The following is a 115,980-nucleotide window of genomic DNA, read 5'->3' on the forward strand; positions in this document are numbered from 1 at the left end:
GACCAAAGGGGGTCTGCCGAGGCCCCTTCCCCAAGGGTAGCACCAGCCTCGGCCCCAGGCTGGGTCTCCACCCCCGCCCACTTTCTCCTCTCTGAGCCGTGACCCGACTGGGCTCTTTCCGTGAGCCTCCTCCCTCCCTCTGTCACCCACACCACCATCCTCAGAAGTCTCAGAACCCCAGCAGCCTCAGGCTCAGCTGCCAGTGTCCTGGCTCTCCCAGGGAGAGACGGGCGGATGGGTGCCCAGGCTGGCACGGTAGGTGTCCACAGACACGTGCCCACCAGCCTGGGGGTGTTCCTCCCTGCCAGCTCCCTGTCCCCCAGCGGCACTGGTAGGGAGAGGCCAGCAGCTCATCCCCTCACACAGGCTGTGGGACAGGGCTGTGGAGCCCCCAGAAGAGCCCACTAGTGGTAGCCTGGAGATCCTCCCCGTCCTGGGCTCAGCCCTGAGCGTGGAGATGATTCCTCCCTCTTTTCCTTCCCAAAGTAAGCAGGAGGCGAGGCTGCTGTGGGAAATGGTACTGTACAGCCGGCTCTGTCCCCTCTGCTTCCCTGCAGCCCTGAGCAAGCAGGTCTGCCGCCCAGAATCCCTGAGGCCCCTGTGGGGAGGGGCTCCTCATGGGCTGGCCCCAGTGCAGGTCCAGCAGCTTCCTCCCCGCTCCATCCTCAGAACCACCGGTGAGCCAGCCAAGGGGGGTGGGGAGGGAGAGGGTCAGTGTCCACCCCCATACGTTTCTTTCTGTAAATAATCTGCACTGATTAAATCCTACGGCCGGCGAGTGTGCCTCCTTTGTAAGAGGCCTTGGGCTGGAGCTTACAGCTGGAGGGGCTGCAGGTGACTAGGGTGGGGAGGGCGTGGTCCAGGCTGGGATTAGGGGACTTGCCCCCCACCACGCCAAAGAGACCTCGTTCACAGTTCTGCGGGGGCTCCTTCCCGATGGCCCTGGAAGGGGCAGATCTCGGGTAGAGTGGGAGGCGGCTGCCCTCAATAGACCAGAGGAGGGTGAGGCAGGGGACCAGGGGTGGCCCTGCTGGGGTCAGGCAGAGAAGGGGTGGGGAACTTACTGGCCATTCCTTCATGGTGAGAAAGGGCACCCAGCTTCCTGCACACCCTGCACATCTAGGAAGGGTGGGATAACCAGTCCAGGCCACCCAGCCTTCCCACCCATCCGGACTGGTTCTAGGCAGCCTGAAGACCCAGCTTGGACAGGAAGAGATGAGAAACGATGCCACTGTGGATTCCAGAAGTTCCCCTCATCCACATGCTCTGCACAGAAGGTGAGGGGCCACCCGGGATCTGCCCTCTTCGAAGAAGCAGAAAACCTCGCCCCGGGCAGGGGGCAGACGATGCCCAGGAGTGCAGGAGACGGACGTCGCTGCTCTCGGGTCTGAGCTTGGCTGGTGAGCCTTGCACTCCACGCCCGACCTCTGGGCCCGTCCTGTTGGGCGCCAGCGTGGGCACCCAGGACTGCGATGCTCAGCCACGCAGCAGGCCAGGCCCCCAGAGCTCCTTAGGTAGGGTCCTCCAGCCTGCTCCAGGCCCACCCTCCCCCGCAGCTGTGTGCCCCCTTCATCCCGCCCTTTCCTCTCTTTGTGTTGAAAACTGGCTGAGGAGATTAGGAAACGCTGGCCCTCGGAAGCCCCAGAGGCCACTCAGGCTCAGCTAGGAAACCGCCTGTGTGCTTCCCCCAGCCCAGGGGCCTTGGTGGGCGGCACGGGGGTGGGGTGGGGGGAGACACTGCCTCGTCAGCCTTCCTGTGGCAGCAGCCGCGGGGCCCCACCAGGTCTGCCTCCTGCCTGAAGCCTTAGGGTCACCTAGAAGCCCAGAGGTCACCAGGCAGGAGAAGGGCGGTGTGGGGCACGGGGACGAGAGAGGACAGGATGAAAGGCCTTCTCGCCGGGCTCTTCCGTAGCCGGAGGGGAGACTTAGCAGAGGCCTTACCTCCTCAGGAAACTGCCTGAGGAGACTTCCAGCCCCAGCTCCCGGCTGGAAGCTCAAAGAAACCCATTGGCTCAAGGAACAGCCCATCTCACGAGCCCAGTTTATCCTTGCTCAGGGGCCCAGTGTGTGGAAGTTTCTGAGGCACGAGGGGTGGGGGAGCGCCTGGGCCCTCTCTCCCCCTCCCCAGCTCCAGACAGCCCGGCAGCCCCAGTGACCCCCTCCTCCCCAGGATTAAACAGAAGCCCACATCTTTAACATGGCTTGTTTTTTTAAATCAAGCTGTAACCTAAGCTCACCTTGGGCCCCTCCCAGCCCCCCATTCCCTCAGCATCTTTTGTTTATATTTTGCTAACTCCCAAGTAAAACAGGCAAGACATTACGGATAAACAAAAAGAAGAAAAAGGTAAGTTGCCATCACTCCCCAGCCAGTGCGAACAGCTGGTGTGTTTCCTTCCAGCCTCTTTTCCTCTGCTTTTGCACAGCTTGGGGTTTTTAGAGTCCAGAACGTCCTGGGCTTCAGCCCTGGTGCTACCGGTACTTAAACCTCAGTAGAGGGGATCACATGACCTACCCCACTGGCTGCTGGGAGGATGATCGGAGGACACTGGCTGTCAAGTGCTGGCGAGTGCTCAGTGTGTGATCACGACTCCAGTCGTCTTGCATGCTCCCTTGCTTACATTTCACTCCCGAGACGAGCGGGGCTCAGAGAGGTGAAGTGACTTGGCCAAGGTCACACAGCCAGAAAGTGGACGATTAGAACCCAGACAGAATGACTTGCACAGCAGCCCAGCGCCCCCACCCCCACCCCCATGCTGCTGGAGAATCCAGAAGGGATGAGGAGGCCCCTGACCACCCTGGCCTTCCCTCCTCACACGTTCTAGACATCGAAGACCCCAGGGCCACCAACAGAGCCTCCTTTCAGGCTGGGGCAGGGCTGAGCTGGCTGCTTCCTCCCCCTCCAACTTGGCAGAAAAGCCTTTTTGTTGTGGCCCACATAGAGGCCATTCTCCTCCGGCTCACGGGAAGAAACGGCCAGCTTCCTGCCCATCCACAGCCGCCCAGGCGGCAGTGGACACCTCCGTGTACATCCAAGAGGAGCAGGGCTTCCTGCCCCTCCAGGTCCTCCAGTTCTGCCTCAGGGGCCCGAAGCTGCCGGACTTTGCCCCTCGATCCGTGAAATCACACAAGGGGGTTGGACACAGCCTCCTCTCAGCTTTCCTGGCGAATGCTGGGGATTCCAGGCCTCAAGGCACTCTCAGGACACAGCAGTATTGCCCTCGGCCTACTGCTCAAGTGGCCTCATGACCCACAAAGTGCTGGCAGAGCCCCTGCCAGGCTGCTTGCTCTGTCCCAAATGTCCTGGCACTTGCTTGCCTCTATGCCTTTGTTGTGTTGTTCCCTCCTGCTGGAAAACCCTTCCCTGCACATTTTATCCTATTCAAATTGCACAGATCCTTTAAGGCACAGGTTAAGGCTTGCCTTTTCCAGATTTTCACCCTCCCTTCTCAAGATGATTGTTTCCTTCCACCCTTGGCTCACCCAGCACTTGCATCCTAACCATTCCTTGCCTCTGACTCCAGTCTGCCCATCCTAACAGGCACCCAGATGCTGAGTGTGACTCCATCACTCACAGGCTGTGTGTCCTTGGGCAAGTCACTTCACCTTTCTGAGCCCATCTGTAGAATGCGGCTAATAGCCATGTCTATTTCATTCAGCTGTCAGGCTTGATTGAGCTGATCCATGTAAACACTTAGAACAGCCCACAGCAGGCTCTCAATAGTTTGTTACTCAGATCTCTGTTTTAGGTGCAGGTACCTGATGGGCACTAAGGAGGCATACCTCCTTGCCTTCCTCTCCAGGAGTATTTGTGGGACGGGGTCAGAGGTCGACAAGCCCAAGGACAGGTGCCAGGAAGAGGGACATTCCTCTCCCACCAGCTCCCCGCCTCAGCTGCCATGGCCTCACCCTGCCGACCCTGGCGGCCCAGCCCCTCCTCACCCGCAGCGCCAGCCCTTCTTTCCAGATCTTGAGCACGAGGCCCCAGCTCAGGTTTTCTCCCCAAGTGCTCCTGTCACCTCCCACCCCTACATTTTTCACCCACCTCACTCTGCCAGAAATAGCCTCCAAACTCCCCTTCTCTTGCAGCCAATCTAACAGGCCCCTCCTGGAAAAACTACATCATTCCCCTGCCAGCATGGATCACAGCAATAAACTGGATTCCATTAAGAAATTATTGAGTCAGTGGAAAGGGAGGGGCAGCTATACCCCAATAATTTCATCAGAAAATTACACAGCACCATCCTAAAACCTGTCGACTTCAGCTAGATTAAGGTTCCTTTATAGATGGGGACACCGAGGCCTGGACAGGGGGCTGATCTGACCACAGTCACTCACTCAGTCTTTAAACTGATGCCCAGGCAGGACTCCTCGACCCCCACCCTCTCTCACCATGCACACCACGCCACCTCCCCACCCCTCATGGGGCCTCCCTCTTCTGCACTTTGGAAGAACTGAGGGCAGGGTGTTGTGGTTAATCCAGCTTTCCTGATAAAGGGCATTTCTGTGCTTCATGTACACATGAAGCACAGCCTTCAACACAGCTAGTGGAGAGGAGATCTGCCCTCTGCAAATAGCCCCCCATTGTCCCATGAGAACAAGACCCCGCTTCCTCCCAGTCCGTGGATTCTGGTAGAGCTGGCCCTATTGCTTTGGTGGCCAGATGATCTCGTGACCCAGAATCCAGCCAATCACAACCCCAGCACATGATCCAAGGGTGGGTAGAAAACCCAAGCCTGGCCAATCAGGGACTCCCTGTGACTTTTTCTGGAGCCCCAAAGAGAGACAAGCCCTCTGTCTGCTGGGATTGCTGAGCTCCTGGAGTGTGACTCTGGAGCTGCTGATGGGTCATCTCGCCACCACACAAAGAGAGCCTGCCTCAGAGCAGAGCCAGCAGAGGAATATAGAGCCTTGAAGATTCTGGAAGGCACCAGTTGAGCACCTGGATCCAGCTGTGCCTGAAGCTCTTTCAGTTACATGTACCAATAAACTCCTTTTATTTCTTAAGCCATTGTGTGATTATTTTGTTTGTTTGTTTGTCCTCACTGATGCCCAGGGTGCCCTGAGTTCCAAATTTGTGCTTGGCTTAACACATTCTTCTTGCAAATCTAGGACTCTTCTCAGGAAAGTGCCAAACCCCAGGACCACAAGCCACCCATCTCTTCAACACTTGAATGTTTACTGAGAATGTTTACTGGGGTCCCTGGCACAACTCCGAGCCTCAGTAATGCTGCCTAAGACAACATAGGACACCTGAGTCTTCACAAGAGGCCCTGGGAATCACGTAGCCAAATGGTAGCAGGTGAGCGGAGTGGGGAGGCTCACTTAACTGTTACATGGGCTTTTTCAGATTGCATAAGGTAACAGACAATGAGAAAGCCACAGGAAAGCCAAAGCTGTCTATGAAAAATGCCATCAATATCTACTCTATCGCCAAACAACTTAAACAAAAATTTTTTGGTTTTTTGGCTGAGCCATGCGGCTTGCGGGATCTTAGTTCCCCGACCAGGGATCAAACCCGTGCTGGGTCTTAACCACCGACCACCAGGGAAGTCCCCAACCTTAACAATTTAAATGTAAATCCTCCAGGCTTTCCCTTATGAGTACATATTAATATATTTTATTTTCTAAAAGTAAGCTCATACCAGGCATGTTTTTTTTTAACCTGCCTTTTTCATTAATACAGCATGAAATTTGGATGAGAAGCTTCACCTGCAGGAGACTTTCACTTTATTTGTTGCTTGAATTTTTCTGAGGATGCATTGTATGCCCATCATGATGAAATAAGTGAGTAAACAGTATATCTTTAACCTCTTTCATGTCCACAGGTTGATTTCTACAACATGCTTTTGGTGGATACATTCTGCAGATGCCCCAAAGGAGATTCTTCAACCCACGTCTGGACAGTTACAGATAATATTTTGGAAACATCCATAATTATCGCAAATAGTTTTTGAGGGCTCATAACTGCACCAGACTTTATATGCTTTACTGACATTAATCCTAATAAGAACCCCACAGGGCAGTTCTTCTATTTGTACTTCACACTAGAGGAGCCCAAGGCTCAGAGAGGTGAAGGAACTTGCTCAAGGTCACACAGCTAATCAGTGGTAGGGCCTGAACTGAAGCCGCACCTGCTCTCAATTGTTCATTTATTCAATGAACATCTACTGCTGTCAGGGGGCAGGCCAAGGATCCAGCAGGGAACTAACACAGAAACCCTCCCACATGGGGCTCACATTCGAGGGAGATGAGCATCCCAGGCAGAGGAAGTAGCCAGTGCAAAGATCCTGAGGCTGGACAAAGCCTGACGAATGTGAGGAACAGAAAGGAGATAAGGAAGGTGAAAAGGAGAGAGAAAGAGAGCAAGGCCAGCCCACGGGGTCAGGAGTTGGATTTATTCTAAGCTTGACAAGAAGACTTTGGAGTATTTTAAGGAATGGGGGGAGGAGGTGGGATCTATGATTTTAGAATATTTCTCTGCCTACTGTATGCTTTGCTAAACTACCTTTGCAAACATCCATGATTCTTGCCTTTAGAGAAAGTTCTAGATATGAAAACAAAGTGGAATCACCAGCCCACAGTGTTCTAAGCTTTTATTACATACTGACAAATTACCTTCCAGAAGGAGAGTAGTAACTGTTTCTACCCCTCCCGCAAGTGGCTGAGTGCCCATCCCCCCACCCCTCACACACCTGGAATGAGATCACTTTTATCAACATGATTGGGGGAAGCAATATTGTTGTGTTGGTTTTACCTGCAGTTCTTTGATTGCTGCTGAGTTTGAACATTTTTCTCATGTTAGTTGTTAACTGTTTAACCAGAGGATTTCTTTTAGGGGAGGGGAGGAAGGCCTGCTTATGCCCATTGCCCAGTTTTCTTTGGGAGCGTTTCTTCTCATTGATTTGTGGGAACCTTTTATAGTGTGACAAAATTGACCCTTTGTCAATCAATGAGTTTTAGAGCCAGGAAGTTCCACAAGTGGGTAAACTGAGGGCAGGACAAGAATGGGTACTGGCTCTAGTCCATGCTCTCAGCTCTCAGCTCTCTGGGGCCATGCTCATTCTGGGAAGATGCCTCTACCAGCTGTGTTCATTGCCTAGGGAGATCCCCTCCCCTCCCACTGGCCCCTCCTGGTGTCTTGCCCTGCTCCACCCCCGACTCCCCACCAGAGCTTCTTAAGGGTTCCTGGTGGAGAGCAAAACATTCTGCAGACAATGGCTGTGTGTGCAGACAATGTCACCGATGGGGGAGTGGGTCCCAGAGAACAGAGCTTAGTTTCCTGGGCGGGGTGCGAGTGAGGGTGAGGGAATGGTGCCCCTGCCCTCCCCTTGTCCCCAGTTACCAGGAGGGGCCACAGAATTTGATTGGGAGACGGACTGCATACACACCCTGCCCCAGCAATCTTCCCTGGGCAATGCAGGACTGCAGGGGCATGAAACACGAAAGGGGCATCAGAGAAGGGCAGTGGGGTGAACCAGAAAAAGTCCTAGATCAGAGCTCAGAAATCCTGGGTCGGAGACCAGCTCTGTCTGAGCTACTCTTTGAGCTCTCAGCCTTTGCCATGAGATGGGGGTTGTTTCCACAGCTGGTGCTAAGAATCGGTGAAATGATGCACTTAAAAATGTACAAACATGAAGCTGTGCTTACTGTGGTGGCATCAGTGCTTTTGCCTGCCCAGCACCCATCCTCCCATCTCTTGGCTCCTTTAGGGAGCCATCCCTCTCCCACTCTGAGTTCATGAATTGCAGAAAGGCTGCCCCCCCCAACTTCAGGGACAGGTGAGACCCAGGTGGAGGCAGTCCCCTATCCCCTCCTCCATCCCTACCAGGGATGGGCTATGTCCAAGTCATCTCTGGCCTTTGTTCACACATAGAACTACCTGTGTGAAAATGAGCAGCACACAAGGAAACAGAGACGCAAGACAGAAAGATGGCATTGTTTGAACCCCTGGATACAGCCAGACCCGACAGCCATCCCCCTTACTCTTGTGAGAGCCAATAAATACTCTCTTTGGTCAATTCAGTTTGAGTTGGAATTTCTGTGATTTGTAACTCAAAAAAAAATACAACCGAACACAATTGTCACTTAATTCAGTCCTTCGTCACCCAAGTCTGGGGCTCAATGAGAATAGATTTGTCTCAGGTCACATACCACTTAGCTGTAGCGTGTTAGAAGCCCAGATGCACTCCTCCTCAGCCACATTCCCCTGCTGGCCTGGTCAGGATGTACAGCCCCGTCACTCTCCCTCACTTCCTTGAGAATTCACAAGTTAACAAAAGGCTTTATAAACAAGTGATCTTGCTTGTTTTCATAAACAAATCAAGCAGAGTTTGGGTCTGCCTCTAGGGTGGCAATAGCACCCCACTGGGCCAGTCTTGTGCCTCAACTTGCACTGTAGGGTCCAGTGGTCCTGACCACACCTCTGTAAGTCACTAAAACTACATTTTGTTGGTCCTGTGTGAAGTGAATTCTGTATCCTGCCTGGGCTCGAACTAATACAGCAGGAGAGAAGCTGAAATTCCCAGATCCTTGGACATGTGTGTTGTCTATTTTAATACTTGCTTCCACGTTGCCCTTCCAGGTCGCATGACAGTTTGCCTGACTGGGCCACTGGGTAACCTTGGGGAGAGATGCGGATGTAGGGCTCCCCCCATGGGTCCGGGCACCTGCCCCTGAGGTGCAGCCTCGGGTTCTGAAGCGAGTGTCCTGGCTGATGAACAGTTGTACACTGGGGCACCCGCAGCCACCTCTGGCTGGACACATGCCCAAGAGCACATGAGGGGCCCAGGCCCTGCCAGCCACTAGCGGCCACTGCCAACTGAGACCAGCCTGGAGCGCCTTCCCCTCTCCTGTTCAGAGGCAGGACAGAAACCTGACAGGCGTGTTTTCACCAGCGTGAGAGTTTCGGCCCCTCTTTGAGGACTGTGTTTCGGGTCACGCTGTTGGTTGCCCCACCCCCTTCTTTCCTCTGCCAAAGTGACACTCCCTGGGCTGCCAGGCCTCCAGGAAGCTGGCAGTCCCTGCCCTGAGCTGCCCAGTGGGAATCTCCTTTTCCTATTCCAGGCACTTCCATATCCTCTGTTACATTTCGTTCTCTCATCACAGTCCAGCAAATGGGAGGTATAGCTTCCACCTTACAGACAAGGAGCTGAGGCCCAGCAAGGGAAGGCAGCTTGCCCAAGGTCACACAGCAAGTTAGGGGCTGAGAACGTGAAAACTGACCCCCAGCCCAGTATCCACTCCCCACCACCCAAACCCAAACTCAACCACCAGACAAGGATCAGGCCTGGTAGCAATCCCCCCTCTCCAGTCCGTCCATTCATTCAACAAATACTGAAACTTCAACTGCAGAGGGTTGGCCCTGGACCAAACCCCGCCCACCTCCTGTTTTTGTAAATAAAATTTTGTTGGAACACAGCCACTCCCATCCATCTGTGTATGTCTATGGCTCCTTTCTGCTACAGGCAGAGTTCAGTCAAAACAGAGACCATCTGGCCCGCAAGCTTAATATATTTACTATGGGGCACTTTACAGAAAAAATGTGCCCAGGGCCACATTATGACTTTCTAGGTACTTCTGCACCTTCATGAACTCTTCCTTATAAAAAACTATATATATGCTTATATATATGTATGAATCCGAGTCCCCCTAAAACCAAATCCCCTTACTGAATTTATGATTACTCTCTCTATCCAAAACTTGATTCCCCTGCTGTCCCGCCTGATCTCAGTCCTATGCTAACTGAACCCTAATCAACCAGCCTCAGATGTCTAAGATTGCTGTTGTCCATAACATCGTTAATGTCCTAAAACTGCTGTTAGAGATTCATCATTAATGTACAAACTCGGGTTCTTTCTCCAGGGCAAGATGAGCTCACAGACCAGCTCCCGCCACCTGCCATGGACCACCTGGCTAGAGAAGCGTAAGCCAGAGACACCCTGACTCCCAAAAACACGATTAAGAAATGTCACAGAAACGTCACAAGATGATGACTAATCCCAGTTCCTTTGTCCTTAACCTTTAAAACATCCTTAACTCGAAGACCAAGATGGGGTGGATCTGAGACTTGTCTCCTGCTCCCTTGCTTGGTGCCCTGCAAATAAACCCTTACTTTGCTGCAGACACCGGTTGTCAGAGTTTGGCTTTCTGCACCGTGGGTACACGAGTCCTTGCTCAGCTACGTACACATAAAATTATAGATATAGCTATAGATATATAATTATATTTTATGACTGCGTTGGTATAAAGACAAATATAATCCAGGCATGACTGTATCCTTTTTCTACTGTTTTAAATCAATTCCAACATTTCTATGCGCCGCTAGAACTCTTGTGGACCTCAGGCACTGCACCGGTTATGCCTCACAGACACGTTAGCCCTGAGAGTTGGCCATAGGTGGGTCCCACACTGCTGAGAGTACAGCCCCAAAAGGAGACACCCCAATGTTTAGCCCTCACCTTGGTCCTTACCCCAACAGTAGAGGTTGTAGGGAGAAGTTTTGACAGCTTTGAAGGGAACCATTCAGGACTCAAAGTGATTGCATACATTTCTTAGGATGAAAAATTTTATTCCCTTTCAAATTCTTATATTTTGTATTTTTCAATTTTTAAATTACTTTTGGGGGATAAATAATAAATGCACACAGGTTGAAAAATATTTTGAACACCCCAAATGATTTGCAAAAGAATATAACGCTCCCTTCCACTCCTGCACCCCCATCCCCTTCCTACCACTAGTGTGATTCCTTCCATGCAGACTGCATATTCAAGAAGAGATGTGTGCACAGTTTAATGCACATGCTGTTCCACTCTCAGCTTTTTTTTCCATCTTAAGTCTACATTCTTATGCATAAATTCACCGTCTTTGTTGAATAGCTATTTAGTATTCCACTGAATGAATATGCCACAATTAGGATGTGCAGGTATTTCCAATATTTTTCTATTACAGCATTGGAACAGAGACTACTTCTACATAGACTGGCTATGGTATGCCTGGATATTAGGTAACTTTTTTTCCTCCAAAAAAATCTCTCAGAAAAGAGGGAGTTCCCTTTACTGTATATACAAATTCCCATTACCTGATGCTTTCTGATTCCTTCATTTTAAACAAGGAAGTACTACTTGCGGAAGATACAATAGCCTGAAACGACCTCAGTGAATTCTAATTTGGGATGTTTATGGCGGACACCCAACAAAATTGGTTAGAGGGGGAAAAGGAGGCAAAGGCATTTAACACAAATGCTATAATTCTTCCTGGGGATATGACTTCACAACTGCAAATGTTAAAATAACACTGTAAACAAATCTTTTAAAGATCACTTTAGAAAGCAATGCTTTAAAATTAAGAATGTCCCTTCATCAGACACCATTAAGAAAATGAAGAGGAAGCCACAGATCAGGAAAAGATACTTGCAATCTGTATGGCCAGCAGAAGACTTGTATGCAAACTATATAAAGAACTTCTACAAAACAATAAGGAAAAAAAAGCAGATGATACAAAAGAAAAATGGATAAAAGACTCGGTCAGCACTTTATTATAAAAGGATATCCCAATGACCAATAAACATATGAAAACACGCTTAACTTCATTAGCCATCAGGGAAATGCAAATTAAAACAACAATGCAATACTACTGTCTACCCACCAGAATGGCCAGAATGAAAACAGAAGACAATACCAAGTGTTGACAAGGATGTGGAGCAATCAACTCTCATACCCTGCTGGTAGGAATACAAATTGTACAACTTTGGAAGACTGTTTGGCATCATCTGTGAAAGCTGGACTTATGTATATTCTCTGATCCAGCAGCTTCGCTCCTAGAAATATACTTAACAAAAATGCTCGCACATATTCATGAAAAGGCATGTATAAGAAAATTCAAAGCAGTAGTACGATATTGTGATCGATAATAAAAAACATACCTTTGGGGCTTCCCTGGTGGCGCAGTGGTTAAGAATCTGCCTGCCAATGCAGGGGACACGGGCTCGAGCCCTGGTCCGGGAAGATCCCACATGCCATGGAGCAACCAAGCCTGTGCGCCACAACTACTGAGTGCGCTCTAGAGCCCATGAGCCACAACTACTGAGCCTGTATGCCACAACTACTGAAGCCCGCGCGCCTGGAGCCCGTGCTCCGCAACAAGAGAAGCCACCGCAATGAGAGGCCCTCGCACAGCAACAAACAGCTCCCACTCACCGCAACTAGAGAACGCCTGCGTGCAGCAACGAAGACCCAACGCGGCCAAAAATAAATAAATAAATAAAATTTAAAAAAACAAAACAAAACCAAAAAAACATACCTTTGGTCTTCCTCTGAGTTCCTGGCACATAGCTCCTAAATTCCTTGTAATTTCCTAAGTGATGAGAGTGATAAAGGTATGTTGTTATGCTATTGAAGTGACTTTTGGAAAGCCCCTAGGTAAGGTAAGATTGGGGACAGGTTGCTAAGGGAACCAACCACATGATTGGAGGCTTGGAGTTTCAGTCCCACCCCAACTTCTGGGGAGGAAAGAGGAGCTAGTGATTAAGGTCAATCACCAATAGCCAATGATTTGATCTATCAAGCCTATGTAACGAAGCCTCCATAAAAACCCCAAAGGGTGGGGTTTGCAGAACTTCCAGGCTGGTGAACACATAGAGATGCGGAGAGAGTGGTGTACTCAGAGAGGGCATAGACACTCCGAGTCCCTTCCCACATACCTTGCCCTATGCATCACTTCCATCTGGCTGTTCCTGAGTTATATCCTTTTATAATAAGCTGGTAATCTGGAAAGTAAACTGTTTCTCTGAGTTCTGTGAGCCACTCTAGCAAATTAATTGAAGCCAAGTGGGGGGGTTCGTTAGAACCTCTCATCTATAGTTTGTCAGTCAAAAGCACAGGAGACAACCTGGACTTTTGATTGGCATCTGGAAGTTGGCCAGGGGAATGGGGTGGGTTAGGGGAGGCGTCTTGTAGGACTGGGTCCTTAACCTGTGGGATCTAATGATATCTCCAGGTAGTGTCAGAATTGAGTTGACTGCTTGGTAATGTTGAAAAACGCACATCAGAATTGGTGTCAGAATTTGTAATAGCCAAAGACTGTCAACAACAGTAGAATGGATCGATTGTTGTATATACATACAAATACTATAGAGCATTGAAAATGAACAAATTATAACAGCATGCAACGGCTTGGAAGAATCTCAGAAACATGAGCGAAGGAAGGTATACATAAAGGAGTATAGGCTGTATGATTCCATTTATATAAAATTCAAAAATAGGCAAGCTAGCCACGAGGTAGAAAAAACCTAAGTGTCCATCGACAGATGAACAGATAAACAAAATTGGTATATATCCATACAATGCAATATGATTCGGCAACAACATGGATGAACCTTGAAAACACTACACTAAGTGTAATAAGCCAGACACAAAAGTGCAAAGATTGAATGATTCCATTTGTAAGAAATATCTAGAAGAGGCAAATTCATAGAAATAGGAAGTAGATTAGAGGTTACCAGGGGCTGGGGTAATGGTGAAATAAGGAGTTATTGCTTTGTGCTTAGAGTCTGGGGTGATGAAAAAGCTTTGGAAACAGATAGCAGTGATGGTCGCACAACAATGTGGGGGTAATTAATGCCACTGAATTCACACCTAAAAATGGTTTAAATGGAAGCTTTCTTCCCTCCCAGTTATACTGAGATACAGTTGACCTGCAGCACTGTGTAAGTTTAAGGTGTACAACATAATGATCTGACGTACATACATCATGAAGCAAGTACCACAGTAAGTTTAGTGAACATCCATCATATCATGTAGATACAAAATTAAAGAAATAGAAAAATGTTTTTTTCTTGCGATGAGAACTCAGGATCTACTCTCTTAATAATTTTCATCTATAACGTACAGCCGTGTTAATTATATTTGTCATGTTGTACATTACATCCCGAGAACTTATTTATCTTATAATTGGAAGTTTGTACCTATTGACCACCTTCATCCAATTCCCCTTCTCCCCACTCCCTGCTTCTGTTAACCACAAATCTGATCTCTTTTTCTATTGTTTGTTTTTGAAGTATAATTGACCTACAACACATTAGTTCCTATTATACAGCATAGTGATTCCATATTTCTATACATTTAAAAATGATCACCATGATAAATCTAGAAACCATCTGCTACCATACAAAGATATTACATAATTACTGACTATATTACCCACACCGTACATTTCATACCCATGACTAATTTATTTTGCAACAGGAAGTTCGTACCTTTTAATCTCCCTCACCTATTTTTCTCATTGCCCCCTTCTGGCAACCACTTATTTGTTATCTGAATCTATGACTCTGTTTCTGTTTTGTTATGTTTGTTCATTTGTTTTGTTTTTTAGATTCCACATATAAGTGAAATCATACCATATTTGTCTTTGTCTGACTTATTTCACTTAGCATAATACCCTCTGGGTCCAGCCATGTTGTTGCAAAGGGCAAGGTTTCATTCTTTTTTATGGCTGAGTAATATTCCATTGTATATATACACCACGTCTTCTTTATCCATGCATCTATTGATGGGCACTGAAGTGGCTTCCATATCTTGGCTATTGTAAATAATGTTGCAGTGAACATAGAGGTGCATATATCTTCTCTAATTAGTGTTTTTGTTTTCTTTGGGTAAATACCCAGGAGTGGAATTGCTGGATCCTTCAGTAGTTCTACTTTTAACTTTTTTTTTTTTTTTTTTTTTTTTTTTTTTTTTTTCTTTTTTCTTTAAACCCCACATTTGTTTATTTATTTATTTTTTTTGGCTGTGTTGGGTCTTCGTTTCTGTGCGAGGGCTTTCTCTAGTTGTGGCAAGTGGGGACCACTCTTCATCGCGGTGCACGGGCCTCTCACTATCGTGGCCTCTCTTGTTGCAGAGCACAGGCTCCAGACGTGCAGGCTCAGTAGTTGTGGCTCACGGGCCTAGTTGCTCTGCGGCATGTGGGATCTTCCCAGACCAGGGCTCGAACCCGTGTCCCCTGCATTAGCAGGCAGATTCTCAACCGCTGCGCCACCAGGGAAGCCCTACTTTTAACTTTTTGAAGAACCTTCATAATGTTTTCCTTAGTGGCTGCACCAATTTACATTCCTACTAACAGTGCATAAGTGTTCGCTTTTCTCCACATCCCTGTCAACACTTATTACTTGTTTTTCTTGGTTTTTTTTTGTTTTTTTTGCGGTATGTGGGCTTCTCACTGTTGTGGCCTCTCCCATTGCGGAGCACAGGCTCCGGACGTGCAAGCTCAACGGCCATGGTTCATGGGCCCAGCCGCTCCGCGGCATGTGGGATCTTCCCGGACCGGGGCATGAACCCATGTCCCCTGCATCAGCAGGCAGACTCTCAACCACTGCGCCACCAGGGAAGCTCTACTTGTCGTCTTTTTGATAATAGTCATTCTGACAGGTGTGAGGTGATATCTCATTGTGGTTTTGATTTGCATTTCCCTGACAATTAGTGTTGTTGAGCACCTTTTCATGTGACAATGACAAAAAGGTAACAGAGATGCATCAGCAGAAGTGTAATGCAAAAAGTAGAACATAATTGTTTAATGTGATAGAGGGGACAAAGCTGTATTTCTAAAGTGATGTTTTATCTAATATGTGATTTTTAAAATATATGTATAAAAATTAATACACTAAATATTTTAAGTATTTGACTATTTAACCTACATACCTAAAAGTTATAAATACAAGCTGGTCCATGAATGTGTTGTTGGTTTTTTAAAAATTATTATTATTTTTAGTTGTGGTAAAATACACATAACATAAAATTTACTGTCTTAACCATTTTCAAGTTTACAGTTAGTTCAGTGGTATTAAATACATTCACACTATTGTGCAAACATCACCCCCATCCACCTCCATAACTTTTGATCTTGCAAAACTAAAATTCTGTCCCCCCAAAACAATAACTCCTCATTCTCTAGTTTCTCCCAATCACCATTTTACTCTCTGTCTCTATGATTTTGACTATTTCACGTAAAAGTGGATCATACAGTATTTGTCTTTTTGTGACTGGCTTATTTCACATAGTATAATGTCCTCAAGTTTCATCTACATTACAGCATATGTCAAATTTTCCTTCCTTTTTTCAGGCTGAATAATATTCCGTTGTATGTATAGACCACATTTCGTTCATATATCCATCCATCCATCAGTGGACACTTGGGTTTCTTCAACATTTTGCTTATTGTGAATAATGCTGCTATGATCATGGGTATACAAATACCTCTTTGAGACCCTGCTTTCAATTCTTTTGTGTATATAGCTAGAAGTGCAATTGCTGGATTATATGGTAATTCTATTTTTAATATTTTGAGGAACCACCATACAGTTTTCCACAGTGGTGGCACCATTTTCTATTCCCACCAACAGTGCACAAGTGTTCCAATTTCTCCACATCCTTGTCAAAACTCATTGTTTTCTGGTTTTTGACAGTAGTCCTCCTAATAGGTGTGATGCTGTTTTTGGTTTTGATCTCTTTGGGAAATAGAAAATTGTCATATATTTGAGCAATATGCTACTTTCTAACATACATGAGCAAGTATGCATATGTGTGGAATAAATCCCTAGAAGTGAAATTCCTGGCTCAAAGGATGTGTGTACTTTATTTATTTTTTTAAAATAAATATATTTTTTGTATTTACATTTTTTATTTTTGGCTGCGTTGGGTCTTCATTGCAGTGTGCAGCCCTCTCATTGCAGTGGCTTCTCTTGTTGTGGAGCACGGGTTCTAGGCGCAAAGGCTTCAGTAGTTGTGGCACACAGGCTCAGTAGTTGTGGCGCACAGGCTTAGTTGCTCCGCAGCATGTGGGATCTTCCCAGACCAGGGCTCGAACCCGTTTTCCCTTGCATTAGCAGGCGGATTCTTAACCACTGCGCCACCAGGTAAGTCCATGTGCATTTTAAAGTCATCAAATTGCCCCCACTGAGGTTGCCCCAATTCACACTGCCACCAACAGTGTGTCAGAGCACCTGTTTCCCCACACCCGAGCCATCGCAGCACATGATCAATACTTCCATTCACTAATGCGTCTCCTAGTGCCTCTGGTTCAACTGTGGAATGAGGTCCCTCCACCCTTCCTTCTGGGCCACAGCAGTCACCCACACACAGAGCCCTGTTTCACGTCCCAGATGAGACCCCCCTCCTCAGTCTCATTTCCTCCATACCACCCTCTACACAGGCAGCCAAAAAGATTTTTCTCAGGTCCTGTCCTGTCTGCCTCTGGGGAATCCCACACCTCCCCATTCCCACCTGGTCCAGCTCAAATATACCCTTTTTGTGAATCCTGCTTAGATAAGACTCCAAACAGAATGATTTATTCCCTCCTCCTGTGCTCCTTCTGTTTATAACTTTCTATTTAAAGCAGAGCTTGGTGCTCAATACGATCATTCACTCATTCATTTAACAGTTATTTACTGAGCATCTTCTGTATTGCCAGCACTGTTTTGTGCATTAGGAATAGAGCAGAGAAAACTCTGTCTTCATGGAGCTTACATTCTAATAGGGGAACAGACAATAAAGATCTACATGTAAAGTAAACTACACATGGTATACCTGCAAGTAAGGACTAGGGAGAAAAATCAAGCAGAGAAGGAGGATTAGGAGAGCCGGAATGGTGTGTGTGTGACTTTAAATAATGTGTCCAGGAATGGGAATTTCCTGGCGGTTAGGACTCGGTGTTTTCACTGCCGGAGCCCGGGTTCGATCCCTGGTTGGGGAACTAACATCCTGCAAGCTGCACGGTGTGGCAATTAATTAATTAATTAATTAATTAAACGTCCAGGGAAAGTCTTTCGGAGAAAGTAAAATTTGAGCAAGGACCTGAAGAAGATTAGGAAGTGTGGTAGGTTGAATGGTGGCCCCAAAAAGATATGTCTACGTCCTAGTCTCCAGAACCTCTGAATGGAAGCTTAATGGGGAAAAAGGTTTTTGCAGAGCTGTTAGAGAATGAATTTATGTTAAGTAACCAAATTTGTGGTAATTTGTTATTGAAGCCCTAGGAAACTAATACAAGAAGCAAATCTTGTAGAAATCTGGGGTGGGGAAGAATGTTCCAGGGAGAGACTCTCCAGGACAAAAGCCCTGGGGTGGGGATTTGGTGGTTTATGGACCGCCAAGGAACTGGAGCTGCTGAAGCAGACTGCACAAGGAAAGTGGTAGGAGTGAGGTTAGAGCCTAGGGAACCAGATCATAAGAGACCATGTAGGGTCTTGCTGGCTTTGACCCTGAGTGAAGTGGAGCCCTGGTCGGGTTTTGAGCAGAGAAGTGGCATGATCAGACTTACAAAGACGTAAATAAATGCATAGCAGCCACCATATCACATCCTAACTGTGTCCATGACTGCTAAACTCTGAGCAATTTGAGGGCAAGGGACTATAGTAAATTTTTTTGCATCCCTAGGGATCATCACTAATAATGAAAGAGTTCCTACAAATCAATGAGAAAAAGACCAAAAAATAGGCAAAAGAAAAATTCAAGTGTTTAACAAACGTGAAAAGCAACCGGATCAATTGCATTCCTAGGAATTTATCCAAGAGCAATGAAAGCATGTGTTCACAAAATATTTGCATATGAATGTTCATAGCAGCTTTATTTATAATAAGGAAAAGTTTAAGCAGCCCAGGTATCCATCAACAAGAGAACTATCCATACAGTGTATCCTTATCCATGTATGAAATGTATCCATACAACTGGCTATCCATTTGTATATCCATACAATATACATCCCATCAATATTGTATGGGTATTTGCATGTCCATACAATGCAACACTATTCAACAATAAAAAGTAACTAACTATTGCAATGACACAGATGAATCTCACAAGACATAATGTTGAATGAAAGAAGCCACAGGGGCTTCCCTGGTGGCGCAGTGGTTGAGAGTCCGCCTGCTGATGCAGGGGACATGGGTTCATGCCCCGGTCCGGGAAGATCCCACATGCCACGGAGCAGCTGGGCCCATGAGCCGTGGCCACTGAGCCTGCGCGTCCAGAGCCTGTGCTGTGCAACAGGAGAGGCCACAACAGTGAGAGGCCCGCGTACCACACACACAAAAAAAGCCAAACACAAACTAGTATGGGCACTATGATCCCATTTATAGGAAGTTCCAGAACAGCCAAAGTTAATCTCTGATGAAAACATAAGAATGGTGATTGCCTCTGAGGAGTCAGAGCAGAGATTGACTAGGCAGGGACAAGAGAGAGTTTTCTGGGGGTCACGTTCTACAATATATCATAATAAAGGTCTGGGTTACACAAGTGTATGCATTTGTCATAACCAATCAAATGATACACTTAAGATTTTTGCATCACCATGTGTAAATTTTACATAGGGGTGAGGAGGGAGAGCGATAGACAAAGATTGAGCTCTAGTTAATGATATACATGCTCGAGTGTTTAAGATGAAGTGTAGTGACGCCTGTAACCTATTCTGAATTGTATCAAAAAATAAAGACTGATGGATGGATGGATGGATAAATTGATATGTGCTAAAGCAAGTCTAGTAAAATGTAAACTGCAGAACCTACATGATGGGTAAATGGGTGTTCACTGTACAATTCTTTCTACTTTTCTGTATGTTGAAAATTTTCATAATAAAATGTTTTTCTGGGAAAAGAGGATCAATAATCAGGGATGTGTAAATTATGAGACTATCTTCCACCCCTGGGATCAAATTACAAGACTATCTTCTACACTCTGGATTGCCAAAAATGTTAAAGACTAGGGATACAGTGGGCACAAAAGTGTGGGGTTTCTCACACTGCAGGTGGGTGGAACCACGGTGGCGCCCCTGCAAAGCCATTGGCCCTGACACCCCACGTGCTTCCTTCCTGTCCCCTTCCTGCCCTGAGCTTCTTGTCCTTTACATACGTTGTATACAATGTTGTATCCTGTTTTCCCCTCAGCTTGGATTATCAACATTCCTCCACTTCTCTAAAAACTCTTAGTAAACATTTTACTTAAAAGAAAACAGGTATTGCAAGATTTCAGTGCTTTGTTTTGATTTTTTTTTTATGATTACAAAGTTCATCGTAGAAAAATTAGAATGTTCAGAAAAGAACAAGGAAGAAATAAAAATCCCCTGACACCCGTTGACATTCTGTTGGTCCTCTTTCCTGTCTCCTCTGTGCACACGCACAGGTGTGCAAACATACACATGCACACACACAGATTTTTACATTTGTGTGCATTTTAACAAAATAGGGATCCTATAGGACATCATGTTTTGTTATTTGCTTTTCTTAATAAAATTCTTCTGGGATGTGGTTTTATAGGCTGCCTGGTTCTCTAATGAGGGACTCATTTTTCTCCATTGTTGGGGTCCAGGTAGGGTCAGCCTGGTGCTTGCTATGCCCTTTCAGAGCCCAGGGCAGAGACAGGCCCACTGACACCAGCTTAGAGATGTGCAGGCTCCTTGGGTCAGAGCGCCTGGCAGAAGTACCTTCTGATCCTGAGGGAGTCCCCCTGGCCTGGCCTCTGGCCCCTGGTCTGGCTGCCCCAGCTACTCCCATCACCACCTGGTTCCAAGTTCAGCTGGGAGTGAGCCGGTCACCCCTCCTCCCTCGGGGTTCTGCTGCCAGTCCTGGCATGTGCTGACCTGTCCTGAGTTGCCCTTGGCTGGGCCGGGTCGGGTGAGGGTGGGCCCAGAGTCCCCCTGAGGACTGTGGGAAAAGTCAGGCATTTGAGGCCAGCAGTCAGGGTGTCTTGCTTCAGCAAGGCCTTTGGCCGAAGAAGCATCCTCGGTCCAGCCCTCAGCCTGGAGGAAACCCCTGTGCCCCAGGCTTCATTGTATTTTCAGGATTTCCTGTTTCCTGGCCACCTAACCTATTTATGGGCCACAATGGCCCCTTCCCTGGGGAGGCCCCTACTGTACTCGGGCCATTCTCCACAGGCCTCTGGGCCTGGCCCAGACCTCCCATGACGGCCCAGCCTGGCCTTTCTCTGCAGTAGGGACAATAAATGGGTGTCACCTCACGTGCTAATTCAGTAGATTGATAGAGCCTGCCAGGCACAGCGTGAGGCTTCTGAGGCTCTATCTGGGCTCAGCAAGTCTGACAGTCCATCAGCCGTGAGTGCTGTGTGGGGCTGGGTGACGTGAGCTTACAGCATGGTGACGGCAGCCCTCTGCCCAGGCCCTAACTCCCTTTCTTGTCTCATCTCCTACCTCACTGCCATGCCCCACCCCTCCAGCCACAGGTCCGCTCTCCCCTTTGAACACGACCTGCCTTTTCCTGCCCCAGGGCCTTTGCTTTTGTTGTGCCTCTGGCCTCTCATGTCCTGAGCAATTTAATCAGGAAAGATTTATCAAATGAAGCAGACACTGTTCAGCTCAACAATTCTTACTCAACCTTCAAGGCCCTGATTCTAATGTCACCTCTTCAGGGAGGCTTTCCTGTGCCCCTAAGACTGGCCCCCCATATTCCCCTTCCCCAGCCCCTCTCCACGCTATAGGAGAGGGCCACCAGGTCAATTTTCTGGGTATCTGAGATCAAGTTCTCTAGAAGCAGAGCCTGAGATGCAATTTTTATGCAAGTTGTTTACTGAGATCCTCAATCCATGTGAAAGTGAGGGAAGCAGAGAACAGGGCAGAGAAAGAAGCCAAACAGGGTGTGGTTTCAGGAGAAATCTTGCCTCAGCCTGATCCCCGAGGACTCCAGATTGTGAACGGTACCAAAGACATTGTGGACTCCAGAGGCCAAGGGACCTGGCTGCTAACCGCCCATGTTGGTCAGTCACTGCTCATAACCTCCTGAACATCTCCAGGTGATGCGGCTCCCGGCAGCCAAGGGCAGCCTCTGGAGGGGGTGAGCTGAGAGCAGCCAATAGCACAGCAGCTCAGGGATGGGAGCACCAGCCCGGGGATCTGGGCGGACATGATCAGCGCCTGCAGCAGGGAGTACCCCACCAAGTGGGAGCTGCCCACAGCAGGTGTGGCATCTGAGGCACCCAAAGACAGACGTGACATGTGACATACTGCTGAACCCAGGGAGGGCAGCAGCTTCAGGGCTGGTACTGACTCTGTGGCCTGAGCCCGGGTATGTGGGGGTCACCCCCTGCCCCAGTGCCTTCCCAGAAGGCCTGGTGTCTGTGCCCCTGGGCCTCATCTCCTCTGGCTGTGTCCCACCTCCCTCCCCTGGGTCGTGTTGGTCGGCCCGGCTGTGTGTCCAGCAGGCTCTAGGAGGGCCGCAGGCCTCTGTGCCAAGGATGTTCTGGACCTCTCCCCAGCCCTGTCCACCTTCCACTCCTCTCTTTGCCTTGGGCACCATCCCTACACAAGTCACGTCTAGATGGGTAAGCAGCTCCCTAAATCCCTCCTCCTTTTGGAAGCCTCCCCAGACCTGGACTCGGGAAAAAGGTGATACTGGGGAAGGGGCATGGTTCTGGCTGCTTCCTGTCCCCTGGTGGTGGTAGTGGCAGTGGTGAGGGTGGTCTCCAGGCTGACCAACCAAGCAGCTGGTCTCAGGGGCCTCAGTCATCCAGCCAAAGGCCATGGTGTTTAGGCCATGATGAGGGGGTCAGGGTACAGAGCTGGGGTCTGGAGAAGAGCTGGCTCCCTTTGAGCAGCCTGCGGGAGGAGGAGTTCACCTGCTGGAAAGGGGCGGAGCCAGGAAGGGTGTCCAGAAGCTTCACTCAGCACCCCTACCCTGGCGGGCCCTGTGTTTGGGGAGGGTGGTGAAATGTGGTGGGGTTTGGGCCAGGCAGAAGAGAGTGAGGAAGGGGAGTGTGCCTGTGTTGATAACCCCTCCAGGAACAGGTTCATGCTTACAGGAAGGAAGAGAGAAAAACAGCCCACAGCTGGGATCACCAGGCAGGAAGCTGGAATCCCAGCTCTGCTCCCTGTGCTTTCCAAGCTGAAGCTCTGGGCCCCTGGGCCTCAGGCTCTTCAAATTAATGACAAGGAGTTGGACCAGGTGGCCTGCGGGGACTCTTTGGGCTGGAACAACCTGCCGAAAGTCCCTAAGTCAGGAAGGGTCCCCGGTCCCTGGGAAGAGGCAGCTCTTCAAGGGGCGGGACAAGGAGCCTCAAAGCCCAGGATGGAGGAAGAGGCACCCAGGGACCTTGTCAATAACTGCATCAGTCAGACCTGGGCTCCAGTCTCAGGGCAGCCACTTGCCCCCTGTGGGCCATTTACATCTCTAAGCCTCAGGCTCCTCACTGGGAAAGGGGGACAGTAATAACAGCACCTGCCTCAAGGGTCGGTATGAGGGCAACGGGTACCCAGGGCCCTCAGGGACATGTTCCTGCTCCCTGACTGTGGCTCTGTAATCCTTACATCAGCCCTATTAGGGAAGCAGGACAAGGCTAGTGCCTATATTTCAGATGACAAAACTGAGGCTCCAGGTGCTCAGTTCAGGCTGCCTCCTTCCCTTTGATGCACCCTGCCTCTCCCACCTCCATGGCTGCAGGCGATGTTGGCCAGACCATGTGTGTGTGCACACGTGCACATTCACACGCACACACACTCACATGCACCCCCGCCCCCTCAGCGAGGCCACCCTGGGCTCAGCACTGCTGAGGTGGGAGATGGGAGCAGAGCATGGTGTTTCCCGCTGCTGGGCTCCTCCTGCCAAGAGGGGAGGAAGGAAGGAATGGCGCTGGTGGCAGGAGGGGGATAGGATGGGGGTGGAGGGGTGAAGTGGCTGCCTGTTCCACGGAAGGATCCATTTTTCCCTCGAAACACTCCTGCCTTCCACCCCCTCCCCCAGCTGCCTTTTCCTGGAACAAAGGCTGGGGGTGGAAAGGAGACGGTCCCAAGACCCACCTGGACAGATGCACTGTGACTTCACCAGCCCAGCTTGGCCCCAGAGCCTGGCCCCAACCCCATCCGGCAGCCCAGATCCCTGACCACCTCTCTGCCTCATAGAGGGAAACCGAGGCAGAAGGTCAGAAAACCACCTTCCTCCACATTGGGTCCTGTCAAGCCAGAATAAAACGGTGCAGCCCACACCCTTTGAGAGGTCATGACGGTCAGTCCCCTGCCTCAGAAAGGCCAGGGCTCCAACAAGGGGGACACTTCCCTTGGGGGCCTGTTTTGCTCTTCATCAAAAAGTTCCTGCTTATGTCCAGCCGATCATCCCCAGTGGAGGACAGACTAGCACCTGCCATGCCCCTGCCTCCCTCCCTGGCCAGCAACGCCTGGGGTGAGGGTGCAGGGCGTGGGCCGAGCAGTGAGAAGGCGAGGCTGGTGAGCACTGGGGAGAAGTTCTCTGGCTTTTCACCTGCTCTGCTCTCTGCTCTGCGTGGCTCTGGCCTAGCTCTCCCTCATCCTTTCTTCCCTCCCTATTCTCCCCCTCCCCCCACCCCCGCTTTCCCCCCCTCCTGTGTGTCCTCCCTCTCTCTTCCTCTGAATCACTTCTTGTCCTCTCTTTTCTCTCTTGTGTGTGCGTGTCTCTCTCTGTCCTGGGCGCTCTCTCACTTTCACTTTCCTTGGCTTTCTCCTTTGCCGCTTCTGACCCTCTCTCTCCTCCTCTCTCCCTCCTTTGCTCCCCCCTCCCCGTCCCTCTCTCCCCTTGACTTTCCAGCACTCCCCTGCCACAGATGCAGCTGTCCTGCAGGCATCTCCCCAAGCTGTTCCACCAGCTCCTCAGCCTGCCCCTCCTCCCCCAGTGCTCCCCCAGGCTCTCACCATACCTGTGCAGCCCCTGCATGCTCCCCACTTCCTGCCTGTCTCCCTCCAAAGGCAGACCTCTGTCCAGCACAGAATGTCGGAGCTGGAGCTGCAGTGCGAGGGACCTGACATGGGTTAGGGCTGAGAAATCGAGGTAAAGACTAGCCAGGAGCTAAGAGACCCAAGACGAGGCCAGTTGAGGCAGCACCCCAGAACAGCAGAGCTCGGGGGCTCTGAAATTACCAGCACAGCCCCTGCACTTTACAGCTTGTAAGTCGGGGCTCCCACTGTGGGGTCCTAAGCGGGCAGCCCCAGACTCAGCAGGGCAGGGCTCCCTATGCCAGGCACTCCTGGCTGGTCAGTGCCACCCCAGCAGGCAGCCCTGCAGCCCAGCAGCCCAGCAGACTGTAAATCACCACCATTGTCTGGCCTGGCCCCAGTCTCGCCTGTACTTTAAAAGGAAGACAAGAATCTCCCTGCACGCGGCCCCGCTGCCTGCCGGCCAAGAGAGGGCTGACGCAGCAGAAGAGAAAGGGGGTCTTTATGCCCACGGGCAGGAGGGCACCCCATCCCTTCCCAGTCCCCCTACAATGCCCTCTGGTGAAAGGAGCCTTTGTGATGCTCCCTGAGACTGGCCAGAGCAGACACAGTGCCCTCCCCAAACAGGAGACAGTAACAGGCAGCTGGGGGGCTCTCTGTCCTGCGGGGAGGAGGGTCACAGGCCATACTGGGGGAGGCCTCTGGGCCCAAGGACCTGAGGAAGAAGCCACGTGATGGCAGGAAAGGAGAGGGGAGACACTCAAATTGCAGCATGCGGAAGCAAGGTTAGAGTTGTCGTGTCCTGTGTCCACATAGGCCCTGACCTTTCACAGCTGCGGAGGAGTGAATTCCTGTGGAATTGGTCACAGAGGAGGGGCAGCTCCCCTGCCACCCAGTCTCACTGACCACATTCTCACCTACTCTACCTCTCACCCACTCTGCTTTCATTGCTTCTTGAGTCACTTTGCACAGCCCAGGCAGGTACTTTGCAATGCTGTTCCTTCCACCTAGAACACTTTTCCCTCCGTCTGCACTGCTCATCACCTCAGAGGTGCCCACTTTGACCTCTCCTCTGCCCCTCTGGGCTAGCTCTACTTCCCCTTTTCCCACCTCCTCACCTTCCAGCCTACCATGTCATTTGTTATGTCTGCTTTTTTTTTTTTTTTTTTGTCAGTCTCCCCAGCTGGAATGTGAGTTTGGTGAGGAAACTTACATTCATTTTTCATTTATCTCTTGTCCCAGTGCCTGACACACCGTAGGTGCTCAATGAATATTTCTTCGAATGAAGGTATAGATCATTTCACTTCCCCTTTCTCCTACCCTGAGAGGGAGGCACAATGGTTCTCCATCTGGAACTGAGGGATACTTCTCAAGTTACGTAGTGAGAAAGAAGTGGAACTGAGGGACTTCCCTGGTGGTGCAGTGGGTCACTCCACGCTCCCAATGCAGGGGGCCCAGGTTCGATCCCTGGTCAGGGAACTCGATCCCGCATGCCGCAACTAAGAGCCCACATACGGCAACTCAGAAGTCCACATGCTGCAACTAAGACACGGTGCAGCCAATACAAATAAATAAATAATAAATATATTTTTAAAAAGTGGAACTGGGATTCAGATTCAAGGCTATTTGACCCCAAAAGCCATGCCGTTAACCCATAGTTCCCTATCTCCCTGTGACAGCCACCCTCATGTGCTGGGACCCTGCCTGGAGGGACCCCAAGGAAAGAAGGGCAGAGAGAAGGGCTCAGCCCTCAGAGAATGTTCGGATGGCCCAATCCCTCCCTTACAGGTCCAATGGGGGCCCAATGCCAGGTCCTCAAGCAGAGCTCTGTCCCTGTGAGAAGAGGGGAGCAGCTCCACCACTCCCCTGCACCTCACCCCTGCAAGTCTGACCCTGCCCAGCTGTGCATCATTAGGCAGGGTTCCTACTGCTTCTGGAAATTTAGTGCCCCCCCCACCTCTCCCACCCTGTGTAAAGTGGGGCAGTAACACCTGCTCAGCAGGTGCGTCTGTGAGGAGCACAGGTGAGAATGTACAGAAAGGGCTCCTGGGACCCGACTGTAAAGCCACAGACCCCTCTGCAAAGGCCTGAAGCTGGCAGGAAGCTAGGGGTGGGAAGGACTCCAGAGAAAAGGCTTGGTTCCCTCAGCCCCCGGCTGGAGGAAAAGGCTGAGCTTGGGGCTGCCAAAGCCATGAGTCAGCCGTCCCTGAAAAGCCAGGCAGCCCAGGGCCCAGCAGGGAGTGGAGGGCCAGGGGCCCTGGGGCCTGCTCTGTGGATGGGGACAGTCTCCCCAGGGAAGGGCAAAGCCATTCAGGCCAGGAGCCATTGGAATCCATCTCTTTCAATCCTGATCCAAGGACCTGAGTGATGCTAACAGTGGTCCCTGAAAAAGGGACTTCCTTATAAAGGCCAAACGTGGGGCTGCCTGACCCCTCCAGACTGCCTTCATGCCCCCCTTCATCTTACCACTCCATCCCCATGAGCCCACAGTGTCCCCCAAGGCCCCTCCGAGCCAGAGACAGGGCCTTAGGGGACAGCAAGCTGGGTCCTTCACTGTGCAGATGGGGAAATCGTCCCAGGGAGCAGCAGTGAAGGCCTGGGGCAGAAAGAGACAGGGCCCAGCTCTTTCCGCCCCAGGCCTCGCACTTGGCTCTGCTTTGAGGACAAGCCGCTCAAGTGCAGCTGTCCGTCACAGTGCCCGGTTGGATGCTCTGGCACAGGCAGGCTCGGAGCCCAGAGTGGAGACCCCATCCAGTGCGCCCTCTTGCCCCATCTCTCACCCCACCCCAGCCACATGGAACTTCTTGCAGTTCCTCAAACTGGCCAGGCTCTATCCAGTCTCCGCCCATGCTGTCCCTTCTGCCTGGAAGGTCATCTCCCCTTTCTCTTTCCTGGCCAACCTGTGCCCATCCCTCAGCTCTCCTACAAACAGTAGACACAGCTTCCTCTGTGGAAGCTGTGGGAGGGAGACAGAAGTGCTCCCTCTCCTTCTGCTTCCGTGAAGCCGGGGCTATGAGGCCCTCTCTGGGTTTCTACCCATCGTAGAAGCCACTCTGTAGGGCTGTGGTTCAGCCCCAGACCCCAGCACTATGGCCAGTACACAGCAGGAGCTCAGTGTTTGCTCAGTGAAGGGGACTGTGAATGAGGGGAATGAGCTCCTCATGATGGAGGGTCTCTAGGATGGGGGGCGGTCCCCAGGGAGCACTGCCTTCTTCTCTTTGGAACTTCCCTGCTCTGGCCACTTAAGGTGGCTGGGGAGATGGAGGAATCCCTGGGAGAGGGAGGAGGCACCACTCTCTCCCCAAGGGTCGCCTCCCTCTTGGAAGGGCCAACTCCACCCTGCTCTGTTGGGCCCACTTCTCACTTCCGTTTCCCGGGCCCCTGCTACTAACTGTCCCCTCCTCTATTTCCTGTTCAGATTCGAGACAGAGGGACCTGATGGCCATGTCCTGGGTCACTGACCAGCCCAAGAATTCATCAGCCAGGGGCCCAGGCTCCATATCCCAGGCAGCCAATAATTCACTAAAAAATCTGTTCATTCATTTATTCAAAAAATTTGCTCTGAACACTAAATCTGTGCTGGGCACTATCCTAGGTGCTGAGGATACGGCAGGGAAGAAGACGGAAGTGGACCCTGGCCTCTCGGGCACAGTCGAATGGGCTCCTCTCTCCTCCCCACATTTCTGGAAGCCTCCGCCTTCTCCCTGATGAAGATGTCTTCGTTTCTCCTCTCCATGGAACCTCTCTAAGCAGGCAGACACACCTGGGCCAGAAGGAGGCCAACCACAATGATACCCATGAGGCTGATGAACCGAGACAAAGACCGTCACCCTGACAACTCCCGCCCAGGAGTGCTGGGTCTTGCCCTAAGCACGGTCCCCTCATTCTCTCAGCAAACCCCAGCCACAGCACTATGAGGTGCACATCGCTACTGTAATTCCTGTTGCTATAAAATGGGAAGGTCCAGTGAGGTGAACTGTAGCTGAGTTTACAGGGCCGGTAAGCGATAGAGCCAGGATTCAAGCCCACGCTGGCCCACGCTACAGGGAAGGGCTTAATCACTGGCCACTTGGCTTTTCCAGGCCCAGAGTGGGCACATCCATTCATCTCACTGCCCTACAATGACCCCGCAGGCGGGAAGGGCAGATGCCCCAGAGCATCTGGTCTCCATCAGACTTGCTTTCTGCTGGGAGGGCAGTGCTGGAGAGGGCTTGCCTGGAAGAGAGGGGACGGTGACCAGCCAGCCCAGTCCCTTACAGAAAGCTCATTCAGTGGGAGACCCCTCCCACCACAGCCCCAGTCTCGGTCACAGGGACTCCTGTGGCACAGGGGTCTATTTTGGGGGAGGCTGTGTCCAACTTCCCCATCCTCTCCAGCCAAATCCAGAGTACACTCAAGACATGGGCTCCGTTTTTGCATCCCCCATCTGAGGCCTGCTTCCTCCCTGGTCCATCACTCTCCTCTACAGCCCCCATCTTGGTGGGGACCATGTCCTCCTGCCCAACACCCCCGATAATTAATCGTGGCTCTGGTCCCATTGCCAGGCCCGGACAGGGCCATCTACCTCTCCTGGTCAGAAGCCAGTGACCAACTCAAAATAACTATTTCCCTTCCCTCCAGCACAACTGTCTTTCCTGGGGAGGACAACAGCTGCAAGGGATTAGGTGTGGGGAATGGAACCCCACCCACCGAGCTGGAGGCCGGGGCCGGGGGCGTGGTGTGAGGGGCCTGCCCCACCCCGGCATCCAGCACCCAGGGTCGCCTCGCCCCCGGAGTGAAGTCCTCTTCGCCAGGAGCAGGAAGTCAAAGAAGGGAGCTGAAGGACGGCTGCCTCCCTCAGCCCAGCCCACCTGTGGCCAGGACTGGGCCCCCAGCCTGAGGTTGCTGCTTGAAAGTCAGGCATAAAGGAACTGCATGCTCTCATTGCAGCAGGAAGCTGGAGTTCCCACTTCCAGGCCTTTGCTCCCACTGTTCCCTCCGCCTGGACCACCTTTCCTCCTTTGGCCTCCTGGCCACACAAAGTCCTCCTCCACAGAGCCTTCCTCGATCCCCCCCGCGCCTCCAACAAAACGCAGAGACTGGAAGTTACACCTTTTACCTGCTCACACAACCACCTCTAATGGTACTTCTGCCAGGAACAGACCCCCTGGTGAGGACGACTCGGTGAGAGGGCAGAGCCACCCTCAGCTGGAGGAGATGGGGGGCTCCCTTGGACCCCGGAGTTGAACTGAGCTGCATAGGCCTCACTCGGAGCAGTGACACCTCATCCAAGGCCAGCTCAGCCAAAGGACAAGGGGAGGTGTGACTGGGCTGGGGAGGGCCCCGAGAGAGCTCTTTGTCCCCAAGGCAGGGCTGTGTCACACGAGCGCCAGCCTCGGTGCACATCTCCCCACTACCTTTGGGGCTGCTGCTTCTCTCTCTGGATGGCCCCTCTGTACCTGTGCCACTCTGCCCTGGGGCCACTCGAAGTTCACCTCGCCCCCCCCCACTCCTCCTCCCTCTGCAGACACCCCATTGTCCCTGCGTCTCTTTCCTGAGGCAGCCTGATGGATCGTTGCTTTCTCCCTGCAGGTCTTGGTTACAAGGGCTCTCAAAGCCACACTTTCAGGCTAGCCCCTCCCTAAGCAAACTCGAAAGAGGGAGAGGGAGAGGGAGAGGGAGAGGGAGAGGGAGAGACAGAGGGAGACAGAGAGAGACAGAGAGAGAGAGCGCGAGCTGGCGTGTCAGTACACCTTCGTCTGGCCAGTGGCACTTCGCCCTCCCACCCTCAGCCTTTCATGTCTGAATGAGGTTACACAGTGGCTGCGGTCAGTGACCAAGGTCAGGAGTGAAAGATGATGCTCAGCATTCATACAGTTTTGAACTTGCGTCCCACTCCCGAGGCTCATCACCTAAAATGCACCCTAAGTGTTTGTAACTAATCCTACAATCCCTTGCAGGTCAAAGGGTGGTCCATGGCTCGGAAGCATTAGCACAGCCTGTGACCTTATTAGAAATGCTGAACGTAGGGCCTCCTACCAGATCTGCTGAATCAGAACTTGCGTTTTAACAAAACCCCTAGATGATTCCTATGCACATTAATGTCTGAAAAGCCTGCTCAGATCCATTTTTAAGGAAGTGATTATATTACATTAAACGTTTTTTGGTAGTGGTGATAAAATCTTATTTTGTTTAATGCAAGCATTTGAAACAGCATTGTCCAATCAAAACTTCCTGTATCTGCACTGACCAACACGGTGGCCATTAGACACATGTAGCTACAGAGCACTTGAAATGTGGCTAGTATGACAGAAGAACGGAATTCTAAATTTACTTAAAATTAATTAACATTTAATTTAAATAGACACAGGTGGCTACTGGTTACCACATTAGCATGAATTTTCAATCCACTTCACTTTCTATAGGTCTGCCAACCTAGGAAACTGTAGCCTGGCTCCCTTCTCCGTCTCCACGAGGATTCGCACAGCCCTGAACTTCTTCCTTGTTACAGTGTGATATTGCGATATAGGAAGAAACACCTATCTTGGTTTTTATCCCCGGCTCCTGGCCAGAGCTCCTAAAACCTTTGTAATTTCCTAAGCAATAAGGGTGCCAGGAACATCTTTTGTTCTGATATTTGGTCTTTGACCTCAGTTCCTGACACAGAGGTCTAAATTTCTTGGAATTTTCTGGGTGATAGGAACGTCTTTTGCTCTAATGAAGTGACTCTTGGTGGGTTCCTGGATGGGAGCTGTTACCTGAAAGACCAAGCCATGATCAGAAGCTCGGAACTTTCAGCCCCCCTCTCCATCCTCTGGGGAGGAGAGAGGGGGTAGAGACTGAGTTAATCATGAATCACGCCTACATGATGAAGCCTCCATAAAAATCCCTAAAATACAGGCTTTGGGGAGCTTTTAGACTGGTGAACACATCCAGTGTACTGGGAAGTTGGTGCACCCCAATTCCACAGGGGTGAGCCATCACAGCAAATTATCAAACCTGAGGAGTGGGTCAGGAGAATTACCAATTTGTAGCTCAGTCAGACAGAAGTGTGGCTAACCTGGGGACCCACTACTTGCAATTGGCCTCTGAGTTGCAGGGTAGGAAGTCTTGTGGAACTGAGCCCTTAACCTGTGGAATCTGATGCTAACGCCAGGTAGATAGTATCAGAACTGAATGGTAGGACACCCAACTGGTGTTGGAAAATTGGTTGGTGTCAGAAGTATTGTGTGAGTAGAGAAAGAAACAAATTTTTTCTTTTATATGGTTTCACAAATAAGGCAGGAAACTGGTGCCTCTGAGGCCCATGGAGCCACCAATGGGAGGGGAGGGTGGCAGCCACCATGGGTCCCCACACCAGGTGAGCTCAGCCTCCTGGGGAATGGGTGATGCCCTGAAACACCCTTCAGGCCTCAACAGCTTCCTCGGGCAAGGGGAGTAGAATGGGACAAAGCTAATGTCCAAATCCCACAGGGAAGGCCAGTGGCCCCTCTGAGGCTCAGCTGCCTAAGGAAGCTCCAGCTTCTCCATTTCTCTTACTTGAGGTTGCTGGGATTTCCTGGGCATGAGGACTGGTGTAGAGCTTTGGGTGTAGAGCATCTCCCGTCCCCCACTCATCTGCCAGCACACGGACCAAAGTGAGCACAACCCTTGGGAATGAATATTTACTCCCTACAAGTAGTGCAGGGATATCAGAAATACCATTCCATAAGAAATACATAAGATCCACACATGGCCAAAAAAAAAAAAAGAAATATCTTTCCACTGGAGAAATGAGTCAATTCCAAACTACGTGACTGAACGTTTTACAGGTATCTCTGTCCCCATTAAAATGGGGCATGAGAACTTGGCAAGCGCAGCCATCTAAGACCTTCAGAACAGTATAGTCTGGAACTCAGGACCAGCAGCTCGTCCCTCCTCCTGCCCACACACTTAGCAGAGAATCCCCATGTGATCCTACTGTCCACATATCCCCACATTCCCCACAGAAGTGCACTAAGAGAGAGCGAGCAGACACTTCACCGAGCTTTGCCAACGGGTGGCATGAATCTTTTTTGCATGCTCACTTGTCAGTTTTGTACTTGTGTCCTGAGACGTGCTTTCATAGCACACCACAGGGTAGCCAGCTTGGAGGGGAGAGAACTCAGCTTCCCACTACCTCTGATACAGGCTCCCGAGAGAGACCAGGACCGACGTGTTGGCCTAGGTCAGTTTCCAACACCAAGAAGAGAGGCCCTAGGCTTGCAAGGATGCTTTAGGCTTCAAGTGATCATGAGGACAGCCCTGGAGGAGGGGAGGCGGCTTTGAGGGTGACTTGGAACCCAAAGGCTAGTGTGTGTGTGTGTGTGTGTGTGTGTGTGTGTGTGTGTGTGTGTACTGATTCTACTGTATTTCCTGATTTTACTGTATTTCCTCCCAAATACCAGGAGGATTCACAACTTAAGACTTTATGGAAAAAAGGGTTGGGGGAAACCCATGTGATGAGAAAACTTATGAAAGCCCTTATTAATATTTATTACCCTCATGCAATAAAACAGCAGAGGCTCTCAGTGACATTTTACACCCTTTACTAAGGGGTTCTGTCCAATGTGTTTCCATATCCCACCCTTACACACTGTTTTGCTTTGCTTCAGACACCATGGATACCAAGCACAATTTTTCCAAGGCTCATGCTCCGTCCAGATGCTCAGTGCCTTATGGATTTACAATTTGGAGGGCCTCTATTGCAGCCCAGGGGTGCTCATGATTTGTATTACAGGACTCCATATTTTCACGTTATGGAAAAGGTACCGAGATGTAAGTTACACACTAGAATTTTGTATAAAGGGAACTTAAGGATTTCAGAGGTAGTGGAGTTGCTATCTGCAAACGTGCCAGGGTGGGCTGCTTTACACTCTCCTTCCTTCCCGGCATCTGGCTTCTCAGCACTCAAGAGGTATCACATCAACTCTTGCTCGCTCCAACTTGGAGCAGCTTCAAGTGACAGAAACACCAAAAATCACCAGGGGACGACGTTAACATGCAGATTTCTGGGCCAGATTTAGATCTCCTGAAAGAGAATCTGCATTTTAATGAGCTGGGCCCCAAGAGCCTGCATTTTAATAGACCAGGGCTAAGTAATCTAAATTTGACTCTTTTTTTAAATTGAGAAACATAATCGGAAGAATATATTCAACTGTGTGTGCAATTCAAATAGTAATGAAGCAAGCGTCCATGTGTAAACACTGCCCAGGTTAAGAAATAAAGCACCGATGGTCTTTGGACGCCCCCTAAGTGCCTCTCCCAACATTTGTATCCCCATCCCCAACCCCACACCTCCAGGCAAAAGCGCACTCCTGAGTTTTCAGATACTCCGCCCTCCGCCTGTCACTAGAGTAGCCCCCAAAGGAATACATTCCAAGACCCCCGGTGGATGCCTGAAACTGCAGATAGTACCAAACCCTATATATGCTACTTTTTTCCAATATATACATGCCTATGATAAAGTATAATTTATAAATTAGGCACAGTGAGAAATTAACAGTAACTAATAATAAAACAGAAAAATTATAATGATACACTGTAATAAAAGTTATGTGAATGTGGTCTCTCTCAAAATATCTTATTGTACTATACTCACCCTTCTTTTTGCAATGTGAGATGATAAAATGCCTACATGATGAGATGAAGTGAGGTGGGTGACATAGCATTATGTCATTATTATACTACTGAACTTCTGACAATGTCAGGTGGAGATCATCTGCATCAGGTGATCTTGCATCATCGAGCCATGACAATGTCAATGGTGGGGTGTTAAGAGCAAACCATGTTGATGGTTTGGGAATCCCAGGTAGGGCAGCACGAGATTTCATCATGCTACTCAGAATGCAGCACAAGTTTAAATTTATGAATTATTTCTGGAATTTTCCATTAAAAATTTTTGGACTGCAGCTGACTACAGGGAACTGAAACCAGGAAAAGCAAAACTGCAGATAAAGGGGGACTACTGTATAGACTGTCGTTTATAAATGCATCCTAAACAGTATATTGTTTTGTCTATTTAAAAATTGTACAGAGGGTTTCCCTGGTGGCGCAGTGGTTGGGAGTCCGCCTGCCGATGCAGGGGACACGGGTTCGTGCCCCGGTCCGGGAGGATCCCACAGGCCGCGGAGCGGCTGGGCCCGTGAGCCATGGCCGCTGAGCCTGCGCGTCCAGAGCCTGTGCTCCGCAACGAGAGAGGCCACAATGGTGAGAGGCTCGCATATGGCAAAAAAAAAAAAAAAAAAAATTGTACAGAAGTGGGCTTCCCTGGTGGCGCAGTGGTTGAGAGTCCGCCTGCCAATGCAGGGGACACGGGTTCGTGCCCCGGTCCGGGAAGATCCCACATGCCACAGAGCGGCTGGACCCGTGAGCCATGGCCACTGAGCCTGTGCGTGCGGAGCCTGTGCTCCGCAACGGGAGAGGCCACAACAGTGAGAGGCCTGCATACTGCAAAAAAAAAAAAAAAAAATTGTACAGAAGTGGAATCATCTTTACTATATTGTGCCTTGCTGTTTTCACTGCATTATGGTTGTGTGGTTCCTCTTTTCTTGCACCTAGCTGTAATTTGCCCCCTTTTCATCACCGTATAGTATTCCACTGGGTGAAGATAATACAGATGATCTAATGTATCATTCACAGACAGACATTTCTTCCAGCCCAGCTCTGAGGTAAGTTTCTTGTGTTTTATCATGAGGCTAATTTTGTTGAGGAGGAAACAGCGGGTCAAAGAAGTCACGTGATTTAAGAGCCTAGCACAGGAGTTAAACAGCCGGAGTTTGAAACCTGCTTCTACCACCACTGTGTGAGCCTGGGCACATTAATCCCTGTGCCTTGGTTTTCTCATCAGTAAAATGACGATAATAGTTCTTGTTTCAGTGTTGTGATAATTCCGTAAAACAAATACATGTAAAGTAGTTAAAACCTGGCCTGGGGAAACTAAAAATAGAATTACCATATGACCCAGCAATCCCACTACTGGGCATACATACAGAGAAAAACATAATTCAAAAAGACACATGCACCCCCACGTTCACTGCAGCACTATTTGTAACAGCCAGGTCATGGAAGCAACCTAAATGCCCATCGACAGACGAACGGATAAAGATGTGGTATATATATACAATGGAATATTACTCAGCCATAAAAAAGAATGAAATTGGGTTATTTGTAGAGACGTGGATGGACCGAGAAACTGTCATACAGAGTGAAGCAAGTCAGAAAGAGAAAAACAAATATCGTATATTAACGCATATATGCGGAGCCTAGAAAAATGGTACAGATGAACCGGTTTGCAAGGCAGAAATAGAGACACAGATGAGAACAAACGTATGGACACCAAGGGGGGAAAGCGGGGGTGGTGGGGGGTGGTGTGATGAATTGGGAGATTGGGATTGACATGTATACACTAATGTGTATAAAATGGATGACTAATAAGAACCTGCTATATAAAAATAAATTTAAAAACAAAACAAACTTGGCCTGGCCCATTCAAATACTTTCAGTTCAGGAATGGGAACAGTTTGAATTTCCCATGAGCCTATGTTACTTTTATGATCCATTAGTTAAACACAAATCTTTGCCCCACAGCTTTCTATCCTCAGCCTCAGGCCCTGAAGTTCAGCTAATGTGCAACCATGACGGGACAAACCAGGCAAGCCCTCGCTGCAGAAGCAGAGCTGAGTCTAGTCCTCCTGAGCAGCCAAGTCTGGCCTGGCCCAGCCTCCAGGCAGACATTATCTGACCCGTCAATGCCTCTACAAAAAGGATACAGCCACCACATAGGAAGCAGGGGGACGTCAGCACAAGGGAGGACAGGGATGGCATATGACTCCCATCAGGTGATCCTCACCCGTGTTCTACTCCTGCCACTCTGACAGGAGCCGGCCCGAGCCTCTCTGGGCTATAGTGTCCTCATCAGTAAAATGGAAGAAGGGAGGGCTCAGACAAGAAGGGCTCCTGACACTTGAGGCTTTTGGCTAAAACTGCCAAGGATCTAGGGAAATCAGCTTGGGGGTTGTTCTCTGGCATACTTGCCTCCTTAAGAAATGCCCCGGGAAGGGGCTGGACTGGCACGGTCAGTATTATTGGCTTGGTTGCAGGCGAAGCAATCAACGTGCTGGTAGCAAATAAGGGCCACAGTGGATCTGCTCTCCCCCAAGATGGGCCCTACTGAGAATGACTGCATGCCTGTCCCCTCAAGTTCATGCCAATTAACGAACACTCTCATTTGGAAGACAATGCCTCCTGCAACACACCGTGGCTTCAGAGGAGCCGGGTAACGCAACTCTGCCTGCTGCAATTTCCTCAGTCTAAGGTCACTCTGGCTCCAGCCCCATGAAGGAGGAGGGCTCCAGCCCCTGCAGCCTGACCTTTCCTTCCTCCTTCCCTTGGCCTCATAATTAGTCGTCGTCATCTTCCTGGTGAGCTGGAAAGCTGAGGGCAGGGGCCATGCAGTCGTTGGTGCCACAATTCACATTGGCCTGGGTCCAGCTTAGATAATACATCCCATCACCCTCAACGCCCCCTCACTTCCTCTCGGATGGATATGTGAAGCATCTGGGAAGTCAACAGCTGCCGCCTTATACCCCAAAGAGGGTGGTGAGGTAATCCCCATACATAGTCTGACAAGTGCCGTGGGGTGAAAGGGGCTCTGTGTGGAGGAGAGTGCATTACTGTATTTCTCTGGACTTCCAGGAGCACTCCACTGATGTCCTGGCACCGGAGAGAGATGAAAAGTTAACCGGGCTTTCTCGCCTCCACAAAAGCATCTTTCATCCCACAACAGACTCCAGATTGGAGGGAAGATTTCACCACACAGTGGCCAGAGACAAGAAGCTCTGTTGAAGTCCCTGACCACCCAGCCCCACCCATTTCTGAGGACCCCTCTGTAACCCAGAAAGCTTGGGAGACAGACATACGGAGTCTAACAACGGGAATGCTCATGTGTTTCAGGATGGAGAAGCGGGCCAATATTCAGATGTGACTGGAGTTGGCCCTGAGAGAGCAGGCTGTCACCTGGGCTGATGGGTGCTCTGCGATGCTGAACGATGGTGACTCTCCAAGGAGAGGGGCAGCATCCACGGCGAAGGCGGCTCCAGTGCAGCTGTTAGCAGGAAGAGGAAGGCAAAGTCGTCTTGACTGAACCCACCTAAGTGCCAGGTCCTGACGACTGCGAGGGGAAATGAGAACTCAGTGAGTGCCTAAGGCAGCAGTGGAGCACCTTTCCCTCCAGCCCTCCCACCACTGCAGCCCTGCCCTCCTCAGAGATTCGGTCATGCTTACCCAGAGCACACTCTGGAGGATAAGGATGCGGGAGAACAGTGCTCCTTGTCACTTAACTTCTCAGGAGGCAGCAACAGTAATGACGAATTCAGCACTGTGTTTTTATCTCTAGTCAAAGTCAAAACAGCCAGTGCCCACAATTCCAGCCTCATCCTGTGGGATGAAACCAAATCCAGAGGGAGTGTTGGGGAGAGCACAGTATCCAGGATGGCCTTTTGTTCTTTTTTGACTTTGAAATTCTTATCACATAAATATTACCTTTCAAAGAAATCGTCTATAGTACAAAAAAAGTACATAAATGATACAACCATTCTCTCCAGAAGTAATCACTGTACAGTTCTTATGTGTCCTATGAGATCATCTAGGTGTATCTACATATGCTCTTATCCACCCCCAAATGGTTTTCCCTCCAGAAATATTACATACAGTAGAGTTGTATCATATAAGTGTTTAACTTTTGTAAATTTAACTATTTGTGCCAGGGTCATTTCACTAACCAAGCACATGCCCCAGAATAAGCGTGAGCAGGGAGAGTGGTGCAAGATTTCAGTTCTCTCAAGTGAGTCCAGTGTTTAAAGAAACATTTTTCCTTCAAGCCCCTAAATTCAAGGCAAGTACTTCATCTGGAGCTCGAACTGGGAGATGGTGATCTGTTCCAATGCTGAGGAACACTAGATGTGCTGATTGTTACAAAAGGGCAAGTGAGGCTCCAACAAGACTCCTTCCTAAGGTGTTTAAGAGCAATCTGGAATATATGCCGTTTTGTCTAAAGCTCCACTTGGGATCCACCCCTCAGTAAGATGATTCTACTGGTGATACACTATTCAGTTTCTTTCCATTTAGTTTCTCTTGGAAGTTGTTCCAAATCAATATCTATAGATGTCTTGTTCTTCAAGTGCTTATTGTAAGCTATTTCACAGCATGAATGTATGGGATGTTCTTTGGAAAGAGTTCTATTTTCATACCATAAAGAAAGAGAAATGTCACCATTAAAAAAGACACAAACTAAGAACAAATTTACAAACCAAGAATATAACATTTTATTCATTTCTGGATTATGAGTATTACACAGCATATACATATATTTAGATAATATATAAAACAAAGAACAAACCATAGGAAGAAATATTGGTCTGAAATTGCCTTTACGGGACATCTTTAATTCTGTAAGTTCATGGTAAATGTGTCTCCCCACACACCGAGGCAGGCAGCAAGATAAACTCTGGCATTCATGTATCAAAGGACAGCTTATCCCCCACTGTACTTACAATGCACGGCACAGTCACTGGTAGCCACAACCAGGGACGCCAAGGAGTAGGTAAAAGAACCGCAGCACAGTGAACTAATATAAATATTTGTTTTTTGCATTGTCCTCCAGACAGTTTCCTTTTTAAACTAAGAGTCACATCCAGGGTCTATCCCTTGAGTGGCATTCCAGTTATTGCTGAAGGGGAAAGAAAAAAAAATAGAACAAAGGCATCAGTTTAAGTTATTAGAAAACAGACGGTCAGTGCCACTGACCCCCTACCTCTAGTGACACTCAAAGGCATGCTGGACTGTGGGGAGATGCATATGTGTCACCAGTGGGCACGCATGTAAGCACCCATTGTCATGTCAGAGGGGACAGATCGGCTGATAGTAATTTGGGGCTGATGAAGAGGTTCAGATGGAGATATTCTGCAAGGAAGGCCTGGGAGCAGGAAGCAGCAGGATGCCCCCCAGGAGAGACGGTATCACTTCATGGAGGTGAGACAGCAGTAACAGAACATTTCATGGGATCATTCCTGATTCAGTGCTGGTGGTGGAAGACCTAAGATCTTATGATGTAAAAGTCCTCCATACTCCATGTCAACACAGAGAGGCTCTGTAGCTGAACTTGTAAAACAGAGCACTTTCCAGGGACACAGCTTCTACAACTCACTGTCTGGCCTTCCTCTGAGGAAAGCTGGCTTACCTTTGCCTTATTCTGAACTGGGAGATACAGTTTGAACTCTGCTGGCAGTTCGTCTTCTGAGTAGAGTCTGTCTGAGAAGTAAACCCGTCGGATGCGACAGTTTGCATGGATCTGTGGATGCAAGACTTAAAATAAGTCTCAAAATATGATTGTCTTTCCTCTTTTCCTGATGTTCCTTGACCCCCCGCATGGTGCCGTCAAAGCTTCACCTCTGTGGCATCTCCTCAGCGTGGCTTAGGGGTAGATTTTGACAAGAGGGAGATTTTACTTGCTGTATTCTCCCACTGTATCTGAGCAGATTCCTGAGTAGGTCCTGGGCCTCTCTGAGGTGAAAGCCCCCTGGACAGTGACTTGGGAACTTTAGCCAGAAACCCACACTGTTCTGTCACCTGGGTCACAAGCCAGTGACAAACAGAGCCTAGACCCCTCTCCCATTTGGGGCTCCATCTGGAAAAGGAGCCAGTACCTGCACCCTGAGGGTTTCAATGTAATTTGTGCCATATGCCCGCCGAGTGAAGTCTGACAGGTTGAACTGAATCTGGTTCCAGCCGTCATCCAGCCGCATGGGCATGGTACAGATGAAGGGTTTGACCCTGGTGGTGCTCTGGTAGTTACTTGCCCGAAACCGCCGACGCACATTCTTGTCATCTAGTACCTATGAAATATAGAGAAGAAACACATTAACTCTATCTTGGAAGAAGCAAACAACCTTGATAAGACGAGGACTTGAAACTCCCACAGCCTGGTTTCCCAAGGCTGAGACCCAAGGGAGAATAAACAAACCAGATATAGGTCACACTAGATGCAGACGGCCCGGAAGTAGCTAGTTTATCTTGTCTGTTGCCAAGACAACACCAGCTGCTTATGACATATGACACATGCATCAGGCCCCCAGACCATAGCATGATTCCATAAACATTCTTCCCTTTGAAAAATTAAAAAAGCTAGACTTGAGACCAACAATAGCCCAGTATTAAATAGTAACTTCCCAAATGGACACTACTCTAACCCTCAAGCTTTGAACTCTTGTAGCTATTGATTAGATTTTCTAGATGCTTATTGCTTCTTTTAAAACTTGGCATTAAACTTTGATTGATAATACCAAAATAATAATGCCATAATAATAATGCCATAATAATAATGGTTGCGGGCTTCCCTGGTGGTGCAGCGGTAGAGAGTCCGCCTGCCGATGCAGGGGACACGGGTTTGTGTCCCGGTCTGGGAAGATCCCACACGCCACGGAGTGGCTGGGCCCATGAGCCATGGCCGCTGAGCCTGCGCGTCCGGAGCCTGTGCTCCGCAACGGGAGAGGCCACGACAGTGAGGCCCGCGTACCGCAAAAAAAAAAAAAAAAAAGAATACATACAAAAGGATAAAGATACTTTCCTGCAGCCACTTTTCTCCTATAAATTGACAGGACATCTCTTTGGTATAGCCAAGAGTGTAGAGATTCATGTGCACATACTTACCTGTACTTCAAAGGTAAAATATTTCTTCAGGTTTTTGATAATCATGACAAGGAAGGGAAGTTTAATTCCCAATGTTTTCTTTGGGTCTGCAGGACATGTGATATATGTGGTGCTGTAGAAAGAGGAAACACCAATAAACACACTACTTGCCTTTTCCTTTGTGGTATGCACAGCAATAACACTCAGTCCAAGAGGATAAATTGGAAGGCAGATCTAAAAGATCCAGATATGTCATCCAATGATCCCTCAACCCTTAAGTTAAGCTAATGTGTTAAAAAAAAGTGCTGGACTCTGAAACAAAAGTTTAACGTAGCACTAGACATCAACAATAAAATATCTGAGAAACAAAGCCAGACCAGTGGATCTGCAAGTTCTTCCAGTGAAAAAAGATTTAATTCTGGTCTAAGAAACTATCAAATGATAGAAAACCAAAACTAAGACCATTGTAACACTCAAAACTACCCTGGCCATCCACTGGATGACTACTGTAAACCCATACCTCCACATAAACACATCTGGGTTAAATATTAATAACTAAGACTTATACAGCACTAAGTGCTAAGCAGGTTTTAAGTGTTTTATACACATTCACTTACTTAATCTTCACAATAATTCTACAAGGAAGATGTACTGTTATCCGTATTTCACAGGTGAGGAAACTAAAGCCTGGGGGATTAAATAACTTGCCCAAGGTGAGCTCTAAGTAGCAGAGATGGATTCACACCAGGCAGTCTGACTCTGCAGTCCATGCTATTAACCTCTATGAATGTACTACCTCCTGGCATTCCATGTCTCTGGGAGAACAGAGTGTCAACCTACCTGACATTTGTTCCTTCAATCTCTAGCACCAGGGACTGGATGTCATTATCGGTGATTCTTTTGATGTGGCCATTCCGTACCTACAAGGGATGAAATTAAACTGGTTAGTACTGAAATATCGACAAATAACTCTGTTAAGATTTTGAAGGCTGAATGGGACTATTTAAAGCAGCGGTCTCCAACCTCTTTGGCACCAGGGACCGGTTGTGTGGAAGACAATTTTTCCACGGACCGGGGTTGGGGGTGGGGTGGGATACGGTGGTTCAGGCGATAATACCAGCGATGCAGAGCAGCAGATGCAGCTACCCCGGCTCGCCCGCCGCTTACCTCCTGCTGTGCGGCCCGGTTCCAAACAGGCAGCGGACCAGCACCGGTCCGCGGCTCAGGGGTTGGACACCCCTGATTTAAAGAAAACCACAGTAGCCCAAAGGGCATAACACAGAAGTTTGTGACACGATATGTGAAAGTAAGCCATGCTATTACCTCTATACAGGGCCCAATCAACCACCACAGGAGTTGCAGGCAATTTGGCAATCTATAAATCAGGACAAATTTCTTCCCAAAGAAATCAACTCAATTTAGATCCAGCTAACATTTACCAAGCATCTACTATACACTAGGAACATTCCTAACAACAACGAGCTCAGTCCTAACAACAACAACAAAAATCACAAGGTCGTTGGTGTTGCTTCCACTTTACAGACGTGGACACTGACACTCAGGGAGTGCAGACGACAGACCCTAAGTAAGAGGGGCAGGATTAACGCCAGGCTTTCCACTGCCCTACAATGCCTCACATAGTTCTCTGGCCAGAAAGGTCAAGTGCTGAGTGTCACTGAGAGGGAGGGTAGCAACCAAAAACCGAACGTATTACTACCCCAGGTTTACTCCTACTTCATGCTTCCTTATCTTCTTTTCCCTAAGTTTCTACTTTTTCAAGTATGAATTCGAGTCCCATCTGTGCCGCACACAGAAGCCTTCTTTAGCATTTTCAGCCTATACTGACCTCTCTTCTCTCTGATTCATTTTTCTTGCTCATGTAGCCTAGACTACATAATTTAGCACTTCATCCTACATTGTTTTGCATTGTTTGCTGCATATGTAGGGGGAATATGATGGAGAGGAATCAATATTCGATACGGATTCCTCCTCTCAAAACATATTTAGGAAAGCACAACTATCTTCAAGCATTACATCCAAGCACCTTATATGGACAGAGCAGAGACATGCAAAGGCACTTCTGAGACAGGGCTGGACTGTTAGGGCTGAATGTATTAACACATGAAAAAGATCAACCAGGTTTAGAACCTGATGCATCAGAATGACAAGCATGTGGTCTTTTACTAGGTATAGTGAAAACGGCTGCCTGTGCTGTCATATTCAACAACTCATCACGTGGCTTTCCATGAGACTTGCATATGGGGAGAGAATACAGCGTTGAGTCTGATAGTTGTATTGTTCAACACAATTATTAATAACATGGCATTCTGTCTTTAGACATCAGTCTCTGCATGCTCTGTTCCTGTTAATTTGATGCACTTGTGGTGTTCATGGTATTCCCCAGGCAACATCTGATATCACTGCCCATCTTTTTCTGCCAGATGCAACTGAGTCTTGTCTCCTCAAAAAAGTATAAGCTGAAGGGTAAGGACCAAGTATTAAACATCATTTATATGTTCTATAGTGCTTAGTACTCTGCTAGGCATAAACTAAGCATTGAAATATTTGCTGACTTCTGGAATTTGTCATCCTAAGAGTTGGCACATATGAAGAGATTCAAGGAGGATTTTTCAAAAATTCCTGGATAACATATCCCCCATGGGCTATTATGGGAAGCCAGAGATCCTAAGGTATATCACAACACTAGTGAGGTTACCAGCATAAAGAATGCCTTCCCACAAATCATCCTTTGGTACCCATTGTCAGAGACAGAATGCTGAGTGGATGGGCCCCAGATCTCTGCCAGTGTAGCATTTCTGGATTCTCAAGTCACAAACATCACATTGAAGTGCTTCTCAAACAAAGCTGGCGAAATCCAATGCCCTCCTGCTTTGAATTCTGGGCCTCTTTCCAAGGGAGATTAAAAGCACAAAGACTTGGATCACAAAGACTTGTAGCACATGCCAACACTGCCCACCTCATTCCCCATATAAATGCTCCCAAAGTGGCAATATTCCTCCTCTATTTGCTAGCCCACAGCTGCTGTGGAAAATCAGGCAGACTTCTCGGTAAAGGAGGAATTCATCAAGAAATTTTTCCATATAATATGTTGCAGGCACACTGATAAGAGCTGACAGTATCCCAGCAAGATGCAAATACTAATTTTATAACATACCACTAATTATTCTCTATAACTTCTTAAAAAGGTACCGAATGCAACAAACCAAACAGATGGTTAAATTGAAAGGATTAAGTAATTAGGGTCCAAAGACTACTATTGCTAAAAGGCAACACATTGCAATTTAGCCAACATTGTAAGTGGGACCTCAGATCTTACATCCTGGAAGGTCTCTCTGACTACAGTCACGGGAAGCCTCCCTCAGCTCCAGAAAACCCAGCCAGATTTCACAGGGAGGAAATGTTAGGACGTTTGCCTTCTGCCCATCTCAAAGTTTATATCACTCCAGTAAATGTGACTACTCAGGTCTTTACAGAAGAAAACAATGCCTTACACTGCACACAGAAGCCAACAGACTAAAAGCCAAAACAGACTTTGTGTGTTCTTACACTTCTGTCCCAGGGGCAAACTAACTTTCAGTTGGACTGTCAGTAACTTCTTAAGAGAAATTCCTTTCACAACACATAAACTACCACACGCACAAACTTAATTCTTACAAAATTAATTAACATAGCCCGTAAAACATGAGAACCCAGAGGGGGTAAAGGCAGCTTTTTCGAAGGAATGCCCAACAGTCTCTCTAGGGTTTTAACCTGCTTAGTGGCGAGAACAGTCTAAATAGAGCTTTGCCCAAGGAGAAAGTTCAGTCCTCAAAGAAGAAAAGTATTCTCATATCACAAGCTGCCAGAGCTTTAAAATCAAATTAAGGTGATTTCTTAGTGAATTATGATTTTTCTTCTTTATTAAGTTCAAAGGGCTGTAAATACAAATTCACTGGAAGAAGAGTGGAGTGGGGCCAGGGGTGCAATTAACCAGAGATATGGGTGGGAAACGTCCCCAAACTTCTCTCTAGGCTCTAAAACTACAATCAAAGGAGAAAGAGAGGTGGACAATTTGGGGCAAGGCCTCCCAACCACTCTGGCAATCTGGCTGTCACTGCCTTAAGTTGTAAAGGTCTTCCAGGAAGCAAGCCCCTCCCCAGTCCAGCTTCTGACAAACATGTATAACAAGACACATGGACTCAGAAAGTATCAACTTCCTTTCCTTAGCTTCTTCCAGTTCAGAGGCCACTAGGCAGGCCTGGCTTTGAAATGAAGATAAAATGAACTGGTCAGCATTTATTGCACATGGTGGAAGTAGGTTTTATTTTACTTCCCTCTCTAAATTAGAAAGTGCCTATTGTTTTTGACTTGCTAATTTTTTTATTTCATGACACATTCCTGTAGTGTGGCCTATGAGTGTTTTATTCCTCCAAAATAATGATAATGAATAAAGCCAATCTTACATTTTTTAATTTCATGATCTCCTCCCCTCCCCCACCCCCCCGGCCCCAACTATGAGGTGGAGGTACTTTAGAAGCTTCAGAACCCAGGCTACTGGCAATTAACAATCAGAATGGTTCTCAGCCTCTGCAGGCACCAAGAAGGGAATCTTCAAGCCCTTTTTTGCAATCACTCTCCCAGGCTTTCCATGGTTGCTGGGACAACTAATAAAGAACACTGATTTTTTTTTCCCCCCAACATAAGCCCCAGGGAGGAGAGTCAAAGCTGAGGGGGGAAAATACTACTGGGATAGGGAGGAAGCTGGCCAATGCTCTATATTTCGTCAAGTGCTTTAAAAATAACGAGTTGTATCCGTTCCCTACTCCCACCTTTCTTTTTTGTGGCTCCACCCACTTGTCCTGGCAGACAGCTGAGCCCTCAGCCATCTGGCATCCTAGTCTTAATGACACATGTTCCAATTTACATTAAGCCTTTAGAGCTGTCCATTTCAGCAGGAAAGTTTCTGCCCTGAGCTAGGGGCTGGGCTCTAAGTCAGAAAACAGGCAGAGGGAGACCTCTGTGGGGAGAGCTGGGCATAGCTCTGTCTCAAGCCCTGGGCCTTGTAGGCTCCAGTGGGTTAAAGGCTTCTCTTCCTTTGCGGCACGTAACAGGGACTATCCAAACAGCAGACAGACAACTTTGGACATTTACAAACAACCCTTTAGTTAAAGTAAGGACAATTATATGTATTGCTAACCAGTCTCTTCCTAAGAATGCCTTGAAAGGGCAAGTGTAACTAAAACCCAGGCCTTTGCCCAATTATAGTAAAAGCTATTTTTTTGGAAAAATGAATAACATCCTCAGATTGACCCAGGGATAATCTGAAAAAAATAGTTTTAGTACTTTCATGTCCAAATGCTCTCAATTCTACTACTAGAAATTTAACATGTACCAACAAGGTTTGCTAATTAAAAGTTAGGGTGTGGGAACTTTTTTTCTGGAGAGAGACTGTTCATTTTTAAAATTAGGAACTGGGAATGGGAATCTAATATTTTCCAGCAACAGCCACAAAAACTCTGGTTCTAATATTTCGTTTGGGAATGGGGAGGATCAGCAGCAGAGAAAGACAAGGTGAGCAGAAAGAAAGAGAAGCTTGTATGAGTTAACAATCTCATGTAGTAGATTTTTAGGGTATTACCAGTAAAGTCTGAAAGTTACATGTTTTACACAGGCATAAGTGGGAAAAGAACCTCCTGGTATTTTCTTTACAAACCGGAAGTAATGTTTACATTAAACATAAAAAGTCCTTTAATAATGTAGTATTTGCTGATTCCAGAAGTTAAGGGAGCATTAAGAAATCCCTAATTTCTGCTAAACTCTTGGTTTGAAAAATTACAAAGGTCTCTATCAGGAAGCTTACCGTCCAGCCAGGAATACAGATCTTGAGAAGCTAATTTCAAGTATGATGAGAAGGAAGTAGAGGTTCTATAAGTGGATATAAATTAACTTAACCTGAGGAGGTACCTTTGAGCTGAGACCTAGAGACTAATGAAGAGGGGTAGGAGTGGGTCCCAGGAGAGGGGCCGACAAGTACAAAAGCCTAAAGCAGGAGAGAAGAGACTTCTTTCAGTTCAGTAGGAGGTCAATACTAGAAGGGGGATCCTGTGGGACGTCAGCCTGGAGAACTAGTTAAGCAGGTACCAGACCACAGTCTGTGTGGCCTTAGAGCCATGTTAAAGTTTTGGATTGGGAAAGCCATGGTACACTGACTAAATTATTCTCATTTCAGAAGTCTGGAGTTACTGTACTTCCTATTCCTAGGCATCTGAATATTGGGCTCAGTTATAAATTTTTCACTTACTTTTGAGCAAATGCCTCAGTTCCCTGCCCTATTTAATAATGTGTGCCATAACTGTTGCTAAGCATTTATATACATCTTCATTTAATCTCCATAACCATGAGAAGGAGGTGGATTACAAGATGAGAGAACTGAGTAGTTGAGTACTTGCCCAAGGTTACACAGCACAGGACATATGACAGAGCCAGGATGCAAATCCAAGGTGTCTGACCACACTCTGGCACTGGAGTTTCAAGGTAAGATACTATTCTTCCCCCTAAGGAACCTGTAGTCTAGTGGGAGATATACAATAAATAGGCAACTGCCATTCAGCGTGATATAGAGCGCCACAGGAGCACACAGGAGACATAAACATTATTTCATTGGGAACTTAAGTTAAGCTGAGATTTGAAGGATGAGATGGGGGGAGGGGCTGAGAACTTCAGAGTGTCAGATAAATGCAGGTATTGCAAATGTAGCCACACCCCCAAAATGAATTTGCAAATTAACTGTTACTATGAATATGGCATTCACTCCTCATATTCATAAGGAGACACAGAGCCTAAATGAAGCCAAACCTAAGTTTTCAAAGACTGCTCTTCACCGTAAACAAATAACAGAAATTCTCTCTCCATAAACTCAGGAAGGAGAATAGTAAAGTTTTGTGAAATCAAAATATGTAACAACTAAAAACAGGCACTTATAGCCAAGATGTACCTACTAGCAGAGGGCAGGGTCATTTCTAGATAAATGTGGACAGTCCTTCCCTCCCTCCATCAAACTTTGCCCTTATTACAACTTTGCCTTATTCGGAATCATGGGAGTGGGGAAAATGTCTTCTCTTCCCTAACTTTGTATCTCCCCAAATCTATACAATGCCTGTCACTTTGCTGTTGCTCAATAAATCTTTGATAAGAATATCAGTTCCCAGTGTTTCCCCTTCTGGACTGGATTCCCAACACTTTCTGAGGACTTTATAATACAGCTGAGTAAAGGAACACATACACCAAAGCCTATGGATCTGGCCCCAAACTTTCCTTTTTTCCTCCCTTTCCTTCTCTTGCCTCAAGGGGGAAAAGTTCACAGATAAACACTTTTCAATCTAGTCTAAATAAGAAGAGTAGAAACATATAATTTATTTTTACTATTATGAGAATTTTGCTTAAAATGAGTGTTCCTCTAAAGGTTTTCTTTGCCAAAATGTCTGCTTAATTTACTCCATGTAACCCTGCCAGTCGATCTTCTAACAATGTTTTCACACAGGTTTATGTTATTAGGGTACCATCCGACCTCTAGTGGCGTTGTTAAGGGACACAGTGCACCATGGTTACTTTGCTTTTATATTCCGTGTGCAAACATGTTGACTACTCAAAAAGCTGCATTTGAAAAATAAAACACACTACAAAAGATCAAGCCCAGAAGGGTTAAAATGGGGCAACTCTGATAAAAGTTTCACCTGACAGAAATGCTGAGGCCTCTCTACCACTGGAATTCTTTGTGTTGGTAAGTTCTCTGACCTGCTCTGAAAACCTCTCCTCCTAGATCAAGCCCCATTCTCTATATCAATTGCCTCATATTGACACTTTGGTTACAATCCCAAGTTCAACTGGCATACAATCCACTCTCTCCTTGCCTTCGGACAGTCCAAAATTAAGTCAAGCCACAGCTGAGAAGCCATCATCTTTACAAAGTTCCCAGGTACACTCATTCCGGGTTCTCTTTGTACAGGTACAATTTCGGAGTTTAAAGTGTTTTTTATTCCAATGTGAACAAAACCATGGAACTGAAAAACTCAGTAAAATGTAGGAAAACAGTTAAGGAACTGCTCTCTTGGGTAATAAGTAACTCTTGGCATTAGCTCTGGTTTGTGGACAGAATCACTGTGAAAGAGGAGAGCTGGTCAGATTTCTCACACACGCATAAGGCCAAACTCGTTACATTCAGATCTTTCAACTATCTTATAAAAATGACATTGTGAACACACCATCCCCAAAGCTGCTCTCAGAAAGCAGAATTCCCTAGTGGCAACAGGCAGAAGGCTGTCCATGTTCTCTCCTAATCTCTATGTGGCCCCAAACCTTCATCTGTGGATAAGGGAAGACAGGGAATTGTTCTGAGATGATATCCAAAATTCTTGGCCTCATTACCAATGAACTGCTTATTTAGATTATCCTACATTCTTCTCTATAAAAACAGCATTCAACATACCATCTCTCTCCATTGTCCCCGAAGGAGTGCAGTACTAAGGTTATACCCTAAATCACCTGTCTTCCAATGTACAGTGCTTTATATTAACTTATATTCAAAAAAGGTACGGATGACTGGGAATTTGCATGAGAAAGGAAATATCAAAGTAATTAAATGCAGACCAACTCATAGATTGCTAGGCACACATGCCCCCAATCAACATCTCCAAAAAGTGGACAGGGTCACCATCTCCCAGAGTCAGTGAAAGTTATCATCTAGTGGATGCCTGAATGAAGATGATGAGGCTTGTACTTGGCGTTCAGCTTGTTAACCCAGACAACACTTTATCACCATTTTGCAAACTCTCTGATGGAGATCAGCCACTGAAGGCAGAGTACAGACCCCAAGTCACAGTGAGTGTGGAGCAGGTGCCAAAGGCCACCGAATTCCGGCTTGGCTGGGATCAGTGGGAGGAAGGGAGCAAATGAATGAAACCCAAACATAACTGAGTTCTGGCTGTGCCTCTATAAGGGGGCCTGGAACAAAGGCTCTGTGTCTAGTGCCCAGCACAGTGCCTGGTACAACACAGGATATCAGTAAATATTTGTGAAATCAGTGAACAGCGGTTCCTTTCATCTGCGCGTTCCATTCCACAGCGGTTCCTTTCATCTGCGCGTTCCCGAAGCAACCTCACGTGAGTTTACGCTTTTCATGCCGTGAGACGTGCACTATCGACCCCACCATATAGATGCGGAAACCGAGGCTGAGGAACCGACTGGCCCAGTCAAGTCTGCCGCGAGGGGCAACTGTCCTAACCACACTACTGCCGCAGGACACTTAAACCCCAGGCACGCCCACCCCACAAGGCAGCCCCCGCGGCTTACACGGCGCCCCCACCTCGCGCCTCAGTCACGCCAGGCTGGGGACAGGAGACAGCAGAGACCGCCCGGCCTCCCCCAGGCGCCAGTTCGACACAACTGCCCGCTACCCTGGGCCCAGCCCCGGGCCCCCGCCCCGCCGCCGCCCCCAGCTCCTGACCTTTTTGTCCCAGATTTGCAGGGGCTTGCTGCCAATGCTGTAGAGGATAGAAAGGAAGCCGCTCTGGAACGTGTTCTTGAACATCTCGCCCGCGGCCTTCTCCTCAGCCGCGCCGAAGACGACCTAAATATTGGCACCAAGTGGCGAAGGGAAAACAGGGGGCTGGCCCTAGTCCGAAGAAAGGACGCTGCGCTCCTGACCTCCCGATCCGTAGCCACAAACAGCTGGACTTGGACACGCGACGCTGTATCCGTGAACGTCAGCTCCCATAAAAACTAAGCCACCTCAACACGGAAACCACAGCAACTGCCGCCCGCACCGTTCTCCCCTCCTTAAATGGAGGCGGTGGCCGCCCGCCGCCTGCGATGGATCCCTCCGCCTCCTGAGGGCGCTGAGCCCAATCCCGCCACAGGGCCCACAGACTTCCTGTTCCTTCCGCTTAAGCCCCGCCCTAGTTCCGACTCCTCGTGAAAAGAACTCCTTTGCCAAGGGACTATTTTTCCATCGTTGTCCCATAGCTGCTTTTAGAAAGCGGAAGGAGACAGGATTATAGAATATGTCGTTAGTCGTTAGAAGCTACGTAGTGTCATGGAAACCTGGCGGGGGTGGGGTCAAAGCGCGTGAAGGCCAGGCCCCGCCCCCTAAGGGGCTAGGAGGAGTTTACAAAGGCAAAAGAAAAGTGAGGAAAGGCGCGGAAGGTGGCTCGGATAAGCTTACCTGGTGTCCTGAGAATGACAAATAAATACTTGTTGGCCGAGTACTGGATAAGTTTAAAGCAGCTAACCAGTATTGCGCACTAACTGTGCTAAATGCCTTATAGGCATCTGCTTTAATTATTGACAGGATCGTTATGAATACTCCACATAACTTGTGGGATGAAGTCAAAGCAATACTTGGAGGAAAATGTATCGCCTTAAATGCATGATTAGAAAACAAGGCCTGAACATTAGGATAAAAGCAGAAATTAATGCAATTAAAATAAAGTTGAGGGCTTCCATGGTGGCGCAGTGGTTGAGAGTCCGCCTGCTGATGCAGGGGACACAGGTTCGTGCCCCGGTCCGGGAAGATCCCACATGCCGCGGAGCGGCTGGTCCTGTGAGCCATGGACGCCGAGCCTGCGCGTCCGGAGCCTGTGCTCCGCAACGGGAGAGGCCACAACAGTGAGAGGCCAGCGTACTGCAAAAAAAAAAAAAGTTGAGTTGGATCAACAGCTGGTTTTTTTAAAAAATCAATTAATTCTTAGAATTTTTAAATAAATTTATTTTTATCTTTGGCTGAGTTGGGTCTTCATTGCTTCTCACGGGCTTTCTCTAGTTGCGGCAAGCAGGGGCTAATCTTCTTCGTCCCGGTGTACGGACTTCTGCTTGTGGTGGCTTCTCCTGTTGTGGAGCACAGGCTGTAGGCGCACAGGCTCACTAGCTGTGGCACATGGGCTCAGTAGTGGTGGCTCATAGGCTCTAGAGCGCAGGCCCAGTAGTTGTGGCACACAGTCTTAGTTGCTCCGTGGCAATGTGGGATCTTCCCAGACCAGGGCTCGAACCCATGTCTCCTGCGTTGGCAGGCAGATTCTTAACCACTGCGCCACCAGGGAAGCCCTAGAACATTTTTTAAAAGACATAAAATAAGCTATGGTATTTCAAGTGTGGAAGAAATCCCAAATGTTGGAAACCAGTCACTCACTGAGCACTTACCTGGATATTACTCTGTGTTCAGGCCTGTGTTGGGTATTGTGGCTGACAGAAAAGGAGTTTGCAGCTAACTTCACTGTAACAACTAATGTCATCATTGTAATAACTAATAATTCCTAACATCAATTGAGCATTTATTTTGTGTCAGGCATATAATAGAGTGCCTTAGCCTTTATTAAATCATTTAATCCTCATGGCAATGCCGTGAACAGGCCAACCAGAATTTCCAGACAGAAGGAAAAATATGGATCTTATTACAGCAGAAAGTCAAAAATGTTTATACAAAGCTGTTATTTTTGGATGACTTCTGAGGACTCTGTATAATTCAGGTCAGTGAACAATTTATCCCTTAAGGTTATTAAATTTTTCAAAATATCCTAGGGGGAAACACAATTGCTGTACATTAGATTTTCATGTGCACCTGAGTCTATTGCAGGATTTTTAAATTCTGCTCTCTTGAACGCAGACAACACCAAATGCTGGTTAGAATGTGGAACAACAGGAACAGGAATTCATTGCTGATGGGAATGCAAATTGTACAGTCACTTTGGAAGACAGCTTGGAGATTTATTACAAAACTAAATATACTCTTGTAGGATTCAGCAACGCCACTCCTTGGTATTTACCCAAAAGAGTTGAAAACTTAGTCCATACCAACACCAGTACACGGATGTTTATAGCGGATTTAGTCAAAGTTGCCAAAACTTGTAAGTGACCAAGACATCCTTCAGTAGGTGAACAGCTAAATAAACTGGTACACCCAGACAGTGGAATATTATTCAGCACTAAAAAAGAAAATGAGCTATCGAGCCATGAAAAGACATGGAGGAAACTTAAATGCATGTTACTAAGTGAGAGAAGCCAATACAAAAAGGCTACATACTCTATGATTTCTACTATATGACATTCTAGAAAAGGCATGGAGTCAATAAAAAGATCAGTGCTTTCCAGGGGTAGGGGGGTGGGAAACGATGAATAGAGCACAGAGGATTTTTAGGGCAGTGAAAACATTCTGTATGATACCATAATGATGGATACATGTCACTATACATTTGTCCAAATCCATGGAATGTAAAACACAAAGAGTGAACTCTAATATAAACTATGGACTTTGGGTGATTATTATGTGTCAGTGTAGGCTCATTAATTGTAACAAATGTACCACTCTAGTGGGGGATGTTGATAATGGGGGCCATGCATGTGTGGGGGCAGGAAATATATAGAAAATGTGTACCTTCCCCTCAATTTTACTGTGAACCTAAAACTGCTCCAAAAATAAGGTCTTAATTTAAAAACAACAACCTTAGAAATATCTTCAAGACCTTGAGGTAGACACAGATTTCTTAAATAGGACACAAAATGTACTAACATAAAAGAAAATATTGATAAATTGAATGTCATTAAAATTTTAAAAGTCTGTTAATTAAAAGACAAGATTGGGCTTCCCTGGTGGCGCAGTGGTTGAGAGTCTGCCTGCCAATGCAGGGGACACGGGTTCAAGCCCTGGTCTGGGAAGATCCCACGTGCCACGGAGCAGCTGGGCCCGTGAGCTACAAATACTGAGCTCTGCGCGTCTGGAGCCTGTGCTCCGCAGCAAGAGAGGCCGCGACAGTGAGAGGCCCGCACACCGCGATGAAGAGTGGCCTCCGCTTGCCACAACTAGAGAAAGCCCTCGCACAGAAACGAAGACCCAACACAGCCAAAAATAAATAAATGAATAAATAAATTTATAAAAAAAAAAAAAAAAAAAGACAAGATTAAGAAAGTGAAAAGGCATACCACAATCTGGGAGGATGTATGTGCAATACATACACCAGACAAAAAAAAATCTTTTATCCAGAATATATAAAGAACTCCCACAAATTAATAAGAAAAAGACAGAAAACCCAATTTTGAAAAACAAAAGAAAATATTCAAATGACCAATAAGCATATGGAAAGATGCTCACCATATCTTGTCATCAGGAAAATGCAAATTTAAATCATGAGACACTGCTGTAGATCAACCAGAATGGCTAAAATTAAAAGGACTGGGCTTCCCTGGTGGCGCAGTGGTTGAGAGTCCACCTGCCGATGCAGGGGACGCGGGTTCGTGCCCCGGTCCGTGGAGGATCCCACATACCGCGGAGCGGCTGGGCCTGTGAGCCATGGCCGCTGAGCCTGCGCGTCTGGAGCCTGTGCTCCGCAACAGGAGAGGCCACAGCAGTGAGAGGCCCGCGTACCGAAATAAACAAAAAAAAAAAAAAAAAAAAAAAAAAAAAAAAAGGACTGACAATACCCGCTGATAGGGAGGATGTGGAGCAACTGGAACATTCATACCTTTTTTAAAAAAAAATTTAATTAATTAATTAATTTATTTCTGGCTGTGTTGGGTCTTTGTTGCTGCACATGGGTTTCCTCTGGTTGCTGCAAGCAGGGGTTACTCTTCGTTGCAGTGCCCGGGCTTCTCATTGCAGTGGCTTCTCTTGTTGTGGAGCAGGGGCTCTAGGTACACGGACTTCAATTGTTGCGGCATGAAGTCTCAGTAGTTGTGGTGTGTAGGCTCAGTAGTTGTGGTGCACGGGCTTAGTCGCTCCGTGGCATGTGGTATCTTCCCGGACCAGGGATCGAACCCGTGTCCCCTGCATTGGCAGGCGGATCCTCAACCACTGCACCACCAGAGAAGCCAACATTCATACCTTCTTTTTTTTTTTTTTTAATTTTATTTATTTTTTTAATTTATTTTTGACTGTGTTGGGTCTTCGTTTCTGTGTGAGGGCTTTCTCTAGTTGCGGCAAGTGGGGGCCACTCCTCATCGCGGTGCGTGGGCCTCTCACTATCGCGGCCTCTCTTTTTGCGGAGCACAGGCTCCAGACACGCAGGCTCAGTAATTGTGGCTCATGGGGCCAGCTGCTCCGCGGTATGTGGGATCTTCCCAGACCAGGGCTCGAACCCATGTCCCCTGCATTGGCAGGCAGATTCTCAACCACTGCGCCACCAGGGAAGCCCCCATACCTTCTTGATGGAAGTATAAACTGGTTCAGCCACTTTGGAAAACTATTTGATAATGTCTACTGAATCTAGACATATATATACTCTGTGACTGAGAAATTCTAATGCTGGGTACCAAACAGAAATGCTTGCTTATGTCCATAAAAGACATGTACAAAAATGTTCTTAGCAATGTCATTTATAATTGCCCTAAACTAGAAACAACTCAATCATCAACAGTAGATGGGGCTTTCCGGGTGGTGCAGCGGTTAAGAATCCACCTGCCAATGCAGGGGACACGGGTTTGACCCCTGGTCTGGGAAGATCCCACATGCTGCAGAGCAACTAAGCCCGTGCGCCACAACTACTGAGCCTGCGCTCTACAGCCCGCGAGCCACAACTACTGAAGCCTGCGCACTCTAGGGCCCGCGTGCTGCAACTACTGAGCCTGCGTGCTGCAACTACAGAAGCCTGAGCGCCTAGAGCCCATGCTCCGCAACAAGAGAAGCCACCACACCACAACGAAGAATAGCCCCTGCGTGACACAACTAGAGAAAGCCCGCGCGCAAAGACTCAACGCAGCCAAAAAAAAAAAAAAGAAGGGGTTTAGTTTGTTAACCTGCAGTTTGGGTAGAACCATCGCAGAAGCAGCAAGCAATTCTGTGCCTGGCCCAGAATCTCTGACCATGAACGAATCACAGTCCTGAGTTTAGATAGAATATCTCACCTTGGTGGGATAAGTGTCAGAATACACACAGAGACTATGGGAAGTGAATCAAATTAATAATATCAGTAATCCATGTCAAACACAGGAATAAGTTTGATTATTGTGATATTTTGTTATTTAAGATATTTGAAATAGTTAACTCATTTAGAGGATTAGAGGATATGGTACTTTGAATTTAATTTGAAATGCTTAAAGGAATTTGAAATTAGGTCTGCAATTTTAGTTTTAAAATGCTAAGAAAATCTAACTAAGTTTGTAAACAACGTTTGATTGATTAAATCTATGAGTTTAGACTTCGAATGTTAGTATTTGAATGCTTAGGAAGATTTCAGCAGATTTTAGGCCTTTCACATTAGCTATTGGAAGTGTTTGTGCAAATCAGACCGATTAAATACGTGGTTTACTTTGAAATTGTCTAAGGAAACTAGATTAAGTATGTGAGCAGTGTTTATGGTTTAACCCATTAAGTTTTGAATTAATTGAGCATCGAAGATTAACCAAAATAAATGTTCAAATTTACATACAAAACCAACCCGTTTGTAGTTATAACAAGATTTGTAGCCACAAGACAAAATAGATTTTTAAACATACAGCTTTTTCCTTTTTTTTATATAAATAAATTTATTTATTTATTCATTTATGGCTGCTTTGGGTCTTCGTTGCTGCGTGCAGGCTTTCTCTAGTTGCAGTGAACGGGGGCTACTCTTTGTTGCGGTGCATGGGTTTCTCAATGCGGTGGCTTCTCGTTGCAGAGCACGGGCTCTAGGCACACGGGCCAAGTAGTTGTGGCTCAAGGGCTTAGTTGCTCCACGGCATGTGGGATCTTCCTGGACCAGTGCTCGAAGCCGCGTCCCCTGCATTGGCAGGCAGATTCTTAACCACTGTGCCACCAGGGAAATCCCAAAACGTACAGCTTTAATAACTAAGATATTATATAAAACACCCAGAACTCCAAGAATCCCTTTTAGAGCACAAAAGCCCTGGTTACTTGCTAAAATCCAGTGGACAGCATCTGTTTATGTCAGTCTGAGACCAGAAACTCCAAGCACCTGGCCACTAAAGGACACAAGGGCCTTGCCACACACTGTAAGGCAGAGATTGTTCTTCACCCCTCCCTGCTGATGGAAATGGGGATATATAGGAATGAGGTGAGGGGTTGTGCCTAGAGAATCACCCCTTAGCTGGGAGCAAAGATGGAAGACTGCCCAAATGACTGGGGTGCTCAGCTAGCAGATGGAGGACTGCTGAATCCCAGCTCAGTGGTTATATCCAAAGACATCGTTAAAAGAGCCAGTGGCGGGCAGATGAAGCTCCTGCTAATCTGAGAGTGAAGTTCAAAGGGGACTGTGTTGGGACCCTGATGTTATTGTTATTTTTTAAAATTTATTTTTAAACTTAAATACAGGAAAATGTACTCTTTTTGGTATAGTTTTTTTTTTTAATAAATTTATTTATTTATTATTTATTTTTGGCTGTGTTGGGTCTTCATTGATGCACTCCGGCTTTCTATAGTTGCAGCGAGTACGGGCTACTCTTTGCCGCGGTGTGAGGGCTTCTCATTGCGGTGGCTTCTCTTGTTGCAGAGCACAGGCTCTAGGCGCTTGGGCTTCAGTAGTTGTGGCACACGGGCTCAGTAGTTGTGGCACTCAGGCTCAGTAGTTGTGGCTCGCGGGCTCTAGAGTGCAGCATCAGTAGTTGTGGCGCATGGGCTTAGTTGCTCTGCAGCATGTGGGATCTTCCTAGACCAGGGCTCGAACCCGTGTTCCCTACATTGGCAGGCGGATTCTTAACCACTGCGCCACTAGGGAAGTCCCTTTGGTATAGTTTTGAGAAAGGTACCAAGTCATATAACCATTGCCACATTTAGGATACAGAACAGCTCCATCACCCCCAAATTCCCTTATGCTATCCCTTTGTAGTCAAACCCCCCACCCCCCAACCTTAACCCTTGACAACTACGGGTCTGTTCTCTATCCCCACAGCTTTGCCTTTTCCTGAATGTCATATAAATAGAATCATCCAGCCTTTTGAGACTGGCTTCTTCACTTAGCACAATGCACGTGAGATGCACGTTATTTTAAAAGTCTGTAGAATATTCTGCAAAGAGTTGCTCATCCATTCCAACACCCAGACCATTCAGGCCAGGGATATTTTAAAACATTTACCAGCCCTCTGCATGGTTACTTTTGAAGGCATCCCCATAGCATTTCAAACATTAAAAGGCAGCCATTTTTCATATTTAAGATAACTTTTTTTCCCTGTAATTTTTTTGGAATTCTCAGTTCACAGGATCGGAGAGACATTTACTTACATTTATTAAATTTTTATTTTGCAACTTTCTTATGTTAGAGCCAACACCCTTTTTTCAAGTCTCAAGTATTCTGTAGGTCCCTGGAAAGCTCATAGACCTTGGACACCATGCCCCAAGTGCCTGTCAGAGCCCCACAAGAATTCCATAGCTAAAGGCATCATGGTGCCAACCTACACCAGTGAGAGAAAGCAATGGAAGACTACTTTCTCTGAATTTCAACAATGCCCTTGCTAAAAAAAGGAAAAAAGAAAAAAAGCGTATGGCACAGTAATTCTTTTTTTGAAAAGATTTTATCTCACAAACATACAGACTGTGTAAGAATGTATGTGCAAATTTGTTCATTGCAACAATACTGGTAAGCATCTATCCATAAGGGATTGCTTCAACTGTGGTACATTACACAATGGAATGCTATACAGCCATGAAAAGTGGTGTGAGGTAGATCTATACATGATAACAGTAAAATTTTCCCAACTAAGTGAAAGCACAAGTTGCAGAAAAAGAATGTAAAATCTGACTACCTGTCAAATAAAAATCATTATAATTTTAAAATGTTAGTAAATGCATAGAAAATAATCGAAAAATACATGCCAAATTTAACTGTGGTTTCCTCCAAGGGAGGAAAGAGTTTTTGGATGTGTGGGTATGTGGTTAGGGTGAGGCTGTCATTATTTATTTTTACGTAACATTTGAATTTTTTGCCATGAACATATATATTACTTTGGTAATCAAGAAAAGTCAATAAATATTACTTTAAACAATCCCAATACAAGCAGGACTACTGAAAGATGTGAATTGATGTTCTGAATTTCCAAGCACATTGTGGATGAGCTTCAGACTGTTCTTGGTTTAGGGGGTTCCTTGTCTCCTTCTCTCAAGGCCAAAACCACCTAAGCAAAAACTCTTCCTTCACCTTCTACCTACAACTGAGCACTCTCCTACCCAACAATTATCATCCACAAAACCCAAGTTTATCTTGGTTGAGAGGTTTCTGGAAAATAAGACTTTCCCACTGGTTGAGAAGGGAAATTGGATAAAGCTAGCATTTCAGTTCTGCATGGCATCTAAAGAACTCCCAAGCCAATCGACCGTGTATGTGCTCTGAAAAGACCCTCCCTGTCGGGGAAGGCCTTCGAACGCCAGTGGGTCAACATGGTGATAACATGCTATGTAGATTAACACACACATATGAAGTACCACGTTCCTAAGAGTTTCAGGGACATGCTCATTTAAACAAGGTATTGAGATGCTGTCTCAGACACGTGGGAGACCAAAAGAAGTTTACAGAGCCTTGGGTCAAAATGGGCCTCATGAGAGAGACCGCTTGAGAATACGAGGCCGGTGATGGAGCTGGAAAGGACCAAGTCCATACGTTCGGTGTCCTGTCACCTGGTTGGGGGCCTGCGGGCCCTCACTCGCTGGTGTCTTGGGGCAGGCACAGTCTTGAGCTCCCACACCTGAGGAATGGCTTGGATACAACAGGAGCTGGTCCAAGGGACACTGACGCCACAGTGGCCCTGAGGGACCTCGCTGCTTTCCCCCTATAATTGCTTCAAAAACTGTGAGCGTCCACACCTGGGTTCCCATAGTCACCTGTTCAGGACAAGCAGCAGAGAAGACAGGAGAAGGGATGTTGGGCAGACCAGTGGCTTTTGTGGAGAACTAGCGGGTGCCCCGTCTAGCTGCCCAGGTGTCGGGTCTGCCCGCCGCTTCTGCTTTACAGGTGGTGGGAGGACGCAGGCCTCAGCCAGACACAAGGCTGGGCAGCCACCAGGTTGTTGCTTTCACCTCCCTGTGGCACAGCTGTCCTGGGAGAGGACTGAGGGCGCCAGGGAATCTCATTTGTAAAACAGGTTTCGTTTTCTCACTTAACAGACACACCGGGTGCTTCTATTCCACCTTCTTTCACCTGTGAGTGGGCTGCTTCTCCTCCCATTCACGGGAGCTTCGGGATAATCTGAACCCCAGACCCAACCCCTTCCCCTGCCTCGGGGCAGCAGACTCAACCAGCCTCCAACGTAAGATGCTTTTTCGGAAGGGGGCGTGGTGGTGTGGTGAGCAGTATTGGGAGGTGGAATGGAACACGGTGATGCGCAAAGGGAAAGCAAAGAATGGGCTAAGGCAGCTTCCTGAGTTCACTAGAGGTGACATTTACCTACCACCTAAATGTCTGGTTGACTCACCTGCTTTGGAAGGAGGGGTCCAGGGAGACGGACGCGTTCAAGGCGAGGCCGAGGCCTGGCTTTCCTGGCTCACCAAGTCTGCTGGAATCACCTGCGGTCCCCCGTTGCCAGGACTGGTTCACATACCTCTTCAACTTCTCATCTCTGTCAAGAGCGTGCTGGAAATGGCCCTCCTCACCTCTGGGACTGGCCCTCTTCCCTCTGGCTCTAGAACCTGGCTCAAATGCCCTTCTCTCTCTCTGTCCTCTGTGGCCACAGGTCTCGTTTAATGGCCCCTTCCGCACTGAAAACTCTCCATACATTTCTTTTAAAACCTTTTATTCAATAATATATACTTTTAAAATTATAATATGTAACCGCCCATCATGCCATATACGCCCCGTGCCCCCACTGGAGTCTGTGGTCAGGTAGTTAACATGGTCTGCTGGAAAAAACAGGCGGCCACGGGGACGAGCCAGGGGCGCGGGGGAGCAACAGTAACCACCATTTCGCATACCCTTCACATTTCCCATGCTTTCTGGGTCAGGAGGAAGTCAACAGGAAGCCAAAGGCGTGTGAACCTTTTACATTCAGAAGTGAGGTTTGATATACGGTGGTGGGCTGCCCTTCGGTTGGTCTAGTTCGTGCTCGCCAAACCTGCCACCGTTTTGTGTCTGCTCACGGAACGTGATCTCTCTACACACGTTAAGACGTTTGATTTGGTTCTTGCTTTCTGCTTATGGAAAAGTGGGAGGAACCGCAACAGACCTGGGGAGAGAGATGGGAGGAGGGGAAAGATGGCATTAATCATTCTGACCCGAATGAGGACAGGCCTCCACTGGCGTGTGGCTCCCTTCTCTTGGGGAGCACTGGGAGTGGTATACAAGCCTGACTTTCCCATGGCACTTCGTGGAAAACCAGGTAAGAACTGACCGGTTTCAGGTTTCAAATAGCACCCTTTTTCTTCCTCTTCTGATCACTCAGAGGCAGTCTTGGTCCCAGCCTTACTGTGACTGAGTCCCTCCCCTTTTCTCGGGTCCAGGACGCTAATCTAGAAGCACCAAAGCCTCTTGTCTATTCTGTGTAAGCCAAGCTACAGGTTCAGCAGCCCAGCTCCAGATACCCATCAGACCTGAACCAACTTACTTATGTCTTGGGACCAAGAATCAGATGACTGTATTTACAGAGTGAAAGGGCCCAGTTCACTAATAAAGAACAAAAATGGAGCTCAAATATTTTTAACTCCCCCCTGGAAGGAGCTGTCTGGCATGGCCTGAAAACCTCGTTCCTCCTTCCATGTCCAGCACAGCGGAGTGGGTTGTGAGATTCCAGCAGAACTCTAGAAGCAGCAGCTCAGAATGGTGCCACAGCAGGGTACCGAGAGAAAGGACAATGTATCTGGGAAGCTGTCACACAGAAACATTTCATGACCCAAACTTTCTTTGGGTTCGGGAAGGGTTCTACCGCTTAGTATTTGAGGAAGGCTGCATGGTACGTAAGGTTAAGAAATGACTCTTCAGCAGATGATTTTCAAGCATCCCACTCCACAGAGGGATCAGTGAGAAGCAAGCGCACTGATGAAAGACTCCACCATCTGCCAAACAATGGCGTGTGCCCACTTGTGTTGCAAGAAATGGGGCTGGGGAGAGGTTTTCATAAGTGCAGAACACGCTCCCACAAGGTAAAGTTGTGCAATGAAATGGTCAATCCCAAGCAGGATTGGCAGGTTCTGAGTGATACAATTCAGAAGCAAGTACCAAGAAACAATCCCCACACCACCCTAGTCCCACCACTTCTGCTAAAGTAGTCTTCACACCAAGGTGATTAACTGCAACCACCCACCCACACAACTCCACAGTTCAAGGTTTATTCCTCCTCTCCCCCAAGAGACAGGAAATACAAGTTTAAGGTCCTCATAGCAGTGGCTTGTCTCCCACTTGGGAAGGCTGGTGATTCTCAACATGCTGGTGATTATCAACATTTTTATTTATGAAAACAGGATTTAACATGGCATTTTTCTTTCCTCTAAAGGGCAGCAGCACAAAAATCATACATCAGTCATCCAGTGATACAAAGAGGTGGTCAATTGTGTCTGAAGTAGTCATTAGTAAAGGATCACAACCCAGGCAGTGTTGCTTTTCTGCAAACAGAAGAAAATAGTCGGCTCCATGGTTCTTGAAGACTTATCCAAGCTTTCCACTGGGTGTCAAGATTTCTGTCCCAACCTCTTAGTCACCATTTACAGCAAGAAAAGCCAGCAAGTGAAAAACTGTTAATTTATTAATTCAATGAATTTAAAAAAAAAAAAAAACAATCCCCAATACATGCAGTTCAGGATTAAGTATCACATTTGTAGCACATTGTTGATTCTCTACACAGAAGTATGCATCACCTGTATAATCCCATAACATCACTTCCCCCTGCCTCTACAATACCTGGTTGGGGTCATTTTCACTGACACATCCACATAGCTCCAAAGCATATGTTATTACTGGTTTTCTTAAGCCAGATGTTTCCTCGCCACCTCCCCTCCCCTCATCCCCACCCTGGGGTTAGTTTTAATGGCAAGATGTCACTCAGTCTTAGATTTATTAAGCTCACTGACAAACTTTGGCTTCTTGTGTGCTCATATGGACCCTGCTTTTGCTTTCGGGTTTATACCTCAATGGCCTTGACTCTGATCAGTGACTATCCACTCCTGTTAATTTGTAGGAGGGAAGATTGCTTTTTCCTGTGTGTGCTCATGCAGTAACACAGGTTCCTAAACGAATCATTAATCTGAACTGGCATTAAAGGAGACTGTCAACGGGGCTCTCTCAGATCCATTTCAATGCATATGTAAAAATTCTTCCAATTGTTTGTGTCCCAAAATAATTTTGCTTCCATCCTCATCAAAGCAGCACCTGGGAGAAGCTAAGTCATTTCCCTGAGTAGACGCAGACTGAGATCCACGGCCATGGGCTGGCTCTCTCTGGGACTCAGCATCTGCCTCAAGAGCACCACCTTGCAGTCCCACTGGAACCAATCCTGGGGGCGTTCCAGAACTCAGGGCACGTTCCAGAACTTGAACTTTGTGCTCCCTTGCTTTCTTCCCTCAAGAAGTCACGTTCCCCCACCTCAAGATCTACCTTTCAACTGTTTTTACTGATTCCCTTTCTTCTTTTAACAGCCCCCTCTCCTGTCCTCTCTCCCTGCCCCCAAGGATTATAAGCTCTTCCGTCTCCTCTAATCAATCAGTTGGAAAGCACCTTCCTTCTTTGCAAGGGAATACATATGCTTTGAGCCTCGTGAGTACCAGTGTGCTGGAGAATGCCTGTGAGGAGACCCAGCAGAGTGACTGATGTTCACGTGCCTCACAGAAGTGGCTCTGGCACTCCTCTAAGTGGTAAGATGACCCGGGAATGCTTCGTCTGCGTTATACACTCATTGGCTTCTCCCACCTGGTCACTTACCACGGGGCTAGGATAGGACAGGGGCAGGCCAGATGATAGGATTACAGGGAGAGTGAACTGCAAGCAAACCTGATGAAAATATTTGCACTTCATCAGTTCTGCTCTCGCCTTGGGATTTCTCAGCTGAAGCAAAACCTTGCAGTTATGCTCACCTGTGGCCAATAACCTCTGATACACCAATCTGTATTTGGCACGGGAACCTTCCGTTCTCACCATACTGGGTCTATGTTCTTGAACACAGGCAGTACCTGAGATGACAGTGTAACACTACCCTGTTCCCCACATTTTTTTGCTTTTCTTTAGGAAATAATAGGTCCTTATCATAGGCACTTTTAACCTGTTACAAGGTAATGAAGCAAACAAAATGTCTAATGAAAATTACTGAGATGAATTTAAGAAATAATATGCTAACCGAAAAGGATATTGGGTGGGTAAATCTACCGCAGCTTTGTCTAAATATAAGATTAGACTCACTCACACACAAGCACGCTCTCATCCCTCTTTTGGAACTCTCCAAGACTGCCTCCTAACCCAGGTAAATACTCTAAAATCTCAGGGGAGCTAGGTCCATCTGGACACAAAATGGTTTTGGAGATAGGTAAAAGAGGAAAGGTCTGGACGAGACTCAGTTCAGTTTGGGAAAGAACCACCACAGTCAGTCAGCCAGAAGTTGGGTGTCAAGAACAGACTCAGAAAGGAGCATTTTAAACTCAGTTATTCTATATGTCTAAGGCATGAAGAGAGGTAAAAAGTATAGGTGGTGGAAAAGTAAACTGTACGCATAAAATGGAAGAATTACTCCTTTGCCAAGCTGCAGTCACAGAACCCAAGGACAGGCAGGTGAGCTGTGTTTGCACCTACTACATCATGACCAGAGGAGAGACAGAAGTCAGTCACCTGACTCTTCTCCAGCTGCTTTTACTGCCTCTGGGGAGACCCAAGAGAAAGAAACGGGGTTACTACTTCACCAAGACCCTCCAGTAGGCGTCCTCTGCCTGGTCCAGACCGGCAATTTAAAAAAAAAAAAAAAAAAAAAAAGAGTGGGGGGAGGGAATGGGTGACAAAGGAGGAAATGGGTGGGGCAGGAAAGACACACAGTGGCACATCTCCCTGATAAATAATAACCAACAGTTCGGTGTTGCCTAGAAGGGCACATTAGAAGGCTTTTGATAATCCCAAACACTGAGTTTTGCTGCCTGACATATCAATATAGGTTCACTCAAGAGCTCCTGTCTTGTTTTTGATTTTCAGGTAGAACAAATGTATACATTAATATACAGAATGTGCAATGAAGGCAGGTAGCATTGGTATGAGAACCTTAACTGAATGCATTTCCTGGCTTTGGGATCTTGTTTTATTTGAAGTTCCCACTGACCAAACGACAAAAATAGAATCTACATTTAGTGATAGGACCCGCTACCAATACCAATACGATTTTATTGGGATATGGAATGTAAACAGATGTTTTCAAACACCCTAACCTTATAAAAATGTACGGCATTATTAAATAGTAATAAAGGAGTCCTGAAGTGTGACGTGGTGGTAGACACCTTGAGCTCCAGCCTAGTGTGAGAGGTCCCCACAGCTGTAGCATGGCCCTGCAGCTGGGGTCAGGGGACTGCTTGCAAACCATGTTGATGACAAGTCCCCAGTGATATCAGCTCTATTTTTTTAAATTTTCTTAAACAAAATATAGCTTCCTTTGCTAACGTGAAGGCTAGCACAATGGATCCCAAGCTTTGATACTTGCCCCAGCAGTTCCACTCCTTTCCCCAAGTCCCTTGTATGCTACTCTCTCCAGTCGCTTGGGTTATCGGTGGGTGGCCCTGCCCACACAACTCCAGTCCCTGCACGTGAGAAAGACTTCTCTCTGCCAACACATTCATGTATTACCTATCAGAGCTTAAAAACGCAGATTACCCTGATTACAGAGGGAAACTGTTTCTCATGGGGATAAAAAGGGGTAAAGCATGGGAGGGGAGTACTTGTTTTCTTCCCACCCAATCCGTCTTTCCTGAATAAATTCTAATAAGGATGCTTTTCTTTCTCCCTCCCTGACCTCCCTGAAGACTAACTTTCCAGCTTTATTTATGGTTGTGAACAAAAAGTCTTTGTTTCAGAGACGTGCGTTAAAATAGGTGCACACACAGGGATGTGCTGGGAAATGAAGTTTTCCTTAAGAGGCTGGAAAAAGAAGCTACATGAAAAAAATAGCAACAAGATTTTATGGTTAGGCAAATCAACGAAGGTTACACTGAGCTCCAAGTTATGCACTTAGCATCCAACTTTTGATGAGACAGATGGACCTGTCCATGGCATCAGAAGGTTTAAAGTGATGCCTCCTGACATCAAAGGGGACTCCTGTGAGAGTGACTGCAGTTTGCTCCCAAATGAATCACTTAGAAGAAAACTGCAGGGATGAGGTACATTTCCCAGAGAGCTCATGTCATTAAAAAAAAAAAAGTACATAAAACATGAATTTGTAAAAGAGCTTAGAAAAAAAATACTGTCACTGTTTTAGTATCTCCTTTTCGTGAATGAGGCTGGTGTGTCACTATAGACTGCTGACATTTTGCTAAAACTTGAGCCTGAATCTCACCAAAGGAAACCCAGACCACAGTGGAATAGATAGGAAGTCAGATATTCAGAGCTTGTTGACTTGAACAGGTTAATTCAACAGTGGTCTCCTGTTAAATAAAGGTAAATGTACAACAACTCCGAGTCTCTCATCTCCCATGCATTCCAAAGGGAAAGTCCCCTCAGATACCCAACTATGTGCATCGTCAGGCTGCCAAACAGCAGTTCCCTGTAGACTAGTGCTGGGGAGTTTCTTTCTTTTTGACAGACTTTTAGGTCTTTACTCTTCTTTGCGTTTAGAAGGAATGGCTAGAATTTCTTTTTATCACACTGTAGTTTTCCTTCAAGGTTTGTGTTTGGTTGGTTGGTTTTATTGGCAAGCATCAATGCCGCATTACCCGTCGCTTTCCAGTCTTCATCGGGCTGCCGTGAGACCACTGGAAAGTACAGCATTATCTGCACAAGGCTGGGACTGCTCCTTCACCACGGGGTCTGCAAGAAAACAGGAGGACAGTCAGCAGAGGCAGGGCTGGCCAGCGCCAGGGGAGAACACCATAAAAGACCCAACCTTCTTCCACAGTGACATAGACACAGGCTACCAGGAAGTCAGGGTCAGGAGGGCAACCAAAATTACAGACACTGAGAAATGATCAGGGGGAAATGCTCTCACAATCAACTTGTATACCTCTTCAGAGTACAAGTTCAACTGCTAAGACTCAGGGAAAAGAGAGGCACAGAAACACCCATTTCCCACTGTTCAAAATTTCTACTGATTTTCTTATGTGTTGTTTTTCCTTGAATACTAACATCATCTCCAACTCCCATTTCTTCAAAGTATGTGCAATAGATAGTAAACACTTCGGAGGAAAGGGTGAATAAAAAGAGCTACTAGAAGAACTATCGATTTTAAGCAACAGTGTAAAAATTTTTTTATATAAGTATAATATGTATTCAGAAAAGTAGACAGATCATGATTTGCATAATATAAACATCAGTGTTCTTAATTCAGTCAAACTCAGAGTGTAAAAATAGCTTTCTGTGACAGAAAGACAACCATTTCCACTTGTCTGAGGTCTGGAAGAATGAAGGGCAACACCTTTTAAATTTGCTGTCTACTAATGCTTATGGGTTACCAGGCTCAAGACCACAAAGCAATGTATTCTTCAGGCAAGATTTAGTTAATCTCCAGAGAGGAAAAAAAGGAGAAGGAAAGAGCATATTGGTCAAGCAAGAGATAGGCTGAAAGTTCTCATCTCACTTCAGACAGAAAATTGAGACAGATCACTTAATATCCCTCACTCTCAGTCTCCTCTGTGACTGGACTAAATGACGTCACACTGCCCTTAATGAGAGGAAAGTCTGGGACATACTTTATCAGTGGGGAGAACCATACACATGCAGACCGATAAGCAAGCGCATAAACTGAATATACACACATACTTTAAAGTGAGACCTAGGAAGTCTGTAATTCAGACAGGATTTTAGCGAGGTCCTGCCAGACCTGCTTTCCTTTCCTCAAATTCCTTGTATTTATTTACCTTATTTCCTTCTTTAAAAATATGCTATGGTCACCTTACTACTTTCAACAAATCACTTTTTTTTTGAGGGGGAAAAAAATCTTTGATTAGGTTTCCACACAAATGTATATATTTGAAAACAAAACTTTAGATACTTGTCATCTATCAACTCAGGGTCATGGGCAATGGTCATACAGATCAGACTCAAGGGAACTACAGCGAACAAGCAAACACCTTTGGGCAACTAGAAACAGATCTGCAGAGCTGTTTCAAGAGTCGAACTAATGAGGCCAAATCCCAAGCATGATTCATCCAAATACCCAGAATTCTCTTGTCTGGCCTCAAAGATAAAGAGTAGAAGAATTTTCCTTTGACAGATCAGGTCCCTGGAAACTCACAGAAGTATGGGTGCTCCATGGCCTCTTTGGCAGTCAGTCTCTGTTGATGGTCATATCGCAGAAGTTTGTCCAGAAGATCTAGGGCCTCAGGGCTGACGAGGTGTCTGTTCTCACTATGGATAAAATTCTCCCAGCGTTTCCGTGAATGTCTGAGAAGAAAAGGAAAGCACTGGTATTCTGAGATTAAATTCAACAAGAATTCTTACATATTAGGGTTAAAGCCAACAAAGTCTTAGAACACTGTGTTGATTACAAGCTCATTAAATCTCATTCTTAATGTTACCTGTCCCACCCCCCTCATAGTTATGATCACAGCATCCTCAAACAAAACAGTGCTCTGTGACTGATACATAGAATTAATTATAATGTCTGCATCTGATTTAAACTTTGTAGAACCTTTCTAGGTAGTTTTTTACGCCCCAGACTTTTAGTCAATTCTGGGTGAGGCACAGAGGTAGCTGAGTAATCTTTATTGTTCAGCAGATATATTTAAAGAGCTAGCTTCAGAAACATGGAGGTTCCATAAAATTACTGTCTGAAAATTGTCAACACAACATCTATGTTTCAACTCTATTGTACTGTATCTGAAAATATGCTTTAAAATTTGCTCCCTTACAGAAAATCCATTACACAGAACAAGAAGAAACTACAAATCTCTTATTGAAAGAAGAATCACAGCTTTCTAAGATTTTCCATTAAAATAAGCCATATGCTATTCCAGAAAGTTTTCTGTAGCATGATTTTGTCTTCCATTTTCTATTGATAAACAGGCTATCTCTTAGAGAAGTAAAATGATTAGAACACACATGTAAACAATGCCCAAATTTCTCAAGTTAAAAAATATTTATGGGAAAAAAAAGAATATTTCAATTTTGATATAATTAGGAGAAAGAGCTTTAGAAAGTGATTTCAGCTAACCTTTTCACTTCTGAATTGGGTAAATTAAGACCCTCTTTCTTTCTCTCTCTTACTTACTGTCCCAGGATATCGTTGAAGTGTGGATCTAGGTCTATGTGATACTTCTTCAGATACCCATACAGCTCATCTGTACCCAGAACCTTGGCAATGCGAACAAGCTGAAACACAAAACAAACTGACCAAATTACTGAGCACAGCCCGCGGGGATGCTGGACCAAAGAATTAGGAGACTTCCACATCACTAAATTTCCAGGGAACAGATACAGATCTGAGCCCGGGGCGGACAGGCAGCAGAGTCACAGATATGAAGTTCACATGAATGCAAATTTCCAAAATGCCTTTAAAATGATAACACAACTTATGACAATAATATTCTAGAGGCTAATGATTATGGGAACATAAAACCTAATGATTAGAATCTTTCTTTTTAAAAAAATATATTTATTTATTTATTATTTATTTTTGGCTGCGTTGGGTCTTTGTCGCTGTGCTCGGGCTTTCTCTAGTTGCGGCGAGCGGGGGCTACTCTTCATTGCAGTGCGTGAGCTTCTCATTGTGGTGGCTTCTCTTGTTGCGGAGCACGGGCTCTAGGCACGTGGGCTTCAGTAGTTGTGGCTCTCGGGCTCTAGAGCACAGGCTCAGTAGTTGTGGCGCATGGGCTTAGTTGCTCCACAGCATGTGGGATCTTCCCGGACCAGGGCTAAAACCCGTGTCCCCTGTATTGGCAGGCGAATTCTTAACCACTGCACCACCAGTGAAGTCCCTAATGACTAGAATCTTGTTTTATTAGACAAGGAGGTACCTGACTTCCTCATAGACACAATTTGGAAGTTGGGCAGAACACAGCACACTACCTGTCTCTATCTTTGGGGACCACAGACAAGATTTTGTGAAACTCTCTACCCTGAAGAAAAGCTTATATGCAGATACTGGATGATATTTAGTGGCTCAACAACAGCATCCCTATCGAGATGCTATTTTCTTGGCATCTGCCCCCAAATGGATAGGAGCCAGATGATGTTTGCTTACCTGGTCATAGTTATCCTGTCCATGAAAGAAGGGCTCCTTTCGGAAGATCATGCTCGCTAACATACAGCCCAAACTCCACATATCCAGGCTATAATCATACATCTGAGGAAATAAAGACAACCAGTCAGTCAAGGGTGTTACAAATGTCATTTTTCTGACCTGAGTTTCTAGGTTTCTAGTCTTCAGTTGACCTCTTCAGATATTTTAAAATTCAAAGCCAAAAAAAAAAAAGTAGCTGAGAAAAGTCCATAATTATCATTTTGGGGTAGAATAAAGACTGGATTTTATTTTATTTTATTTATTTATTGGCTGCATTGGGTCTTTGTTGCTGTGTGCGGACTTTCTCTAGCTGCAGCGAGTGGGGGCTACTCTTCGTTTTCATACGTGGGCCTCTCACTGTGGTGGCTTCTCTTGTTGCAGAGCATAGGCTCTAGGTGTGCGGGCTTCAGTAGTTGTGGCATGTGGGCTCAGTAGTTGTGGCTCATGAGCTCTAGAGCGCAGGCTCAGTGGTTGTGGCACACGGGCTTAGTTGCTTCGCGGCATGTGGGATCTTCGTGGACCAGGGATGGAATCCTTGTCTCCTGCATTGGCAGGTGAATTCTTAACCACTGTGCCACCAGGGAAGTCCCAAGTCTAACTTCTTGAGCCAGGTGACAGATTCCTGGGAATGGTACCCAAAAGGTGGCAAACCTTTCCCTCAAAAGTAGTGAGGTCGTGGATGGAATGTAGGCCCAGTTCTGTAGCTGTTTTTTCCTAAATTGTCTCCCCGGGAACCAAGATCATCTACAATGATCCTGGATACATACCTTTTGTATCCAAGACTGGCTTTTAGATGTATCCAAATTGACTAAATAAAAACCAGGAAAAAGAAAAAGCCAAGAAAAGCCCTAGCAAAGGTAAAAAGAACCCAGAGGTGCTTCACTAACATTTTACCTGATAGTCCACAAGGAGCTCTGGTCCCTTGAAGTACCTGGAGGCTACGCGGACATTGTACTCCTGGGCGGGATGATAAAATTCCGCCAGACCCCAGTCTATCAGTCGCAGCTATAAATACGACAGAAACAAAACATGTGAAAGGAGTGTCTCCAGATGCCTGTGTCTTACAACAAGGCCACATCTAATTAGATAACAATTATTTGGCCACATAAAAAATGTTAGCAAGTGCACTGGCTAAAAAGATACATTTTTCAGCAACTGCTAAGAGGTCATTTCTAGAGCAGAGCACTTGGAATCTTATTTGCTTTTTCTTTTTTAAAATTTAAATTATCCTGGCTTATCATTCTCTCTAGATCAATAAAGCTTAAGCTTGTCTTCTGCCTCCATACCAGCTGCATGTGTTAACATACCCCCTCATTACTGATAGCTTTCATTATAAGCTCTAGTCATTAACAGGAAAGGTTGGGGACATGTGCCCCACTCCAGGACTGAAGCATTGCTCTAGCTTTTCATTAATCTAACACTAGCTGATTCATTTACTCACCAGTCAGGGACAATCAGAACTGAGAATAGAAAATAGGAGGGACCCAAGTATACTTTTTAAGGCCAGGCAGGTTGGTCTGAGGGTCATTAAGAAAGGAAGTAAAAATCACCAGCTGTAGTTTCTGTCTTGAGGCCCTCCAGAAAATCATGACCAAAGTAAACAAGGGACTACAGTCAGGGTCAGCTGTCTACTCTTCTTGTGTACTATGCTTATGTGAAGTAGAAACCAACACTGGAGACTAGAGAAATAACAATATCACAAGTCTGCCAAAGAAAACAGCATGGGTCTTCAGAAACTACCTAGGTACTGGCCAGAGTTTTGATTGGCTCTAAGCCTTCCAATGAAAGGCTTTTCACTGCCTGGCTGTAATGGTACCTTTTTCTGTTGGTGATCTATCATGACATTGTGAGGTTTCACATCCCTGTGCATGATTCCCTTGCTGTGGCAGTAATCCAGAGCCTATTAGATAAGAAAGCACAGAGAAAAGTAAGCAAACCCTCTACCACCCCCCCAATGCAAGCATATTCTTTTTATTTTCTTTGATTCTGAAAGCTTTTATTGAGCATTGTCAAATTTGTAAGCTTCATAGGTATGGACATCATATTTATAAACGCCCTTCTGTAAGTGCTACCATAGATGTGAACTTCTTGCCTTTAATATCATCTTTGAAAATGTTAAATTGAGAATTGTTAACATTTTAAGAATTGGCATATTGTATTACTGCAAGAGATCTGATTTTCAGCATCTGCAAGCATATTCTTATTTGTTTGTGACAGCTTGATCTGAATACAGCCTCTCAAGGGGCAGCCTTACTGTCTGTAACAAAAGAGAAAAAACATGCTTCAGAAGGCACCCCTTGCTCTCTGAGCACATTATGCTGGCAGCTGGTAGAAAGGGGGCTGTGGAGAGGACACCAGGGGCTATGATGAGGGTTTCTTAAAAAGGGGGAATGATATACTTCTTTAGGTGCTCCTCTCCTACTTGTAGCTGGTAGCAATAAATCAGGCCACCTCGATTTAGAAATCATACATTAATCTGTTGGTCTAATTTGGATGAGTTTAAAACAGATCTAGGAACCACACTGGAGTCACTTCTGAGTTCAACGACATGAAAAGAGTACATGTGGACATGAAGGATGACATCCAAATATATCTGCAATATGACTTGTCTTTAGATAAGTGGTCCCATGTGGGTTTTCTAGATTAACATATATTCTAATATTAGTATTTTCCTTAAAAATAATATCCCTGAGCCAGTTGGTCTTTAAGAATTATGTTATGACTCTACAATGTCAATGATTTTTTTAGTAAATTCCTACAAGCTGTGCCACATTACCACAATTCATTTTTAGAAGTTTTTCATCATCCCAAGAATTTCCCTTAAACCTGCCTGCAGTCAACCCCCAATCCCATCTACCTCCTACCTCCTTCCTTCCTTTCCCCTCTCCTCCCAACCACTGCTCTACTACCACCTGTTGCTACAGATCTGCCTCTTCTGGACAGTCATCAAATGAAATAACACAATACACAGTACTTTATCTTCTTTTGCGCAGCATACTGTTTCTAAGATTCATCCATGTTGCTTTTTTTCATTGCTGAGTAGTATTCCATTGTATAAGTATACTAGTTGATAGACATTTGGTTTGTTTTAACTTTTTGGCTATTGTGACTAATGCTACTTATGAACATTCATGTACAAGTCTGTAAGAGGACACACATTTTCATTTCTCCTTGGGTAGATTCCTACGGGTGAAGTGCTAGGTTGTATGTACGTTTACATTAAACTTTTAAAGAATCTGCCTAATTGTTTCCAAAGTGGCTGCCACCATTTTACATTCCCATCAGCACCATATGACAGGGTTCCAGTTTCTCTACATTCTTGCTAACACTTGTTATTATCTTTCTGATTACAGCTGTTCTAGTGGGTTTGATGAGGAATATCATTGTGGTTTTGATTTGTATTTCCCTAATGAGGTGATCAAGTTGCATATCTCATTCATATACTTTTGGGCTATCTCATTATCTTCTTTGGACAAATGTTGATCAGATCTTTCACCCATTTCTTATTTGGGTTAAGTTTGTTTTTTGTTTTAAACAATATAAAACTTTGCTCCTAAATCTCCCTTTTCTAACACAGTAACTATTTCATAAATTTCAATGTTGGGCCCTTTGGCTTTCTTAAAAAGCACTTGAAGCCCTACATGAGGCCATAATACTACTCTTTGAATAATGATAGCAACCCATAACTCGCTATGGTACCTACCTATCGTGCTTGACACTGAGAGCTCTTGCAAGGTGAGTTTTCCATGGGACAAGATTAGGGTTTCTCGACGTCAGCACTGTTGACATCTGGGACCAGATAATTTCTTTGTTGTGGGGAGCGGTTCTGTGTATTATAGGATGTTTAGCAGAATCCCCAGCCTCCACCCATGAGATGCCAGTAGTGTCCCTCCAACTGTGACAACCAAAAATGGTTCCAGACATTGCCAAATGTCCCCTGAGGGACAAAGTTAACCTGGTGGAAAATCACTGGACTAGACTAGCAAGGGCACTGTACCAGGCATCTTTAAGTGGGAGGGAATATATAATCCAGAGAATGATCCATAGAACCAACAATCCAAGAATAAGCAAATTTGCTTTCCCCAGACACAAAGAGTATACAGTGTACAATGCTTTTCATATGAAGGTCAAGAACAGGGAAAACTAAGAGATATGGGAACATATGTATAACTGATTCACTTGTTATAAAGCAGAAAACTAACACACCATTGTAAAGCAATTTATACCCCAATAAAGATGTTAAAAAAAAAAAAAGAACAGGGAAAACTAAACTATGGTGGTAGATGGTGAGAATATAATCTATGCAAGAGGAGAAACAGTCTATTTTTGCACTATATGGTTAGCCACCAGCCACATGAGTGCCATTGAATGATTGGAATGTGGACTAGTGGTGACTAAGGAACTGAATTTTTTTAATTTTACTTAATTAAATAGCTACCTCTCGGACAGTAGCTACTGTAATGGACAGCATAGTTCTGTGTCAATGTGGGTGAAGGTTTCACACTTAAGTAAAATCAAAAAACTATACCCTTAGGATTTATTCATTTCATCTATGTAGGTTCTACTTCAATTTAATTTTTCTCTTTGTCTTATTTTATACCAACAGTGGCTCTGTGGCAGTGCTGTAGAGAACCACGGCTCCTGAGGACACACCTCCCTAAATCTGAATCAGGAGCTCAGACCTGGTGGGAAGCCTCAGTGAGTCACTGAGCAATCACTCTGCAGCCCTCAGCCTAGTTCCTTCTGCATTTTCTACATTCCACCTACATTTTCCTCTCTCCCATCCCCGTTTTTTTTTTTTTTTTTCTTTTCTATAAGAAAATTTAGCAAGTGTTGATTCTGTTATTTTGCCTGGTCTTTTGTCCAAAGAATAAACTAATTAGGACCCACAGTACCTGAGGTGTGAAAAATACCTGATGAAAGCAGAGGCTGAACAAATACAGTAAGGGAATAAATTCTTTTGCCACTAGTCAGATTCCCTGTGGAGTTATTAACTGCTTTTAAATTCCTTGGGGGAATTATTTCAATTTAAAAATCTGATCGTTTCTGACCATTAAGCATGAAAGAGGTTTTTCAAGTTTCATCTGGGGCTCTGCCTCATTAGCATAAAGTATGACCCACCGCATAGCTGCTACCCCCAGAAGCGCAGAGAGGACATCAGACACTGCCATCGGAACGACCAGGCCTGTATCACTGCTATGCTGTTACCTGATCTAAGGACAACTGCACTAGGTTATATATCTTACCTTTGGTGTGCTAGTTAACCACAAAATCTTAATACCTTACTTAAAAAAAATAACCAACTGTGAGATTTGGATTGCTGCTCTCACGGAGTGAATGCCTGGGATTTTCTGAGAAGCCTAGGAAACAGACTAGCCTGACAGTTCACAGCACTGCAAACCTCTGCCCACCAAGGCCTTCCATTCTAGCCCATCGAGGGGATATGAAGAAAGGTAGAAAGGTGTGATAAACCAAGCTCACTTTCTTCATCTTTCTGATCTTAATGACAAAGACTCATTCGCCATAGGAGTGAATCCACCACCTTGGCTCGAATGATTAGGCTTGTGTAAGTGCTTGTAAGAAAAACACATTCACTTCACATAAAGCTAGTCCTTCAAATTCCCATTCCTTAAAGCCTAAGCCTTGATTTAACTTGTATTTTCTTTGAGCAGCTGTTCATAATCCCATCAAAACTCCACCTTGACAATTTTCTTCAATAATACCAATACCTTAGACACCTCTATATTCTTTTAGAGGTTCTTAAATTGAGACCCATCCATTCCACCCTATAACTTTATGTAATGATGTATATTTTTACATGCATTGGTGGCGCGGGGGGCGGGGTGGGGTTCATAGCTTTCATTAGATTCTTAGTGATCCATGACCCTAAAAAAACACTGTATTCCATTTTACAAACCTTTTTAGAATTCTTTACTTAAGCGTTTACCTAACCAAATTAAAAAAGATCATTCCTCTGTCCATCAATAACACTTGAAAATTTCAGTCTCCTAGAAGGTCCACCCATCACCTCTTCTTGCATGTTAAGGTTAACAAGCCGGGGCTAAACAGGTGGGTTATCTCATACAAGAAGGGGACTATGAGAAATGGCAAGAAGAGGATGTAAAATGCCGTAAAATGCCCACCATCCCTGTATGCATGTCCTTCCACGATGTGACTTCAATGCTCTGCCCATGAAAAGTGGAGTTTACTTCTCCACCCTTTGATTCTAGGTTTGGCCACATGACTTGCTTTGGCCAACAGGGCATTAGCAAACGTGACACAAGCAGAGGCTTGAAAAGTGCTTACATATATCGCGGTTTGCCCTCTCTTGCTCTTAGGACCTGATGAGACCACCATGGGAAGCAGCCCAGACCATCCTTCTGGAGAATGAGACCTCAGCTATTCCAGCTGCCATCCCAGATACGTGAATGAGGCCATCCTGGACCATCTTGCCCTAGTCAAGTTGACCCAGACCAAAAGACTCACTCAGCCAATTCACTGAATTATGGGAAATAATAAATCATTTTTAAAAAGTCACTAAGTTTGGGGTAATTTGTTATGTAATGAAAACTAGTAGTAAGTATTAATTAAGCAGCAAAAACAAAACAAAATGGAAAAGAGTAAACAAAAAACCCAAGGACCAACAAGAGTTATGTTCTAACCTCTGGTATACTGTCCCCAGTACCACTAACTTAACCATTCTCAGTTCCACTGAAGCTTCTATGTAAAGAGTCCACAATGGAGGCCTCATTGTAAGTTAGCCCCCCATCCCAAACCAAAAAACACCACTAAATTCTCTGGGTATCAAGAAATATTCTTGAGGTCTCTGTGTCCTCTTGAAAACTTCTTTAATGAATAATCCTGAAAAATTTCACAGTTTATGTCACTTACTTTAAGTAGTTCATACATATAAAACCGGATATCAAAGTCTGTCAGGATCTGGTAGAGTTGCTGAAACAGATTGCAGAAAACATTAAGTTAATTTAGTCTTATTGCATCTTGTTATCCAAAGTTGGTCATTATTCTCTGTAAACTTAGTGCTTAAGTCACTGAAGAATCCCACCACTTTTTACTACCTGATCTGGAACAAATGAGGACAAAGACTAAAGACAAGGGTCTAACACTTTGGTTTTCAGAAGAAAAAACGAAAGGAATTCCAAGGGGAGAAGAAAAAAAACCATTTACACCAACTTGGATCTTTTAAAAACCTGTGTAATGCTCCATGATATCAACACCCACAATTACATTATTATGAAGTCCAAGTTGTCCAATTGTCCTCATATTCTTACTGAACTTCAAACAAACTATCCCCACTGCAGCACCACAGTTTACTTTAGAGAACCAAGTTCCGAGCAGATAGCAGAATCTGAAAAACTTCATCAGCCCACATGGTAAAATGACGGCAAGATAGTCTGTTCATGAAACGCAAGGAAAATGAACTGCTATAGCATTTGGAGATGGCAAGAGACTTTTAAAAAAATCTATAACCTCCACTCCCTCAAAACCACTTCCAGGCTGGAAAAAAGAACACTTCATAGGCAAAAACTGATGGGAGCTAAAGACGTAAAATGTTTAGGGGGGAAAAAAAGGAGTGGTGGAGTGAGATGTTTAAAAAAAAGGAAGGAAGGAAGGAAAAAAGGGAGGGAGGGAGGGATGGATGGATACCAGTTCTGAAAATGATTCCAGGCCTAAATGACATACCAGTGTAAGTTTTCGTAATTGGTAATCCAAAGACCCACTCACTGGGAGTTTTGTCCGTTTGTTTAATTTCAATTTCTAAGAGACGGAGTAGAATTTACGCATCCAGGTTCATTTAAATCATCACAAACCCCCATCTGAAACTATATTATTATTTTAGACAATCAATTCCAAGTAAATCTCTTTCCCCATCAGTCCAAGCAGCACCTTCCGTAAAATTAATCAGTACACCTTTATTAAACCTATTTTGCTTCTCTCTTTACTGGAAGACTCAAGCCATGTAGGGAATCTCTCCAAGGAGCACAGAGCAGCGTATAAAATGCGTTTGTGTAAAAAAGGAGGGGAAACTAACACTACACATGCATATTTGTATCTGCAAGAACGACTTTACACTGTGTACCACTTTATATTTTAGATCCATGCAAACATACCACCTGTTCAAAAAAATTTTTTTATGAAAAACAACAGATTTACCAAGAATCGAATCCAACATTTTCGAACACCAGGACTTAGCCTCTTTCTCAAATTTCCCCTTTTAAGTAAGAGTAATTCTCCCTCCAGCTTAGTAAGAGTGTCTGATTTCACTCATGGCACTGTAGAAAATGAACACATACTTTCCAGTATACTGGTGGTGGCTTGGAGCTGCTCCACTACTGAAGGCTGACCCTGCTTGGGACTGAATTGCATTTAGGCCCAATGGCATGAACGTGCCACCACTTCTGCTCCCGAGAGACTCAACTGCATAACAGCTAAACACCCAAGTGTTTTGTTCTCCCCCAGCTCTGCATCGCAAGAAAGGCTTCTCTGCAGCACACTGACAGTCTGTATGTACAGACACAGGCCGAAGATAACATCTCTTCGGGTGCCAAATCAGCTCTTCCTCTGAGAGTTAAGGAGATCACTCCCAGAGACTGTGCCAAGTTGCACCTCAAGTCAATAAACAGACAATGAAAGTGAAAAGGGCATTTTCTAATAACCCTCAGAGGGCTAGAATATTCTATTTCCAGAAAACAAACATGGGCTATTTTATTATTTGGACCTTTATCCACGGAAGGCTTTCCTCTCATACCATGCGGTATCTATCCCAAGCATCCATGCAAGTATTAAGGGATAAAAACAAATGTCCTTGGGCTGCCAACACAGTATTTCTAGCTACTCTAACCAATATCAATTTTATGTAACACAAAAACACTAGCTGACTATAGGGTTTAGGCCTAATACATTACAAAGTCTTGAGTGACAGGCTGATATTCACTTTCGGTTTTCAGGAGCTCTGGGAAGGAGGAGACCAAACTACACCTGTAACATTTTACCACCCGGGCCTGAAATTTAGGACTCACCAGAGTCCAGGGAGTACCTTCCTCCAACTTTTGTAGCTGTTTCTCCACTGCAGCCCCCAGGAGTTCCCCACTCTGACCAAAGAAACCTGTCTTTGCCACCTCTGTTCTTCCCTCCCCCATATCTAGAATGCCTGCCCCTCCCCCTTAAGCTGGTAAAGTCATAACCATCCCATCCGGGTGCCACAGAGCCTACAGTGGTCTCTTCCTTCTCTGAACCCCCAGGCTATTCACTGTTCTCTGGGGCGCTCACAGGACACCTACAGCAGCAGCGTGCCTAGAGTTAATGTTCTGCACTCGGGTACTGGCGGTGACCCGAAGTTCTCAGGATACTTTCTCACTCCGCTGTGAACAACAAGAGGCTTCTTCACCTTGCCCACACGCCAAGAGCCCCACACCACCACCCCTGCGTATCGAGGCATATGCATGCTGGGGAGGAACGGATGCCACAGCTGCTGGCAGTCACTGATTTGGTGATTAAAGATCTCTGAACTTTCCCTCCCTCAGGCATGTCAAGGGTCCACCGTACAACTCTGTCTGTGGACAGCAACTCTGTCCTTGCACAGCAGAATAACATGTTTTATATAGCCCACACCACGTGTGGCAATTCTGTGCTTGTACACAGAAGGCAGTCAATAAATGTCTTTGACGATGCTCACTAGTCAATGGGACAAAATTAAAACTGTCTTCAAGAAACAGAAGTACTAAGATTCCATGACAAATTAGGAAGGGAAATTTCACAAGAAGCACGCTTCTCCTCCATTTTTCTTAGCTACGTGGAGAACATCCTTAACCAACCAACTGCAAAATGTTGTCAGAAGTTAGTTTTATTTACATTTTCATAAAGTAATTGACTTACCAAAACAAAACAAGCCTATACTTCCCGAAGATCACAAAGGTGCTGAGAAAGAAACTATTCACCAATCCTAGTTTGGTTCCAAAGCCTCAAACACACTGGCATTTCCCTAGAAATCAGTTATACTCCAGGACTATTCCAAGGGCCCAAGGTAGAAATCTCCTGGAACTTTTAATTAACCTCAGAAGGTCTGAGAAGAAGAATGGGAAAAATGCAATTTGACCAAGAGAATCAGTGCCTTCTTGGTCTAAAATCAACATCCAGAAAGGAATGGCCACAAGTGGGCCTCACTCACGCTGTCTACACACAGTTCTTCAGGCTCCAGTCGTGGTGCAGCTAGATTCCAAGGCCCCATCCCTAACGACTGTCATTCAGGAGGACTTCTCACTTCAAGAAGGTTCCCAGCCAGATGTGGGAATCACCAGCACAGCAAACTCTCACGCTGCACACACAGCTTGCATATTCCTTGCCATACATAGCTCGGTCTACGTCCAGAAACCAGTGGTCCCCACGTAAAAGGAGAAGAAAAAGTGGGGGGAGTGCGAAATAAAGTAAAAGTGAAAGGTGCTGAATGCAGGAGGCACCCATTTTAGCACTGTTCACACATAACCCCAAGATCCAGAATGAAACCAAGGGCAACATTTTTAGAAACTTATGGAAGCAGAAAAAATCATTAATCAAGGACATCAAAGTTACTACAAATCACCCAAAAATGTCTTACAAAGAAATGACAAAATAATGTCAGTGATCTATAATAAAAGTAAATTTTGTTCCCCCAATTAAGGAAACTTTATTTAGTCTGTGAATGCACCATCTCCACATCAGACCCTAACAGCATTAACAGGTAGGTTAATCAGGTAGTCCAAGGCCTAATTCTATGTGAAAGATATAAAATTTTCTACAGAATAATATGGGTCTACCATCTTCTCAAGATGGAGCCCATTTGGATGTCTTAAACATTTTTTAAAATGCCCAAATTATATACATTTTACTTAAAATATATACTTATTTTTATTGATACTTTTCCAAAGGCATAGAAAACTGAGAAGCATGTCTCAACAAAAACTCTTTCTACCTCAAAACAGTACCTTAGCTTCCTTGAGACAATTCTGAGTTTGGGAGTTTTCTGTAACTATTCATTCCAACTTTTAGAAACTAGCTTTTCCTATTCATTTGCTTTCAAATTTGGTCTTTTGTTCTAAGTATCACCATGTATCTTTTATTATCACTTTGACATATATGAAGCATAACTGATGATTTTAAGGAGAAACTGACCAAACCAGTACCCCTACCACAAAATAAAATATCAAGGGAAAAAATTATCGAGGCCATAGAAGATCTGAACAAGATTTAAATTAACAAGCTTGATATAAAAAAATGACTGTGTACCAAAGCCACAAAGCAACCATCAACAAATTCCAAATAATCAACATTATACAGATCATGTTTTCTGGACACAGTGCAATCAAATTAGGAACCAACTAAAAGAATCATTAAAAAAAAATAAACAGGGCTTCCCTGGTGGCGCAGTGGTTGAGAGTCCGCCTGCCAATGCAGGGGACACGGGTTCGTGCCCCAGTCCAGGAAGATCCCACATGCTGCAGAGCGGCTGGGCCTGTGAGCCATGGCCGCTGAGCCTGCGCTCTGCAACGGGAGAGGCCACAACAGTGAGAGGCCCGTGTACCGCAAAAAAAAAAAATAATAATAATAAACAAAAAAATACCAAGTGGATCCTGAATGGACATTCCCAGGACAATAATTACTGGGAAACTTTTGAATATAAACTCTATACTATATATTAGATGGCATCATAATATAAATATTAAATTTCTTAAGTGTACTAACAGTATTGTGGTTATACAGGAAAATGTCACCTAGTTCCAGTGATGGCATATTTAAAAGTGAAGTATCATGATGACTACAACTTACTTTAAGATGACTTCAACAAAAAGAAAGACAAAGAGGGGAGGGTGAGGAAGAGGTGAGAAATAACTACAAATGTGGCAAAATAATAACAGCTAGTAAATCTAGGTAATGTAAGGGTATTAACTGTGCTACTCTTTCCAATTTTCAGTAGATTTAAAATTTTTCAAAGTAAAAGATTTGGGGAGAAAAACCCAAATCCACAAGTTTGGAATCTGTACTTGTAATTTGAAAACTATACAGAAGTGAGTTACATAACCATGGAATGTAGCTACAATGGTGCTTAGGGTTGTACAGACTTAAAGCACACTTACTACCAATTAAGAAAGACAGAAACAAATCAAATGAGCTGACTTCAACTCAAGAAGTTAACAGGAAAAAACAGTGAAAACCCAAGAAAGAAAATAATTAAGGAAGAAAGAAAAAAAGTTGGAACAAAATAATTAAGACACGAGCAGAAACAGAATGAAATAGAAAACCTAACATAAACTCTCTGAACACAAAACCAAAAGGCAATTCTTTGAAAGCATTAATTAAGAGATCTCTAGCAACACTGATTTAAGAAAAAAAAAAAGAGAGAAAAGAGAGTAAAGGTACAAATAATATTACAAATGTAAAGGAAAGCATAATTACAGACATATTAAGTTTTTAAGTCCTAAGAGAATTCTATTAACAGCTTTATGTGAATATAATTTAAAGTAGACAACTTTAGAAATAATTATCCAAATAGACTCAGGAAGAGATAGAAAACCAGGATAAAACTTTAACCAACAGTATGTTTTAAAAAGGAAAGTGTAGTTCAAAGTCTACCTTGCTCACCTCAGAAGATACCTACTACCTAGGTCATCCCTATTTTATATAAACTTTCAGAGAATAGAAAGGAAAAGCTATCTAACTTATGTTATGAAGTTAGTATAACCTTGATACCAAAATCAGAAAGACTCTACAATAAAAAGAAATTATAGATCAAAATTTATTATCAATTGTATCAATAAAAAATACTGAAAAGAACAGGCTGTGTCACTGTTGATTCACCCCTGATATTTAAACCAAGGACAAACCTTCTCTGGAAGGTTATTAATACACTTAACAGTAAAATTTAAAAAGTTATTAATACACTTAACAGTAAAATTTAAAAAATACATAAAAACATCTTTTCCTAATAAGATGGACACAGGACAAAATAGCCTGAAGGACACTGGACACTAAATCAACTGATTTCCCCACTTACGGCCTGTCATACTATCTGGAAAAAATAGTAATTTTCCTGTTATGATTTGCTCTTCCAAAACACACATCTACTACCTGATATTTAAGATATTTTTTTTTTTTTTTTTTTTTTTTTCCGGTACGCGGGCCTCTCACTGTTGCGGCCTCTCCCGTTGCGGAGCACAGGCTCCGGACGCGCAGGCTCCGCGGCCATGCTCACGGGCCCAGCCGCTCCGCGGCACGTGGGATCCTCCCAGACCGGGGCACGAACCCGTGTCCCCTGCATCGGCAGGCGGACGCCCAACCACTGCGCCACCAGGGAAGCCCTAAGATATTTTAAGTTAACTAAAATGGCATCGTTTGAACATTCAAAGGGGACCTACAGTTTAATAACATGGCAGAACCAACCCATCCTACCTGTTTCTTCCCAAAGCTCCTCTAAAATAACTGTAAGATGGACTTCCCTGTTGGTCCAGTGGTTAAGAATCTGCCTTCCAATGCAGGGGAGGCAGGTTTGATCTCTGGTTGGGGAACTAAGATCCCACATGCCAAGGGCAACTAAGCCCACGTGCCGCAACTACTGAGCCCGTGCGCCACAACTAGAGAGAAGCCCAGGCGCTGCAACGAAAGATCCCGCACGCCACAACTAAGACGCGACGCAGCCAAATAAATAAATATTAAAAAAACAAAAACAAAAACCGTAAGAGGAACGGGGGGATTTACTCACAATGCTAAGAGAATGGAAGAGACAACAAACTTTGAAGCTATAAAACAGATGTCCAGTTGACTTAGCAGACAAAAAAAGCTGAGAATTCTCTCAACATTCTGCCAGTGGAGGGGGCCCAGTAGCAAACACTTCACAATGAAAAACTACAGAAAGGCTCAGGAATTGGTGACCCCAGGTATCACTGAAAAAGGGCAAAGAGATTGAGCTGAAGACAGGAAAATGAGTTTAAAAACACGACACTGAAAAGGGGGAATTAAGTGAAAGTCTACATGGCACTCCCTACAGCTCTCCTCAACTTGAGGCTACTAGGGATGCCGGCAGCCAGGCTTGCACTCTTGAGACGGGAGCTGACAATCAGTAATCAGTAATTTCATTACTCTACAGAGGGAGCAGACATTCAATAACTGTGATATTTCAGACAACTGTAGCAGAGACAAAACCCAAAAACACCCCCCAAAAAGGAATTTGGAAGGAAAACAGAAAAAGACATGAAGAAGAAAACATAATGGGAAAAAAACCCCACATATTCTCAGTGAGAAAATAGAAGATATTACATAAAACATAAAAGAACAGGATACTATTTTTAAAATTCAGAGAAGAAAATAGAACGCCAATATATGAAGTCTAACATTCGAATGAGTTCTAGAAAGTGAGAACAAGGAAGAAAGGGAAAAAAATAAAAGAACATTAAAAATATTTTTTCAAAATGGAAGGACATGGGTTTCTATACTGAAAAAGCCCAGTAAGTCCCCAGAACAAAGGATGAAAGCAACCTGTATGAAAGCACATCACTGTGAAATTTCACAGACTGAGAATAAAGAGAAAATACTAAAAGCTTTCAGAAGAAAGAAAACAAAAAACCCAGATTACATATAAGATGAAACCAGAATGGCTTCAGTGGTAATAGTGGTAACAATCTCTTCAAAATTCTGAGGAAATTATTAATTACAACCTAGAATTCTATATCACGGCAAATGTATTAATTGGGAGGATAAAATAAAGATGTTTTCAGCTATGCAAGCCTCAAAAAACATCAATTTCCCATGACCCTTTTAAAGGAAGCTCCTAGAGAATATATGCCACCAAAACATCCTCTTTGTAAGAAGTAAGATTTCTCTAGGAATTAAAAACTGATCCTCTGTATGTTATTAAATCAACAGAACAGCTGTCAATTTAAAAAACACAAAAATACTGAAGTGAGGGACTTCCCTGGTGGCGCAGTGGTTAAGAATCCGCCTGCTAATACAGGGGACACGGGTTCCAGCCCTGGTCCAGGAAGATCTCACATGCTGCGAAGCAACTAAGCCCATGTGCCACAACTACTGAGCCTGCACTCTAGAGCCTGCGAGCCACAACTACTGAGCCCACGTGCCACAACTACTGAAGCCTGTGCACCTAGAGCCCGTGCTCCGCAACAAGAGAAGCCACTGCAATGAGAAGCCCGTGCGCCGCAATGAAGAGTAGCCCCCGCTTGCCATAACTGGAGAGAAAAGCCCATACACAGCAACGAAGACCAAATGCAGCCAAAAATAAATAAATAAATAAATAATTTTAAAAAAAATACTGAAGTGAAATTTTTACATCTGTGGCTAGATAACTGGTAAAAATTCATTAAGGAAGCAGAAGCACTGAAACCTGAGGGATTTCACTATGAAGTTCCATTGAGACCAGCTTTTAAACTTTTGCATTAGGAAAATGTTTGGTTTCATTAAAGCCTATTAAGAAACACATTCGCAATCATGTACATCTTGATAAACCTCAGTTGTTCATAGCAAAAGTGTGATCAGTTACGTGTATCAGCACAGTACTCTACCAGCTAAGCACTGCTCTGCTAGTTAATGAAAAAATTTACATCCCACTTTTTAGAGTTCACCTTTAAGGAGTCACATCAACAAGGAAACTTGTTACAAGTGGGAAAAGCCATCCAATTGTCCCTCCATATTTGAGGATTCAACAAACTGCGGATTGAAAAAAAAAAAATTCCAGAAAGTTGAATTTGCTGTGCTCCACCAACTATTTACATACCACTTACATATTAGGTATTACAAGTAATCTAGAGATGATTTAAAGTATACAGGATGACATGCACATGTTACATGCAAATACTATGCCATTTTTATTAATATATAAGGGACTTGAGCATCCTTGGGTTTTGGTATTCCTGGGGCTCCTAGAACCAATCACCAATCCCCTATGGATACCAAGGGATGACTGCACTGAATATAAAACTTGCTTATTGTTTTATAAGTCATAATATCCACTTCTGCTTATTTTCACTAATTATTTTAGAGTGATTACCAAAGAAAAAGTAAATGCGAGGATAAGATTCTTTCATTTTCACCCCAAAGCATCACTCCCCATAGCATCAACTTTCAACTGCTGATTTGGTTTTGTCCTAACTTCCATCAAAACAAAACCACAAGCCTTTCAAACACTGACAGAGAATTATATTCACCTAAAAGTTCTCTAAATGCCCCTAAAAATCAACACCACTATTTGTTTTTATATTGGTTTTCATATTATGCTCTACCATGTCCAGTATGCCTGGCTCCTTATCAGAAGGTTGCAGTGTTTGAACAAAAATAAAAACAAATTCACAAAAAAACAGCTTAAAACCATGCTTTTGGAACACTTTAAAGTCTAAATTAACACGCCTTATAAACAGAAGAAATGTAAATAGCCCAAAATAGGGCTTTTCTAAAGCACCGTGACTCTGTCATCTGCTTTGTACAGTGTGAATGAATATACATGCCATCTGACAGCTTGAATCCAAGGTACTATACTGACTTGTTTTCCATACAAGTCCCGTATCCATTTATCACTTCCTATCAGTAATATAAGATTTGTATGAAAATTAAAGTTAACACCTACCTAAAACTACGTTGTCTACAACAGGAGCGTTATAAATGAGGCATTAACTTAGACCCAGCCCAGCAGCTCTCCCCAGAGTACGCAAGGCAAAGAGTGATGAGTAATTCCACCTGTGCAAGAACCTAACCACTTTCTGCATTCTGTAGTAATGCTTTAAGGAATCCAATGTTATTTCCTGCTCTCACCAATAACCTTTCCCGCCCCCCTTGTGTTCTAGAGTATCAAGAGTGCTTATCACCACCTCCCCACTCCCCATTAACCCCATGTCAGAAAGAAAAAGTATATACGCACCTTAAAATCTGTATTATTGATATATTCAAATACCAAAGCTGGTGTCTTTGACTGCAAGAGAGAATATTAATGCTTTGTAAGTTTCAAACAATAAATGTAATTTGCTTCTGTTGTACTGGCCCACCCCCAAATCCCACTTAGATGAAAGAGATTCACTCATCAGGGAGAGCCTATTAAGAAAGACTCCTCTTGAAATTTTAAGTTTGGAATTTGCTTCAAAACAACTGGGGATGGTGGTTGTTGGGAAGTGGGTGGAGTATAGATGGAACAAAGTTGGCCACAAGCTGCTTAATGTGAGTTGAAGCTGGGTGATGTGTGCAGGGAGGTTTATTATACTATTCATTTTATTTTGTAAATGGTTGCAAAAGTTCATAATAAAGGTTTTGTTTTTGTTTTTTAAGAAGAGTTGTATTCTCTGACCAACCTGTCAGTGGGCCTGGCACATTATGTGAAGATTTATACTCTGCAGTGTTCCAGGTTGCCAACTCCAAAAGGAGTGTTACGTTTTCATCTTGGGTTAATGAGCCAGATGCATTTTACAGAATTATCATAGGTCTTGGGAATTTATTACTGGTCTTTTTAGGATCCAGAAAAGTCTATAATTATCAGTAAGGCAGAATGTGAAATTATTGCCTTGGCTAGGGACAATTAGAGAATGTCTCACTTTACAAAGATGTGTTTCCTCCACAAATCATATAAAATCAAGTATTTTTGAGTACTATAATCTTTAATGCAATGAGTACAAAATGTTCAATATTTCCTTGTGTAAATACAGATGTTCAAAAGTCACATCTACCTAAGTAAGGTAAAATAATGCTAACTGGCAGTAACAAGCTTTCAAAATTGAGAGAAAAGCAGGGGCTTAAAGGGTTATAGGAAGAAATAAAATCATCTTGGAAATCTTTACAGCTGTGAAGTTTTGCTCAAGGAAGCAAGTAAAAGTTACCTAGGAAATAGGCCACAGTGCATGCATGCAAGTCTTTGAGCAAGCAGCAGACCTGGTGCAAAGATTCCTCACTGGCCCAACGCTGAAAGTTTCAACAAGACCACCAGATCTCTCTATAGGCTGGGAGCAAGCCTGTCCCCCTACAAGTTAGGGGATGAGGGTTCCCTATTGGTTTTCGTTCACCTTGATTTACTTGCGTTACATATCATGTAAAACACATACATGCTTTGAGTAACAAATTACAAAAATAGTAAGACAGGAATCATTAAGTTCTGTTAACTTAAAAAAAAAAAAAAAGCAAAATGAAGATGCTCTAAGTATAAAACTACATACTGGCCCACACTGCAGGCCATTTTCAAGGATTATGTAGTCCAGAGTTAGTCAATGTAAAATCAACCTGAGCTGATAAGGTTGGGATACATTTTTAATGCCTCAGATAGAATCCAGCACACAACCATCCTTCTCAATCTTTTCAGGGTCCAAAAGGAAAAACTTTTCTTTTTTTCAATTCAGTGATACTGTGTAATCTTGGCAAATTACTTAACCTCTGCAGACTTCAGTTTTCTTATCTATACAATGTGGACAATAATGTTACCCACCCCACTGAACTGTTGTGGGGATTAAAAGACATGATACCATTAAACACTCAGAACAGTACCTGGCACACAGTAAGCATTCAATGCATGTTAGCTACATTTTTATGTGGATGTCTTTAGCAGATAGAAGCAAAGACCTACTTCTTAAAAAGCTATCATGGGAGAACAGGGAAATATTCGAGGTAGAACAGGTAAAGAACAGAAATTGAATGGGAAGCTTGGCTAAGCATAAACACTTAAGGTTACGTTACTCCCGAGGGAGAGAGAAAACAAAATTAAACAGCACATCTAAAATGGCTAAAAATTAAGCATTTTAACAAAAATATTTAAATTGCATCTGCATATACAATGTGAGCCCCGATGGTGGATGCAGAATTAAAGACCAGTATGAGAAACAGCAAGATAGTGACCTCAAGGGGTCTGTGGGGCTGTTCAGCTCTCTATGGCAAGTGTCCACATGGAGACACTTCTTATTTCCTTCTATAAACCCAGATTTTCAAATGTCAGGCTTACTTAAGTGAGGTAAAATAATGTTAATTGGCAGTAACAAGCTTTCAAAGTTGGGAGAAAAGCAGGGCCATAAGGAAATATTCAGCAAACGTTTGTGGGCCAAATCAAAATAATGAGGTAATAAACCTGGGACAGGGATTTTTTTCTACATAAACTTTTAGGTTCCATAAAAGTGGTGGTGGCTATTTTATCATTGGGCCACCATGACTTTTTCTGGTTTTCAAAATCAGTTAGTAGTAAAGACAAACACAATCATTCCCACTATATTATAATGATGTTTCCCATTATTTTCAGGTTTTGTGACTTGACATACACAAACACACAAACACACACACACTCTCTCCCGCAAGCACCAGGCACCTACCACAGGGTCCTTCACGGTGTCAATCAGCTTTATGATATTTGTTCCACCACGAAGGTTCTCCAGAATCTTAACCTCTCGTTTTATCTTCTTTTTCTTCACTGGCTTAAATACACAAGAGTAATCAGAAGTAAGACTCCTTTTGAAGTTAATAAATAAAACTTTAAAACAATGTTTATATCAAATGGATATTGTACTATCTTGCACACTGTGTTATGCTAAAGGGCATGTCTAAATTAGAAGAAAAAAAGAAAAGAAAGAAGAGATAAAATGGGCCTTCTCATAAGAATCAAATAATTCATGGACTCATATAGCTTATGTGTCAAATCTTTAAGTAGTTACATTTGGGGCACATAAAATTTTGAATACCCATGTCATACTTTAAAAATAAAATGCTTACTAGATAACTAACTGCCAAATGGAAACTGTTATAGCTCTGAACAGCTGTCTATCATGCACTCACAAATGGAAAAACTGAAACAAAATGGTGAGACACCTGCTCTTCCAATGGGTTGCATGTAATTTTGTCTTCTAGGAGCGAAGACCAGTTCACTGACATCAAGTTACAAACTTGTTTCCCAGCTGCTGGCTCCCGTGTCCTGTCTCCACTCCCATTCCCTTAATATCTAGAATCTGAAATCAGTTCAGAGCTAGTAAAACTAACTTCCCAAGAGATCCCATTCCTAAAGAAAGAGATGATGGGTCAGCAAAGGAGAAAACTGACCTCTGACACAGCAGAGACTGAAAACTCCCACTACCTACAAACCTTTCAATCTGCTGGATAGAAAAATCAAAAACCTTAATCAGAAATACTAGCCTTACGTATGTTATTTCTTGTCTTAAATGGGCTAAAGAGTTTGAAGAAGAATAAAAGTAGTTATGGAAAAATAAGCATTATCATAATCAATCATGCTTTATAAAGTACTTATCAAGTACTTAAACAGTGACTGGCATATAGGAAGCAGTCAATAAATGTTAGCTTTATTATTTTCAAAATTTTAGTTAGTAATAAATCATATTTCATCCTCACAAAATTCCTATGCAGTAGACTCAGGCAAGTTGAGCTATTTGCCCAAGGTCGCACAGCTAATTCTAAAAAGTGGGGGCAGGATTCTAATCTAGACAATCTGACTGTAGGCCTCACTCTTAGCCACTGCGCTTTCATTTCCCAAGTGTGGCTATGGAAGAAACATAACTGAGGAAAAGGAGTATTCCACCACTGAGACACTGTTATAAAAGCACAGGCAAAGAGAGTCCAATGGATTAGCCATGAAACAAGACTGAAAAAGCCTGTGTGTATGTGGTGCTGGTGGGATGGGGGGAGATGTAATATACACACACGCCAGAGAAACCTCTTGTTGGTCACCAAACTACAGCTTGAACACACAACAAAACAGAGGAATTATGAAATACAGAACACCTGTATCACCTGTAAGAGGGTGCTCAATTGAGAGATTGGAATCTGGCTGCAACCTTCCAAGCCAGCCGCCACAATCATGTCCACTCCACTTTGTCAGGATTTTCAGTAGAATGGATCTGGCTACTGTGGTTCTTCCCCACGTCCACTTAGGAATTTTACTCCTTACTTCCCTTTTTCATAATTACAGAGCTCAATACTTTGGGAAAATGAAGCACTTGAATATGAAGTACAATTTGGTCAGAAAACAGCCAGAGAAGGATATACTATGAAATAAGTAGCCTATAAGCTTCAAAAATGTCAATGTCATGAAACACACAGACTGAACAACTATTCCAGTTTAAAAAGATATGACAACTGAATATAACACACGGTCTGGGATTTTCCTTTGCTATAAAGAACATTGTAAGGACAACTGGCAAATGAGAATGAGAGCTATAGATTAACAGCGCTGCATCAATGTTAGTTTCTGATTTTTGATCATGGCATTGTGGGTTATGTAAGCAATTGTTCTTGTATTTAGGAAATAGAGGAAATTAGGGATGACTGCAATTTCCTCTCAGGCACTTAAGACATGTAAAAGAAATATAATTATTTATATGCACACACATACACATCTATGTGTGTGTGTGTATATATATATATATATACACGTGTGTATATATATATGAAAGAGTGAGAAGCATGAAACAAATGTCAGTATTCGAGAAATCTGGGTGAGAGATATGGCAATTTTTGCAATTTTTCTGTAAGTCTGAAATTTTGTTAGTAAGTTAAAAGAAAAATAAAAGCTGGCTATCATATCTAAAAATTTAGCCGATACCAGTATATTCAATGTAAGAAAATTCTAGAGTCAATAGTGTAGAATTCTAGAGTCACTATTGGAAAGCAGTTACACATCTGTGGGAGTGGCAACAGAGGGAAAAAAACACAACAGCCAGAAGAAGCCTGTGTTCACCAAAATCCCTTTTCTCCCTCTAACAGGGAATTAGTACAGGGGTAATCCATTAAATAAGTTGCTCCTATGACAATGCCCCATATAAAGCCTTGCTTTGTTCTCCCGTTATTCAGCAACAGATCAGGCAGGCACCCAGTTCCTAGACAACTCAGTTAAGATGAACATATTTTTCATTATGTCTAAAGGTAACCTATAGAGCATGTGAAGCATATTTTGTTACCCAATTGACACCTGTCCAATAACTTCCCAAACTAGAGACTGGGGACAGCAGGACAATTCTGAAGTGGCACAATGGAGTCACACTGCAGCTGGAGTTCTCACATACTTGCAAAAGACCAAGAGACTGTAAGAAAAAGGAGAGTGATGTACAGCTCAGGACACTCCCCTCCAAAGCAGGGGCACCAGGTCTCTACAGGACCCAGGCTACGGGTAACTCCCTTTACCCTCAAGCTCACTCCTCTGAACCTAAGAGATGCTCCAGAAGCTGAAAAACCAATGAGCTCCTAGGGAGTGAAAGCAAAGATTTAAATTCTATAAAAAGAATTGAAGAGAAAAAGTTAGGATTTATAAGGGAGGATCATTGCATCCGAAGGAAAATAAACCATGAATTTTTACAGAAATAAGGATGCTCTGACCCTCTAGCCCACTGTCTGCATTCATTCACCATCACTAAAGTGGAGAATACATTTCTATCACAATCTCATCATTTCACATTTCATCCTGCATGCTAGAAAAAGCCTCTGTCTCACCTAAGGTTCATTTATTCCAATTCAGAGAATATCTGGTTCTAACTGAATCAGTTTAGCTGTTTAACAAAACAAAAAAAATTTAAACTCCAAGTCTAGTAGATAAAATGGCAAAAAAGCTAAAAAAGAAATTAAAGTATTAAATCAAGTTTCAATAATAAATTAATTTTGGCACACACCTAGAGAGAATATTTAAAGGGGAAAAACTCATTTAAAATGTTCTGTGGGGCTTCCCTGGTGGCGCAGTGGTTGAGAGTCCGCCTGCCGATGCAGGGGACGCGGGTTTGTGCCCCAGTCCGGGAAGATCCCACATGCCGCGGAGCGGCTGGGCCCGTGGGCCATGGCCACTGAGCCTGCGCCCGCGTACCGCAAAAAAAAAAAAAAAAAAGTGTTCTGTGCACGAGCTCTGAAAACAAAGAAAAACAGATTTTTTTCAGAAGGTCTCCTCTGCTCACAGGCAAAGACTCCCAGCTATTCAGGAGAACCTTGTTCAATGTAATCCAAGAGTAAGGTCCTTTTTCTCTTTCCCTATTCACCAACATTAAACATTTTAAAACAAAAGACCAATTTAGTACTGGCTGCTTAGAAAGACAAAAGTTGATAAGGCCAGTAATCTGTCCTATTTACTTACAGCAGATTTTTAAGAAGCCAGATCTGAGAATGATTTCAATTACTAGCATTTAATTGTGACTGAATTTGCAAAGTAATGTCTACCAAAGGCATAAGAATTATGACCTCAATAAATGCCAGCAAATGTTAATAGGCAAAGTCCTGTTTTAATTTCTTTCCAAGCATAACTGAACTAATAAATTCAAGGAAGGCAGGAATATAGCTCAGAACTTTCAAATCTGGGATTACTTTTATTCCACTACCAAAGCAACAACTGCTCCACTAAGATTAATTTCATCACCTGCAATAAACAATTACAATGAACAATGGTTGTCAGGAATGTAGGATAGAGGAGAAAGAAAGCTCAGTCTGGATGATGGCTTTTATTTTATTACCCTGGTAGCATCTCTAAAATCCATCATGACTGACCTAAATATAAACATTATCTGAGCAGTGTTTATTTCTTCACAGCAAATTTGCCCCTATCTTTCAACTCTCATCTTCTCAATTACATTATCAACGTCTTGAACTGTTTATTCTAGATTAAAAAAATTTTTTTTATGTAAAAATGTGAGGCACATAGCAGGACTTTTGAATCTCATGGAGAGGATGGTACAGTCCTTTCTACTACTGGTTCTGCTCTCTGAGCAAGTGATCAGGATGAGACTTGGAAGAACTGTATGGGTTAAAAAAGTATAAAAACACTGGTTCTTGTGGTATCAAACAAGAAAAGAAAGTAACATTTCACTTACACATTAAACATGCTGCTGTGGATACACACCAGAGAACGCAAGTCTGGGTCCCTATAGCTCTCTGGGCTTTAACCTATCCCACACTTCAACCAGTAACCCTCTGATGTCAAATATTTCCCTTCAGAAGAATAACTCCCAAAATCATTGGAAACAAATTAATTCCATTTGACTTCCAGTGAGTGCTTGGCCATCTTTCCAGTACAGTTCAGAACATCCAGCAAATGTCCTACTTGTTTTCCTCACATCTACCAAGACTCCATGGGAGGGACCAAAGGTCGTGAACCTAGTGCTTCTGCCCCCACCAGCCATGGTATCCCGAGCAAACTGCAGGTTCCCCTGGGTCCGTAAAAAAGAGGCTGGGTTCTAGTAATATCCATGCTCCCCTATCCTGTGACTCTGTTTCACAGGTTAACCACACTCTCAATGTCTGACCCCACAACCACAATATTAGAAACAGCACTGACTAGTTCACAATTTTTAATATTTTTATTTTTTTTAAAAAAATACTTTTTCATTTATTTATTTGGCTGTGCCGGGTCTTAGTTGCAGCACGCGGGATCTCTGTTGCTGTATGCAGGATCTAGCTCCCTGACCAGGGATCGAATCCAGACCCCCTGCATTAGGATCGCAGAGTCTTAGCCACTGGACCACCAGGGAAGTCCCCAAATTTTTATTTTTAATACTTTAATAATACTCTTTTTAACACTTTTTATACCATGAGACATGTGTAGAAACTAGAAATCACCAAAATATTTAGATAAATTAGTATCAATGTCTTGTTTCAGAACAATGATGTCTTGGCACACTTGCCTAATAAAGTAAATGGAGGTAAAAAACCTAGCAGCTGATGAAGTAGAAATAAATGAGAAAGCACAGAGCAAACACCATTTTGATATAACCTAAACAGCCACCAGCCCACTATGAAGTAACTAAAAAAATCTGTAATCAACAGTCATCTCATCCTTCTTTTAACACTACCTCCTGCAAGTACAAAAATTTAAATATACCTACAAACAAGTAGGCTAAACATGCTGAAAAAATAAACTTGTATTACCATCATTCTTTGTCTGAAGCTTGATAATTAATTTCTGGAGGGAAAAAATGGACAGCCAAGCTCTTTGTATAAAATAAGACTACCAACAGGAAACCTAATATGAGGATTTCCAGTCCTTGCAGCATGGGTCCAAAAGCCTGCACATTTGTTTTTTAAAAACTGGTATTGCAAAAAAAAAAAAAAAAAAAACTGGTATTGCTCTTAACTTCTACTTAGAAAACAGCAGTTGAATTCGAAGGATCCCAAGGACTCTAAGAAGAGATGAAATCCATACATAGGTGATACTCATAAAGTGCTAAAAGTTGTCCAAAATGGCCAAATGTTTTTGTCTATACCTTCCTGAGAGGTACTAAAAAGGAACTGAAAAGTTGACTTTTCAAAATCAAGATGAAACCTCAGGCACAAAAGTGGTTTTCTGCCCTGCTATATTAACCCTTACCATCCACCCCCTCCCCACCTCGGCCTTTTCTCCTCAAAACAATTTCTGTCAAAAAAAGATATAACCTCCCTATTGATTGGAAAGTTTTCTTTGAAGTTTTCCAACTCAGGATCTCACTTCAGCATAGACAGAACATTTTGCTCACCAATTTCTAAATTCCTAAAACCTCTTAATAGCCCCAATATCTTTTGATCACCAAAATATTGAGAAATCTACTGATGTAAATTAATGATATAAATCCCTCTGTGGTCATTCATCATCCAACCATTGTCATATATTGAAAAGGACTGGACGGAATGTTTGCCAAAAAAGCAGGCAGCCCCTGGCCTCAAGGAATGTACCCTCTGTCTCAGTCACAATGTGCACATCAATATATAATTCCTTCCTGAAGTTGAAATACAGTACGCCTAGATGAAAAGGAAGCTTTTTCTGGACTCCTTCAAATTATGAGCAACTGGCACTCTGTTAAGGAACTAATTTCCTGTGGCCAAGCACCACAACAGTAGGTATTAGTCATAACTTTGACTTATCTGAATAGGGGCACTTTACTGAGTAAAGACCCTATTCTTTTTAAAAAACAATACTTTTAATCTACTTTAATTCAGCCCGTCCGAACAAGAAAACCCGACAATACCATTAGTACTTTCTTACCCCATCCTTCAGACAGAACAAAATCTGGAGAGAAATGTCACAGGGCTTTGAAAAACAGAAAGTGAGTGTAGTTTTCACCAGTGGAAACAAGGTGGTTCAGGCTGCACTCTGAGAAGAACTTGTGTGGAAAAGATACAAGAAACAACACTTCATTAGCCAGAGCATCAAGGGGGCCTCCCAAGTCTTATTCGAGAACACTGGAACTTACTCTGTGCTCAACGTTAATATCTTATAGTCCAGTGCTAAAATGAGCAGTAAGAGACAGGAAGAATGGGAAACAGGAGTTCTGGCTAAGGGTTATTTCAACATAGTGATGTTAGATATGTTTCTTTGTGCCTACATTTCTTGTCGGTTAAAAATAACCTTCAGCTTCCATATTGGGTTCCCTAAACATATCCTCCGAATCTTTAGAGCAGGGGAAAAGCTATCCAGCAACTGAGGCTATGAAGCTCTCTACAAGGATGACTAAAGGGCAACGGGATGCTTCCCTAAATGAACGTACTGTTATTTACATGTACACCTGAATGCTGTTCCTTCTCAAAAAAGACACTACAGGAAGTTGCACACTTACTCTAAAAATGCTACCATCGCACAAATGTTTAGACATTTTTCTGGAATTGCTTTAGAGTCAGCAGTTCATTCTTCTGAATGTACGGCAATGGAATGTGGATATTCCTAATTTCAACTTATGCCTTGCTTAAAATTTCCTAAAGAGATTTTAAGCAGCTTATATTAAAAATATTTATGCTAATGTATAAAGAAAAAAATTGTATGCCTTTGCCAGGTGATTTCTCTGAAGAGAACATTTCTTTCAATATTTATGCTTGTGAAGAAAAACAAACAAAAAAGATCACATGACTCTGTAGGTACAATTCATATTTAGGGAAGAGGAGAGTTAAAAACTCCACGTCTTCAGTATCAGTTCCTCACTTCTTACCCCAGTGTTTCTGACAGCACAAATAATTTGCCTATTTCTCTCAACTGCAATCCTGCCTCTTCATCACTAGGCCAGGATGGTACTGCGTAATAGAGATGATCACTTTCGGAAAGGTGATTTTCAGACAGTCTAAGCCTGACCCCTCTTTCTAAATAGGGACACAGCTGCCCTAACTCTACTTAAGATACAAAAACAGCTTTTCAATCCCACATTCTTATTCACAAAGCCTCTTCAAAATGGCCACAATGTAACTCTTGTATATGTAAAAGTGTTTATATTAACACTCTGGTCATCTCAAGATTTCACTAAATGACATGCACACCTATTAAATAATCTAGCAATGATATGAATACCCTTCACAGATTCTAAGAAGTACTTTTTAGTACACCCTATAAAACATTATCAAAGCTACACAATCAGTCACCTGGAAGATAATTTAGCCAAACTTCATGCTCATTAAGATCATGCCTTCATTCAAGAGATGACAAAGGTGTATGTTTAACAAACTTAGGCTGCTAAACCAGATTCAGGCTGTTTTGTTCCCATTATTATTTTGTGATTACAAGTGTATCCCCACTGCTCCCCAACTTCACTTTTACTAGCTGATAAGCAAACAATGAAGCTTCCTGACACTATTGGCTCACTATATCCACCCCACCTGAAACTTTTATCACCAAAGGAGAAAAAACAATGATTATCCACTGAGGTGTTTCCCTCCGCTCAGGCTTCAAGCTCATCTTCGAAGAAGCTACTCTAATTGTTTCCAACTTCCTCTCTGGAATAAGCAGCTCAGTACTCAGGGAGCTCCTGGAGCGACAGGATCTTCACGAAAAGGCTCTTCTTGCTCCCGAATACCTATTTATTTTGTAACAAATGGAGACCCTTTGGAATTTTCACTTTGGGACCCTATAATTACATTTCAGAACAAGAACGTTCCTGAACTATCATGATTTGAAACAGGTCTGTGTATTTTCTTGAAAGTTCACAGGAAAACGGGGTGGGAGGAGTAACAGAGAGACATCAGGCAGAAGATATGTAAAATGAGAGCTTGTACTACTCATTCTAGTATGTGGCTGGAGTAGTTTATATCCTCCTGACCTGTGAAAAAGAAATTTTAACGCCACTCATAAGACACTCACCTTGAGAATTTTGACAACCACTCTCTCATTGTTGGTGATGTTAATGGCCTCAAATACTTCACTATACTTTCCCCGACCAAGTTTCCGAACCAGCTGGTAATCGTCTTGATTACTGTGAAAGGCAAGAAAGAGCGACACATAAATGCCAGGACTTGGGATTAACTGAGCCTATGCCCACTACACACCCCCATCCAGCCACTTCCATTAATCAAGAACTTGGAACTGTCTATATACATCATGCCACGACTCATTACCTAAATGAAAGCCACAACATAAACTTGGCTCCCTTCACTGGACGCAGCTCCTAACCTAACTGGTCCCTCATTAACTTGGGGGAGATGAGGTAGGAAGGCAAGGGTCTGAGCCAATCTAGAGAGGTGAGCAAAGCATCACCATCCTGGAGGCTCAGAAGTGCCCCTCTGCCCACAGCACCTGCCTTATACTTCACACGCCAAAGGTAGACAGCCCCTCCTTTGAGAGTCTGGAAGTCTTTAAAAAATTTCCTCCCACCCAGCCTCATTTCAAAAAACGAAAAAGGCAGAGAATTTTAATAGCTCAAGAGTACAGCTGCTGACTTCCCACCCCAATAGAAACCCCAAAGCGTGAGAAGGGCCGCTCCCTCACTTCCACCAGGCTCTGGTCCCTGGACCCCTACACTTGTCAGTAAGAAAGCATTCCCTGGGGTGAGCGGGAGAGAGGGGTGCGCACGGCGGAGAGGAAGGAACGAGAAGGGGGGAGAGGGAGACGAGAACATAGTGTGTGTGTGTGTGTGTGTGTGTGTGTGTGTGTGTGTGTGTGGAGAGGGAGACGAGAACATAGTGTGTGTGTGTGTGTGTGTGTGTGTGTGTGTGGATCTACCGCCCACCCCAGACCCGAGGAAGCACGGGCCCAGCGGGGAGACAGATCGCTGGGGGACAGATCGCGGGGAGCGAGTGCGGTCTGCGTCGGGGGGCGGCCGGGCAGGGGTGGGGGTGAGAGGGCCCGGCGGGGGACGGCGGCGGCTTTACCCCCAGCTCGGGACGTGAGCCTCATAGTCCCAGTACTCGCGGCTTCTCAGGCTGTTCACCTCGGCGTAGACCCGGGCCCTGCTGCCCGCGGCCGGGCCGGGCATGGCGGGCGGGACCGGGGGGCGCCGCGGGGCGCCGAAGGCGGCGGCGGCGCGTCGGGGGTCGCGGGGCGGCGGGCGGAGGAGGCGGCGGGCCGCGGACCGACGGAGGAGGAGGAGGAGCGCGGCTGCGGGCGGCCGCGCCAGGCCGGGCCCGCGGGGGCGGGCGGGCTGGGGGCGCGGGGGGCGCCGGCCGAGCCGGCCCGGCCCTGGAGCGACCGGCGGGGCGGCGGGGCGGGAGGCTCTCGCGCTCCGCGGCGGCCTCCGCTTGGCTCGCAGCCCCGCGGCGGCGGCGGCGGCGGCGGCGGCGGCGGCGATGGCTGCACCAGCAGCGGCAGCCGCCGGCCGGGGAAAGGGTAGCGGCGGCGGCGGTGGCGAAGAAGGAGGAGGAGGAGGAGGACACCCGGAAAAGGGGCCGCGCTCACTAGGAGCGGCCGCCGCCCGGCCCGGGGCCTCCCGGGTTCACAGCGCCCCCTGCTGCGCGGGGGGACCCGCCCGGCGGCCCGGCCCCACCCCCCGGCCCCGCCCTTCAAGGCTACCTTCCAAGTCTCCCCATCCTCGGTCTGGCCTAACGCCCTCATCACGGAGTCTCGTCCACCCACAGGTTACTGCCCTAGAGGCTTACCCCTCGTATACCCTTTTAGGACTCTCCTAGAGACCCCTACCTAAAGCTCTCTACTCTCTCGTCATCCAGAGTTTACCCATCCCAACCTCCCAAACGGAGCCTGTTGTGACCTTTTTGTCACACAAAGTTCCCATCAAGTCCTTCCCTAATGACTTGATCTTCTCTCAGAACCTCTCCAACTCAAGGGAGTTCCCCATCCCTCCCAGAGACACCCCATCTTCCCCCAATGGACCCTGCCGTGTCACCCAGAGACTCTTGAACCTCAAGACTTCCCCTTCTCTCCTCATCCAGAGCCTTCCTCACGAAACCCTTCTTTTACGCTTTCCCCCAAATTTCCTTCCAGAACCTTCCCTAAGAACCCTCTGTATGTTCACTTCTGTCACTTGGTTAAGTTGGAGTCAGCCGGGTTTCTCACTGTAAAGTTCCTATTTTTCCCTTTGTAATTAATAAGCAATTTGTGGGGAGATACTTTAGGACCATGTAAGTACCCTGGTTTTGTTTGGGACCACAGAGAGCAGGAGAAGAATTGTGAGAGTCCTGCCGGCAGGGACAGGCTAGGGGCATGGACTGAGGGTGGGGTAGCCAACCAAACTTTGGCCTATTTTACTATGTTGTTTTCTAGCCCTGAACACTTTTTTTTTTTTTTTCAGTACGCGGGCCTCTCACCGTTGTGGCCTCTCCCGTTGCGGAGCACAGGCTCCGGACGCGCAGGCTCAGCAGCCATGGCTCACGAGCCCAGCCGCTCCGCGGCATGTGGGATCTTCCCGGACTGGGGCACGAACCCGTATCCCCTGCATCGGCAGGCAGCCTCTCAACCACTGCGCCACCAGGGAAGCCCCACTCTTCTCTCTTTGATCTTCTGGGCCTTTCTTTTCTCTTGCTTTCCCATCCCACATTTTTTTTTTTTTTTTTTTTGTCAACAGAACTTCCTCACTCAGCCCAGGTTGCTCTGACTCCAATCCTTTTTCATATTCTGTTTTCCAGGTGAGACCCTGTTTCCTCCTTTTTGATATAGGTAAGGGCACAGACTGTGGAGTCAGATCCATCCCAGGTCTGAATCCCAGCCCTGCTACTTACAAGCTGTGTGACCTTGGGTCAATAACTTAATCTCTCTGTGTTGTAGATTTTACAGGATAAAAATAGTAGTGGCACCTACTTCACAGGGCTATGGGGAAAATTAGACAAGGTAAGCCATGTAATACACTTAGAACAGTGTCTAGCAGATACTACATGCTCAATATTATTATTATCAGACCAGGGCCTTCCTCCTATCACTTTTCTGTGCTTGAGATCACCACATGCCCATCTTTCAGTTCTTCTCTACCCTCCAAGCTTGGCCAGGGCCACCTCCACCCCCTCCACTCCCATCTTCCTATGCCTGACTCCTTTTTCCTCTTCAAGTCTCACCTTTAAGTTCACTTTAAATGTTAGAGTTGATACTGCTCTATCCCAGCACCCATCCATATTCTTCAGAAAACTGCATATTTTCTAATTATTTGTTTCCTAGGTTTTTGTCTGTTTCCTCTACGGTAGAAACAGCGTGAGAACAAAAGCTGAGTCTGGTTGCTCACCACTGTCTCCTCCAGCATCTGCCACAGCTCAAGGCTTTCAATGAATACAGTGTTACCCTACAGAGCGTGTATTAATTACAAAGGGCAGCCTGGAGGTCATCACGCTAATCATGAATCAAACTTAACATCATCAGTAAGGAACTAACTGACCCTCTGATGTGATGCATCAAGAAGGGACACAGCATTTGCCCCCAGATTTTAACTTTAACCAGACAAATCCAAACTGGGGAGCATTCTGCAAAACAACTAGCCTGGACTCTTCAAAAAGATGTGTCACAAGAGAAAACAAAACAAAAAACCAAAACTCTGGAGTAGTGCTCTTGATTAAAGAGCCTGAGAGATATAACTAAATGAAGTGTATCATTCTGGATTCGATCCTGAATGAAAAAGGTAGGAAGGAAAGAGAGACGGAGGGAGGAAGGGAAGGAGAAAGAATACAGCTAAAAGGACCCTACGTATTGGGACTACTGAGGAAATTTGAATATAGAATGTATATTACATAAAAGTATTGTATCAATGTTAAATTTTATGTGTGAGGATTACGTTGTGGTTAGGCAGGAGACTCTCTTGATCTTAGGAGTTATATGCCAAGTGTTTAGGGATGAAGTATCATAATATCTGCAACTTACTCTCAAATGGTTCCCCAGAAAAACATGGGTTCCTGAAAGTACAAGCATGCAAGGAAGAGGGGAGAGATTAGAGAGAAATGTTGACATTTGGAGGATGTGATTGGACTACACGAGCTCGCAATTTTTTGGTACTTTGAAAATTTTCAAAATAAAAACTGGAAAAAAATAAATAAAGCATTTACGGAATAAATGGGCTTTGGAATTTAATTCCCAAACCTGCAAACCTCCCTAAATCTCTGTTGCATGAGAAGATACAAACGTTCTCAACTTCTTAATGCAGCCTTAGGATTTCTTTCTGACAAGTCCCTGTGAACTAGTCTAGACCGGAGGTTTTCAATTCTGAGCCCTGGATGAGCTTCCTAGGTTCAAGGAAACCTTGACACTGTGCAAATTTGTGGGTCAGTGTGTGTGTGTGTGTGTGTGTGTGTGTGTGTGTGTGTTTATGCATATGGGTGTGTGTGCATTCTGTCCTTAGCATCCATCAGATTCTCAAAGGAGCCCATGGCCCAAAAAGGGTTCCAAACTACTGGTCTAACTACTAGGTCCAGTCCCAGCTGGGGTTCCATTCCTTACCTCCACCCTCACCCACCTCTGACCCCACCTACCCTCCCTGCACCTTTCTCTCATCCCTCACCACCTAACCCACACCCATCTCACGTAACCTGCTCCCACACCTGCCGGGATGCCTGAGGATTTGCCCACACACTCTGGTGAAAAATGCCGTTGGATTTGGCTGACACTTGGCTAACTCAGCCCTGAAACCTGCAGTCAGTCCTCCCACAGCCAAATGGAGTATGCTTTTGTGGTTTCTTGGTAGGTAGTTTAGGCACTCCATGGACTTGGTAGAGACCCACCTCCTCTCCTTCCTGCCAGTTTGCCATGCAGTGTACTTGGTGTGAATTAAGATGGGCGATTGGAGATGGTACCAATGCAGCTTTCACTGAAGGAGTAAGATTCACTTGGATATGGAGAAGGACAGGCCAGTGGCTTGGCAGGGATGGCAGACAGGGTAGGGACATTCAGTGAACCAGAATCAACCTCCTCTAATTACTCTGTGTGGGTGGGTTTGAGGATGAGCATAATTCAGGGTTACACAAGGGAGAATGAAAGAGGGCATCTTGAGTCAACTGGCTCAAGAATTTAATACCAGCTCCTCCTGTGCCCCCAAATTCTATCCAAATAGTAAAAAATAACCCCCAACCCCCCTCCGAAATTAAAAAACCCTCACAAGAACACCTTCTATCTTTCCAAGCCCTATTTCCAAAACATTTGAGAGGTTTACAGGCTTTTATGCTATATTGCTGATTCTTAGAACCTAGCCCAAGAAAATGATGACAATTATGATCAAAGAATTATTAATGGTAGTGACAATTTGTGTGTTCAATATCATTGAATCCTGCAAAAACCCTGAGGCTAAAAACCATTGAATTTACCCCTTAACTGGGTGGATTGTATAGTATGTGAATTATATCTCAAGAAAGCTGTTTAAAACTCCAGTGAGGTTGGAGCTATTGTAAGGCTCTCCTTTTTGCAGTTGTGGAAACCAAGACTCCAATGACATGGATAACTGAAGCAGAGCCTGGATTTGAACTCTGGTCTTTCTGACCACCAAGTCCGTTTCTGATTCAGTATATCCCCCCAAAGACCTAAAGATGTTCATCATGAAAATCATCATCTTTAAAATCATGAAAATGTAAAACAACCTAACTATCCCCAATTGGGGGACCAGTTAAATAAATCGTGTATCCCTACAGTGAAATATTAGGTATCATTAGAAATTATGATTATCAGGAATTTTTAGTGATGAGAAAAATTTTATTATATGAGGTTTCTTAATAGGTTTTTAAAAAACTACACAAGTAATTGTCGTAAGCAGAATAATGCCGCAGTCTCCACCTTGTTCCCCAGAGATCTCTACTTTCTAATCTCTGTGACCTGTGAATATATTACTTTACATGGAAAAAGAGGCTTTGCAGATGCAATTAAGTTAAGGATTTTGAGTTGGGGAGATTATCCAGGATTAGCCAAGTGGGCTTAATGTGATCACCAGGGTCCTGATAAAGGAAAGAGAGGCAGGAGAGCCAATGAAGTAGATGTGAAGACAGAAGCAGAGGTCAGCATGATGCAATTGCTGGCTCTACAGGTGGAAGGGGGCCGTGAGCCAAGAATTGTAGTCAGCCTCCAGAAACTGGAAAAGGCAAGGACACATTCTCACCTAGCAACTCCAGAAGGAATGCAGCCCTGCCCACACCTTGATTTTAGTCCAATGACACCCATTTCGAACTTCTGACTTCTTGAACTATAAGATAATAAACCTGTGTTGTTTTAAGCCACCAAGTTTGTGGTAATTTGTTATAACAGCAACAAGAAACTCATACAGTAGAATATAGTTACTAAACATTCTTCAAGAAACTCAGTCAGTGAGGTTAAAAGTGAAGAGTGTTCTTCTTTCCCTTCAACATTCCCACAGTTTGGTGTGTATCCTTCCAGGCCTTTTCCTCTGCAATAAGAACATATAATACAATAACATACAATACAATGTATGTTCTTTTGCTTTGCTTTGCTTTGTACCAAAGTGTATATATATACTTAGTAGATAAGTTCTCAGGCTTGTAACAAATGTATAGAAAAAGAACTGCAAGGAGATACAAGTGCCTTTGAGTCTGGGAATCACTTGATTTTTCTTTTGTAGTCAGAAAAAATAACCAATGTTTACATGCTGTTTACTATCTTGGCCCTTCTCCCAACAACCTATGAGTTAGTGGGGGCTTTTCACCAGTTGGGAGGTTGTAGAGGGTTGGGGAGTAAGGTCTTAAATACTCTCTGTAATCAGAGGAATCCACAGGGAATGCTGGACTCTCATTTCTGTGTGTCTTTGAGGCTCCAGATAGGTGAATAAAGTGTGTTCATTAGGGCCGCACTGGCGGCACTCCACCTAGGTCCATTCCCACAACTTGCTTAGGGATAACACACTTTGATTCTTTTTTTCTTAATCATCCTTAAAGTGTGACCCACTCCACCCTCCACCCAGCAGGTGTCCCCACAGAGGGGCAGGAGCAGATGTGGCACAGCCTGCCCAGACTAGAAACAGAAAATTTCTGCTGGTGCTCCAGTGGGGTCCTGCTTTATTCAGCCTTTTTTTAAAAAAATTAATTAATTTTATTTTATTTATTTTTTATTTTTGGCTGCGTTGGGTCTTCGTTGCTGCATGCAGGCTTTCTCTAGTTGCGGCGAGCGGGGGCTACTCTTCGTTGCAGTGCACAGGCCTCTCACTGCGGTGGCTTCTCTTGTTGCGGAGCACGGGCTCTAGGCACACGGGCCTCAGTAGTTGTGGCACACGGACTCAGTAGTTGTGGCTTGTGGGCTCTAGAGCGCAGGCTCAGTAGTTGTGGCGCACAGGCTTAGTTGCTCCGCGGCATGTGGGATCTTCCTGGACCAAGGCTCGAACATGTGTCCCCTGCATTGGCAGGCGGACTCTTAACCACTGCACTACCGGGGAAGCCCTGTTCAGCCTTGTTTGACTGCAAAAGGGGGCACACTTTTCACCCCTGTCCCCCATCACCCATCTTTTCTGAGAAGCTTAGTGAACTCAAACTCTCCTATTATTCACAGGGAAAGAGATAAACTCATTCAGACTAAAATGTCAATAACATCTCTCTAAAGGGGATTTGCATTTGAAGGAGGGTCTGGACTCAGAAGTCCTAAAGAATGGATCCTTCATCACGCAGTTGTGAGTGGTAAGTGGAGGGGTTATTTTGAAGGGCAGGCAGTACCTCCCTGAGAGCTGCACCCACCCCGAGAGACTGAGGTGGGCATTTGGAGGGGTGTGGGCTGAACTCTACAGTAACAGGCACCACAGCCCCTGGCAAGGCCACTGTACTTCGCAAACATTTATCCTCTTCCGGGCAGACCAATTGCTCTTCCAAATTGTCCACAATCACCATCAACTCCCACCTCCCATCCATCACCAAGTCCAGCTGGTTTTCTGTCCAGCTGGCAGCTCACTTCCACCCTCCTGTCTTGATGCCTATAGAGTTGGCCCTGACTTAAGCCTGAATCATTTCCTCCTTGGCTTTTCTGCAGGTCCTTTTCTGCAGCCATTTCTGGGCTGTCAGACTCACCACGTACTAACCCAGGGGTCCTTAACCTGGCTGGGTCAGTGGCTAGAACTCATTGGGTTCATAACCTTGGGTGAAAAAAAATTACATCTTTATTCACTAACCTCTAAATAAAATTGAGTATTTCCTTCCATTATGGATGTAGTAAATAAATAAATAAATAAAAATGAAAACAAACAAAGCCCAGTAGTATTAGTGGCCCCTGCGAGTATGTCACTAGTAGAAATCCCAGATATTTGCTTGTCACTTTACAGTTGGTGTTATTATTTATTTTTTAAAGATTTTTTTGTTTTTTTGATATGGACCATTTTTTTTAAAGTCTTTACTGAATTTGTTACAATAGTGCTTCTGTTTTATGTTTTGGTTTTATGGCCCCGAGGCATATGGGATCTTAGCTCCCTGACCAGGGATCGAACCTGCACCCCCTGCATTGGCAGGTGAAGTCTTAACCACTGGACCGCCAGGGAAGTCCCTGGTGTTCTGTTTTGTTTTGTTTTCAGATTCTCATGTTTTATTGCCATATCTTCATAAACATTTAAAAGGGGAAAATATCATCACTGCAGTCTTGACAAGTAAGATTTAATCCTTAACTAGATTGTAATGGATCCTCTCAGAATTGAAGGAAATGGTTGATAGAAGCATAAGGTGGCATTTGGTGCTGGTCATTCAGTTCATGAGGCTGCAGACGGGAGCGTGTGGTCAAGTGTGAAAGCTTGGCAGCTGGATCTTTCTCCTTGGTCCATTTCCCAGCCAGGTTAAACCCTTGTTCAAACTTACTAGCTGTGTTTCTGATTATAAATTGCTTAATCTCACTTTACCTCAATATATTCCTGGCACATGATAAATATTCAATGAATGTTAGTTCTTACTGTTAGTGATCCAGAAGAATTTCAGCACAAACCCAAATATTAAGATGTTGTTTTAGGGCTTCCCTGGTGGCGCAGTGGTTGGGAGTCCGCCTGCCGATGCAGGGGACGCGGGTTCATGTCCCGGTCTGGGAGGATCCCACGTGCCGCGGAGCGGCTGGGCCCGTGAGCCATGGCCGCTGAGCCTGCGCGTCCGAAGCCTGTGCTCCGCAACGGGAGAGGCCACAACAGTGAGACGCCCGCGTACTGCAAAAAAAAAAAAAAAAAAAAAAAAAAAAAGATGTTGTTTTAGATCTGCTTCTTTGGGTCACTTCTGATGAGCTTTCTAGTTAGTTAGGCTCATGATAGATGATGGTTGACCAGAAAAGATCCAACTGATTCATAAGATAGTTCCAAACCTTGTCTGTAGATTTTCCTGGAGGTCTCGGTTTTCGTCAGAACTTTGGAGATCATCTCAATACATCAGAAGGATGCCAATGCACAAAAGGAAAAATGTTCCGTACTATACTAAAAGCCATTGCTGTCCAGAAGGACCAGCTGCTCTGATTGCCGGAGGCAAAACGAAACAGTGGGACTGTCCCTCCTCCGGAGGATACAGTGGGACTGTCCCTTCTCCGGACCCTAAGGCATCTGTTTAGAAGGCTGTGAGGCTGACATTTGATACTTTTTATTTCCCCCAACAGATACTAGGGGATATACCTTGAGGAATAACAAAAAAAACATACAAAATAACAACAAAGAACCAACTAAACTAAAAGATGTTGCACTTGCAAGCTCTTTTTGTTTTAGGAAGTGCATCATTTCTGGATGCTTGCAGAAGACTTCCTGTTTGACTGGAAGATGACATGGAAAGCCCAAGTGCCAGCGATGGGCCGGCCCTATGACTGCAGGGGCCTGCCAGCTCCGCTGCTCACAAGAGCACAAAGTACAACAGAATTTCCTGTGGATGATCTGCCAGCCCCAGAAAGCACAATCTAAGCCCAAGAAGAAAATGAAAACTCCACAACCCTAAGTGGGGAGCAATCCCTTCACTGCGAAAATGGAGGAGGAGACATAGACCACAGTGAGAGAGATGGTTGGGAGAAGATAGCCCTGGTTAGCAAGCACAGTAGACACCGGTGGCATTATTGGACTCACCCTAATTAGTGCAAGAATCATGTCATTCTGCTGACCTCGTAATCCTTAGACCCTGTTCTAATTTTGCCATTTGCCCAGTAATGTCCTTTAGAGCAAAAGGATCCCTTCCAGAACCACAAGTGGCATTTAGTTGTCATGTTTCATTTTTTTTAAAAAATAAATTTATTTATTTAGGGCTGTGTTGGGTCTTCTTTTCTGTGCGAGGGCTTTCTCTAGTTGCGGTGAGCGGGGGCCACTCTTCATCGCGGTGCGCGGGCCTCTCACTGTCGTGGCCCCCCCGTTGCGGAGCACAGGCTCCAGACGCGCACGCTCAGTAGCTGTGGCTCACGGGCCTAGTTGCTCCGTGGCATGTGGGATCCTCCCAGACCAGGGCTCGAACCCGTGTCCCCTGCATTGGCAGGCAGATTCTCAACCACTGCGCCACCAGGGAAGCCCTCATTTTTTAAAAATTGAGATACGATTGACATATATTAGTTTCAGGTGTACAACATAATGATTCCATACATGTATATGTTGTGAAGTGATCACCACACTGAGTCGTGGTAACATCCATCGCCACACAGTGTTAGTTGTGGCTCTTTACTCTCTCTCTGTTTAGAACAGTTCCTCAGTTTCTTTTAGAAAATTATAGGCCAGTACTTTTGTAGCCTGACCCTCAGTTTGAGGTTATCTCATATCTCTTCATGATTTGATTCAGATTATGTATCCTTGGCAGAAATATTACAGAAATAATTCCATGTTCTCATAGCGTCCTGTCACGTGACATACAATCTCTATCATCCTGTTACCCAAAGTTTTGATATCAACTTCAATTACTTGATTATCAAGGTAGTGTCTGCCAGATTTCTCCACTGTAAAGTCACTCTTTTTACCTTTTTAAGGAATATATCTTTTATGGAGAAGTGTTCTGAAAACTGTGTACTTAACCCGGTCTTCATCAAATTCTCTATTTATTTCTTTATGTTGGTATGAACTCATAGATTACTATTTTATTCAATGAGTTATAATCAATTCTTGTCATTAGTTATTTTGATGTTCAAACTGTCCCTTACGTGGCTAGTGGGAACTCCTTCAAGCTGGCTCCTGTATCCTCCCAATGTTCCATCATCCTTCGAGCACTTTCTTATTTTTTGGCACAAAAAAAAATGTTCCTAGTTCGTCTTGTACTTTCGCTTCCCCAGTCCTGGAATCAACCATTTCTCCAAAGTGTCCTGATTCCTTTTAGTGGAGAAGAGTATTTAGAAACCAAGATCTGAACACAAGATATGCTCATTCTTTCTTATTTCTTATTGCTGTTCCCAAGCCTTCTCCAGTCGACTGAGCTAGAGAATATGTATATATGTACGTACAGACACACACACACACACACACACACACACACACACACACTTTATTTTCCTTCTATATTTATTTCTCTATCTGTGTTTATTGGAAACCGTGAGTTCACTGCATATCTCCAATTCCAATCTAACACCATAGAATTCATTCTAGTTTTCTCCCTCTCTATATTTGTAACCCTCTTTTCTGACAGTGGGAAATCCGGCATACACAGGCTCTTTTAGGTGGTGGAGGGAGTGGTCAGAAAGGCCTCTCTGAGGAGGTGACCTTTTAAGCTGAGACTTGAAGCAAGTGAGGGCATAAGCCAGGCAGATTCTGGGAGAAGAGTGTTCTAGGCAGAACGCTGCAGTCCTTGAAGTGGCCCCAGCAGAGGCATGCAGGTGTGTCTGAGGAACAGCAGGAGTCCTGTGGCTGAGCCAGTAGGCAGATGGCGTCAGCTAGGTAAGAGGGGCTAGTTCAGGTAGCGCCTTGCATTGTAAAGACTTCGGTTTTTATAGTGACCGAGATAGGAAGCCACTGGAGCATTTCGAATACAGGAGAGACATCGTTTTAAAGGGTTGCTCTGACTGCAAGTATGGAAGCCGGGAGACCAGAGGGAGAGACCTACAGTAAACCAGTGGGTGAGCACCCCGGCTAGGAAGGTGGTGAGAAAGGGTCAGATTCCAAAATCATTTTTCAGGGAGAGTCAATGGAATCTGTAATAAATTAGATGTAGCGGGTGGAGTGTGAGAGATCCATCGTGGCACACAGTGCTACATAAGTGTTTGTTAATAAATGAATAAATAAATAAAATAGAATACTTATAGAAAAAATAAAAAAGAATACTTATGTAGTGCACGACATGGGGCATATAATACACTAATCATGATCACTGTTTATCAGTTGATGAATGGAGGTGAAACCTTTCCCAGCAGCCTCCTTATCCCAACTCTGGCCCTGTCCTAGCCTCCTGCAATGTTACCCCTTGAGCAGAGCTACCCCTTTTCAATCCATCCCTCCCCCATCCTTCCCAGTGAGTCAAAACTCCCACTTCCTCTGTCTCTGCCCTGTCTCTGCAGGATGTGGGTGACCATCTGATAAGCTAATTCACAATAAGGTATTGACTTCTTGCAAGATGCCTGCTCGTCCCAGAAGCATTCACATTTTTGAAAAGGCAGCAACTTATTTACTTAGCTCTGGGAAAGTGGTGGAATCTCTGATGGTGTGGCAGGGTGTTGAAGGAGGTCATTTTGTTCTGGCCAGTAGTCAAAAGACAGCTTACAGAAGTCTGGGACCTCCTGGAAGCGGTCCAGCCCAGGGCCAGGCTGCATTCCTCCCCTCCCTTGCCTCACACAACCTGGGTATTTACATGATCCACACTTGGCCAGAAGAGCACGCATTCTAGATGCTTTCCCCAAGATGGCAGAGCTTGGTTTAGCTGCCCTGCCCCTCTGGGGGCCCCCAACTGTGGGATGGCTCAGCAGGGCAGTCTTCACTCATCCATCAGGCTCAACTCACCAAGAGAGACTTAAACCTTGAGGCCACTGGACTGAGGACCTTGACTGTGTGCAAAATTCATTTCTGTGCAAGACTGGTTTAAGAAGCAAAGCCACAAAAATACAATGAGATACTGTTTCACACCCACTGGTGAAACTGTGGGTAATCAGGAGTTAAATCCATTACACCTGTAACCTGCCTTCACTAATCAAGGTAGTTTTAACTGTTGCTACAAAATACCTTGCATGTCCTTCAAGTTGCACATAGCCTAAACAATAGGAAGCTTGCCAGAGCTTGTTTCCCAGGAACTCGGAGTCAGCTATGTCTAATTAGAGCTGAGCAGGTTAAGACTGGATAGGACCACTGACCCTCCAACTGGGCATGCGTGAGTGTCTGCTTGGTGACCTTTTGATATGAGAGGGCCGAAAACTCCACCCTCAGGTCACGTTAAATGCCTCCATTTTTTCTTTTTCTTTTATTTTTTTCTTTTCCATTATGGTTTATTACAGGATATCGAATATAGTTCCCTGTGCTATACAATAGGATCTTGTTGTTTATCCATCCTATATATAATAGCTTGCATCTGCTAAGCCCAAACTCCGGATCCAATCCTCTTCCATCCCCTCTAAGCACCTCCATTTTTGAACATGCATCCCGTGAAGAGGCATGTAACTCAGATATGCCTGAGCAGCATACCGATTACCTCACCTTTTCCCTGCCTCCTTTCCCCATTCCTAAGACCAACCTACTTCCTTATCCTATAAATATCCCAAGCCCCTCGCCTTCGAGGAGGCAGATTTGAGACTTGTTCTCCCATCTCCTCACTTGGCTGCCTCTTAAATAAACCCTTTCTTTGCTGCAAAACTTGGCGTCTCAGTGTTTTGCACGTCGGGCAAATGAACTTGGTTAGGTAATATTAGGATGGCTTTAAATGAACTTGGTTAGGTAATACTAGGATGGCTTTAATCAAAAAGACGGATAATAACAAGTGTTGACAAGGATGTGGAGAAATCAGAACCCTCCTACCCTGCTGATGGGAATGTAAAATGGTGCAGCCACTTTAGAAAACAGCTTGGCAGCTCCTAAAAAGTCAGATATAAAGTTACCATATGCTGCAGAAATTCCACTTCCAGGCATATACCCAAGAGAAACCGAAACATATGTCCACACAAAACTTGTAACTAATGTTTATAGCAGCATTTTTCATAAGATCCAAAAAGTGGAAACAACTCATATGTTCATCAACTGATTAAAATGTGATATGTCTACCCAAGGAAATGCAATTTGGCAATAAAAAGGAATGAAGTTCTGATACATGGTACAACATGGATGGACCTTGAAAATATTATGCTAAATGAAAGAAACCAGACACAAAAGATTCACATGTTGTATGATTCCATTTATAGAAAATGTCCAGAACAGGCAAATACCTAGAGATAGAATGTAAGTTACTGTTTGCCAGGAGCTGGGAGGTAATAGAGAGTGACTGCTAATGGGAATAGGGTTTCTTTTTGGGGTGATGAAAATGTTTTAAAACTTAGTTCACAACTCTGTGAACAAACCAAAAAACATGGAATTGTACACTTTAAATGAGTGTATGGTAAGTGAGTTAGATCTCAGTAAAGCAGTTATATATTTCTTAAAATGAAAGTAAGTAAGAAAGGAAGAAGAGGGAATTCCTCGGTGGACCAGTGGTTAGGACTCCACGCTTTCACTGCTGGAGCCTGGGTTCGATCCCTGTTTGGGGAACTAAGATCCCACATGCCATGCAGCGCAGCCCAAAAAAAATAAAAGCAGCATATTAAATCAAAGTATAGGATGATACGTTTTAAAAAAAGAGAGGAAGGGGAGAGAGAGAGAGAAAGGAAGGAGCAGGGCCATATTGAATAAGAGACCTTGCCAGGTATAACAGCTCATTGGAAATACCCAGGTCCCTGGGGACTGATCTCACCTTCCTAGAATGTGGGTAGAGGGAAGGAAGATGAGAAGATGAGAGATTCCAAGGGGACCACAGAAACCATGACCACTTTCCCTTAAGGAAATACTGTGCAGAATTTTCTTGGGGAACCAGAGTAAAGAATAGGGATATTAAGAAAAATTATCCCAAACTTGGAAATAAAGCAAAAGGAGGAATGCATCTCCTTTCAGCTTATGCTGGAGCATTGTCTAACAGACCACCTCTAAATTATTATTTCATTATCTGGGGGATGTACCTTTGTTCGACTTAAACTTTCCTATTGCTTGGGTCCCAGATTCTGTAAAGTTGTGTGTTAGCTTGTAGAACTTTGCTCGGTATAGATGCAAATGATTTTTGTCTGGTAGAAAAAATAACCCCAAAGATTACAGTTTTATTGCCCTGCAGAATAGTAATTAGTGTTGTCTCTAAAGAAGCAAACTGATTTAAGCATGTCTTTTCTGATGGACTATATAATCCCTTTTCCTCTAATTCTCCTTTGCACCATCTTTCACTGTCCTGCTGGTTCCCTCATTAACAAATTAAATATATCTTGGGTGCATTCTCATTTGTATGAGAGTCATGTTTTTTTAAAATTTAATTTATTTTTTTTATACAGCAGGTTCTTATTAGTCATCAATTTTATACACATCAGTGTATACATGTCAGTCCCAATTGCCCAATTCATCACACCACCATCCCCACCACCCCGCGGCTTTCCCCCTTTGGTGTCCATACGTTTGTTCTCTACATCTGTGTCTCAACTTCTGCCCTACATACTGGTTCATCTGTACCATTTTTCTAGGTTCCACGTACATGTGTTAATATATGATATTTGTTTTTCTCTGACTTACTTCACTCTGTATGACAGTCTCTAGATCCATCCACGTCTCAACAAATGACCCAATTTTGTTCCTTTTTATGGCTGAGTAATATTCCATTGTATATATGTACCACATCTTCTTTATCCATTCGTCTGTAGATGGGCATTTAGGATGCTTCCATGACCTGGTTATTGTAAATAGTGCTGCAATGAACATTGGGATGCATGTGACTTTTTTTTAAAACATCCTTATTGGAGTATAATTGCTTTACAATGGTGTGTTAGTTTCTGCTTTATAACAAAGTGAATCAGTTATACATATACATATGTTCCCATATCTCTTCCCTCTTGTGTTTCCCTCCCTCACACCCTCCCTATCCCACCCCTCTAGGTGGTCACAACGCACCGAGCTGATCTCCCTGTGCTATGCGGCTGCTTCCCACTAGCTATCTGTTTTACATTTGGTAGTGTATATATGTCCATGCCACTCTCTCACTTTGTCACAGCTTACTCTTCCCCATCCCCATATCCTCAAGTCCATGCTCTACTAGGTCTGTGTCTTTATTCTCATTGTACACCTAGGTTCTTCATGACTTTTTTTTCCCCTAGATTCCATATATATGTGTTAGCATATGGTATTTGTGGTTTTTTTTGACTTACTTCACTCTGTATGATAGACTCTAGGTCCATCCACCTCACTACAAATAACTCAATTTCATTTCTTTTAATAGCTGAGTAATATTCCATTGTATATATGTGCCACATCTTCTTTATCCATTCATCTGTTGATGGACACTTAGGTTGCTTCCATGTCCTGGCTATTGTAAATAGAGCTGCAATGAACATTTTGGTACATGACTCATTTTGAATTATGGTTTTCTCAGGGTACATGTCCAGTAGTGGGATTGCTGGGTCATATGGTAGTTCTATTTGTAGTTTTTAAGGAACCTCCATACTATTCTCCATAGTGGATGAATCAATTTACATTCCCACCAACAGTGCACAACACTCCACACCCTCTCCAGCATTTATTGTTTCTAGAGTTTTTGATGATGGACATTCTGACCAATGTGAGATGATATCTCATTGCAGTTTTGATTTGCATTTCTCTAATGATTAATGATGTTGAGCATTCTTTCATGTGTTTGTTGGCAGTCTGTATATCTTCTTTGGAGAAATGTCTATTTAGGTCTTCTGCCCATTTTTGAATTGAGTTGTTTGTTTTTTTCTTATTGAACTGCATGAGCTGCTTGTAAATTTTGGAGATTAATCCTTTGTCAGTTGCTTCATTTGCAAATATTTTCTCCCATTCTGAGGGCTGTCTTTTCGTCTTGTTTATGGTTTCCTTTGCTGTGCAAAAGCTTTTAAGTCTCATTAGGTCCCATTTGTTTATTTATGCTTTTAATTCCATTTCTCTATGAGGTGGGTCAAAAAGGATCTTGCTGTGATTTATGTCATAGAGTGTTCTGCCTATGTTTTCCTCTAAGAGTTTGATAGTGTCTGGCCTTACATTTAGGTCTTTAATCCATTTTGAGTTTATTTTTGTGTATGGTGTTAGGGACTGTTCTAATTTCATACTTTTACATGTACCTGTCCAGTTTTCCCAGCACCACTTATTGAAGAGGCTGTCTTTTCTCCCCTGTATAGTCTTGCCTCCTTTATCAAAGATA

General features: G+C 44.9%; 3 protein-coding genes and 1 long non-coding RNA gene across 6 annotated transcripts in view; 1 reads left to right on the plus strand and 3 right to left on the minus strand.

Annotated features, from left to right (window-relative positions):
• MMP15 (matrix metallopeptidase 15) overlaps positions 1–774 on the plus strand; it is a 21,097-nt gene extending 20,323 nt beyond the window's left edge. For all 3 annotated transcript variants that reach the window (XM_032613274.1, XM_032613275.1, XM_032613273.1), the window contains exon 10: positions 1–774. This exon is cut by the window's left edge and continues 1,219 nt beyond it. The gene's annotated coding sequence lies outside the window, so the exon portion shown is untranslated.
• Positions 775–12,304: 11,530 nt separating this feature from the next.
• LOC116743993 lies at positions 12,305–38,097 on the minus strand. Its single transcript, XR_004346935.1, has 3 exons — positions 37,951–38,097; positions 37,684–37,837; positions 12,305–12,351 (listed from the first exon to the last, which is right to left on the minus strand). It is a non-coding gene; the product is annotated as an uncharacterized LOC116743993 (long non-coding RNA).
• Positions 38,098–38,966: 869 nt separating this feature from the next.
• Positions 38,967–51,212, minus strand: CFAP20 (cilia and flagella associated protein 20). The gene is made up of 6 exons (XM_032614796.1): positions 50,855–51,212; positions 42,193–42,272; positions 41,374–41,485; positions 40,371–40,559; positions 39,905–40,015; positions 38,967–39,394 (listed from the first exon to the last, which is right to left on the minus strand). Exons 1-6 carry the CDS (start codon positions 50,936–50,938, stop codon positions 39,389–39,391), a joined length of 582 nt encoding a protein of 193 aa, XP_032470687.1. The 5' UTR covers positions 50,939–51,212; the 3' UTR covers positions 38,967–39,388.
• Positions 51,213–61,033: 9,821 nt separating this feature from the next.
• Positions 61,034–100,157, minus strand: CSNK2A2 (casein kinase 2 alpha 2). The gene is made up of 12 exons (XM_032613339.1): positions 99,676–100,157; positions 98,669–98,780; positions 89,970–90,071; positions 87,554–87,604; positions 77,533–77,592; positions 72,458–72,541; positions 71,536–71,646; positions 70,603–70,704; positions 69,631–69,731; positions 68,656–68,804; positions 67,139–67,232; positions 61,034–61,479 (listed from the first exon to the last, which is right to left on the minus strand). The coding sequence occupies exons 1-11, from the start codon at positions 99,777–99,779 to the stop codon at positions 67,156–67,158; spliced, it is 1,053 nt and encodes a 350-aa protein (XP_032469230.1). The 5' UTR covers positions 99,780–100,157; the 3' UTR covers positions 61,034–61,479; positions 67,139–67,155.
• Between the last annotated feature and the right edge of the window lie 15,823 nt (positions 100,158–115,980).

Source organism: Phocoena sinus, chromosome 19, assembly GCF_008692025.1.
Source record: "Phocoena sinus isolate mPhoSin1 chromosome 19, mPhoSin1.pri, whole genome shotgun sequence".
NCBI lineage: Eukaryota > Metazoa > Chordata > Mammalia > Artiodactyla > Phocoenidae > Phocoena > Phocoena sinus.

What these genes read in the sequence shown, in the direction of transcription:
- CSNK2A2 (XM_032613339.1), bottom strand. Translation starts at nt 99,779, where the DNA reads ATGCCCGGCCCGGCCGCGGGCAGCAGGGCCCGGGTCTACGCCGAGGTG. An exon ending in TAGATCACCAACAGAAAAAG is followed by an intron (nt 71,647 to 72,457) that starts GTACCATTACAG and finishes TCGTATTTATAG; the next exon opens with CTGCGACTGATAGACTGGGG. An exon ending in TTCAACGATATCCTGGGACA is followed by an intron (nt 68,805 to 69,630) that starts GTAAGTAAGAGA and finishes TTTTCTTCTCAG; the next exon opens with ACATTCACGGAAACGCTGGG.
- CFAP20 (XM_032614796.1), bottom strand. Translation starts at nt 50,938, where the DNA reads ATGTTCAAGAACACGTTCCAGAGCGGCTTCCTTTCTATCCTCTACAGC. An exon ending in ATTTTACCTTTGAAGTACAG is followed by an intron (nt 40,560 to 41,373) that starts GTAAGTATGTGC and finishes TATATTTCATAG; the next exon opens with GTACTAGATGACAAGAATGT. An exon ending in TTGAAACCCTCAGGGTGCAG is followed by an intron (nt 40,016 to 40,370) that starts GTACTGGCTCCT and finishes TTGCATCCACAG; the next exon opens with ATCCATGCAAACTGTCGCAT.